Source organism: Anoplopoma fimbria, chromosome 4 (assembly GCF_027596085.1).
Source record: "Anoplopoma fimbria isolate UVic2021 breed Golden Eagle Sablefish chromosome 4, Afim_UVic_2022, whole genome shotgun sequence".
Classification (NCBI taxonomy): domain Eukaryota; kingdom Metazoa; phylum Chordata; class Actinopteri; order Perciformes; family Anoplopomatidae; genus Anoplopoma; species Anoplopoma fimbria.
The window spans coordinates 19,996,563-20,123,346 of NC_072452.1; the positions used below are offsets into that span (position 1 = coordinate 19,996,563).

Consider the following 126,784-nt stretch of genomic DNA (forward strand, 5'->3'; position numbering starts at 1 on the left):
TATTATTTTTCAATTAAACAAGGGATCATCTTAGTGCAAATTTTGAGAGACTGAACCATCCGTTTTAAAGTCGGTGTTTGTTTGTGAAACACACAGACAACAGTACACAGGGTGACCCATAAGTGTGCTTGTGTGTCATATATATAGAAACAACTTCAGAGAGAAGGTTGAGCTTTTTCTTTATTCCCTGTCTCCTGTCCTCTTTTTGGATATGCTTTCCATCCTCCAATTTTCATCTCATTTCCTTTTTCTTTTTTTTTTGGCTCTTTGAAGATTTAGCCCACCCAGTCCCCTTTACTGTTCAAGGGACAGAGGAAAAGCTGCTTTGAAACTATTCGTTTTTCTGTCAGATCGATGGCTGCAGCGGAGCAGCTCAGGTCTTTTTCACAATCCAATAACTCCAGATCCTCCTGAGGGATCCCTCTGAGCCCCCCACTATACTGGGAAATGAAATCCCTGCAGAGTTTCCTGGGTCTGCCCCGAGGTTTCCTCCCTGCCGGCCATGCCCGGGGAGGCACAGGAGCAGGCAGCCTGTCAAAGAGAGTCAGCCTGGCCTCTGAGTGGAGAAAACCCATTTCAGCCGTCTGCACTTGGATGATGATTTTATCACCACCAACAGCTCACACAGCAGTAAGACAGTACCCAGAGAAACACATCCCAAATAGCATTAGTGGGAATAGCCAGATAGTGCTAAGTGGCGACCACAATGTAGGCTACGGTGCATTCAAAATCTGTCTGTTTTCGAGGCATATTTAGGCTAACAAAACCCAGCCAAACACATCACTTCTTGTTAAGAACAAACTGGATTTGGCAAACCTAAGGATACAAGCCTGTATGTAAAGATGTGACACAGGCACCAACAAAAGCTGCGAACAAGAGATTTAGCGAAGCAACAATTCAAACTTGAACTTCTAAACTCTGTAGGTCATTTAATATCAATATATCTGTATCATACCCTTTCTCTATCTCTCTCTTTCCCTATCTATATATTTAAACATTTAAACATATCCATTTAAATATCACTGACACAATAAAAAGACAATGTTATCACCTGTTGAACGTTGTTGAAAGAGTAGCTGTATGCATCCAACAATAGCCTTGGCATTATAAAAGACATGCACCGCATGCTTAGATAAGGGTGTTATATAAAATAATTGAGTACTATTATAGTTGTGTGTTGGAACTTTAAAGCCTCGGTGTTTGTGTTCATCATGCTACCGCTAGCTGCTAACTGTATTTTAAACAACTATTTTTGACTAGCTGTTAGCTTGACGTTAGCTAGCTTACAACTGGCTGGCTTGCCTGTGAAAAGCTAACAAGGCCTAAGTTACAAGTCTTTAAAAATGTAATTAGCAGAGAGGTGGACAAGACATTGTAAATTCTATTTAAAAGTTGTTTAATTTGGACAATGCAAAGGTTTTTAAATGTAGTAATGACAAATACAGTTACACCTATGGCAACATGGTTGTTAGTGAATCCTACTTATGTGTCCCTGCAAGCTACTATTCATCTATGGGTCTGTTATGAAAAAGAGAGTTGATAACAATGATGCAATGGGTTCATGACACATACAGTGAGGCGCCATTTGATTCAAAGGTCATGAGGCCTGTGAGTCAACCAAACAGCCTTCAACTCCGGATTGAAATGTTGAAATAAACATAAAATGTGCTTAAGCAGAGGATCATTTCAAGAACAGGAGAGTATATCCAAATCTATACTCGAGAAAGAATTGTGTTTTTTGTGCAAACAGCTGGTGTTGCTTTGTCTCCATATGCCACTAAATGAATAAAGAAGAGATATAGCATACATATTGTATATAAGATGTAAAGATACCGAAGGAAGGAAACAGTAAAACAAAGAAAAGGAAGACATTGTGGAGGAGACAGCAGACCCAGAGCCACACACATAAGTCAGACTGTTATGATTTTCAGCACTCTGAAAACAATGTGGTAACAATTTCATTGTGTTGCCCTTGTCCCTCTTCTTATGCTAGTGGTTCAATGTTTTTCTACTGGCTCACAAGGGTGATTATATATCTGCATTTTCATCAATCATCAGGTAATTTAACCAGAAAATCAAAATGTCCTAGAAACATGTGTGTGCATAAGTAATTCTCTTTGTCTGACACATATGGATGCATTAAGAAGGATACCTCCGCTGGCCGAGGCGGCCCACTTCCTGTTCACTCCTGTTTAATATGACTTTCCGAATTTTATTTAACCTTATGGATTAATTTCTGACATTACAAAGATTCATTTTGTTTTTGCCGCTCACAAAAATGTACTAAAAGTTTTTCCACTGCTCCTCTTCTTTTAATTGTGTATGGGGAAAATGGCTTTTGGACCAGAGTGTATCACATGACTACTACGCCTTTCACCTAGCAGCACTGCGCCTGGGGACCTAACATGGACCAACATCTTTGGATTATACCTCTAATTATGATATTTTCACTGTGGGAGTCTGTCAGTATACTGTCAGTAATTTTGACCACATCAAGTGAATTTTGGTTATGTTGATCGATGCAGGTTACCTCACCGGAACGTCTTATCTAAAAATTTCAACAAAAAAATGATGTATCCATGTCATTTTTATGTTTGGGTGATTTCAAATGTAGCAAACAAGATTTGCAAATTGACTAAAAAGGAAACATTAAATAGTGACTAACATTTCCGTCCATGAGGTTAGGAGACAAAAAAATAAGTGGCCAATTGGAAAAGTCGCCCCCTTTAAAGCAATGAGAGTTTGGGCACACAACTATTCTAAAAACTACACTACCACTTAACAGCAGATTGAAAAAAAGTGATGTCCTTTTTCCTTGCGCAAAGCACTGCTTATGAGTGGATGAAACGGCTCTCTGACAGCTTTGTTTGGGCTTTTTGGGATAAGATGCATGTTGTTAACTTTATGAGGTTCAGGGTTTAAAATTTCGCTCCGTCCTTTCGATTCACAATCCCGTCCTGAGCATTTTCTCCCGGATTTTTGTGAATTAAGCGGAAAAACCAAAAAACATGCAGGGCGCTTTTCAAAATGAGACTTTAAGCATTAGCGAACTGAACAGAGTTGGCTGATGCTGAACTTCTCACACCACATAACTACTGCCACTCTTTTCCTCTACTTCTTTCTTTCCTCGCTCCTTCTGTTGCCATCCCTTGGGTGCCCTTGTCAAACCTCCATCTTATTTACTCTGCTTTTGGTTTCTCAAACTTCCTCTCTTCCTGGCGTTCTGCCTCTCATAGGCACATTCTCTTTTTATATCTCTCTTCCTTTCCATTCTCCCGCCATCTTTCCCTAACCCTCTCTCTATTTCTCTTGTCCCAGTCTCTGTGTTTTTATGAGCTGTGAGACAGTATGCTGCTAATTAGCATCATTCTGTGGTGCAGGACCGGGCTAGTGACCGGAGTAACAGCTTCACGGTTCACTGCTCACACACACACACACACACACACACACACACATTCATGCACACACACACAGAGACACGCACACTGAGGCAACAAGGCATGCATTAATATCAAACTGTCACACAGTGTTTCCTCTCTGTTGACCAAGTCTCTCTGCATAAGACAAAGACATATTCCAGCCCTGCCAATGCAGGATGTTATGTGTTCGCTTTGTGGAATGGATAAATATTTATGTTGAATTAGAACTACAATAGATGTGGCAGACTTTTTTAAGTATTCAGCCATGATGGTGACGTTTTCCTGACCTTAAACTTGCAATAACAGATGTTTTTGTGGCACCCTGAAGCAGCAGAAAGTTGTGAATGTAAACATTAGGTAGGTTTCCATCAAAATGTGATGCAAATTTAAACCAAATTTATTGAAATCTGTGAATGAAAATGCTAATTATATATTGTTTCCATCCACTACCATGATGCAAATCTTAGAAGTTTCATGATATACAGCTAGTGGAGCTATTTTTCCTGTCAGGTGCCATAAATCCATTGCAGAAGCGCTTCAAACAGTGGCAAAACGATGTCGAAAATGTGATGTAATAATAGCATTTCTGTTTATTTCATGTTTTAATTTGAAGGCCGTTATAGTGACCTCATTGCTACACACAGATCTGATTGTTTCATCTGTTGCTACTTTCAGTCTTTTCAGTGGTCGTCATATTAATTTGTAAAGCCTGTTTCCATTTTTTCCATTTTTTCTGTTTCTTATATTTCATGCGTATTCATCCAGCTTTTTTTATATGCGCAAACAGATAATGTGCATTAAAACAGCTGGACAGAAACACAATTATTGCTTTTTGTCATCATTCAAGTTGACTTTTCTATCAGTAGACTGGTCTTTTGTTCTCCTCTGTAACTCAAAATCAAGAAAACTAGCAAACCTGCTGAACATATAATCTTTATTCCCAGCAACCAGAGTCTTAATGTGAGGAGACTATTTGGATCTAATTAGATATTTTTAAAGAGAGACAGCCTTATAGCTTCCTCCATTTATGACTCTCCGATTCTCTACATTATAGTATTTGAGAGCAGCAATAGCAGTGATTCTATTGAAATGAATCAAACATGGTGTAAAATGTAACTGTAATAATCTTTTAGTTCTTAGGTCTTAGTCTTGGTCTTCCTCCTTATAATCATCTTAGTTCCTGCCTCTCGTCTCCTTCTTCCTTTCCTTTGCTCTTCTCCCCGTCCCTCCTCCTCCTCCTCCACCACGTCTCCTCGTCTCCCTCCATCCCAAACAATGGACAGATTAGAGAATAATTGGTGGAAAGTTTGGACTTCTCTTCACACTGGGCCTCATGCGTTTAAAAGGTCTGATATCTGATGGCACATTAATGGTTCTCATTACACAGCTGTGTGCGTACGCTGGCAACTATATACTTGTGTGTGTTCTCAAGGCTTTGTACTGGTATTAGTGTAGGTGTCTGTTCGCCTAATTTTGTGTTTTTGTATGTCAGTGATGAAGTATGTCCTCATATGCGTGTGTGGTTTAATGGATCCTTTAGCCAGACAGATCTTTGGCTTAGCTCTACTGCGGCCCCTGCAAAGCTATTATCTCCCCATACACTGTGTACACACTTCCCCCGTGTGTGTGTGTGTGAGAGAGAGAGAGAGAGAGAGACAGACAGAGACAGAGTGGGAAAAAGAGAAAGCCAACTTTTTAAAGGGGGCTATCATAAGAGACCCATGTCTCTTTAAACACACATTTTATCACACACATAATTACGCTTATGTGTAATGACAACGGACCACATTTGAAGTATTTTAGGGGGAAAACCTTGACCATTACATCCCCAACTTTATCCTGCATCTCGTCTTACACTTACTTTAGTCCTAAAGCTCTCATTCTAGTCCACAAGTCAATCTTTCAACTGTGGTAAATACATATTAAGGCCCAGCTAGTCTAACTGACGTCCAGTAGACCTGTAGTTGCCAGAGTTCTGTTCACTTCCAACTTATCAGCTGTATCACAAGACATGTAGCTTTAATTTAAGCCTTAAATCCCACCGAACAAACTTAAGTCCTGATCTAAACTCTGGCCCAACCAGCCTAATTCCAGTTAGTAGTACATGTAATCATTTTACTAAATGGAGCCTTATATCATGATGACGGCTTCAAAAAGTCCTCAGGTCTCTAATAAACCCCTTCCCCCTAAAAGTCCACAATCAGAGTTAAATAATAGCCTGAACAGCACTTTCTGAAGCATAGTATTACGAGTACACACAAACACAAACACACACATACACACTTGAATGGGCAGTTAAATAATGCCACATGTTGCTTCACCGCCTTTGTTTCATTGCAAGGATTTTTTTTTCTCTTTCTGCTTCCCTTGTTTGATTGATGGTCTAATTTACTAGAATATCACACTGACACACACACACACTCACACACATACCCCAAACCCAAAGGCCTGATGGTGTGTTAGGAGGCTGGTTTTGCACAGGCAGATCCAAATAGCTGTGGACAGGCTCAGTTAGTGATACTCTTATAGTATGTTTCACTCTCTCACAAATACTGACAGAAAACCTTCGAAAATCATCTTTTACAGTGTGACATGAGTCACAAAAATGGGTAAGATCCTTCTTTCTCTTTTTATCTTTCTTTCTTTCTCAGTTACTCAGAACTATCTTTAGATCTAGCTGTGGACAATGTTGAACTCTAAATGTGATTTTGACTGTCCCAAATGAAATGCCAATCACCCCAACTGTATTGGCCTAGTGGAAGACGTCTAAGCCATTAATATATGAAAAACTTGATAAATAAAAAATGAAAAATACTTGCATATGCCTCTTGTAATATGGGAGGACTGACCCTTTAACATCTCCCCCTCTTGTCCATCTCCTCAAACCCACAGCTTTAAAAACCTGGAAACAATTCAGAAACCCACGCAATACAGTTGTGTAAAGCTATTGGTTACTTGCTGCAGGTCTTGCACACATGTACAGTACACACTGTGTATTAATTGCTGTTCGGCCTTGTGTTTTGTTTAGGGTTCAGTAATAATAACTCATTAAACTCTAACCTCAGTGATTAAACTACTGATTGAGCACCACCACATCTGCACAGCTGACCTGTTGTGTGTGTGTGTGTGTGTGTGTGTGTGTGTGTGTGTGTGTGTGTGTGTGTGTGTGTGTGTGTGTGTGTGTGTGTGTGTTGTGTGTGTGTGTGTGTTTGTGTGTGTGTGTGTTTTGTCACAGCTCTAAGCTATTTACCGACAGATACAACAGCATTTATCTATACAGACAGTAAGACAGGAAACAGGTCTCTGTGTGCGTGTGTTTGTGTGTGGCTAGTAAAATATGAATAGTACTCACTATTTGTAAATTCAAGTCCTCTCTGGACATTTCTATTGTTCATTTCATGACACCATGTTGGCATAGTGGAACAAAATGCTGCCCAAGGACTGAAATAAAAGTTATTGCTTAGTCTCTTTGGCAGTTTTGTTAATGTTTTTTTAACCATTGCATCAATCTTATATCTTTAAATTGTAGTTCAGTGAGTGGTTTAGAGTGTGAGTGAGAGAAAATAGAGACCAACATAAAAGAGAGAAAGTGAGAAAGAGAGATATTTAAAAGGTGTGTCCTTCATGGCAGATGCCCAAGTAAAATATTTTTGTGGTTGCCCCAATCACTAAAAAAACCTGCTGAACACACACACACACACACACACACACAGATACACAGAGACACACAGACACACAGAGACACACACACACACACACACACACAGACACACACACACACACACACACACACACACACACAGAGACACACAGAGACACACGGAGACACAGAGACACACAGATACACACAGACACACAGAGACACACAGACACACAGAGACACACACACACACACACACACACACACACACACACACACACAGAGACACACAGAGACACACGGAGACACAGAGACACACAGATACACACACACACACAGAGACACACAGAGACACACGGAGACACAGAGACACAGAGACACACACACACACACACAGAGACACACAGACACACAGAGACACACACAAGGTCCCGATAACTGCATTTACAATCCATTGTCTGACAGGAAAACAGCGGAGCTGAGAAAACAGAAGTGTGTCCACAACCACGAGAAAGACGGACAATATGCTGAAGTTACACTCCGTGTGTGCATGTGTGTGTGTCATCTTGCCCTGACAGTGTACTCATCCTTTAAAGCCTTCACTTAATATGCTCAAATTAATCTCCAAAGACGTAATGCTATATATGCAAGATGTGAGGATAAATACAATCAAACATAACAGAAATGTGTTAATGTAAGCTGTACCAACTTCTGTTATAGCCAATGGTTTGTAAGAATTATTTAAAATATATTCGATATCGTTGTCCACTGCCCTCAATTAACCCAACATAGCTCAATTAGAAAGAGAGTCCGTTTCTATTAATCTGTGTCGTCTTCTGTTAATTTGAAGTGAAAGCTAATTATCTAGATGTACATTTGTAGACATGCAGTCCATGGGGAAGCTCGGCAAAGGCTGTAGGACACCGAAATGTGTGTGTGTGAGAGTGAGTGTGCGTGTATTCGGTGCAGAGGTTAACCTCTTCCTTTTCCTCCCTAACAAGGAAAGGTCAAAGGTCGTGATACAAATGGAGGGAGAGGAGGAAAGAGGGATGAAAGGATAAATTGTAAAAGGAGGCAGGGAAGGAGACTGACTGGAGACTGATTGGAGGCCAGATGTCTAATAAGGTCTATAAATAACCAGGTGACTGCTGACGGAGAACCACCGAGCTGCCTGCTTCCAAAACAAAGTCTGAACCAAAGATTTTCCAACCTTTGTCTCCTTTCTTTGTCTTCCTCTCCTCTGAGTTTGAAATGTTTGGTTTGGTTTTATTAGACAGGTCTCACACGTAGAGCTACAAGAACATGTTCTGCCTCTGGGTCATGTTAAAGGCAGCCAGAATCGATGTTTCAGCAAATATGATTTGGTAATTTCCCTCCTCATGAGTTTGTGAAATGTCCAAGTATGTTCTTTTTGGAACATAAGTATGGGTGAAAGTCCCCAAATTCAAGATTTATACAAAAGGGATCTGAACTAAGCATTTATTAAAATAAATGATTGTTGACAGTGCATAAAGAGTTATAGACCATGTGGATTTAACATTTTTTGAAACAAAATATGTCACAGCTCATATATGACAAAAACATTGGACAAGTATATCAATTCTCTAATATTTTGAAAATTGCATTTTTGTATGGGTTTTTTATTTATGTGTGCTTTTACCCTAAAAACTGGAAATATATGTGTGATAATGTGTAAACAGTCTGTGTTTACCAATGTACTTCACATATTCATTCTGCATTTCATCCTAAAACTTGTTGCCTCTGACAGCATTTCTTTCATATTGGGAAAGCTGAGACTTTGAACATATCTGGGAAAAAATATATATTTATTTTTTTCAAAAACATCTGGAAGTTGGAAGAAATGACCGACTTCCCTGTAAAAGTTAACGCAGCCCATGAGTGTGAAATCTGAATGAACATAACTGCCTTTGTATCCCTCTGTCCTTTTCTGTCTTTCAACCTTCTGTCTCTTTCTCCTCCTCCACTTTCTCCCTGTCTGTCCTCCCTCCATCCATCCGTCTGTCTGTCTACATTCTTCTTTATCAGATAGCCGGAGTCTTATCGGTGTGGAGGTGCTGAGTACTGAGCAGCTCCACAGCTCCACCGTAACAACAACACATTCCTGCCTGCTATGTGTCCGTGTGTGTCAGCGTATGTGTGTGTTTTAGTTTAAGATATGAAAGTTAACGGATGTGTTTTAGTTTGCATGAGAGTCTGTCGCAAGGAAAGACAAAGACAGGGTCTGTTTTTCTGATGTGCAGGTGTGTGTTTTTTGGAGATATGAACGTAATGCGAAAATAAAATGGTGTGTGTGTGTGTGTGGTGTGTGTGTGTGTGGTGTGTGTGGTGTGGACACATTCCTCCTCACCACCTCCAAATCGCTCTGCTCAGAGGGCCAATCAAAACAGACGTAAATCGCGGGCGGATATAAAAGCCATGCCAAAGCAAAGGACTGAGTGCTTTGGCAACACATGCATGTTTTGTTTTTGTGGATGTGTCACACAAAGATCTACCTCTTTCTTAATGAAGCCGCAAAACCTTAAATGAGGTACTTATATTATGAAAGCATTTAAAAGAATTTAATTTGATCAACCTTAAAAACCACTAGATTCTTATCATACGCTCTTAATAACTTATAATAACAACTATGGTTCAAATTCCATTGTGAAAAAAAAATGCTTACAGGTAAATTATGTTTCACAATCCACCTTTTATTTCCAATCTTTAGATCAGTATCAAAATATTATTACAATAAAGAGAAAAAAAAGTTTTTTCTGCAACGAAAACTTTAATGAAACTGGGCACTTCTGAAACACTTTGACACAAATTTGAGCTGACTGCCCTGTTAAACTGCCAGCATGGATGACTGGCTAATTTACAGCATGTTACATGATCCACCGAGGGAATACCATCACAGGTGTGTGTGTGTGTGTGTATGTATGTATGTATGTATGTATGTATGTATGTATGTGTGTGTGTGTGTGTGTGTATGTTTCGGGGTTCCATGGTAATGCTATTACCCTATCAGCATCTCGTTTCCACCCCCAGTTCTTTGCCTGTGATGCTATCTGCTCCATTTACCAAGATATGATTACAAACATGAAGCTTCTCATACTGGTGAGACGTCCATACCTGAACGCATGTGTGTGTTATTTTCTGTCAAGCACTTCTTCTTTTGATGTTTAAACCTAAGAGCCATGGGTCGAAAGTAACTAAGTACATTTACTCTCTACCTTACTTTAGTAGAATTTTGAGTTACTTATGCTTCACTTGAGGCCTAAAGCATCAGTTATTGTAATACAATAATATAGTACACATAGTTCTGAATGGGCCGTTCAGCAAAATACATACTTTTACTTTTGGTACTTTAAGTATATTCTTGGGCTAATACTTTGGTACTTTTTCTTAAGATTTTCAATGCATGACTTTAACTCCAAACTGTGGTATTGCTACTTTTACTTCAGTTAAATATCTGCATACTTTTTCTACTATTGCTAAAAACAATGTTGATACCATAACACTAAATGGGGTGATGCCACATGTAAAGCTTGTCAAATGTAATCACAGTACTGACAATACATTTATTTTACTAAGTGCTAAGTAACTCAGAATGAGTATAAAAGATGGAAAGGACTGGAAGGACAGGTGTAAGAAGAAAGAAAAATATTACATATTTATAGAAGAAACTTGGGTGAATTAAGAATGAAAGAGGGAAAAAAGCACATAATCCAAGAGCTGCCTTCTGGACCAAAAGAAATAAGTGGCTATCAAACGCTCAGCAGTAGCAGGATGCTGATGGACAGATCCAGAAAAGGAAATGAAGACGCCAGGCCCTCTTCCCCTTCATGGGATCAAGCACTGCCCTTCTCTCCTCCCTCAACAAAATACTCATTGCACTAAAGCAAAACACTGAACCCCCAGCTGCTCCAGAGGAGCTGCTCCATGGTCAACGCTGCAAGATTACACTTGAACTGGGCAGCTCCCACGCGTGTGTCTGTGATGTCTGACACTTGTGTTCCTCTGTGACCATCCCCCAGCAATTTCTTTAGAAGAGAACAGGGGAAATGCCAGGGTCAGTTGTTGCTGCACCAGACATTTATCAGGCAGATTTACACCACATTTTGGTAAATGTGCTTGTGGCAAATGCATCAATTGTGAGTGGTGAAGGTCAACCTGAGCCAAAGGTCTTGTCAGGAGGGGCTGGCAAATTCATCCAAACCTCCCAAAGGCAATTAAGAGGGAGGAAAGGGAAACATGTAAGACCAGGATTTGGGAAAGGAGATAGTCACTATAACTGTGTGTGACTAAATTCCAAATTCAGAGCATCTCAACAGGTGGGCTAGAAGCTAACAGTGCTAACAGCATGAACAGTGACCAACAGCGGCTGTGCTTACAGTGTTAACTTTTAATAACTTTAACCTAATCCCTGAAAAGGTAGACCTAACTTGAAAATGAACTTGAAAGCAGAACCATTCAAGTGTCAAGCCTCGTCATGGTAAAATCCCAGAACTATGGAGAATGATTACTGTAAAATAACGACCTGCAGCCCTTGTGTGGCCACAAAGTATCAATATCTAACTATGTAAAAACACTATTAACACACTTTTAAAAGGAAAATGTTCAAATGCAGTGCCGTAATTGTCAATACAGCCACCTGAGACAATTGATTTGTTACTAACCTTAACCATAAGGACTTGAGGCTAGCTATAACAAGAATTGAGGCTTGACTTGGACGTGTCCCAAAAGCCTTAAAAACAGCTCTGCTTCCATGTACCGGTTCCTCTGAGGATGGAGGTTGTGACATTGTTAAATATGATACCCCATTTTGTAGTAATCATCCGATCTCATAGGACATCGGAAAAGTCTGTGAGGGCAAAAGGATCTCCCACCATAGAGAAACTAATATCTGCAGGATTTAGGGTTTGATTGGAGCCACAATTGGTGCTGCTTTCATGGAAACCATGAATCAAATCACATTTTATCTGGGTTGTTGGACCTCCTAAAACTCATTTTCTGTTGGAAGGTATGAGACTGACTGAGCTCTAATGAAATAAATCTAGCTGTACTGCCATTTCCACATTTTTTTTTTACTTCAGGAAGCCTGGGACACTGAAGTCATAACATCAAAGTCACCAGCCTGCTGGTAACGGGGCAAACCAACTCACCAGGAGTCAGGCTCCCACGGCAGGACACACACACACACACACACAAACACACACACACGGACACACACACACACACACACACACACACACACACACACACACACACACACACACACACACACACACGGACACACACACAAACACACACACACACACACACACACACACACGGCTCCACGCTGCTGGCTTATCTCTGATCCGCCATCTCCCTTCCTGCGGTTTGGATCTGATGAAGCCCTGTACTTCAAAGTTTTTGTGTATGTGTGTGTGTGCACGTATTGTATGTGCATATGTGTGTGTGGACGTAATGGAAAGCACCTGCACCCGTTGAGGCGAGGAAAATATTTTGTGCGAAACAATATGGAGACGTGGATGGATGAATGGACGGACGGCGAGATTTAAGGAATGAAAAAATGTTTAATTTGTTTCATCTGTAAAACAATTTTCACAAAGCAGCTTTGTTGGCAAAGCTTTGTAAATAAATGACTTGACTCGATATAGGGGATGGATGCATGGATGAAAAAGAAACAGGAAGACCAGATGGGGCGGGCTTCCTGGGGATGAAACAAGGAGATGCATTGGATCTAATGCGAGAGGTAGAAAGGCTAAGGTAGGATTGGAAACGTGGATGGAGGGATGGGAAGAGTGAGGAGGAGGGGATAAAGGAAAGAGGGATAGCAGTGATCAGATAAGGCAAAATAAAGATGAAAAATACAGCAGGAAGGAATGACGAAGAGGGGATTTCAAGCGTCTGAGGGGGATTGTACACATATAAGCCTGAGAGATGGATGAAGGGATGGATGGGAGGATGAGGAGGATAGAGAAGGGTTGAGAAAGTAAATGAGAGACAACTTAGGCAGCAGGTGAGGCAGATTTGGGCTGAAGTAAGCTCTCATGACCGGAGATTTAAGGGAGATTTCAACAGAAGCCAATGCTGGAAGATTGACAGCATCTACAGGCTTTCTTTTTTTTATTGTGAGCCACAGTCATATGTTGATTCAGCTCAAAGGAGGAGGGCACGTGCATGCACGTTTCTTATAACAGTAGTAGGAGGGGCTAAATAAATGGTCACGTTATGACAAAAAAGCACAAAAATCAGGGGGAAATTACAAGTTCACTTTATGCTTTGGTAATCTGCCCGTTGATATTTGCGATTTTTAGAACTACTTGGTTTGAGAGGGATTGAAGCGCCATCAAAATAAGTTGGGTCCATCCTCAGGAGACCATGAACCTCCAGCTCAAATTTAACTGTAGCTGTCAGATCATGTGGAATAACGTTGATACCAAACAGATGCACTACTGGAGGGCTATTGGAGTATCCAAAGTGAAAATGTTCAACCTCTAAAGAACAGATTTTTGGATAAAAGAAATGCTGGTATTGCGCTTAATATATTTTCAATGATTCATTGAATGACTTATTTCATTCACAAATGAGCTGCACAGGAGGCTGCATTTAAATGTCTAGCAGTCAATATATATCAAACAGATAAGATGTAAAGTAGACATTAATGTTCAATATTGCAGAAACATCCACAGACACATTTTTTTCTTGCAACATTTTACCATCATTCTACTATTGGGGAAAGTTAACATTACTGGTTAAACACTTTTTACCCACATGCATAAACTAATAAGTCTTTGATGTTGATCTTTAAATATTTTTGTGATTCCCCACTCATTGTTTCGAGTTTTGAAATGAGAGGGTTAAACTTTATAACTACTGTTTTTACACCACAACCAAATCAATCCCTCCTCATTGATATAAAAGTAGAAAATGATTGAATAAGGTCTCTTTAACAATCTATCAAATTAACACCAGAGTGTGGAGACACACAGTTGCACACTTGGCTTTTACCCCTTTTAACAAGAGGTCACAGGAAGGAAGGTTTTTTTTTATTGGGTGGCGTTGAAGGTCTGACCTTTGAATCTCACTTCCCAGAAGATGATCAGTTTAATCCCACAATGATTCACACACAACTGGAAAACATTTATCTCAAATCTTTGCTGGCAACAAAGTATTGTGTGTTATTTGAGTTTACATTAACATTGATGAATGGATCAATGTCACAATAATTAAACAGAACACACTCCTTTTGTGTTCCAGGAATGAAAATGATTGTTTCGCAATGTGCAAGTTATTAAGTAACTAAAGCTGCGTAACAACAGAGCCTCTTCTTCTCGTGCCAAAACTAGATGACTGATACTCTTAAACATCAATAGAAGTCTGTTAGTCACAGACTCAATTAATGAAAGTGATGGAATGCTTGCACATCCAAACAGTGTTTTTCCTGAGGGTTGTTGGGATGTTTGTTTTAGAGAAAGAGAGTTAAAGACGGAAGAATGATTGCGAAAGGGGCAGAAAATAGAGATTTTATCCAAAAGTGCGTGGAAAATCTAAATAATGAGCTTTAATTTGACAGAGCATGACAAAACCCCTCTTGAAAGTGGCTTATTAGATTTCCCCGTACGTTGCTTTTAAAGGCCGGGAGTTTGGGACAAAATTATATGTTTCAGAGTTCTGCTAGCAAAAAATTCTGCCTCGAGTAGCAAAAGTAAAGACATTTGTCTCAACCGTGGAGTGGCCGGCTATTCATTTTGAGCAGAGACCCATGTAATTTACTGCTTTCCCAAGCACAATGTAAACTAAATTACGGGTTGTAATACAATGCATGGCTTACATTGATAACGAGGCCATTCGGCTACAAGGGGGAAAGAGTCAGAGGGTTGGCCCATGCCCATGTGTGAGCACACAAGTCATTATCAGATATACACACACACACCCTCAAACACAAATCACCGTCAAGTTTGAGATGACACTATAAACTTTGCTACGAAAGTCTATTAAGGACAGATCTGGTGATAGTCTTTGGATGGCTTTACTGAGAGAACTCACTCGACTAAACATTTGTTAGATTTATTTCGAGCTCGGGGCAGAGAAGGGAAAGAGAAGTTTACATTGCCTTTGCCCGGGCCCTCGATTTCCTTTCCCAGGATATTAATGAGGAAATGACACACACTTGTGAAGGAAGAAAAAGAAAGAAAAGAGAGGAGAAGAAGGAGAAAAAGAGGGAGTGAGGGATGTAGGTTTCGGGGGGGATGAGAACTGGTGATTAATCCTGCTTTGAGTCGACTCCGCCGGGAATTCCATCAAAAGGACGGAGAGAAAAGGGGGATTTTAATTGCCGTTCCCTCCACGTTTCCCAAAACGCTTACCTACCTCTACACACCACCACCACCACCACCAACCACCCTCCATTCCTTCTGCTTTCCTCCACCATCCTGGTAAAGGGGGTCGCCCTGGAATCCGGCAGGCCTCCCACCGCACACACACACACACACACACACACACATACACACACAGAATTACTTTCAGATGTGGGGTCGAAGCAAAGGTAGGTGTGTGCTTAAAATGCCACCTCACCCTCTGCGGCCTGTGTGCGCAGCTCCTCATTTTAGTATTTAAACCTGTGTTTATCTTGCTGTCACATGCGTCTGTGCAGCTGAAACCCTCACCTGTATTCAGTTACAGTCTAATGCGCCAGTCCTGGTTGAAACTAAACCATCAGTTCTACTCAATGTGTTGATAACCTAACACAAAGCACTGACCCTTTTGTGGCTGTTGGATGTGTCTGCATGGATAAAACTGCCAGTGGAGTGCGTTCCTGCCACATCTGGTGGATAGGTTTCTCTTCCTTCTGCTGCAGTGACTGTCAGAGTGGAGACTGGGGACTCATCAGAGGTCCTTGAAGGGAACCCTGTGGTTCGCCGATAAAAGAGAAGAATAGTTTCATCTCTGTATTATTTCACATACCAGCTAATAAGAGAGTGTACTGACTGTGCCATGCAGCTAAGTACTGTAGACTTATCCTGTCAAAAGTGACACTCCATTTAAATGTACAGACCTCCCACTCCCCTGGATACTATTTAACTTAGATTTATCATCAATGTATAATATTCCACACATTACAGTTATTGCAAAAGGGCACACTTTCAACCCTCTTTAATGGGGATTTATTTCATGAACTTCAGTTTGCTCATCAACAGGAGCATTACTCAGCCTTTGAAACCATTTTATAATGCTTTTCTTTAGCTCTGGGGGAGCTCTCTAATGTCTGAAAAATAACCTTGATGATGTCAGCAGGGTTGTCTTACCTTGGTATTGGAGACTACAAATTATATATTTATTATTTATTATTTAAAAGCCTAAGTTACGACCTGGGCATGGAGTTTAAAAAATGTGGGTGTTTACCAGGCATCGGAAGTCTAAAGTTCATCTCAGACAAAACATATACATAATAATTTATGCAAATAAATTGCACTTCAATTAAAAAAATCAAACTCATCCATCTCCTCGTGCCTATCTACATTGCCTCCAAAACTTTTGTATTCATAGTTTTTTTCTGCAGCTGGTTTTTCCTTTTTATTAATTTTGGATGCCAATAAAACAAGCCAACCAATAAAATAACGGCTTTTCCTCATGCAATCAATAGACTTTCTTGAACATCAATGTCATGATTCTGTTCATACCATCACATAACAATATGGATTGTGATCAATTGTTCCATTTGCTCCTGAGTCCTCTTCGACAAACAAAATAAAGATTTTAAAGACAACCAACACAAAAGAGAATATGAGGGGATTACAGCAGTTGAACTTTCTTATGATGACGAGGTAGCCCTCAAAAGAGGGGTAAACATACGTTGTTGTCAAGGTAACGTTCAGAGAAACGTAATGCTATGGACCGTAACATTACGTGTAGTCACACCCGGTGTGAAAAGGCTTTAACAATTGTAAATGTAAATGTATTATTGTAAATGTACGATATAGGGTTTAAGGAGTCTATCTTAAACTGGGTACTAAAGCTCAGGATATTTATCCCGATATTTGAATCCCCCGACTTTATGGAAGTTGGCAACCAAATCACTGGTGTGCCGCTTTGAGATAGATCATCGGCGTTAAATGTTGTCAGTGATTAACTAGATGACTGATACCATTAAACATCAATAGACTCAGTTCATGGAAGTGATGAAATGCATGGCAGTGATTGTGTTTTCCTGAGGGTTGTTGGGATGTTTGTTTTATACAAAGAGAGTGAATCATCTACTCTAGTTTAAATTCAGTCAGTGATTAATACTTCCCATAATTACTTTTAACAACAAACAGGCTTTTGCAAGTTTTTCTTGCATTCAAAAGTAGATCCATTACAATGTAAATACTGTTAAGCTTAAAGGTAATCAATCTTTTAGGGTTCTCAGTGCAAATACAGTAGGAAGTAAATAAAATTGCATTTCCGTGGCCTGCAGCAGCACCATTATACTGTTTTAATAATCTGTTGTGCATTGGAGTAACTGAAAAAAGAAATCCTAAAATGTCATGCTGTAGATCCTCAGACATTAACCTTTACACTCCAGGAATTAAACTGTAGGTCAAAAAGAGAGTGATTTCTAATGAGTGGGTGGTTTCTGGTTTAGTGTCCTTGTCAAGTGTCTTTGTTTCCGTGGAAACCTGGGGCTGACACTTAATATCCACACAGGGTAAACAGTTGTACTCTAAGGTTAAATTGGCATTACACCTTCACCCATTCAGTACATTTAATTTCAGTGGAGCAAACAGTTCTACTGAAGTCCCCTCATCCACTTATTCACCTCAACGTCCCCCTTTACTTTCCCTTTACATCAAACAGGATCAAAGTAAAGAAGTTAGGGACAGGGGTCTTTAAGTGGAGATAAGATGGGGGTGTTTGATTTCTACCGCAGCCAGAGGTCTGACTGTCATGTCATGGATAGATGACTTTAACAAACTTCCCTCAGATGAAACCACCAGGCAGTATACATTTACCTCCCCCATGTGGCATCATATGGCCTTGGTTAGAGATAAGGGCCATTTTAAATGTATTGTGGGGTTGTCTAGATAGATCTTTAAGGGCTGCTGTTGAGGTAAAATAACATGTAACTGCTGTTTGTTTGTGTGGTTAATTTTTGTTCATTGAAGTCACCAAATATTCTAGTGATAATTTGATACTTTTAGATGATATACATGTGCATGTGATCCAGAACAAGATAGAAAATGTGATTTAAGATTGAAAAAGCTTTTAAAAGCTGATCCAAATAAATAAAAGTAATGAAATTTAGTTGTACATCTTCCTCAGTAGATAAAACTCCAACACGTGATGCTCACACACACTGGCAGCATATGTTCCTTGTTAAAGACTTTAAAATATATATTTTTCCAGTCTAAAAATACCCTTTGCAAGGTAACAGCTTATTGTTTTGTCATCTGTGATTGGAAAGGCAGCCACAGGATAACATCTTGACTGTTGATGTTTGCAGGAACACAGTATAAGTGATGGCATTTCCATGTCCAAACATAACAGAGAAGCACGGGGAAAGTAATAGTGTTTATGTGTGTAAAATACTGCTCACAAGATAGAAATGTCTGATAATGTTTGGTGTTGTAACCATAGAGGGGGATCTTGTTTTTCCTGAATCACTATGTGGACAAATCTTTATCGTGCTTCACATCAGAACCTGTACAGCGTTGTGTCTCTTCCATCTACCAATTCTGAGAAATCCACTTGTAGTTGTTCAGTTGAAGATAGAGACACAATGCTGTAACTGTAACAGCTCACAGTCAAAATATCCCCATGAATGTTAAGATTTGGTGTTTTATTGGATCTGAAGCTTGGATCAAACTTTGATTAGTATACTAATACATGGATCCTACTTATGTAGACATTATATAAAGGACTGTTCATTTTTTCCAATATAATGTTACCTTCAATTCTAAAAAAAATGATTGTACCTTCAATGGTTAGCTCTAAATCCACCTGTTTTTTAAGTGCTTTGAAATGTTCTGGAAATGTAAAGATATCATATCGTGCATATGATATCTGTGATCTAAAATAAGATATCATACAAAGTGTTCTATGAGGATATGTTGCTTTGATTTATACTCATGCTTTCGTCTTTTCTGTGAGTGGAGATACATACACTTTTTTGTATTTGTTTGTACACATTAAACAAACACCATGCCATGTTAAATAGAGAGCTTTAGGGGTGCTTGTTTACTGCTGGTTTCAGTCCATATGCTAAGCTAAGCTAACGTGCTTTAGCCTTATATTTACCATACAGACTGAGCGTTATCAGTTTTTGCATATAACGCTTTGTAAGTAATCAACTTATCGTGTTCTCCGAAATGTCAAACTATTCCTGTGAGGCCATGCTGGTGTGTACATTATCTGTCTATATGTTGTCTCCCTCTGTTAAAATAATGTTGATGTATCATTGGTTTGTTGTCATGATGACTTGATAATCCAGGACAGAAAACATTTGGGTGGTAAAAATGAGTCTGACACGTAAAAAGCATTTTTTCTTTTAATGAAAATGTCATGGTGAGTTGTGAATATATTAAATCACTTTTTTTTTTTATACAGCCTTGCAACAGTGTGGGAAAGGATAGAGAAAAAACCTAAATCTAGACAAAAACTTATTATATCTGTGTCTCATGTGTGGCAAAAAACCACCGGGTTAGAACATATTATTTTGTTTTGTGTATAATGGAAAGCTCATGTAGAAACCCATGTGGGGAGAAAAATAAAAACACAATTCATATTCTTGCAAATAAACTCCAGAGCAATGCGTGTTATCACCGCGGCTGCATGGAAATGATAGTAGACATTTGTTTTTCTCCTCCATGAGAAACAGCGAGAGCAATGTTTACAGACTCCATGTCGTACACAGAATGTAAACAGGGAGAAGTGATGCGGCGGCACATTTAATTAAATACAGCCGCGGGAGATGAACATAAGACATCATGAGACCAAGTTGGATGTCTTAACATGTCTTTACAATCAGATCTCCAAAGTGACATCGACAGTGGGATAGAATCTGATGCTTTAACCTTTAGTTAACCATTCACATGTTTCATTCTAAAGGGCTGAGAAACATAAATCCCTTTAGTATTTATTGATCCTGGTTATGCTTTATTTTATGACTTTTACAGCTTTATGATGTGTCAGAACAACAAGAGGGAACATCTAGATGCACAACAGATGCACTTTGCTTACTAAGCTGCTGTTTCTAAGCCTTGTGTGATCTCAAAATCTACAGTCTCTTTGATCAGACGTCATTAAAAAAAAGACAAGTGTAACTCTAAATGCGTCAAGAGTTAGTTGAATAACTGCCTCGTCTGAATCAGGTATGCTTCTGGTTAGCGGCCGACAAGAGTGTCAGATCATAATCAACGCGACACCTGCTGGGATTACCCAGAAGCCCCTGCTCATATGGGCCGCATTACCGGTCTCTCTAATTGGCTGGCTCCCCTGTGAGAGCTAAACCCTTCTGCGCTGTGATTGGCTGGAGCCGGCTGGGTTCGTGAGTGTAAAGAAACTGCAAATCTGTGAAAAGTGCAGTGTGTTGTCTATGTCCTTATGTGCCTGCATGTGTTCTTGGAAATTTTGCATAAATATGATCGAGTTGCCTCAGAGTGCTGCTCAGAAATCAAAATGTGCTTTTTATTATTTTGGAAAAAACAAATTAAAGTTCGTCACGGAAAGTGGAAAGACAGCATTATGCAGGAAAACATTCTGGGCCACTTCCTTAAGGCTGCAGCCATAAGCTTGTGGGTTCACAAAATGCTAAATGTTGCTACATCATTTGTTTTCAGAATGATTTTACACCCTGAGAGGAGGTCTGTGAAGTGTTCTCTGTAATTTAGCCGCCCTGCCAGCCTCCTCCATCAATCCCATGATCCTCAGGGAGACATTCTCTTCAGCCCTCAAACAATGCCGAGCCCTCCTGGTACATATTTTACAACCAATGGTGTCATGTGCACGTTACAATGCCAGGTGGTGCAGGAAAGAAATATATATATGCATGTTTTTCATCCGTACACACGTGCACACGAAGACAAACACACAATAAAAGAGTTTTAGGATGCTCAGGAGAGCAGAGTTTTAAGACGCTCTTCCTGCTTTCACTCCTGGATACCCAACATTTAGGATTTCAATTACTATCATTCTGCCTTGTGTGGGGGTGCGTATGCATGATGATTGCATTTTTGTGTGTGCGCGCCTTTTTGCGGGTATAGAGCGCCATTAACGACCTCTGTTCTCTGGTAGCCAGCAGCCAATGTGGAATGGTTCCAGTTAGGAGCAGAAATGGCGTGAAAAGAAAGCTAAAGAAAGAAGGAAAAAAAAAAACACTTAATGCACTCCGGCTCCATGGACGTCTCCTGTGACAGCGGAGGCCGAAGCTCTTGTAAGCCTCATTTCCACTCGGCCTACTCACTGAATTTAATACAACACTTGTGGAACACAGTAACTCTATTTGTCTCACCTACTTGAACTTTGCTTAACTTACAGTATTTTGACACCAGAGGAAGCACAGCAGCTTATATGGCTCTTATTATTGATGCAGCACTCTTGTGTGAAGTGCAACACAGCATTTACATACTGTATATAATGGTAACAACATGGTGTTCAGTGGAGCAAAGCAGGAACAGGAATGTCAGACTCTGTACAGAAAGGTTTTGAGGCAGTAAAAGGAAGAAAAATGGGGACTGTGTTATTATCGTGTCAGCTAAGATCCAAAGCAACCTATGATCCAAAAAAAAGTTATTTGTTTGTGTAATTGACCATTGATCAGAGAAATAGATCAGCTATTCCAAATAAATCTTGTTTTCAGTTGCTGCTCGGACTATTAACACACATCCAGATTCCTCCAAACCGTGACCTTGAGTGGAGTTTACTGCAGATGGAGCACAGTCAGACTCCAACCACACTCAGTGTACTACTGCACACTGAGTTAATCACACTTTCTATTAACTTTTATTGGTTACACACATGTAATGACGTTTAATTGAGTAGAATGTACAAAGTTTAAGGCTATTGTTTTAAGATTTTGGATATTTTTCCTTTGTGGGCTGATACCAATGTCAGAACAATGTGGGGGGATAAAAACATGAATGGAAGTTCATATACAAACACACAAACACACACACACACACACACACACACACACACACACACACACACACACACACACACACACACACACACACACACACACAGTTTAACTTAATAGTAACTAAGAGAAACAGGGAATTAACTGATTTCATATTGCTTTATTTATGACTCCCTGAGAGCTTAATGAGCGATAATGATTACAAAAATGAATTATAGATTTAAGTTTCCATCTGATATGTGTTTATTTTCCTCTTCCAAAGAGATAGTTGAAAAAGACCAGAGGGTGTTTATACTGTACAGATTGTAAAACTCCCTGAGGCAAATTTGTAATAAGTGAAATTATAAATAATAATTATTAATACGATTTACTTGACTATTAAGATGTTGTGAAAACAATCCTTCCAATTACCCTTTTTCTGTTTTGAAATTGTTGCCATCCCCTATAAGGAAAGTTAATATTACTTTGTGAAAGCAGAGAACTACAAGTACTGCAGTATTGTCTGTACATATATGGGAAAGATGTGGTAAGCTTTAACTGCTACTTTTACTATAGCAAGACACATTTTGAGCCCCATCTGATAAATCCAGTAAAAGCAAAAGTTTAACCTTTAAACTCAAGAGCGCAACACTTTATCTTTGGATTGTTATTAACCTTCCTGTTGGTCAGTGAGAAATGAGCCAATCAGGGATCAAAAACACTGGTCTTTATACTCCAGGACATCAAGAGGAAGTAGAAAACAAAGTGAGAGAAAATTGAAGTGGAAGAGAGAAAGAACAGAAAGGGAGAAAAAGGAATGTAAAAGGAAAGATTAATGAGGAGTCGAGAACAAAACAGAAACAGGGAGAGGAAGTAAAATATGACTGAGTCTGTAATTGTGGAATTTGTCTCAATCATAACACTCATGCAGTAACGACACACATGTTTAGTCTCTGCAGTTAGGAGAAATCTCTGACTGTAAATCACCAGCTGGACAGAAGAAACACAAATCCTTAAGCCTAGGTCAGATATTATGTGAATATAATTGTCAAGAAATGAACAAAAGGGTCAGATTTAATAGAATCAAATCACTCATGGCCTGAGATTATAGGTTTAGTGGTATTCATTTAACGATATTACAACATCACATGTTCCCGCTCTAGCTTCATTTAGAGCGGGTCAATGCACATGGTGGCTGGATTATATCAGCACAAGAAAGGTCAAGAATGGGTGTGGAGTGAACCATGTTTCCCGAAAAAGTCAGACCATCTATCTGTGTCTCACCGGACATTCATCAGTGGACGTTCCCTAAAAAAAAACAGGCTTTGTTTGGACACTGAGGAGGAGTAACTGGACGCTGCTATACAGCCTTGAGGCATGAAACAATCTGATCATGGATAAGGATGTATTGACTTTAAATAGCAGAATCACAGAGTCTTTGCGAGCAATTCATTATCCATCCTGACAGTTGCTAACAGCGAAAGATCTGAAAACACTAAAGGAGGTTTCAACACTGAAGACTTTAGAGTAATTCAGCTGTCGAACTGCAACATTTTAATGTAAGAAACAACAAAAGCAATGTTTCCTTTTTTTCATTTCTGACAAGCTCACAACTCAGCTCACGAATGAAATCTTCGATTTCTATGTTTTTGTTATTGTTTGAATCGATTTTGTTGCTGCCTACAGTTACTGTGTCATAAGGCAATTCAATTTTGACTTTGAGAGGCTACTTCTTAACAAAGTTACAAGTCTCTGCAAGAGAATTTACCTATGACTTGTAAACAGGTGGAATTCATGAAGTCTATGAGCTGTCATTTTACTTTTACTTTGGAAAATGTACATGTGATTTGTAGATTTAGAGATGAAACAAAAACACCTGTTCAATCTTTGAAACAATTGGGAGCAGAAGTAGGTCAAGACAATATACTAATTATCAACTCCCCTAAAAAAAGAAAGCACATACACAGCAAATTTTCTTTTTTTAAAGGTAACACATGACGTCAGGCTAACAACAACTAACTTGCAATATTTTACAGTTTCAAATACAGAAACAAGGCAGGTTGAATTGAACTGGATTTAGATTTAATGTCACAGAGCTGGTTCCAGGAAGCAAAACTGAGGGAGCAGGCTGAATGAATTAAAAAAATACAAATACAAAAACTTAACTTGGAATTAACCAGAATAAAAAGGATCCAGAAAGAAGGAAAGCACACAGACAAACACAGGGAAAGGAGGGTGATAACGAGGGACAGGGGACAGGTGAAAGTAATCAGAGGGCGAGGCAGACAATCACACTGAAACACACAGGGGCAGAGCGTTGACTGAAATGAGTAAAAAGTGAGTATTTCAAAATAAGACAGTAAACTATGAATAAATGATGAGAAACAAAGGAAAAATCCAACATCAGACCTTCAGATTGTGACACAATATCGAATATGTTTTGTAAGACAAAATGACAAGACAAGTGACATGTTTACCACCAAATTAGAAATGTTCATTCCTGAAAATATCTGCAAACACTGTCAACAATTGTTCTCTCCCTATCCACTCCTACGGCTAAAGTGTAATTTTATGGTTATGTTTCTGCAACTCAAGACACTTTTTGTAAAAAAAAAGCTTCACTGAAAGCATCAGGAGTTGTGCACAGTGCTTCTGAGGAGAGGGAGAGCATTTCCAAATACTGAGCCCTTCGGTGACAGATGTCTGGTGGGAACAGATTCATCCATGCTGAAACTGATTGGAAAAGAGAGGAGTCATTTGCTCTAATCAGACCCGGTGTTGTTACAAAAGCCTCCTGGGTTCTGCTATGTCATTTACAATTCTTCACTTTTTCTCTCCTTCGATATGTCTCTCATCACTTCCCTTTTTCTTTTCTTTATTTTTCTTTTTGCTGTCTGATGGACAAAAGAAAACCTAAGCTAAGCTTTTGAAGAGGCACATCAGCATCTCTCTCCCATCTTCTGTTCAGACAGATTCTCTGTCTGTGATTTTGTCCCTGAATCCCTGAAAATCAACCATTGTTAAAACACAGTAGAAGATTGGCCTTTCTAGCTGGTGCTGTAAAGCTTTTGGGTATGAATGAAGCCATGAATGACCACATAATGGCCTCAGGAACGCAATCTTTAGCTTAAGTCTTTACTTTAATTCACTTCACCTGACGTTTATCTAAACCGTTTGGACACTTTCTCTTTCTGCCTCTTTGCGTCTGTGCCTTTCTCCGCCCTTCTCTCCCACTGTCTCTTGCCAAAAAAGCCCTTGCTTGAATCACTGTTTTGCAAAAAAAAAAAAAAAGCTATTTGTTTGTCTTTCTCTGCGCCATCTCTCTCTTTAGATGATTTATTTGACTGCATTGCGGCGCTCGGCTCCAGTTTCAGGCGGTTCGGCCAACGTAAACCTTGTCACAACTCTGAATTCCTGACGGGGCTACAGCTTCCAGGCAGAGCTACAGTGGATCAGCGCTGGATAAATACACCAGATAAGCCCCGCCAGAGCTGTGCATAGAACATGAGGTAGGCGAGGACCTCCGCACTGCAGAAGATAACCCATGGCAGGATGCTTCATCTGACAGAGGTGTGGGATGTGCAACCTTAAGTGTCATTGTGTATGCCATGCTTCAGCAAATACACAGTGGTGTCTTTCTGAAAATACTAACATCTTCAATTAGCCACCATAAGCTTCTTTTGAAAAGTTATATTAAAGCTTCCTTTAAAGCAAAACTACAGGCCAAAGAACATATAGTTAAAAAAATGTATTTCAATCGTCCCATACATGAAATCTGACCTCCACATTTAACCCAACCTAAGCACTTTATAAACAGAGGGCTGCTGTAAAAGCGCCGGGGTAACACCTTGAGGTTCAGTGTCTGCCTCAAGGACACTTTGACATGCGTACAGGAAAAGGATCAAACTAACCAAACTTGTGGCCCGACCCGCTAGAACCCCTTAGCCACAGCTTAGTGTAGCAGTGCCAAACTAGCCAGTCAGCCTGGGAAATCTGATCATTTTGAAAAGCTAAAGTTGTGGCTGCACAGGAGAACACATTTAACATGATTGATCGCATCATTTCAAAAATCATATTTAATCTGACACACTGGAGCCAGTCTCTTGTATGAACCACAGCGGCCGATGTTTCACATATAGGAGCAAAATCACTTGTTAGTCATTGCATAACCATCTCACAGAGTCTGCTCACTTTCTGCCGAACAAGCGACGCGATGAAGCGGTGAGAGAGAGAGGTGCCAGCTGGACTGAGAAGGCTGCTGACTAACAAGTAAATCCCTTCAATTTTCTAAACCATGCTAACCTGACAAATACTGAAGGAAAATATAAATATGGTGTCATGTTGACCTATTATTTATCCTGTGGGCCACACATGTTTAAGTGCATTTACTTTACAATGTTATGAGTAAGACAATATTTAGCTTGTAGCTTTCTTTGTATGAACTTCAACATCAGTGGCTCCGTCTTTTACTGCTCAGCCCCTTATTGTGCCAGCAAAGAATTTATTGCCAGTCCTGCTTTGGTTAGCCATTAAGCTTTATTAAATTAGTCAGACCCTGTCGTATGTTCATACTATTATTATTTTTGTGGTGTTTCAACTGTTTAGAGTGGCGCAAAGCAGCTTGGGTAACGGACACCCCAAGTCATTTTAGGATCCTGGGCTGCTCTGGTACAGTACTTCATAAGTTTCATATTGAGTGCACACAGCACAGGTGTTGTTGTCTATCAAATCATATATCAGGAGGATTCAGGGTAAGATAATGTTGCTGTGGAAGCTGTTGAAAATTGTTATATGTGTCATTAAGTTGTTATTTGTCATATTTGATTGGTTGTTAAGCATCAAGGCAGTCTTATCTAAAACAAGTGTGTCTAAATGCAGACACCAGCAGATGTGAGAGGAGTGAAGAGTGGAGTTATGGGAAACAATAAATTCAGATCATGTTGTTGCCTGTCAGACAAAAGGCTTAGTAGTAATTTTCCCAGAACTAATTGTGTTTTGCGTTAAATATCAATCATAAATGAGGCAACAATATTACTTAGTCAGGTTTAAGGATAGATTGTTGTTTGGGTTAAAGTAACCACACAAGTGCCATTATTGAAGTAAACAATTTACGTGAGAAAAACATCAATATTTCATATGTAGAACTGCGTATTCCTGGTTGAAAGATCGCTGTTTGTTGGACCCATCCAACTCCCCCTTGTTCAAGATTTTAAAAAAATGTGGAATATCTACAAATTAAGGCACATTATTTTTGGTAGGTTTTGCTAAGAATGCTGGATGAGACCAGCCTGCATTGTGAGACAATTTTCTCAAACACATGACAGTATGATGAATATAATAGTGTTCATCAATCTCAATCATATCAATCAATCATGCTCCAAATGTTAAACAAGATAACTAAATGCAGGCCTGACCAACATCCACAACAACACAACTCAACAAGTGTAAAAAATATGCCTGTGGTGGATCCATACCAACTTCTTTTATATTTTTTTTTTGTTAGAAACCCGTTGTCAGGCCTGGAATTTTCTTTTTTGTTTGTCTTCTGACCCAGATTTGCCTAACCCGAATGTGAACTATGTGTCTGGGCTGGTCTCAAGCTACCCAAACAACCCAGAGTCCCTTGGTCAGGGGGTCACGCAAACCTGTGAAGTCATTTCTACACTAATGAAACAAGGAGGGGAAACAGCACCGGAGTATGTGTGTGCATCCATGTGTGTGCGTGTGCATGCCTGCTGTGATTCGCACCTGATGTGGGGATGTGTACACATTTGTGTGTGTGTGTTCTTGTGGTTGCATATTTGTGAGTGTGTGTGTGTGTGTGTGCCCACTAACTGTGCTTGTACTGAGCCTGCTGTAAGGCCTCAAAGCATCCACTCTGTGTTTTGCTTCCAGTGTTTGATCAAGCTGAAAGGAGACCATTGTTTAGAGCTGGCTGGTTAAAATCTTTGTGACCGAGTGCTGCTTGGCAGAGAAATTGCATTTCTGAGACTTAGATACACAAATGATGGCTTAGATCAGGTCTTTCAACATTTCTCATTCCAGGACCTGAGCAAGACAAGTCACTGACCCCGTTAGCCAGGATAACAATAATAACACTGCTGCTGTTATTCAGGGACCTACACCAAGGGCGTTCCAGTGATGTCTGGGACATATTTTAGTACCTAGGTCAAATGTAAGACACCAGGAAAGCACAAATGGTTGCCTATTTATGGATTGGGACTTTTTGTAGTTCATGATTAGGAGAAATACAATTCAAACAATTCACTAACTGTAGTTAAAATGAGTACAAACAATGGCAACATGAGATAAAACATGTCTGTAAATCAGCAATGAAGGCTCTTTCTATTTAATTCACTTGTTCTTCCGCCTCATTGATAGAGTCACTCTTTCAAAACTATTTAAGATGAATATTTGTACATATTCGCAATAGCGATTTGAACTTGGGTTGACTCCTATTTTATTCTTACTGACATCTGAAAGATCAATATCAAAGAGTATAAAATCATACATAGAAATCAGAAGAAAAAAATCTTCTTTTTCATTTTGTCATCATAAAACATGTAACCCTGTCTCCTACAAAATTTGACATTCCTATACAACTAAACTGTATCTTCAATAACGTTTCGAAGGAAGCACATTTTCTCCCAGATTACGGTCGCATTTTGGAACATTTGGAAACTCGTGGTTAACGTGAATTCAAACAAAACCAAAATGCTTCAAAACATCTTTGCTATGTTTAGGCAACAAAACTACTATTTGGTAATGTGTAGAAAAAAAGAACTTGGTTCAAACAGGACATGAACAGCAGTCTTCTGGCTGAAATGGCCAAATAACGTTTTCTATATTCCCTATCTGAACAAACTAACACTGGCATTTTAACTAAAACACTGAGCACTGGTCCTTACAACGTTACCCTGAATCACATTTGTATAGCTTCATATATGTTTTAGGAGCTCACTGCCCAGCCATCTGTTGGCCCCTGAACATTCCCACTCCATCAGCGTTGAGCTATAAAGGCACTTCATTGCAGTTTTCAAGGAAATAATTTTTCCCAGATTTTACCAACCAGAGTCTCTGGATTGGAATAAAAAGACTATCTTTCCAATATATAATATACCACTGCAAATATAGTCTTGTAAAAAAGGACATTATTGACTGTTTGTTATCAAATTCTATTTATTTCATCACATTATCCGTGTGGTCGTAGCATCTTCCAAAGGGTTGTGATTAAACGTTCTTGATGTTCCTCCCAATGGTCCTCTGAAAGTTTAGTGCCATCCAGTGTGGTGGCACTAAACTGTCATGTGCTGAAAGGCCACATAATTTATGTAGAACTGCACAAATTCTCACGGGAGCTGTTCTGGAGACGCTCATTTCTTCTAAGGGACATCTCAAGGCACACTCGCCTTTTGGGATTTAGTGAAATAATATGACTGTCTGAAGCAATTCAAAGGCCAGAGTCAAGAGTGGGTTTAAAGGGATTTAAAATGTTATTGGCCCAGACTGATTTTCAATGTGAAAAAAGTTGTTTCTTATAAAATAAAACAGAGCCAAACCCTTAAAAACAGATTAGCTTGGATGTGTCTGCATGCACACACATAATGCACAATGTAGGATCTCCCTAGTCTGATAATGTAATTATCTGTCTGTCTCTGATGTTTGTAGCCAACATGGCCCACGCTGCACAAACCCACTTCCCCTCTGCCGCAATGGACAGAAGCACAGAGGAGATAAAGACAGACTGGAAATACCTTAGGGGTCTCTGATTCCTTCCCCTATTTCTATCTGTTAAATATGATGAAAAAACATACTTTTGCGATTGTCAACATCCAAAGATGTGGTGATTTTTTACATTAGGGCCTGCAGAGTAAATGAAAAGCATGTGGAGAGCTCAGGAGCAGAGGATGAAGAGGAAGAGAGGAGGGAAAGCAGCCAAAAATTCTGAATTGTCATCGGTTTGCCCCGTCTTCATGCCACCAGACACCAGAAAAGCTGACAAGGACGACCAACCCCAGCAAAGATGATTCAGTGCTTGGGCAGAGACATTGGTATGTTGACTTTCTTTTTAACCTTTATGTATTCCTTCCTGAACATGCAACCTGTTTCCAAGCTTTGTATGACACAAACACAGCCACCTTCTTCTAGTGACCATTCAGCTGGGGGTTACCTGCCTCGCTCATCTCAATATCATAGTGTCAAAAAGAAGTGAGCATTACTCATACTTTCCTGAACCAGATGTCAACGGCGTGTACGGGAATTAAAGCAGGCGCTGGTCCAGCCACAAACCACATGGGCAGGCTTTACTGTGCAAGAACAATGGTGTTAAGTTGATTCTCATAAAGTATATTAAAGGTGCTACTTGTAACATTTTTTTTTTCTCAAAATTAAGACCACATTTCCCATAAACCCTGTTGCTTCTTGTGGCATGTGAATGTGTTTTGAAAAAGAATAATGGTGGTGATGTAATTTGTGCACAGTTTCTATTTTACGCCTTGCAGCTATCTCTTTTGGGCGTGAGGAAACCCAGCTGTTTAACAACAAAATTCAACTTAAAGTAAGTCCATGCAAAACAGTGTAGAAAAGAAACAAAGATTTACTTCTAAATCCCTTTCTATTTATTTATTTCATTCATAAAGTGTATGCATTCTGAAAACCTTCTGTTTTGGTATGTTTTGCTGAGGTCATCATGGTAAAGTCTGTGTGTAATAATGTGTCTGTTGTATGTTGTTGGCACACGTTGGCTGATAATCTTTACTACAGTGGTATGAACCCAAGATTTTGCTGTGATTTATTTACAATACACAAATTTAAAGGATGCCGGTAATGATTTGTAAAAAGTCTGAATTAATGCGTTGTCAGGTCTGTCTGCCAGACGACAAGCCGTATATTTTTTAAATGCTTGTTTTCTGAATGGAGTTTGTGTCTATCAGGGCCATGCTATGATTATATAGTAGCTGCTCCCTCAACACTGGAGACCAGACTAAAGCTGCTTTTTGAAAGAAAAAAAAAGAAAGTCTTTGTGGTAAACAAAAACTCGTTACGTGAAAGAATGGGTACAGGCCGTTCAATTGCAACATATGACAACATAAGTCCCCTCTTGCCAATTTCGTTGGAAGAAAAAAATTAAATGGCACATTTTCAATAATATTCTGAACAAATTAAATTTTCGATTCTATTTTTATCTTTCTCAAAATGACCAGAAACAGAGGTCAACATTAGGTAGAACTAGAGTGATAGTCCACTGTTGGTGGTAATGTGTGTGTGTGTGTGTGTGTGTGTGTGTGTGTGTGTGTGTGTGTGTGTGTGTGTGTGTGTGTGTGTGTGTGTGTGTGTGTGTGTGTGTGTGTGTGTGTGTGTGTGTGTGTGTGTGTGCTTTTGTGACTTATGTGTACATAAATTCTCACGTTTCTCAGCATTACCTAAGATAATGTCCGTGCCCTGATTAAAGGACAGCTGATATCCATACCTCAGTGGTTGCCATGGTAGTTAATTGGCAGAAATTACCCAGAGTGTGGCGGTCATTTCCTCGTTAAGTGCTTAGGGAGGTCGCAGAGGCTTAAATTTCACCAATCACATGAAGTGTTCTCAATCAAGTCCTCAGATTACCGGGGGTGTTGCCGAAGCCTGGGAAGGATCAGAAATATCTTTTCATCTTTCTTTTCCCTCTTTTTCTCTTGTTTTTGTCTTATATTTCAAGCATCTCTCTTTCTGTATCTGCTGAGGCTCCTGTTGCTCTAAATAAGACAGAATTCTTTTCTCATTCTTTCTCAACATATCTGAGTGATTTATCTTCCTCTATCAGGTGAAACCATCTTCACATCTGTATATTCTTGAAAAAAACTCCTAATTTCTCTCTTTGTCATTCTGTGCTACTCGAATATCAACCTCCTCTTCATGTCCTTCATATATACTATGTAGTAGGTCTGCAGGATATGATGAAAATCTGCAATGTGCCATTGTTCAATTTTGCATTGACGACATGTCTTGCTATGAATAAATAACATATTAGACATATATGTCTATGTCAGCCTGGTTGTCTTTAAATTCAAAACCAGATCAGAATTAAATATTGAAAATATATCTAGGCCAGATGTTGTCTCTAGAGGAGCAACAGTAATGTTTACAACAGCCAAGTTGCTATATAAACTTATAAATATCTCACTGGATATGCTTTATTGTTCAGTATCGATCTCTCTGTCTTTCTCTGACTTTCTCACTGCATGTTTCCATTGTGCCCGTACAGTCCTCTCTATGGTTTGGTCTCCTTGATTTGTGGGAAAGATGGGATACAGGTAGATGTGAGAAAAGGAAGGTGTAAGGAAAGAAGACCAAAAACATTTAGAGTATGAACAAAGTCAAGGAGAAAGTTACCAGGGAGGTAGATTTGAAGGATGGGGGAGGAAAGAGAGGAGAGTTGAACTCGGGAAGGTGAACAGGCAGGATGGAGCTAGGCGCTACAGCGATAAAGGTCAACGCTGTTGTAACTGTTGGCACTTTGTCAAAAACTCAGAGCCGCAGATTATCTCTCCCAAAACGTAATATTTAAGACTTTCTGCGGTATCAAAAATATGTGAAAAATTATGTGGTTGTCATAACATTTGTACAGCAAAATGTTTTTCTAAGAATGATGGCTCCTCTGCCCGCCGCTCCCAGAGTAAGATTTAATGTGCGCTGATGTCTGGATGAATAATGATGTTTCCACTGTAGCTGAAATTATTTATTATTTTAAAACAGCAGATTCTTTCTTCTTCATCTTTTGAGGCTCCCTTTCAAACCTTTATCAACTCGCTGTATCTCTCTGAACGTATAGAAGGGAGGCTTTCACACGTGTGCAGACACACATATGCAGCTAAGACCTTTACAATGCGTGCACTCACATTCACACACGTGTAATATACATAAGCACACACGTCATTGTACACACATACGCATGGCCTCACTGTGCTGAAATGGAGTTGTGTCTAATTATCTGTGTGTTGAGTGATACAGACCACATAGGAAGAGAATGTTTCTGCTTTACATCCATTTTTAATGATCAAAAGTCAAACTGAAAGCCCACGCACACACACAACCTGCTAACACACACTCACATACACACTGTAATCCTTTCTGTACATGTTCTGTATAAAGCCTGCTCATTCATAAAAAGTACACACACACACAAACATTTTTCTCTCCTAAACTCTAATGTGCTTGAAAATTGTATTATGTTGGTTCTGTTCTGTTCTTTGTTTTGTTATTTAGGTGCTGTACAAAAGTTTTGTCAGTGTAATCTATATTTTCTGGCTTTCATCATTGTTATACATGTAGGTACTGATGTTCTGATCTGTCTGTGTCATACTGTGCTGTCTGCGATGATGCCATTTTGACAACTAAGTAAACTTTAAGGTCACGAACGTTCAATACATTTATTTTCTTGATTAAGAGGAACACAAAGATCGCTGGGATTTGTTTTATTTAAGCAAACAGCAAATGCTGGAGTGGTCAGATGTGGTTAAAACATGATGGTAATGGTTGGATCCTAAAGCCTCCAAAATGTCCCCAAACTCTACACTTGATCATCCTGTTGTCCACATATTATACTTTTCCATCATGCAACCGTAAATGTCATTTAGCTGCATTGATAGGACTCAGAGAGCAACAACTTAGAGGAATGTTAAACTACAGAAATGTTCTTTGAGTTGACTTCACTTCCAAAACAATCCTTTTTCATGTTGTGACCGTTGTACTGCAGTAACAATAAAGGTCAGCATTTTGTAGAATAAGCTTGTTTTTATTGCTTACAAGTGCAGCTTTACTCAGCTGGAACTGCTCCTTTTTCAGACGCTGGTGCAGGACGTAAGTTTATGTATTTGGACCAATAATGGACCAAAACTTTGTTCGATATTCATCTGTTTTGTATTGTGAAAGAAAACAAAAAAAAGTGATGTTGGCATCTAAATTGTTTTGCATGCTTTGAGTATTGTGATGTAACACGTAAGAAAACAAGAATAAAGAAAACAACAAAATAAAGTAGCATTTTATTACATTATCACAGCCAAAAAACTGAAACATGATAGCAGAAAGGCCCCGAGGAGCTGAGGAACAAATGCAGCACATGAAGTCAGTGCTGAGCAGGATGTTGTCATTTTAACAATTTTCTTTTTACTGAAAATCCTCATGATTTTGCAAGCGACTGATGTGTGTATGACGATATTTTGATCAAAGGTCATCATGACACCAAAGAGTCTTTCTCAAATAGGAGACCCAAAGTCCATCAAGTTCACTTTTATTGCCCTTAATCACCACTAAATCCTCAAAGGGCTTCATGACGTCCACATTATGAAACAATAAACGAGACCTCTAGAGAACCTAAAGTTCCATCCATGAATCCATAACTAAATCTATGTCTAAGCCATGTGGGCCTCAGTGATGCCAAATCTGTAGATGAGACAATGAAAATCCCCATCCAGACACAAGCACTGGAACTATTGGCAAGAATTGGGAACCCTTTTTTCCCCCTACTCTTCTCAGTGTGTGTTGTCTAGTTCAACTTCTTGCCTTTGCTTGTTTCCCGCCTGTGTGATCTACTGCCCTTGTGAGTTTCACCTGTTGCTCGTCAGCCCTGCTGTCACCTGTCCCTCATTATCTCCCTCTCTTGTGTATGCCGTCTCTTTGCTTCCATTTTCTTATGTTGGTTTGTCTTCATTGCTGTATGGACGTTTGTTTACCTGGATCTGCTTGTAGTTTCTGCCTGTTTTTTGAGTTTATTATATGATTTAACTGCAAAAGACTGCTGTTGTATCTGCATTTGGATCCATGTACTTCTCTTGCGCTGTCAGTTTTTGTAAAAATGGACAAACAAGATTTGCACAAACTAAATTCTGTGGTTTGTTTCTTTCCTTAGACACTCCTTTAAAGCCAAAGATACTTTGTTAAACTATACATGGGACCTTTTTGCGACCTTCATGTCAACCATCTCTAAAATAACTCAAGTTGCCACGAAACAAGGCCCGATCCAAGAGTTGTGAAACCACATGACTCTACTGAGATTCTCAACAGTATTTACCTCAATATTATTCTGAGCTCATAACCATCTTTTCATACAGTTTATCTAAGACGATAGGCTCAGAATCTAAATGTGCAGCAAAGTGCTGATGAGGGGTTGTCAGCCACCAACATCACTCGCACGCAGGCCATGCTCTGCCAGCTCCTGTCATGGCCATTAAGCATTATATTTTCAATAACTTTTGGTCCCTTCAGTAAAATGAGACCGCTCAGCACATTTCACCAGAAGTTTCCAGAAACAGTGAGAAGCATTACTGGAATCATTAATGCTGATATCTTGTTCTCCCATCTGATTGGCAGAGATACACAAAACAAAGCTAGACCATTAGAAAAAAAGGAAAAAAGACAAACTGAGAAAGACAGATACAGAGAGGAAAACAATACGAAACAGAGACCATTTAATCAAATATTGTAATAGGAGATGAGATAACCAGATAAAAAACAGGATTTCTGCTCCATTTATCAAATATCTGATATCTCCTTAAGGGTATTCCCTGACCACCCTGCCAAAGTGTTTACAGTATCACTCACTGATACTAGATAAGTTAGTTTACAACACTATCTCAGAAACTGTGTGGTATATTAAAGGAATGATCATATTCTTGACACAACAACCAACATATTTAGAGAAGCTACAGCTGCCTGGCGTCATTCTACATATCAGGTGGTGGAGAACATGTTGACATTGAAGCTTCCAGTAACTTTACTTATCGCCTGGAATCAGATCATGATTACTCAATATGTTTGCGGTAGGTCTGGTTGAGAGGTTAACAGAGGCCACATACAGTCTGGGATGGATAGGAACCTTTGCTACACCTCCACAAATGGTAAGTCAAGTTAAAAAGACCGTCAGATATCTAAAAGATACACCCATTTTGTCAGCCTAAAAACAAAGGCAGGACTCATCAATATGAAACTCTGATGTTCTTAAAATCCCATCTACCCAAGTCCCAAATCTTTCAGACTCAGCCCAGTCTCAGGGCAGTTCATTAGAGTCAGGAAACTGGAATCTATTGATTTGTGTTCATGGACAAGGAACTTTCTCTTTTTCGTGGCGCTCAGCGCAAAAAACAATACCAATGATTTTAATTAGGATCTTTTTTTATGGTGGACACTAATTAAACTCATCAACGAACCTATAGATGCAACGGTTGAAGCTGGTGATACAGCTGGTGGTGGTAGAGTGAGGAGGTGGATGGGACCAACAAACATACGACCTTCAACCACAAAACTGGGACCAAAGTGTTGTTAGAAAGCTAGTTAGCGTTCACATGCCCACAGGGATAAGTAAGGAGTGATGAAGTCACGTGATGGCGTCTTCACAAATTCTACAAGCAAAATAAAGAAGAACGGGCTGGACTAGTCAAATTAACTTACAGAAAATACACTAGTATTCCTGAACCTTAATGTTGTGAAATAAGACAAAGAAATAAGTGTACAAGCAACTGGAAATGGAGAGAAGCAGTGCATGTGTCTAAACTTCATTTAAGATAAGATAAGATGATCCTTTATTAGTCTTAAGAAAGGACTGTATTCAAAATGAGTGAATGCAGGGAGAAGAGGTCAGAGAACTGTGTTTGTGTGTGAGAAACATGTAAATGCACGACATGCAAATGATGTGCATATATTAAACAAAAGCCGAGTGAAACATTAAATGATTAAATGTATGAGCAGCTGCAGGTGCATAAAGAGAAACCTGCTCCTCCCCACATGCTGTATATATTTAATTACATCTATAATCAGGACAATCTATACATTTTGACCTCTTTTCCCTGTTTAATGTACGTCTTTCTTTATGTTTTCATTATGTGTGACTGATTGCTGCCATCAAAGAAAGAATAAGTTCCAGATAATGTGTTCTTAATTGACGTAGAGGGACAGGTTTTCATGTAACACACACGCTCATTTCCTTTATTTCCTCTTCTCTCCTTCTCTCATTATAAAAGTATGAATTTTTTTTTAGGCTGTCATATTTCTGCCTGTCAAAAACACAACCCAGATATAAAAAAATAACAGCCAGAATTATTCATCTAAATGCCAAGTTCAACAGGTACGTTTGAGCTGTTTTGAAATCCACTCTCTCACAGTTTATTTCCTCAATTACAGAACATGTTATTTCTCTCAATTTCTTATAGAACTGCTGCTTTACCTCATTTTCTCTCTTTTTGTTCTCTCTCTCTCTCTCTCTCTCTCTCTCTCTCTCTCTCTCTCTCTGGTTTCTTTGCTTTCCACTGATTGTTGCCATCAAAGAAAAAATAACACATGTAAGCACTCAAGAGTGCAAGAGGCAGGGTGGATACACGTTAAAAGATTTTGACCAGATTTACTCCCAATTACAGAAACACAAATAACATAAATCCAAGTGTATGTCATAGTTTTTCCTTGGAGGCTCTCCTAATCCAGAAATGTATCACCGAGGGTAACATTTGGTCTAATTAGTTAGGGAAATCTTGCAGGTCAAGTTCATGCTTTGTCAGAGTTGAGGTAATATAAACAAATGGCTCATGAAGTATCTCTCCATAACAATTAACATTATGAACTAGTTTAATTGCTCGGCTGGCCGTACCGCCACAGAAACAGTTACTCTGAAGTTTAACAAAGCAACTGGAGAGAAAAAGACGGTAATTAGCTAATAATTAATTGATTAAAGAACGCAAAATATTGTTTATCAATGCAGCCAAAATAGTGTGAAATGTGAAAAAATTTAAAACAAAAAATGAGCTGAGAGTAAACGTGCTATAGTTTTTTTGGATGACTAAGGTGACCACACAGTACAGTATATATACACGATGGGCTCAACAGAGTGACTGAATGAGAAACATAAAATACCAACAACAATAATGGCAACATATCAATGAGGTGACAGGAAAGAAAAGCTGTGGGGAATGTACAAGAGCAAAGAGAAAGAATGAAAGTTAATTAAAGGACGGAAGAGGAGAAGAAAAGTTTGAACAGACTTTCCTTGGGATGGCAGGTTGGTAACACGTCTTCCTAAAACCTCTGTAACTCTTTCTTGCAGCGTGAGTGTTGGCTGTGTGCTTCTCACCATTCTGATGGTGGTTTTGTGTCCTTTTTACTCCAGTATTCTGTTCTGTTTTTCATTTCACCTCACCAATTGTAACCATATTGTGTAGGTCAAATACATAAAATCCAAATAGAAATCAATTTAAATTCCAGATTGTAATGGAAAAAAATAGTAAACACACCAAGGAGGTGAATATTTTTGCAAGGCACTGCACATGTTAGCTCAAGTTCTTCCACGGTATGTGTTACATCCTATAGTCTCAAACAATGAGAAATGCTACACTCACTGTTTACTGTAGAAGTTATTACTTGGCAGGATGGGAAAGTCTTCGAAACAGCATCTAGATAAGCCAAAAGCAAAGAAAAAAAAAAAAATGTTGTATTACTTAAGGTTAGATTGTGAATTTCCCTCAGAAGTGTGATGTGCTTCCATGCTGAACAACATAGAGCTAAAGAATCTAACATTGAGAGGGACCAAATAGACGAACAGACCGTATGGCTCAGTCACACTGAATAAGAAGGTGAAAAAACTCCTACAGAGTCTTTGTAACACTAATCTAATAATCTTCAGTCACAGGTGTACACAAAGATACTTCATTCAGGATCAAAGAGCAGTGGTCATGGCAACAGCAACAAAGACACCAAGGTGAGTGTAGGGGTGTTACGAGCTTTCATGTATGAGTTATCAGTACCTGTGCAGATTTCTGTGCCTCCATCTGTCGCCTACATCTGTTTGGGTTATCAGTTTTGTTTGTGTGTGTGTGTGTGTGTTGTTGCATTGATGTGAGTGGAATAAAATGCATTTACCTGTTACTAATGTTTGTGTACATGTGTGGGGAAACAATGTACCTTTACAAAATGATTAACAATGGATTCATGCACATTAACAGCTGTTCTTTAGTGTACTTTGTTCCAACATTTTGTTCTTTCCTCCACTTACCTGATCAGTTATTCTTTCTATAATGTGTAATTGGCCATTTTACAACCCTCAAAAAAGAAAGCGAGCACCCTTGTTTAGTGTTTCGGTTTGTTTTCTCTGAGCGGTGATGTAATGGCATTGCAAACTGGGAGGGGGGCCCTGGCTCCAGAAGTATAGGTTAATGTTATGCTTTTAATTATTTCAATTTTGTTTCTCAGAAATCATGTTCTTACGTCACTTTGAAATGGTAAAAAGCTGTAGCGCAAAGGTACACATGAGCCAAAGCTGTCGTAGCTGTGAAGGAGAAACAAGTCAGAGGTTTAAATGAAAGCTGCAACAAATTCAGAATGGGTTGTTGAAGGAGTTGGGAGCAAAACACTGTGCCGTAGTGGATTCATTCATCCCAAAATGAAACAAGAAACTAAAAATTAAGAGATTGAAATGCTGAATGTTTTTTCAGGTTTCTGTTAAGTGTGAATTTATAAGCTGCGCAGCAACAGAACTTTAAGCTCAGTGATCGTTTTTCCTACCAATATTCTGAATGAGTCAATGAACTAGACATTTTCTAACATCTCTGGTGATTATCGTTTATCCAGAGAATGAAGAGGACTTTTACTTTTGGAGCCATTGATTCCTGAAAAAACTATTTTCACTTAGCAGCTCTATTTAACGGCGCTGCTGCTTCAGCTGTATTTTAATCTTCAGTTTTATTGCTCTTACAAATATTGTGTGATTCTTTTTCACATCCAAAGTCCTCTTTCTTTCTTTCCTCCTTTTTTTCTTTTTTTTTACTAAAGTTCAACAATGGTTCAAAGCTGCTGGTGTAGGTCCAACCTTTCCCCCGATCTGATTCCGACCGTGTCCATCATCTGGAGCATCAATCCGTAGCTGCATCCACAATATGTGTTTGTGCACATGCATGATATCATCTCTCAGGGGTCACTGTACTTTGGCATCAGAGAAAGGATGTTTTCACTACCGTTGCTTGGCAACCATCACCGTAGAGACGGCGCCTACGGTGTGCACAGACAGGAGTCCTATTGTGCGAGGTGTGGCGTTAAGAAAGCTGATCTCTGGGAATATAAGCGCGATATCAGACGAGAGATTTTCATCTGACCACAGAAGAGTCTCTGAATGAGTGTTTACTGGTGAGACAGAGGGGAGAAAGTCTTTGTTGACTGTGTTCAGGTATTGTGTGTGTGTGTGTGTGTGTGTGTGTGTTTGTTGTATGTGATTATGTACAGAGATTAGGAGCAAAGGTGGAAAAAGATCAGGACCATGCAGCGCCGTATCGTTCATGGTTTCCTGTTGTTTTCTGAGTCACCAGTACAAAGGATGCTTAGATAAGAAGTAAACATACAAACAAACAGAAACTACACTTCCCTCCACGATGCCGATATCAGTATGAACTGCCAGGAACTAATCTTACACTACATTACACCCATATGTGATTGTTGAACATCTCATTCCAAAACCATATGCTGCCGTGTTATATGCTGCACGACAGCTTCTTCAACCTCTTTTGGTTTCAGGCTTTCTACAAGATGTTGGATTTTTGTTTTCATTAAGACGCTGAACATCACCGAGGCCGGACGCTGATGTTGATTATAAGTGTTCCAATTCATTACAAATGCTGTTGAATGGGTCAAGGTCAGGCCTCAGGACGCACAAGATCTTCCACAACAATCTCAGAAAACTGTTTTTTATAGCAGCACTGTTTGCACGGGCAAACTGTTGCCACAAAGCCGGAAGCAAACTTGTCTAAAATGTCTTTGTATTCCGATTAATTACTTATAAATTAATTGGAAGTTAATTACAATGAACAACAGTCCCAGATCAAAAGAAAGCAGAAGTATGTAAAAAGAGATTTCAAAATATCTTTGAAAACTGTATTTTATTTAAAACTACTGAAGAAATATTGAACGCTAGACAAAAAGAACAGTTTATCACAAGAAGTATTATTAATATTATCCATCATGATTACATTTTCACAAAAAAATAACAGAGACATTTCATCATTTTTGGAATGGGAGTCCCAATAAAACACTCTCAGAGTTGATTACTAAAGGTTTTAATAAAAAGGAGGAAGTAAGTTGTTGGACTTAATAAAAAGCTTTCCGTGAGGGTGAGAAAGTGAGGATACAGCCAATACATCAAGTGTTGCACCTTTTATATGTAATAAAGCAATGAAAAGGTGTGTGTGTGTGTGTGTGTGTGTGTGTGTGTGTGTGTGTGTGTGTGTGTGTGTGTGTGTGTGTGTGTGTGTGTGTGTGTGTGTGTGTGTGTGTGTGTGTGTGTGTGTGTGTGTGTGTGTGTGTGTTTGTGTTCCATCAACCCAATTTCTCTCAGAGGGATCACATTAAAGAAACAACTGCAACTCAAGTAGAATAACTTCATTTTGAATCACCTCGTTCCAGTCTTATTCAGATTTTCTTTACACCTTCCTACCTTTATATAACTATTTATAAATTGAGTGGTAAGTCCATTCATCCATCTGTCCATACATAAATCCCCCCCGAAATTTGTTGTAGCATCATTCAAGAGTCCAGGTAAGCCGGTGACTCAGACAACAGCAGCACTTTTGACTGTCAAGCAGTCCTTCTGTCATCAGAATGGAGAGAAAAAAGTTTTATTAAAACAGGCTTTATGGACCAGAGGTAAAACCCATGTTGAGGCATTAATGGGGGGCAGCTCAGTGGTTCTAAATTGGCCAATATAAACAATGTAAAAACGTTACAGAAACCTGAATCTAATATAAGAGAAGAATGCTGAAATACATGCACACCGGACGGCCCTGTAAATCAACTGATTAGGCCTGAGCAGGAACGGTAAACAGAATAAAAAATAATGGCGCTCTGCATGGGCCCATGTGTGACTTCACCCACGTTCTTATGCTTTCATGTGTGAACTATGCGAGTCTGCGTGTGCAGAGAGTAATAAGTCATACTTGTAGTAATTCTGTGGAATTCCTTCGGACCCGTAGCAGCGCTCGCAGACTGTAAATGCAGCCTGTTAAGCCGGGCTGATAACTTGGGCCCAGGACTCTGATTTACAGGTGGACAAACACGGGGTGACTCAGGGTCTCAGTGTGGGTGTGTGACGAGATAAAGAGAAATTTACTGCTCGACAAACAGTCTGTTACTTCTCGTCAGAGGAAGGAGGCGGGAGAGGTTATTACAGTCCTGATAACACTTTGTTGAATGAACTCGAAGAAATGTGAAAAATGTGTCGGACGGTTTTATTTAAAAAACAAGAAGGCATCATTAATGCTCAGCATGCGATCAATGATATACAGATGAATTTCTGGTTACAGCCTGAATGTGATGACTCCAATAAGTATGGCTTAAATATTTTATACATGTGGTGCTCATAGTTTCACATTTGTAAGTTTTAAAAGCGGTGCTATTATTACAGTTTCAGAGTAATAGCAAAACAACACTATATTCAATAACCAAAGTTTTGCAAACAATAAACATGTTTTTCTATTGAACCATTTTTAATTAAAAAAATATGCCAATATAAATGTTTATTGTTTAAACCACAATGATTTTTGCCTAATTACAAATTCTAAAATTAGTTCCAGAAATGTCTTTTCATTGAATAATGCTAAGAATCAAGTGCAGCCACAATCTGACTAAAATGTAATACCAACGTTCAAAACTTTCATTAGTTTCAAATCACTTTGGCACAGATTCTTCATATCCGTTGGAACTTAAACATGATTATGGTTTGAAAACAAATTCTTAAGATTCAACATTTCTTTTTTTATGAAACAAGTTTGAAGCCACCAGAATTAGTCAGCTGATGATCAGTCGTCCGTTTAATACTGCTTTGTGATGATGATTGATAAACCTTTGAGGTATTATGACGGCTGATAATGTAAATTATGTTTATTGTTTTATTATATACGCTGTAAGCTTGTGTGAGTATAGGATTTAAATATGTTTGATTTATAATTTATGCATTTTAATGCTGTTTTATCTTCAGGTCTGTGTATTCTGTGTTTGACCTGGCTGCAAGTTATTTATTTGATTTTAACTTTCTTCTCAGTTTTTAATTTAATTTTACTTTCCAAAGGTGATCAGGTAGAAGGCTCAGGGCACAAGTTTGGTTTGGTGAAAATAATAAGGAGGTGCTTTTGGCTCATGTGCCCACTGTAACCTTTGGACTCAGCACAGACCGATGACGTACTCCCTCCACATAAAACACGCTTTTAATTAATAAAAGGAAGGAAGCTGGTCATTTTGGGTCATAAAATCCTTTGAGTGTGACAAAGAGTGTCTGGAATTTCTGGACCACAAATTGCACTGCAGACGTCTCAGTGTGCAGAAAGTCAGAGGCAGAGAAAGAGACAAAAGTGGCAAACACATAAAAAAAAGGAGAAAATGACAGAGGGAGGTATGAAAAAAAGGGAGGGAGTGAGAAAAATAAACAGATTTATGAAATGGAAAGCAGATGGTAAAGGAGACAGATATAAAATGACAGAAAATGTAACATCCTGAGAAGCAAAGTTTTAACCTAAAATTAAATGCAAAATATTTGACGACTCATGTATAATCCTCACCGACAGGAAATCTATTTTTATGCCATTTAAAGACAATAAACAATCAGGGATATTTGGATTTACAGTATATCATAGACAGGAAGCTATACAAACCAAGGTTGTAGCAAAGTTCAACACCTTTAAAGGTGCAGAGGGAGTGAGAAAAAGTGAGATATATTTGGAGTGAGTGTGAAAGGTGGTGGGGGGCTCAGAACATGAGCTCATGACTGCAGCATTAGTGTAACATTAGTGTTAAGTGCCTGTAAAATCCAGCTTTTCTCTGCATTACCTCAGAGTGTGGGGGCGCAAGAAGTGAAGTTAATAATATCGCTCTTATGAAAACTTTCATTTTTAATGTTTTTAATGAAACATTTCAGAACCAGAGTGGAGGAAAATACATTAAACAACACCTCAGAAAAAGCCACCAGCTCCCACACACTCATATATCCGGACAGATGGACTATTTACAGCAGCACTGAAGATACTAAATACTATGAGCTGTAGTGGCCCACACAGGCACAACTGGCATGTAAATACTTAACTGTACATGCAGTCAGAGCTTCTCCTCCCTCCCTACATTTTGTGTTTTGCTGCCCACAGAGGATCATAAATGTGACAAAATCACTTCTGTGAGTTGGTTTAAGAGACGTTTAATGCTAAATGCTCGCCAGGAAGTTTTCCTCACAGTGCTGGTTTCTTTTTCTCATCACTTACAGTATGATGAACAGGATTTACTGATATTTGTTCCCAACAGTGTTGAGATGGAGAACTCCAAAGTATGTCAACTTGTTGCAATGACATCGTACTATATGACTGTTTCTCCCCTGGATTCGAACCCGAGCAGCTGGAGACCTTTCTGTGTAGAGTACTATATGTTTCCCCCATCGGCATGTGTGCTTCAAAAGAAGATTAGTTGAACTGAAAATAAATATTGATAAAATGTCTGTTGTATCTATGTTTACAAACTCACGCAAAGCATTGTCCAAACCCTCATCATTTTATCTAAATATGTGTTTCAAAATGTCGAAAAATGAAATATACCAAATTTCCATTTTATGTAATGGTGCAGATATATAAAATCTGTACATTATGGTTTATTACTGAGAGGATTATACTGTTAACAGGTACAATTAGTGAGAAACTAAGTTTATTTCAGTCTAAACAAATTAAACCTTTATACCAGGTGCAATTGGTTAGAAACTATGTTGAATTTAGTGCAATGTGTGAGGAATAAATAAACAAATTATATTTAGAATACATGAAAAATCATAAAATAACATAAAACAAATGAAATATTGCAAACAGAAAAAAACACAACTGAAACATCTCAGTGTTTCAGATAACAATCTGCTCTTCTCCCCCAGCTGATATCATCACTGGGCAAACTGAGGGCTGGTGCTGACCCTGAATCAGTCCACTCTCAGGTTTGGTTAGTCACACAAGGTTCGGAAATGTCCTGTTGCATTCTGGTCCGTACCATTCTGTGCTTTTACAGCTGGCTCCATTACATTACACTTTTTTATTTTCCTAGTCTGGGGGCTAAATATCTCCCGTTAGCTTAACAGGCCCCTATGGTCGCTCAGGCAAATGTGTGTATCTGTGTGTGTATGTGTGCGTGTGGTAATGTGTGTGTGTTCATGTGCGGCGGGGGGTCAGACTACCTGGTATCCAGATGTGGACCGAGAAGTCCTGCTTGAAACACAGCTATTGTTTCCTATACACTGTACAGATTGTGTGACAGCTGAGGGAGAAGTGGTATTCTTGTGTCGTAGTATAACACAGGTGATAATAGCAGCAGTAGCAGCAGGGCCACTTCCAGGATCCCACAGGTAGCAGAGCTATTAGTAACAGTAGTAGTTGTAGTAGCAGTAGGAGCACTACGTCAGTGCAAGAGTAATGGTGATAGTGGTGGCTGTGGTGTAATGTATATCGACCACCAAAAAACGAATTTCACATTTCAAGTTTCTGCAAAATCCATTAAAAAAAACCATACATTTTGGTTTATTTTTTACCATAACTTTATTAATATTATTGTTATTTTTTATTATTTTAATTCAAAATGTACTACTTCAATTAATGTTGTACTTTGAGATTTGGTTGGGTTTTTTTTAAACACAGGTAATCCAGGTGAAGTAACACTTGTGTCGCTGGGGACATTATAGCACTTTTCTCCCGTTCAAAATAATACATTTGAGCACAAGAAGTTGCTTGTTTGAGAAGTGATCATTGAAGAATTTCGACAGAATTTTGATTTCCAACATTTCTAACAAAGTTAGATAAAACTTAAAGCACAATTCATATATTATTTTGACTATATAATCACCAAAATAAAAGAATGAGTGGGCTGCAGTGCTTTATTCCGTGTTCAAGTACTTCAGGATATACTATCTATATAATGACTGTATCCAGATTATTATTATTATCATCATGAATCAGAGTAACGCAAGCTCCAACTGGTACGGCTGTCGGTTAAATTTTTATGGATATTTAGCGTGAAGGATGTTATAAAAACCTCAGACGGTGAGCTGCCAAGGTGAAAAAGAATCCCTCTTCAATCATTTTTGAGGTATGGACGATGATAATAACAAAACACTCTGAGTCATTCATGTTCTAAACATGGGGTCAAGACTCATCGTTCATGGCATCTGGTGGGATTGATGACTCATGAATTTTTATGTATCTCACGCTCTCTTTACACCCTTTTTTTCCCCCAAATTTTCTTTTGGTTTGCCGTCTAACCAGCATAGAAATGATAATGCAAAAAGTCCCCAAACGACAAAAATATATTTTGAGAAACTGAACTGGAAGTGAATCCAAAAGCTGCCAAAAGTCCCCTGCTCCATCTCTCTCGCTCTCTCTAGCTCTCTCTAGCTCTCTCTCTCTCGTCCTCTCTCCCTCTGCAGCCGTTTTCCATTATCAGTGCCCAAACCAGCTTGTTAAAAAGAGTGAAACTCAAACCACAGTTTTGAAAATTACAGAATTCCTTCATAAATGCCCAGCCCTCCCCGCGGCTACGCTGGGTTCAGGCTTGAGGTGAGACCGCCGTACTACAACTACAACATACACACACACACACACACACACACACACACACGCACACACACACATTATACGTATGCAAAAACAGTCGGAGGTATGAACGCACAACAAAATGCTGCATGATACACATGAATCTACATACTCTTTAATCACATGCACACAATACATAGACCCACACAATATATGATGATAATACACAAATACATGCTCACACAGAAATACACACACAAGTGCACATTAATAGCCTTGTGGCTACATCCCCCTCTTGCCTTCCCTCCTTTCAAACTTAAACCAGAGCCATTTCCTACAACAGCTGAGGCTGCCGCATAGCAACTGGTCAGACCGCCCTAGCAACAACAACATTATCACTCATTTGAACTCTTTATGACAGCAAAGTAATAATGACACATTTCTTATTTAACACATTTATGCTTTTGGGTTTTATATTTGTATCTTTATGTTGCTGTTGAGTTTGTACATTGAAATAGTTACTTGTAATTCTGCTTTAAAGCGACGTTCAAGAGTAAAATTAAACCGCTTTTTTGTTAAATATTGTTTTCAAACCTTATAGTGTTTTTGCCAACAGCACACCTGGGTACTGGGTATATTGCTTTCCCAAATCTTTGAATTGGCAGGTAAATCGGGCGGAGGTATGGTGATGCTGAATAAATTACACTTCTCTGCAGCTGCTGTTTAATTTCCCTTGTGTGTGTGTGCATGTGTGCCCTCCCATCACCAAACCCTCTCCAACCTGGCTAATAAATATTAATCATTCTCAGCTGCTCCAGCATGTAAAAGTGTTAAACTGCTAAAATCTAACAGCAACCATTATTGTAGATAAGATTTGTTTCCTTCCAAGTTAAATTTAACCAGCTGATCCAGAAATCAAAGCATCTGATGCTGGACTAAGAGGTAAGAATGGAATAACACCAAACCACAAGTGTTTCACACATGCACACCATTCAGTTTCGCTCACCATGAGTAATTCTGTGTTTTGCTTCGAGGGAAATTGGTGCACTTTTGCCATGATTGTTTCAAAACTGCTGGCTAATTATGACCTTTTGAAAACAAAGCGTACAGATTGAATGTGACATTTTGCTGCGCCTGCAGAATATAAACGCCCTCTTGCACTGGCTGAAGCCCAGTTAAACCTAATAATGAAAACAACCGTGTCCTAACTGCTGCTTTAACTGAGCTATAAAGGCTACATTCACAAATCCCACTGACCGCCAGGACAAAAAAATACTACTTAATACTTATAGATTCTGACTGTGTTCTGCACTTTTATTTAGGCTTGTTTAAGATGTTATCATCGTGTCACTACGGTGAAGTGATTACAGGACAAACTGTTAATTAGCAGGGAAATGGACCTTGAGTCACAATAGTTTTGTCTACTTTTTACTGCTGCACATATTATAGTACAACATGCTCTCATATAGGCCTTCTACATACTTCATACCTGTCTCACATTGACACCGGAAAGTGCACAATTTTAGATTTCAGTTAGAATACAAAATGCATAATTACCAAGTTGTATTTATAAATCTTTGCCTGTGCAACATCGAATCCCTCTTTGCTTGACCTTGCCTATGTGAAGACCCATCTAATGAACACTGAAAAATAATCATAGTTGAAACAAGGTGTTAAGAATTAGAAAGTGTTCAATCCTGAAATAACTTTACAGCTTCAATATAAACCCACCACCTATTCAGAATCTATCTCATGTTGAGTTATGATCACTTTCTGACCACTTCTCTCACTTAGTCACCGCTTGAAGGAAACGAATGGACTTCTGGTTTCTAGCTTCTTTGGGGCAGACAAGAGCCGAACGTACAGCAGAGGTTAATGATGTAATAGAGAGAACCGAGTGTCCCTCACAAAAGCAGTATTCATCAAACTATTATATGTTTGGCAACAGGTGCAAGAGGTGAAAACCATTACAGTCTGCAGTCATTTATCAACGTGTGGTCTCGATGGATAAAACAAAGACATGACTTCAGAGCAGACACGAATGGACACATGCTTTCTCTCTCTCTCTCTTTCTGTCTCTCGCTCACACACACACACACACACACACACACTTACACGCACACAAAGTCTTTACCAGAAATAGTTCCAGCCTACTGCCTGTCACAGTGCATGGATTTCAATGGAGCATACTCGACCATATTCCCACCATCTGTCATGATGATTTGAGAAGAAAAGCAGGTTCTTAAAACTTTAGCAGTACTTAAAACATAAAATACTGCATGTGTGTATTTTTGTTCCTTTGATATAGTCCTCTGCTTCCATCTTCTGGATAAAGCACAGAACTAAACTGCATTAAAGATCCCTGAAAATAATCCACTGAATTCTCAATTTGATTAAAAACATTTTTTTTATTATTTTCATCCACATGCTGTATTCACTAATTTATCTTATATAAAATGAAATGTTGACAATATTAATTAGGATTTTAGATTTACATATGCTGCATGCATCAGATCTACATAATGCCCAAGTGGGAGTTTTAATAATACAACAAACATAGTAATAATAAACTTCTAGCTCTTTATCACTTCACTTTCAGGGATACTTGTTGACATAATACCTCAAAGTATTAGAGAAGAATCTTCTGAGATACAACTTTCTTGAGAAAATGTACAAAAGTTTAAAAAAAAAGAAAAAATATATATCAGTTGGTGTTTGCTCATCTTATTTGCTCCCCAAAAAATCTTTATAACATTACTGTATGTGTCAACAAACAATGTATTAAAAGATTAACAATGTATAAAAAAGGAAATATATATATATATTATATATTAAGGTTTCACAGAATAGAATCATAAACATTTTTACACTAAGCACATAATCACACTCTTCTGGCCACATATGAAGTGGTAAAGTTTCATTTAATAACCTCAAAGTATACAGTGTTAATGTTGGGTTTTATAAAACTGACTTGACTTTTGTTTGAATTCAATTTTTCTTTTTCTTTTCATCCACAGTTATATGTTTTATAACTTTCAATGCGTTCAGCCGGGATGGGACGGTTTTGTCTTTGTTTCCTTTCTCTGGTTTTTGAATTGGTCTCACATTCATTTCCAGGTAGCATTAAAAAGTTCTCTCAGTGAGCCCTTTTCCCAGCTGCTCAGACACTCTCTGAGACTCCGGAGGGTTTGGTCTGGCGTCTCCTGATGCCGAAATAAAACACAGTGGTCAGAGCCATGGAACTGGAGCACAGCCATAGACAATACTCTGCTGTGTTTCACAGTTAAATAATTTCTGCAAAGATGTCTGTATTAAATTACTCTTTAACTGACCCTAAGTGCTGCTGGATGGCTTAAAATGCCCTTCAGTCTATTTAAGAGGTATTTTTGACGTTGACATATTGGTTGATTAAGGCTCGCAGTCTGTCTGTGAGTTTCACTACAGGCAGAATCCTTTCACTGGGGAAATAAAATCAACGTATAAATACAAGTAACTGTTGATTTCTTGATTTCTTCTTGTACAGAAGACGGAGTCAGTGTGCCACTTCTCGCTTAAATCTCGCTTCCAATGGGGATTTCCAGTAAGATCTGGTGTAGTGGTGCAACTACCAATCAGATTTATTTACTCATTAATCGAAGTTTTGATCAATGCGGCCCCTTTAAATCATGGGTTCAAGATTAAAAACATAACAAGGTATTTCTCAATTAAAACAGCAATAAGGAATCATGCTAAATGTGTACTATAATGCCAAATTATATAAAGAATCATACTAAATATTTATATAAACTATAGTAGTAATCATACTGAATATGTACTATATATCATCATAAGGGATCATACTGCAATAATGCTGCATGTCATGAGTGCTGCAGTGATGTAAAAACTAAACTAGTGATGTATAAAGTATTGATGATCACAACAACAATGACATTCCATAACTTAAGTTGCAGAACATAGACCACACCTCATTTCCCAAGACGATTTCCTGTCCCTGCCAATATGTGTGTGAGTAACCCTTACTGTACACCAGAACCCTCGTCAGTAATGCTGCAGGTCAGGTGTGAGATTAAAAACATCCCAAGGTATATTTCAAATAAGACAGCAATAAGAAAACGTGCTCAATGTGTAATATACTGCCATATGATATAGGGAATCTGCACCCTGAGTCTCAACTACCTGGGTTCTGCAAGCTTTTCCCAATGTTAATCATCCCTATGGGGAGGCCTTTGTTTTTGAAAACTGCAAATGCTGTGTTCATCAGTAATGCTGCAGGTCAGGTGTGAGATTAAAAACATCACAAGGTATATTTCAAATAAAACAGCAATAAGAAAACATGCTCAATGTGTAATATACTGCCATATGATATAGGGAATCATATCATTTATATTAATTAAACAAGTAATACTGAAAATGTTATATATATCATCATTATGTGTAATCATGCTGCAGTGATGCTGCGTGTCAGGAGTGCTGCAGGGTGAGGAGGACAGATGTAACTGGAGGAGGAGCAGTGATGTTCAAAAGCTAAAATAGTGATGGAAACAACTGATGATGTTTCATAACTTAAGTTGGAGGGAACTTTTTTGCCTTTTTAAAGAAATAAACCCAATATTAATCATCCTAATGGTGTGGTCTTTGTTTGTGAGAAACACTGCAACACAATTACATTGCATATCTTTTTGCTGCTGTAATCTTAACTTCACGTAGGGACAAATACATATACATAAAGAATTGCTTTAAGCATCTCAACTCAATGCCTTTCCACAATCAAACAGGCCTTTGAGGAAGGGGGGACGGATAAAATGTCTTCACTTTTCAAAAATGTGTGTCAAATACAAGATCACACACACACAAACACAAACACAGACAAATACAAACACACACACACACACACACACACACACACACACACACACACACATACACAGTCGTGTTTTCATTACTTTTTGGGGCATAACATTGATTTACATTAATTTCCTGGAGACTCACTCGAACCCCTATTAACCGTTATCCTAACCTTAACTTTATCCTAACCTTTACCCTTACCTTGAAACAAGTCTTCATCCACAAAATAAAGGTTGAATCCCCACAATGTGACTGTGTTACAATACAATAAACACAATTTTGATTGTTTTGTTTTGTTTAGCAAAATATTAGATTTATGTCCCTACAAGAAACACTCACACACTCACACACCGTTAGGCTCCTCCTATCACCAGAAGATGGCACCACTGCTCTACAGTGTGGAATAGTGTAGAAAAATCAAGGTCAACATTATTACTAAATTAAAACAAAAGTTGTATAATATCACATGATGTTTTTATAAGATTGTTCTCTTAAACGGTATATCAGTCAAAAACAAAGATAAAGAAACAAATTAAGATTTCAGATTATGAGATGACATCCGGCTAGCTGCACTGAGAAGGAGACAGAAGTTTAAAAAGTGTTAAAAAAAAATACAATCGAACAAGTGAAAGTCCTGTATTGCATATTTTACAGTTAATAGTACAAAAGTATTGGCATATTGCCGCTGGTAAAGATGGTTCTTGTTTTTTTTGCTATATAGGCCTGCTGCCTGGTATCTTGTGGATTTCAATGAGACCTTACACATTATAATAAATAACAATTTATTTATTGATTTAATTTTGTTTTTATTAATCTGAATCTACAGAGTAACTACTAATGGTCAATCAAATGTATACAGTGGAGTAAAACATACAATATTTTCTTCTAATAGTAGTGGAGAGGAGGTAAAAAGTAGCATAATATTAAAATACCTTAAACAATGAAACAGCTGCTTCTTTGCACGTGATTTATTTGTTGAAAGGGAAAACGAGAGCCACATTTGACCTCCTGTGCAAATCATTTCATCAGGCAGTATATTTATCCATTACATTTACAACCATCCATCTACAGGGACCATTTTTACTGTCACAAACACATTGTGAGCTTCATCTTGCAAAAGCATGTCGCTGTAATAACTTCTTAATGCCACGGGGGGGCAGTGGTGGTCCATAATGGTACTTAGAGCGATATCTCCCGGACTACAGAGCACTAGACTTTATAGATATAGAATAGAAAAAAACAAACTCCACTACCATTACTACTACTACTACTACTACTACTACTACTACTACTACTACTACTATTCAATAATTAATAATAATAATAATAATAATAATAATAATAATAATAATAATCAACACCATTAATAACAGTAATAATAATGATAATAATAATAATAATAATAATAACAATAACAATAACAATAACAATAACAATAATAATAATAATAATAATAATATTAACACCATTAATAACAATAATAATAATAATAACATTAATAACAGTAATAATAATGATAATAATAACAATAATACTAATAATGACACCATTAATAACAATAATAATAATAATAATAACATTAATAACAATAACAATAATAATAATAATAACATTAATAACAGTAGTAATAATAATAATAACAATAATAATAATAATAATAATAACACCATTAATAACAATAATAATAATAACATTAATAACAATAATAATAATAATATTAATAACAGTAATAATAATGATAATAATAATAACAATTACAACTACAATTACAATAATAATAATAATAATAATAATAACAATAATAATAATATAATAATAATAATAATAATAATGATAATAATAATAATAATAATAATAATAAAGGAATGTATTTTTTGTCATTACCATATAATATATTATTCATTTGAGAAGAAGCCCCCTCCTCTAACCCCCTAAACCGCTCCAAATTTGTCCAGCACGGTCCTGCTCGCTGATTGGTCCGCTGTCTGATTGGCCTGCCCTCTGATTGGCTGAAAGTTCTGCTCTCGGACAGTCAGTCGACTCGGTTTGTTTTCTCGCCTGCGGCTGAAGTTTGGACGAGCGAGCCGCTGCTGGAGGCAGTGTGGACCTAGTACTCACTCATAGTATTCATAGTATTCATAGTATTCATAGTACTCATAGTATTCATAGTATTCATAGTGTTCATAGTATTCATAGTGTTCATAGTATTCATAGTGTTCATAGTGTTCAGCTTCTCATTCTGCAGAGACGTGTGTGTGAATCGTTGCGTCAACAGGAGGAACGTGTAGATCACACTTTGTCTTTTCTTTTCTTTCTCTTTCTCTCTTTTCACACTTTCTGTGAGTGGTGACTGTCATTCAGAAATACTACAGTCTCACGTGTTTGCCTTCAGACTATATATTTCAGATTGTTTTCCTGCCTTTCTTTCCGTCACAGCCTGCTTGGGAAGCTTTTGTGAGAGTGGACTTCATTCAGTGCGCGTTGGCGTTGCGGTGACAGACAGACGCGTCTTTTTGTGTTTTTTTGCGTCGGTGGAGTATTCATGGTTTAAAATATCACAATCATAAAAAAAAATCATTGCAGAGGAGGAGAAGGAGAGTTTTCTGGAGAAAAGGCATGGTGGACGTGCAGGTCACCAGAGGGTAACAGCGTGGATGTATCATCACTTCATACAGTAAGTCTGAATATTAATTTTGTAGTGAGTTTGAAATCAACTTTTACCATCTCCTTATTCCCTTTTCATTTGTCTTTCTTCTCCTGTAAAGCTACAGAGGTTTGCTTGCTTAAAATGTGAAATATAGTACAATAAATGCATCTTATATTGCTTTATAGTCTTCATGGTTAACGGTATTTCAGTTATTTATTTAAAGTAAAGTTATCCATATCTGTGAGGATCAGTTATAACATTTTACAGCTATGGCAAACTTCACTTAAGCATTTTTGAAGTAGTTAGAACTATACACAGTACGTTCATATTGTACTATATGGGTTCTTCCTGAGGGAAGGTGGATACTGTATGAATGCAAGGGATCAGGGTTTATGATCCAGGTTTTTTAATTAATTAGGATGTAAATTATTGATTAGAAACAAGTGCTTTATATATATATATATGTGTATATGTATTAAACCTCCAGTTTGGGATCATCATAATGCAAATTATCACAGGTTGCAGGCTCTCCTCCTCCTTAAAGAACCTTTAACTTACTTATTTACAGCCACTTTCAGCTGCTTTGCATGATGGTTATTGTGAATTTAGGGAATAAAGATTGTTCTACCAGTGAGATAACTAAACTACTAACTTGTGACTAAACCTGACTTTGGATGTTTGAGATCTATTGCCACAAATCAAATCAATTATCCAGCACTTTTACAGTAAGTGTGTAGCAGTTTCGGGTGAACTGAGACGCTGAGGTTGACAGATGCTGATCAAAGATACAGCATGTGAAGTATTGAAATAAGATCTCATAAGGTTCAGGGAAGAATTCATGTGGCGGAAAGATTAAAACCGCTGTAAGGAGAGACATATGGACAGGTGGACAGAGTAAATCTGCAGGGAAAATAGTTTAACTTCCAAAAAAAATCTCCTTTGCCACAGCATTAGGACGGTGGTGTAGTGGTGTCCAACCAGTGATGAACACTTTTATTTTATTCTGGAACTAAATGTGTAATAATAAATATAAACACGTCTCTCAGTATTGTTTAGAGAAATGACAGACTTTTACTTTTACTTTCCTTTATTAAGCAATATCTTGATTATGTTCAAGTTATTCCCACTTCAGTCTCTGCTGAAATTCAAGGCAGGTTTTTTTTTCATAGATGGTCAACAGCTGTCAGCCGCTTGATAGTGAATTATGTTTTAATTATTTTGTTCTAGCAGCTATTTTGACAGCAATTAATCAAAAATTTAAAAAAAACATCAGATGGCAAAATGATGAATGTGGCTGTTAGATTTTTGGAATAAATCAGACGATGGACGATGCAACAGTTTTGATAAATTGATGGTTTGTATACAGTGGTGAATAATTACTCAGTATCTCCAGATGTATCAGCTCTTATCCTTCAATAAGAAACTTCATATTTTTTTCTCTCATTTCCTTTCAGATAAAAAAAAAAAAGGCTGAGAATACATCTTTCTGAAAAGTAAACCTAAATGGAGCTTCTCTGGGTCTTTCTGCTGATGGAGGTGGTCCTGATGTCCACTGCTGCCAGAGGTGAGTAACAGAAGCACTGATGATGTTTAGAGACTCGGAGAGTTTCAGTCATGAGTGCCAGCAGTGAGATGAATCACTGCAGCGGACATCACCATGTGGCAGTACTTCTGTAGTAGCTCACCAGGCCTGGTGTAAATTCAATATTGTGAAATGTACTATTTGTGCATTTTTGAGGTCATACTGCTGTTTCAAACTCAGGAGGATTTGTTTGCAACATGCTGATGCTATTGCTTTGACTGTGGTATCAGTAACAACCGTCCCATTAAAGCCAAATGCATGATGGGAGGACAGAAGCAGGGGTTTACCATCTCATCTGTCTTTTTCATGCTTTCTGCTCTGTCGAAGTGCTTTAATAATCTGCTTTGTAAACGTCTCTGTTTTCCTCTATTGGCTCATTCTGCACTGATACATTTGCTCAGATTTTGGAATATCTGCAGACATTTGCCCTCGTGTGAACTTAGTGAATCATTTTGCTCTTCAGATAGTCTGTAAACATTTGACTTTGACCGGTTATCCAGTCACTGTCAGGTATTCTTACACTCATCTGGGAGTTTCAGACATGTACTGTGGTTTTCTACCTTATTTTGCATAGATGCTATCTTGTTGGCTGCAGAGTATCATTTAATATGTCAGCTAAAAATCTAAAACGTAACTACCCCAGTGGGAGGTTTGTTGTCAGGGTCAGATACAGAGAAGCACCCTCAGTACTTCAGTAGGTCCGCCACCATGTTTCTTTTAATTAAATGAAACATAATAAACACAAACAACAGCAGCCACAGGAGCTGTTCATAGATGAAAACAATCCCCAGCATGCAGGCATTGTAGGCAGACGGTCGTGGAGTTGGCGCCCGATCCCGACATCACACACCGATGATGAGTTTTCAGCGGGAACAAAGCTGCATTCAGCGAGGCGAGGCCGAGCCAGCGTGCAGACACGGGGCCGAAAGTAAACACAGGCCCATAGACCGCAAAGAGATGAGATTAGATTAGCCTATTAGGGATGTTTGCTGTGCAGTGCCGCAGCGTTTCCTCCCCCCTCACCGCCTGCAGTCTGTCAATGAAACCAGGGCAGGCAGAGGGGGGGGGGGGTAAGGGTGGGAGGAAGGGAAGAGGAGAGAGGGGGAAAGAAGTAGGGTGAAGGAGGGAAAAGGGGAAGACTGGAGGATAAGAGAAGGAAGGGAAGTAGCAGGAAAGAAACTAGGGAGGAAAGAGGGAGGAAGAAAAGGGGAAAAAATGGAGAAGGGAAGGAAACAGATTAGAAGGGTATGAGAGAGAGGGCAGGAGATCATGAAGAGGACAGAGGGGACAAGATGCCATAATAAACCTATTAGAAAGCACAGTTCTCCTTATCTTGTGATGGGTGGACGTTAGTGGCCTGAAAGATCTTATCTCTTAGTTAAATTACAGTATTAAGACTGGAGAACCTTAACTACAAGTTTCTGTTGTACGCTTGCAAAAAAAAAAAAATATATATATATATATTATTATTTTTTTTAACGTTATTATTGTGTGTTTAACACTGACTGAAGAGTGAAGATGCAGCTGAAAGACGTTCATACACCACTGGGGTGTTAGTGATGAGAGGGATCCGGGGTTTTGGTGGTCTCGTGGTTTGAGGTTCATCCCATGTAATTGTGAATTTGGGGTTTTGAACATGAACTAATAAGCAATGCAGCATGCCATCTGTTCTCTGTTCTCAAAAAGAATGAAAGCAAATGGCAGATTTCTAACAGATTTTTTAAAAACGTAAAACAAGCTCATAATTACAATCTGCAGGCTTAAAGTTCTAAATACTATAAGAAATAGAAACGATTGTTGAAATGCTTCTCTGCACTCTAAGAAATGACAAAGAGAAACATTAGTGACTTGGTGAATACTGAGATGTCCCAGATATATATGAATACTGAAGGTGGGTTACTCAGGGCAACTGTATTAACAATGAACAATGAAATGCAAAGGTGTCCTTGGTGTCGGTGAGGGCCGAACATCAGACGGCACTGAAGGCTGTTTTCTGCTGTGAGTGCCGACACACAGAGATGAAGTGAAAAATGAGGAGATGGAGGGCTGGAAACAGGACAGAAACAGTTGAAGAGATGCAGGTGAAGAGAGGAAAAGAAAGGAAAAGGGCAGTAAAAGAGAAAACACAGGATGTAGACAGAGATAAGACTCAAGATAGAGGACAGAAAGAGATAAAGACGCAACATTTCTTCCCTTTATTACAGCAGATGGAGAGTCACATTATAAACTGCACTCAGGCTTACACAACCACGCTGTTACATCCAGTGTCTGGGCCTCTGTGTTCGTATGTTTGTGTGTGTGTGTGTGTGTGTGTGTGTGTGTGTGTGTGTGTGTGTGTGTGTGTGTGTGTGTGTGTGTGTGTGTGTGTGTGTGTGTGTGTGTGTGTGTGTGTGTGTGTAGCTGAGCATGAGACTGAGCAGCTGAGAGATTAGCATTCTCCTCTCTTAGCTGAACAACATATTCAGCTGAGACGGGGGTCAAAGACTAGCAGTAGAACAATGCATTCTGGGCTACCTGCAACCCCAAACAGTAATGCCACATTTTCACTGCAGGGCTTGACAAAAGTTTTTGAGTAGCACCTGGTCTCTTACTTTTTTTGGTATCACCTCCGTTAAGACCACTGATTGGTCAGACCTTGCAAGGTGCACGCTGTTCTGCATAAACAAATAGCAAAGCTGCCTTCAATATCAGTTCACATTATTTATTTTTTTATTATTCACTTCTAAATTTTCACTTTTAAAAAAATGGCAACAAGCAAAACCAGGGCACGGTCAAGTGAGGAGTAGCCGACGTTCATGTGTTTGGTTTCCAATGATTGTTTTTAAGGTTGATGCCACTGCAGTGTTATGCAGCGACATACCCAAATAAAGACAAGTAGAGCTGTACAATGGGATGGAAAGCACAGATGGAAATGAGGCACTGGTTCAAGTAGGAGCCTTGTAAGTTAAAGGTCCATCCTATAATACTTTGACACTGTTAGAAGAAACGTTTGACTTGTATTCTATTTTTGACTTGCTACAAGGACAAGAACTACAGCTTCATTTTAGGCCATTCATCTTTTAACAATCTTTATTGAAGAGCAGATAAAAGTCACTTGACCTTATCTTCACTTTGCCTCAGCACAACCCCCCCCACACACACACATACACACACACACACATATTAATTGTACATGTGATGTGAAATGCCACGTGTATGTCAGATGGTTATCAGCATGTCAGATGGTATTTTACGTAAGCCAGCTGTTAAAGACTTCACGGTCAAACAACTGGAGCAGGGTGAAGAGGATGATGATAGTGTGATTATTGAAGTTACTCCAGCAGAGATTTTGATTTTAGTTTCTAGGCTTTTGTATTAAAATTACCCTTAGCATGTGTCATCATGTCACAGTCCTGTCTGCGTCTTCTACCCCAATATACATTTTTTGCAGAAAAGAAAAAAGGGCATCGAGGAATGACATGACGAGTGTGGGTTTGTGTACATCGTTTCCTGACGCAAAGCTCTGTCTAAACAGTTTAATGTTTTCCGGCTGATTGTGCCGTATAGACCACCCATTATCCAGAGGGGAGGCTGAGGGGAAAAAGAGACACAGATGAGAGGGTTCACTGGTTGTTATACCAAAGTGTAAAGAGCCACAAACACATTAGAAATGCATCTTCGTCGTATGGAAGCTGCCAGAACAGAGATGCACGTGCAGCATCAAAGAAGGACAAGACAGTGCTGAGTGTAAACAACCGCGCTCACAGATGCTGAGGCCCATAAATATGACCTAACACATGTAACACACACACACACACACACACACACAGCCCACAACCTGCCCTCCTGTCCCACACACTCATTACTGAGGAATGTAATTAGCATGCTAACACTAACAATGATGGGTAGGAGAGAATTATGGTTAGGTTAAAAGGGGCTGGAGGAGGAGGAGGCACAAAGGCAGCAGAGAGGAAAGCACCGGATAACCAGCAGGGCTTTAAACTGTTGTAGAAAAGATGGCGATGAATAGATATGGAGACAGAATAGAGGTGTCAGTGGTGTCTGTTGCAGTGGTTGTAGTTTTCCCTGAGTAGGTGAAGCCTTCCATAGAGATATACAGTATAACACAATGGTGATGTTTTTCTCCCACTTATGTTCCGCTTACTTTTTAAGATGCATGTTTAAAGACATTTTGGAGTGTTTTTCCTGATCTTTCCTTGGAATCCGATGAAGAAATCAAATAAGAAATAAAAAAATACAATACATATTCTGTCACATGAACATGGCAGAAGTGGCTTAAAGGCCACAGTCAGGCGTTAAAAGAAAGTATTGTTCGCCCCCGGCTCAAAAGGAGAATCATCTGATTTCTTCGGTCACAAACTTTTGTCTTGGTATAGTAGTGCTTAAGGTATAATACATGTGATTTTGTATTTTTATTTTGTCTGACAGGGTATGATTCAGGGCTGCAACTAATATTTATCTTCATTATTGATTATTCTGCCGATTATTTCCTTGTTGTGCCATAAATTTCATTTAAAATTCGTCTTCAAATGTCTTGATCTTCAGTAAGCAATCATAGAAAACATTGAAAAACAGCATTTTCTCCTGTTGGGACGCGGGAACCAGACAGATCCAGATTGTTTTACTGTTGATCGACTAATTAATCGAGTAATCATTTCAGCCCTACTATCATTTCCTACCTGAATGGCTGGGACCAGTAGTGTTCAACTGGCAGGGCTTGTTGAATGGAGAAATAACTCAAGTAACAGATATTTTGAACATTGAGATTTGATGATAACTTAACGCTCCCTGAGTATTTCAGTATGGAAAGCACTGGTCTTGGTCTCAAAGGCCACCATCTAAGAAGTAGTTATAGGTGACCAATGAATAAAAAGGGTTAATCTTTAAAGAATCATGTCATTTTCGGTTTAAACTAGACCCACATTGAAGCACTGATTAACCATGTTATTACACTGTGTGATCTAAAACCCACTGTGGTCTCTTCACGTGGAGGACGGAGGATTAGAGCATCTTGATTCCTCGTAGAGTAAACGACTGCATACCACAGACAGATGCTTCAAACATACAACTTTACCTCATTGTAAACAGACACACTCTATAGACTCACGTCAGTAAACTCCCCCCCTCCTCCACCGCCACTCCTGTTTTTTAAGCGTGCAAAGCGTCCCAAGTCACAGCTAACTATCGTAAATACCATTTGACATGCTGATAACCATTATACGGCCTGATGGTGGGGAGCATCTGCCTGGCAGCCGCAGTGGAAGAGCCGGAACCAGAGGGGTAACCTTTTTTAATCAGGATTCACGTATGAGGGTTTTAGAAAAAGTGCATTATCCCAAAATAGTAAACAATGTTCTTCAGTTAGGGAAGAACATTTTTCAGGTCTGTGACTTTGTTTTAGATTTGGCAACGATGAAACTTAAAGCAAAAGAAAAAAAGAAAATTAAGAAGATTCTAATTTCTTATTTAATCACTTAATCACTGTTATCGTTTTATCCTTTTTCAATGAGAGAAACTCAGGAATATTAACACATGTCAGTTAGTTAATTATATGGTGATTAAGAGACAAAGGGACACTTCAAAGAGCACAAGTGACTCCTTCAGTTCCTCTTGTTAAATCCTAATGTCGGGGGCCAGATGTTGTCTCGTTGGCTGTTTGGACAATTAGAGCTGTGGCTGACAGAGAAAAAGTCCACATGAGATATTTCAGCTCATCTATTTTTTCTCTTATTGCCTATCATACATTTAGTTTGATTTCAGAAGTTTGGAAGAGATATTTGTCTTTTATGGACAAATATCTCTTCCAACACACACACACACACACACACACACACACACACACACACACACACACACACACACACACACACACACACACACACACACACACACACACACACAAACCCCTGTTCTCCTTCCTCAGAGTTTTACTAGGCCCGTTAATGTTAGAGGCTATTAGCCCACATTTAGATAAAGTCAATGTTTGCTTTGACTTTGCTAATGGTGGGGTGATAATGGGGCTGTCTGGTCGCTCTCTGTGGGGGTCGACATTGTGTCGCGGTGGTGTGACGATGTGATGTGTGCTTGTGGAGGTGGAGCAGCAGAGAGGGAGAAGCAGCGGGAGAAGATAAGGAATAAAGATGAATGTCAGCAACAGTAATTCATTTGTCACAGTCGGAAAGTGAGGAACATCCGATGATATATAGTTAGAACTGTGATGGTATAATTATGTAGATGTATCAGTACTTAGTTTGAAAAAAAGTGGTATCAGTGCATCCCTAGTTATATTTGCAGATATTAGTTGTTGCTGGTAGTTAAGGAGGATTATTTTTTTGCAACTCTTTCTTTTAAATGTGACATTGTACAAGTTTCTCTCTTTTCATTCTATTAGTCTCTCTCTCTCTCTTTTCTGTAGCGCCTCTGTCTCTGCAGGACTGTGTGGGTCGTGGCGCCACAGTGATGTATTGTGGTCTCAGTGGGGTTGGGGTATGTTTGGTCAATGCCACAGCACTGCGGGTCAAAGGTCATCCAGTGGACGAGGGAGGGGTCAGGGAGCGTGCATGTGTGTGTGTGTGTGTCTGTGTGTGTGCTTGTGTGTGTGAGGGTCAGAGAAAGCACATGCCTGCACCAGAGGAGACTGTAATAACACACCAGGAACCCCACAGGACAACACACACTCTGCTTTCACTCCTTTACTGGAGTCCTCCCCGTGTCTCACTCTGTCTCTGTTCAGCAACCTCATGACATGTGTGTCAGAGACAGAATTCTCAAACATCAATTCAATCATTCAATTCTATTTTCATTACCACCCAAATGTAGTGAAGCGTAATCTGAAATGAAAGTCTTGGTTTTGAGGGTAAAACATTTGTGCACGCAACACAAGTTTTTCTAATAGAGTTTGATCTAAATCGAGTTGATTATGTATGAAAAATCAATGTGTTCCAAAATTGTATGGAAGTCTTGACATCAGCATTAGTGGACAACCATGATATAAGTGGAGTTTTGTGTATCGCTGCCTCACAAATGCAGCCTGTTACACAACAGTAATATAACTTCACAGGCGTAACATCTCACTCATTTAGAAAATAAAATGCAGAAAAAGCTTCAGAATTGAAAGCACAACACGTGTTTTTACATATGTTTACCATGTTTATGACATTTGGTGGCACATTAAGCACCATCTGTGTTTTTATGGTTCACCACATGCATTTAATTGGATGTGGGACTTTTCAATCCTTAACATTAATCCTAGGATCCTTTAACATAAAATAAATGACGCAAGTGATTTGTGACCACATATTGACTTTCAGGATTTATAAAAAGTCACCATTTCAATTAAAGGACCAGTTCACTGAAACTACAAAAAAAGTTATATATATAGATTCTCCTTTACCCCTAGTGCTATCTAACAATGCAGGAAAAAACATACATGCATACATGTTCCAGGTGACTTTGGATAATTAACAAACTTTGCTGTCGAAGGTTATTATCAGGAACTATTTTCTTTTAAGGGAACAAAATCGTTAAAAGCTGTCCACAGGGAGGTCTGAGTGTCTCCCTGAGTGTCACTCAGCTAATTGTCCTCTGCTGCTCTACATCGTCTCTGTCTGCTCTCTCTGTCACTCTCTATCTCGCTCTCTGACAATTTAATTCCTCTGCCACTTTCTTTGTCTCTGCTGGTTTCTCTCTCTCTCTCCTGTCTACCTTTCAATCAGACCTTTTCCAACCCCTTCAACCCCCAACTACCACACACACACACACACACACACACACACACACACACACACACACACACACACACACACACACACACACACACACACACTCACACAGAGTCTCCAGCTGTTATTCCTGATGCCGTTACAAATGAGATGTTGAAAGGTGATGGCTGGGACAGGAGACACAGACCCTTGTTTTCTTTGGGTTTGGGTCTGTCACATTGGCTCTTGTGGGGGGTGCTATACACACATATACACTCAGGTATGTGTGTGTGTGTCCGTGTGTGTGTGTGTGTTATTGACTGTGATAGACAGGACCCTAAACCTAAACCAAAAATACCACCACTATGAACTCAGTCCCCTATGTGATTGACATGTTATGGACCATCGGCCACGCTCTCCCTCCTTGGTTGTTTATCGACATACAGATGACCTTTGACCCCAGGAAGTGGAGGCTGATCAGGGTCAGGATGTTAAGGCCGACAGCTTTAGGAAATACTTTTTGTAAGCTGTTGCTGTAGATTCCAGCTTTGACGGATTGAGCTCGTTCTGTTGAGCTGTCAGTGAAAACGTACACAGTCTTTGGTACACAAGTTTTTCTCTAAGCAGGCTATAGGATTCTGGAGGAACATAAAAGGTCAATAGCATTCCTGTTTCTTGTTTTTTTTACCGCTGGCTACAAAAGCATGGAAAGCTGTAGTATTTTTGGATCACAAATGGCTCAGTTCTGGGATGGTGTTCCTTGTTGTGGCGTATGTCGTGGGAAGACCAAAAAACCCAAAATATGGAACAAAGTTAAAAACCAGCACACATGAGAGGACCCAAACACACTCGTCTTTCTCCGCAGTGCCAGCTGTCGATGTGGAATCCATACTGCAGGGGGAATGTGAGAGGAGTGTGAGAGATGTGGGGGTGGGCTCAGGGAGACGGGAACTCTGGAGGGGACATGTATACGCTGGTGACTGTGACTGCGGCTAAACAAATACTTTTTTTGTCTCTAAATTTGAAGGTCCCAGGTTTGCAATCATTTTGAAATGTTTGTTTTCTTTGAGATACATTGCTTTACTTGAGTGTATGAAAATCTGTGGAAATCTCTCAAGGTCGAGATATGCTAGAAAAATAACTTGTTTCTACAAAGTGTCCGACCAATAGATTTTCTAAACCTCCACTCTCAAAGGTGGAGTAAAAATCGTCCGTTATGAGAGGAGAGAAAAAAAAAGTAAATGAGGAAAACGGTGCACATCTACAGACAGCTTCATTGTTGCAATCATTTGTACACACAAAAAGTGACCCTCCCATTATTTCTCATAGCTCAGCAACTATTGCGTGAAGTGAGTGTTAATGTCAAATTCCAATGTCTGAAAGGTTTTGGAGGAGAGAGTCTTTGAATAAAACATACTGCTGCTTTTAGTTTGTCTGTATAATTTGGGGATTGAAGTGCTGTGAATCTTGATTTAAAATGTGTGGCTTGGCCTTAAACTTGATGAATCTCTCTGTAAAAGGAGATTTTGGGGGGAATAAAAAGTTGTCGCTTTTGATTTAGATCTAGTTTCTGCGCTTCCCTGTTAATTTTTGGATTAAGAAATAAGCTTGTTGTTTTTTTGCATGTCTGTAGGTACTGGAAGAGGAATCCCCCCCTCTGTTGCTTTCCCTGAGGTTTCTTACGTTTTACCCTCTTAAAGGATTTATTTTGGGAGTTATTACTCCCGAATCAATAGTCTTAGGGCAGAAAGCGTTGTACGTCTACAGACTGTTAAACCCTTTGTGGCAACTTTGTGAGATTTGGCCCTGTAAATAAAACTGAATTAACTCGACTTTAAAAATCATTTAATGTAACAAAAAAATGTCTACATTAAGCTCGAACTCCTGCTCGCAGACAAAAGCCAAAAGTTCACAACCTCGAGTCTTAGACAGTGTGTTCTGACACAATGTGGTACAACTATTTCAGGATTTCACTAGCAGCCAAAGTAGACAGAGCATCCTGTGGTGATTATTGTTAATAATTTAAAAAAAGCAGCAGAGAACAGCACGAGTGGCATTTCTTGCATTTTTCACAAAGAAACAGGCCAAACATTGATTAGATTTGTATGAAAATGAAAAATAAAGTATGTCCAGATATTGGTTACAGCCACAGTGAAATAACCCCTGGACATTAATCCCCTGGCTGTAACCACACAGTGCTGACGTTGAGCTGAAAGGCCTGCAGACCGGTTAACTGTGTTAATTATTTCCCACTACATGGTCCTTCATCACATTGGTCAGCTCAGCATACTTATTATCCGGAGGTAATCCCTCTGTTGTGCTGGCACCATTATCACACAGGGACACAACAGGCCTATTCTTCCACACGTAATTAACAACGGTACTTATGGGTCCGCTTTCTGGGATTTAACTGTTGTGTTGTCGCAGCTTTGGGGAAGGCAGTGAGATGTGGTGGAAAATGGAGAACGTTGGGGGGGAAAGAAAGCTCTCAGATCAGAGGAAGTGTAGGAGTGTCGCTGTTACAGCATTACGTTTCAGTTGAGAGTAAAGTGTTGTCTACTGTATGAAGCTCTCCGTGGTTGAAATAAGTTCAAATCTGAGGTGCTTGTAGTTTGTGTATTTTTACTTTAGCATTACTGTAAAACCCATGGATCTTTAGAATGTCAACTTTTCATGCGCTGACAATATCAGGCCTTTTTTCAGCTTTGTGACCATGTGACATTTTCAGATAATTTAGAGGCTTCTTATATGGTTTATTTATCTTAAGGAGCCGCCGTAATGGAAGACATAATCCTTGCGTTTGTCAAACAAAAATGACATCACCAGATATATGGTTTTCACTGCACAGCTGCTTCATTCATACTCAATACCTCTGCACTACTACACGTTGAAAGACTAATTATGAGACTTTTTTACTTCACTGAATCTTCACTGGCCTCATGATTCGTTTTCATTACGAGTCAACAATTTGAAAGCACGATTATTGTTGCATTTCATTGTTGTTGCATCAACCTGACATTGCACATCCTTGGGTCCTCATCAATACACCCACCAAGAATGAAGTAGATCGAAAGAAAGATTCTCAAGATATGTGGAGCTAGCTTTAGCCTCATAATCGATATGTATATACTAGAGTATAGAAGTAGTAAAGAGTGTAATGTAGTGCTTCCCGTGTTTTTTCCAGTTTCTGACTAACACTCGCATTTCTACAGAATGATGAGTGGAAAACAAGAAGAAGAGATGAACTAAACATGAGAGAGGCAGACAGAGAGATTAGTCCACACTGACGGCTACGAGTGACATGCTGACTGACTGATTTCATCTCTTATTCTGGGATTGTGTGTCTGTGTGTGTGTGTGTGTGTGTGTGTGTGTGTGTGTGTGTGTGTGTGTGTGTGTGTGTGTGTGTGTGTGTGTGTGTGTGTGTGTGTGTGTGTTCACTATCAATCAGCACTTCTCAGGCTCTGTTGCTGCCTCGCCCTCTTCACACATTTAGGTTGTAAAGGAATGATTCAACCAGCAGTACTTCTTCACATAAACTAGTGAGTAAAAGCAGGATAATAGACAAACTTTTTTAACTGGGCCTTGTTTCCCAACAGCATGATGTCATGATGAGTCTTACTGTAAATCCCCCCACTGAAATGACTAGGTGGATTTAAACTGACCGAAACTGACAATCCAACAAGCATGCCCACTTTGTGAGTTAGAAAGTTAATTTGGAGTTATACCTCTAATCTTACAATGGCTTATGGAGAATGGTAAAAGTAGAGAAGATACTAAATATAAGAGTTTTCCCCATTTGTACATTTTTGTTACAATATTTCAGTTACTTTGTAAATCTTTTTTAAAGAAAATAATTTTCTCAAAGAACTGTGTGAATCCTCTTGAATCCACTCTTCATCTTCTCACAACAGTTTTCTACAATTCTTCCTGCTTTCATACAGGATTCAAATGTAAAAGTGCAAATACCTCCAACATTAAGTTAATCTCTGTGATCCAAATCAATTGCACTGCTTGTCTTTTGAACTGTATAACTCTCAGACATGTTTATCAACATGCTCGGTATGTAAATGTATAACAGATTCATGTTTTTTTGCATCACAGAGGGCGAAACTGAGCTTTACTGTTAACGTAACTCTTAATTTACAGAGGCTCACACTCACTTGTCATCAGTTGATACTATCTCTTTTACTGGTGTGCACATGATGTAAGTGTGCAGACTCAATCCCATGTTAGCTGGCAAAATGTCAGTGTTGAACAGAGATTGATATGAAGCACTTTTTTATGGTTCAATGTTGAGGACACGTTTGTTTAAGACAGATGCATTTTCATCTAGTTATTCCTGTTCTTCATTTCGCACTTTAATTTCCTTTTACGCAAGACTTTTGGAGACATTAAGATGTCAATCCATATGGAGCCATTAGAAAAAAGAGATGTAGGTTAAGATCATGCAATCACACACACACACACACACACACACACACACACACACACACACACACACACACACACACACACACACACACACACACACACACACACACACACACAGTAGCCTAAGATGAGACAGTGACCCGAGCTGAACAAATGGACTTAGTCACGGCTGAGGATTGGTGTGGAATGTTTTTGTATATGTGTGCATGTGTGTGCATGTGTGTGTGTGTGTGTGTGTGTGTGTGTGTGTGTGTGTGTGTGTGTGTGTGTGTGTGTGTGTGTGTGTGTGTGTTATGTGCATGCTTGGAATGTCTGACTCTCCACCAAGTGAAGCAGAAAAAACACAGGTGGAGGAGGAGGAGGAGGAGGAGGAGGAAGAAGGAGGAGGAAGAAGGAGCAATACTTACTTATCACATGCAGCTTGAGTGTGTGTCAAGGTTAAGTTTCTTCATTCGAAATGTAATCCTCAATTCCTCTTGCTTTTGTTTTGTCTAATTATTTATTCAAAAGTGCCATATAAATAAAGTTTAACTTACTTTAATAACAGAATGTAAAGGCATAAATTAACTTGTTTAAAGGGATTTGATAAAATCAACTCTGTTATTATGTCATAAACAAAGGAAACCAAAAGTCAAAACTTTCAGAAATATAATCTAATTTGAGGTAGAAGTAATGTTTATTCATACGATGACCCAATAAGTATGGATTTGATGTGATGCAGGTCATAAGAAGATCCAGATGTCTGCGTAAAAGCATAGGCAGAAGTGGGTGTAAAGTGAAAGTCTCTCTCGGTAACATGAAGCTGTCTATCAACATTCACGTGGCTACATTTAAACTTTGAATAAACAAGCGATATCACTCTGAGCCAAAAAATCGGCTCGCTCTGAACAGACATTGCGCCAGTTACCTTAAATAAAGAGTATATTTGTAATGTAAAGCACTAGTTATTCCTCGGAGGGATTAATGAAACTTGTTAGATTTGAGTAAACAAAAAACACAAAAGTGTGTGTTGTTTTGTCCTTCCAGGGTCACCTATTTATATTCAGCCTTTTATATCTTATCTGCAATTATTTAACTAAATACTCCTATTAAGCTGTTTATGAAGCCGGTCTCTCTCTCTCCATCGTACTATATCTCCATCTTTATATGGGCTATGTCAATAGGAAAGGCTCCCTTACAGCAAATATCCACCTCTTTATCACTAAAGTGGACCACAGCAGGTGGTGGTACCGTGTGTGTGTGCGTGCATGTGCGTGCATGTGTTATCAGTGTTGTTAATGAGTAACAGTGTCTGCCTCCAAAAGGCTGATAAAAGTCAGGTCGAGGACACCGGTTCGTTCACACACACAAGCACACAAACAATCACACACACTCAGGAGTGTTAACTGTTTCTTATCTTGCGCCAACTATGTCTTGCCTTATCTGTAAGGCACGAGGCACACTGCAGACACACACACGCAGAATACTTTACTATACAAACCACTGGCCATTTCTTTGAGATAAATACAGCTAAATAAAGTTGTTTACCACTAAAGGTGGTTTAATTGGACTTTGGTTCAGAGGGTCGTGGCTGTCAGTAGAATCCACTGACGGCAACCTGACATTGACAGATTAAGTAAATTGACCACGACCTCGGATTCCTCACATACGACACCTGCGGCTGCTGGACTGTTGTGGAGAGACTTCTCAGTCTGACTATGCAGTCACTGGTTTTCTGTTTTCACATCTGCATGTCTGAATTTTTCAATCTTTGTAAAAAATGTTGCTCTTTTTATCCTCTTTTTAATTCTTAAAACAAAGTACAGAAGTAATTTGCTGCTTGAAATCGTGATTTTAGCGTAATATATGCGCCTGCTGGATTGATTGAAAAAAAAATACTTCTTCTGCTTGTTGCTGAGAAGTATGGTATGATAAAGGTTAGTGATTCAGGATGTTAAGCTGAGTTTACTGTCATCCTCCTCTGTGACTGGCTGTAGAGTGTCGGCTCTCTGCCTGTCTCTGCCCTTATTTTGCTCTAAAATGTAACTCAGTCCCCTGCCTCCATACACTGACCAGCCACACACACACACACACACACACATAAATACACACACTGAACTGGAATAGTACTTGTGGCCTTTGACCTACTTTCAGCCCGAAGCTGGTCTGCTTTCCCTGTTTATTGAGTGTTTTTTCTGCTTACCCTTTTTCTTTTCTTTTCACTTTTTCTCCCTCCTTCTTTTTGTCACTTTTGGTTTACGAGCTATAAGATGATGGTCTTAATTTCCCTGGATGCTCAAAGCTGTATTTTGCCAATAATAATTTATTATCTGTCCAATGTGACACTAAAATCTTGCCAAAAACCATTCCCTCTTGTGTCATAAAAAAGTAAGCAGGCAGTCAGAGAGTTATAAGTTACAAAAGTTAGATATAACAAGTGTATAGAGTAAATAACTTGAACTTTAATGTAAAAAACAAACCTCATCACATGGATGTTTTGGAGACACTCTGTCATCACAGGAGAAAGGTGAGACGTTTTAATACACTCAGTGTAATCAAAGTCAGAAAGAACAGTAAAAAAACATAATTTCGTGTCTTCATTCTCGACCAACTTCCAGATCAGTTTTCAACAAGTCATGACTGAGAGTTGTTAATGGAGCGTTTAGGATGTCTCTAGCTCTGTCAATCTTCTTTTTCTTTTTGTGTCTCACATGATGTAATGCAACACAAGGTTATCGAAAGCAAAGTAGATTCTGTTACGTTTTCTTTACCCCAAGTAGTCATTAAAACGTCAGTTTCTTGTCCGTTCTGCAGTTTACCTGTAAATCCTCAAATGTTAGCAGGTAGTTGTTTGTGAGGATTAATTCTTCTCTCTTTACACCTTCCTGACTCCCTCCCTTCTGTGTGTTCTTCCCTTATTGTACTTTCTCCACTTTCCTTAATCTGCATTTAAATAATGAGCCCAACTTGCTATTACACACACACACACACACACACACACACACACACACACACACACACACACACACACACACACACACACACACACACACACACACACTCACTCTCACAAGTGCAAACTGTGCATGATGTGGTTTCTGTAAAGCCCTTTATAAGCTTTAAAAGAATGTTCTAGGTTCAAACCGCCCTCAGGTTCTTGGTGGTTTGCAGAACTTTATGTACTCGGTCTCGGTTTCCTCAAGAGCCTCACTCGCTTTTTCCCAGGCCCGAGTATCCTCCATCTTCTTTTCATGAGATGAAACCACAGCAGTGTTTATTTTTGGGAACTCGGACTGCAGGTTTCACAGGTTGATTTTTTTTATTTTTTATGAATTAGACTTTGGAAACTTAAAACACTTGCACTTGATGTTTCTGTATGAATGAGCCTTGGTCTATGCTAAACACACACAAAGAGAAGGGATTATTAACATGGAGGTGTATAAAAGAGATTACTGTTCAACTTTTTTAAACAGCTTTTTCATGATCTCAAGGAGGAGTGGAGCATGGAAAGGAAACTTATTTCCTAAAGTGTCTTAAAACGACTGAATTTGCACTGCAGCAAACTGAAAAATGTCATTTTAGTGTGGTTAATATTTTCCCATGACAGAAACTGAGTCATAAATAAGACCATTGTAATGGTAATACCAAATGAAAACCATTCTTCTTTATTGACACACAATTAAATCTTTATTTCATTCTGGCTTATTAAAGTTAACGGTTTTAAATCAAATGCATGGGGACGTTAGCCACAAGCTAGCTGTAGGCTGTACATAGCTGCTGCAATAAATTGTCCAAAGAATAGCAACATGTCTCTGTAGATGTTTTAATAGTTTCCCACAGTTGCAAACATAAGACAAGATTTCAAAGTTGAAAAATTATTCAGATTGGTTCCATGACTTCCTTTTCCCTCAGTTAGTTGAATTAATCGTCGTCATAAATCTTTTCTCCTGCATTAATTTGGGTTGGGTGTGCCATTAAAATGATTTATTGCTTGCTTTAGTTTTTTTTTTAGGGAATAAACTGAGCAAATTTATTGCTCTTGCCAAATATAAACCCGACAGGAAAAGGTCCGTGGTAGATGTTGCACCTTACGCCGCTGGTTTCTGAACATTAACACTAGTATTTGTTTTTTGAGGGAACAGCGTAACTATATGGTACATTTATATCCAATTTTGTGTCTGAGGGTCTTATTTCTAAATTAGGTTTAAGGAAATCTTTGAGCTTAAACATTCTCAAAGGATTAGAGTTAGTCCCGATTGTTGAAAGTTTTTACCTGCAGTGAAAAGCAGAAAGGTGCAGCAGCCAGAGAAAATAGGTAAAAGCATATAACCTAACATTAGTAAAGATGTAGTGAAAGGAGCAGAGAGAGAAGGAGGTGGGAAGAGTAAAAAGAGAGAGAAAGTAAGAGCAAGAGAATAAATCCCATTTTTATTATCATGCAATTAAATATCTGATTAGGACATTAAGATTTAAAAAAGGACAAACAGAAGGTTTCACACGTGTGTGTGTGTGTGTGTGTGTGTGTGTGTGTGTGTGTGTGTGTGTGTGTGTGTGTGTGTGTGTGTGTGTGTGTGTGTGTGTGTGTGTGTGTGTGTGTGTGTGTGCGTGCGTGCGTGCATGTGTGTGCTCACAGAAAACCAGCGGTGGGAGTCTCTCAGAGGATCCGGTTGCCGTACCAACCACTCAGCAGATTCCTCAACGTTTTTGTGGCCGCTGTCTGATTTTCGTTAGCGTGCGTGTGTGAGACAAGTGTAAGCCTCAGGTTTTATGTGTAAAAGTGTGTATGTGTGTGTGTGTGTGTGTGTGTGTGTGTCATGTAGCCCTTCAATGATGTGTCGGTTTATCCTCCCCAGCCTCAGGCCTAGTGTTAACTGTCAAAGCGGAGTAAAGCAGCAGTTGACCTATTGTTAGGGTGGAAGTGACTGGGTCAGAATGAGAAAGTGTATCTGTATCTGTGTGTGTAGCTGAAGAAGACAACTTAATGTGTACCCATCAGTCTGCCTGTTGCCTCAGGCCAAAGAAAGGATCTGAATGTGTCAGAGTGTGTAAGTGAACCACAGGGCGAGAGGAGAGAGACAATCAGGGTTAAATCTGTCAGTCGCAGCAGATGCCTGATGAAAAAATTAGCTCGCTCAGCTAATTTGGCGTCACACAACAAGCAATCCCACTGGTCATAATCAATTCAGAGAGTACTGACGTGATAACAGGATTCAGGCTGGTAAAGACAATTTAAAGGATAACAGCAGGGGATTACAGGGCTTCACTGAAACGTAAATAGCTGATTTACGGGTATTCCGGTAATTTGAGTTTTGCACACACGAATTCTCATTGAAGCACATTGCGGAAGGATACACCTTGTGGCTGTTTTATTTACTGTAAGCTTATTTAAAAGCACAAGAGAGACAGAATGTAACTTTTCCTTAACTGATTCGATAATAATGAAGACCTCTTGAGGATACAGTTGTCTCTCGGTGCGCCAGTCTTTCATATCTCAGCGTGCATACACATACACATACACACACACATACACAAAGACACACCTCTACCTTGCGCAGTACTGTACATCAACGTTGCGTCCCGCTGTTCAGTGCCCTCCTTCAAAAGCATTCCTCGGCTCTCCCCTCTCGCTCCAGACTCGCCTCCCTGCCAACAACAACGTTGTGTTGGACTCTGCAGACCCATCTGACTCTAAGACCAGTGGAACGTTAAGGGCATTCAAAAAGCGAACTCTTGATCCAAAACCAAAACATAAAGGGCAGTCCCGGCCGTCGCACGCTGCCAAAATATGCAACCCAAAAAAATTGCCTAAATTAGCAAGTATTTTTTCAGCGCTTCAGACAAAATGACAAAATATTTCGATGCTTTGCTTCCATGGCAAACGGAGAGTTTAAGCGCCAATAGTTCTCCTTCTCATGTAAAAGACTTAACAAATCCTACTTTGTCAGCCAGTTATGTCGTTGATTATTTTTCATCCAAGAAAATTCGACTCATGGAAATGTCTGTGAAAATCATTAGCGAGTCTGATTTAAACAAACAGCACTGTGCTCAGACATTAGCTGGCAAAGAATGTCAAGGAAGTATGTAGGAGAGCCAAAGAAAACATACTCAAACTGAGTTAATGCTCAACTCCACTGTGTTACATTATCTGCTAATGTTAGCGTGTAAAAATGTAAAGGTTTACTTGTTGTACTTGTTGGCGAAAACAAGAAAAACAGTCTGTTTTCTCTTGAGTGCGAAGACTAAAACCAGAACCAATGACTGTAGAATATTCTAGATAAGACAAAGCCAGAAAGAAACTGCATGAGGTGAATTCGAGTGGAAAATCGTTTTACTTCTTGGAGTCAAAATCTTAACAAACATACATGGTACTAATTTGTATTTAATTAAAGTACACTTCCCAGGTCATTATCTCAGATGTTCATGAATCTGTTTAGAGATTATAGGCAAAAGATGTTTCATATAGCTCCAGAACTTGGCTGAGAATGGTCAAGTTTCTTCAGTATCAAAGTTATCAAATCATAATTTTCCTGTACAGCCATGAATACAATGCAAACAGGATGGCTTACTTTTAGTTGTGCCAATTTGAAAAACGGCACTCGAGTTGTAGCCCACAGCTAACTAACATTACATATCCTCTTTGCATCCTCCAAAGTCACCAAATATTATAGTTCCAAAACCGAGAGCAGGGTTATATAACTAAGTTAGATAATAATGATACGAGTTACAAAATCCATGATAGAAACTTTTTTTTCATGATACATTATCAATATTTGGGGGGCAGCGTCTTCAGGCTCAGCTTCATATTAAACAGACAGATATGGTTAGATAGTAGTATCAATCCAGTGATAAACTCTCAGGAATAAGCATATTTCACCAAAAGTCAAACTTCCCCTTTAACGGATCTTTAAGCAGTGCATTTGCAGTTGTTTTTGGGGAGTAGCCCGTACAAGAACAGAATGTATGAACTGATTTCTGCTCTGCTTTATTTGGCCTTCATCTACCATCCTTGTAGAGGATGTGCAGCTCTGAGTTGGAAGGCTCTGCCTCTGTGGGAGTAGCGTGTCTCTGACCTGGGCTTTGTTTTCCCATCGTTTGGCTGCAAAATACCAGACGTGCACGCCTAACCTACCTACACAGTCCCTGGATGTAAGGGGAAAGAGAGGGAGAGTGTGCATGGCGTCTGTTTTTTGTGTGTCTGGAGGCCGACAAACAATCTTTAAGGTGCTTTAGATTGTCTTGAGGAGCCAGTTGCAGGCAAGGGAGCATCGTAAAGCCCTAAATGGACTAAACAGACCAAAGTTTTAAGGCCTGCATTTTTTCTTTTCTCCCCCAGACACACACGCAGACACACAAACATAAAGAAACAGGCTTCCTAAACAGTTTATGAACAGACAAAGAGGCTAAAGAACAAAGATATAAAGACTGTTATTAACTTTAATTGACTAAATGTGTCGCAAAAAAATTCAGCAGCGCATATGTGCTAAAAATGACCCACACATGTAAAGACACACACGCACACACACGCTGACCTTGTGTCTCGTGAAAGAGAAGGAAAGATTTTTTACTCTCTTCAGTTTCACCCCTGGAGACAGATTTAAAAAGACTTGACTTCGGTCATCGACCGTTGAGGAGGAGGAGGAGGACGATGATGATGAGGAGGGGTAAGGAGGGAGCGAGGAGAGGAGGCGGCTGGTCTGTGTTCCCTTCACGGGGGAAAAGGGAGCAGAGGAATAAAAAGGGGGAGGTAAATGCAGGAGAGGTTAACTGTCGAAAGTTGAGAGGTTCAGTTGGAGGTCCTGCTCCTGCGACCCTCTGGGGAAGAAACTGTGGAAGCGATGTGTGAGCGCGCAGATCCGAAAAAGGCAGGAGGCCATTAAATCACACAAGAGAGGAAGAAGGAGAAACTGCACTGAGTGGAGAGGATGGTGTGAATGAGTGTGATGAAAGAGAAGAGCAGGGAGTAAGAGAGCAAAATAGAGAGAGCGGTAAAGAGTGATGACAGGGGAGTAGTGGAGGTAGTAATGGGAAGCGAGGGGTTAAGGGTAAGAAAGAGAAAGAAAGAGAGAGGTAGCAGGGGAGTAGTGAGAGTTCAGGGGAATGAGATTACAATCTGTTGGAAGAAGAAAAGAGAAGACAAAATAAATATAGGAAAAGAAAGAAATATGAACATTGAAGGGACACAGTATTTAGAGAAAGGAAAAGATTGTGAAAGTGGGACAAAGGGGCCAGAGAACGAAAGAAACAGGACTTAGAGAGAAGGATGTAAAAAATAAACAGAATATAGGAAGCTAGAGAGAGAGTAAGAAAAAGAGGTGGAGTATAAAAAAGGAGAAGGAGTGAGCTGTCGGGCCCCTGATGAGAAAGCCATGCAGCCCGACTAACACATTCCCCGTCCAGGAGTGAGGAGGATGGAGGATGGAGGGGAGGAGGAGGAGGAGGAGGAGAGGCTCCTGTGAATGCCTCTGTGTAACTAATGTCTATTTCACACATTTCACCTCCACCCATCCATCATTGTGTCCACCTCCTGCTCTCCTGTTAAAACAGCAGCCAGTCATGACAGAAAGCGTTTCTCCTTTTTTTAATAATCAGCCTCATGTAGATACGACTCCACTTCACCTTATTCGTCTCCCACATCTACAGCTGCACATTTGAGGAATAAATCAAGGTCCTTGTTTTGTTTCGCTGACAGTTGACAGCCGGCCGATGATGTGAAGTCTTTTTTCCTGGAAGTTTGAGACCCCTTTAGGAAGGAAGCCTCACGTTTCTGTGAAGCCACGGTGGTTATTGTTACTCATTTAACGGAGTTCCTCTTAAAGAATTGCAAAAAAATAAAGGATAATGTGATTGCAACTCATTACCATTTTGTCCAATTTTTAACTCAACACCTGTCTGAATAGACTGTATCAAATGTGGACGTAGTCTACGTGACGTCAACCATTGGTTTCTGAAAATGTGGTGGCTTTGATCGCCGCTATCCTTGCATTGAAATTCTAGAAACGTCCAAATATGTTACTTTAAACGGGCTTATTCAGCTATTTTGCTTAAGTTGATGCTTACGGTGTGCGATCAGCAGATTGTGGAGCTTTATACATCCTAAAAATGAAAATAATAAGTATAAAAACACTGACTGTTTGCTTTACACGGGACACAAACCCCGGTCAACTCAGTAAAAGTGTGGAATTTGACCCATTCATCCACCTCTCAAAACAGATTTAGTCAGCAACAAACAAAAAACTGATAAAAAAAACAAAACTAAATAGTACAAATCTACAACTGTTTATAAACCCCTTTTTTCACAAGGGCAAACTAAAAGGCAGCAGGCTGTAGCTCCCCGTGATAAGAAAGACAAAAGGGCAAAAGGGGGCATAAACTAAACTCACCTCAGTTGTTTATACATCTTTATCAGACCTTACGTATTCTTCTAGATAAGCCTTTATCAGGAACATTGTTCAAAACAAACCAGCCTTTGTCCTTCCTTCTTCTTTCCAACACGACCCGACATGACCTGAAGCGGGTTGTTTTCTGATGGTTTTCCATACAATTGGCTTTTGTAGTCAGCTAGGACACTTTGTTTGCTTCATGGTGTCCTATCATGTGTTTTTACTGCTATATTTGGAGGGTATTGTTTTAAGCCAGGAGGAGTGATGAGAAGCGATGTACACTATGCACTGACCCTTGCTAACTCCTACACCTCCTCCTGCTTCCATCTCTCTCTCTTCCTGTTTGTCTTTCTTTGTACTGCTCCTCTATTCGGCCATATTTCATCTCCTTTCTCTCCTCAGACTTACTCCCTTAAAATTCCTTTCTCCCTCATTCCCTCCCTTCTTCTCTTCTTACCTTTCCTTCCTTCCTCTCTTTCTCTCCCTCACCCCCACTTCTCCCAGCAATTTCCTCCCACCTTTTCCCAGTCAATCAGCCGGCTCCCTCACCTCCCTCTGTTTTTCTAGTGTGCAGTTTCACAGTAGAGCGGCTACTGAGCGGTCAAGGTCACGCCTGATTTTATGTCTCGACACGACATCTCGGTTGATATTAGCTTGGCTTTGTGTTTGCTCCCTGAGGACTCTATTGTTGTCTGTGATAAAATGTCAATGTTTAAGCCGAGCCATTATACACTTCTTAAAGGTCAGAGGATAATTCCTGTGTGTTAGATGCCATATTTGGAGCTTTCTGTGGTTCTGAGACTAGCGGTGAAAATGAGAGTGTGGAGATTCAAATGTGGAGATGAAGAATAGGCATCCGAACCTTGATCCTAAAGCTGGTAACACGCCTAATTCTTTCAAAATGCCTCCATCCCTCAAAACACCTATGGGCTGGTGAGATGCAATCACCCATGCAAACCAATGCTACTAAAACATTTTGCACAGTGCATTAAGGCTTTCAATGCAGTTTCAGTGAGAACTATGAAAATGAAACATATCAACCATTTTGCAAAATATCGATTTTATTGATTAAAAAAAACCTTTTCAAAGCTAGAAAAGTGTTGAATACTAATCATTCTCTGGTTGCAGCTCCTCCAAATTTAGGATTTTCTGCTTTTCTCTGTCATAAATTATTTTGAATGCAAGATTTGGGAATTTTGGACTGTTGAACAGTAAAAACGAGATATTTAAAGAGGTCAATTTGGGTTCTGGGAACTTTGACAAGCATTGACATTTCACAGGTTTTGTCCTTTATACAGACTGGTATCAGTGGATCATAGATCTAAGTAGGAAGATATTGTAGCTCTGCCAATGTGGATCAGTATTCATAATAAGGGAAAGATTTGACCCTGCAATCAAACAGTGTGGACACTAATTATACTACAGTAACTGGTTGGTGATCCCCAGTTCTAAAAACTAGATCTTTCTGCTGCTAGAAAGAAGCAAATGTGAAACGTGACATTAGAAGGTTTGCCTTCACTAAGTAACCTGGTTGTTTACACTTTCTGTAATCTGATTTCTTAAGCCTTGTGTTGTCTGATGAAGGAGATCTTTATGTATTTCATAATCTCAATTCCTCTCCCTTTTTTCTCCCCTGCTTAAGGTCCACCCAGGGTGTCGGAGCGGGTGGCCCACAGACAGAGCATCCGCCTGGGTCGCACCATGAAGCTGCCGTGCCCCGTGGAGGGCGACCCCCCGCCGCTCATCATGTGGACCAAAGACGGACGCAACATCCACAGTGGCTGGACGCGCTTCAGGGTGCTGCAGAACGGGCTGCGCATCAAAGAGGTGGAGACCGAGGACGCGGGGACCTACATCTGTAAGGCCATCAACGGGTTTGGCAGCGTGAACATCAACTACACGCTCATCGTTATAGGTAAGGAGTGATGGGAGAATACATTTGGATTAAATTGAGAATCTGAGAACATTTATTTTTCCCAGAGTTATTGTTAGTGCTGTATGACATTTTTCAAACAAACCTGACATAAATCAACTAAGAACACTAAGTAAATCTTACTAAATCACTGACTAAATCTACATCTGTCACACGTAGTTCTTCATTTGGAGGAGCGCTAGAGTCTTTTGTTGAAGCAGTGTGGGGTTGTGTTTATGTGTGTGTTTGTTTGATGACAGAAGCACAAGACTTTGCTCTTTTATTTCTCTCAACATCCTCTTGCTTTCTTCCCATTCATTTAGTTTCCATTTGGTCTACTGTCCTCACATCTTCTCTCCTTCATCGCACATGATACTTCAGTCTTGATTTTTCTTTACTTTTTACGTGCTCTCTTGCTTCCTTTGACTCTGCTGAGTGAGTTTCTAGGATATGATTAGCCCGGTTAGGTTGGTGGGGCCATTATACTGAAGTCAAGTCTGTGTGGTTCTCAAGACAATGAAGCACAGCTTTTGTCTGATCTTTCATGCTGTGTGTGTGTGTGTGTGTGTGTGTGTGTGTGTGTGTGTGTGTGTGTGTGTGTGTGTGTGTGTGTGTGTGTGTGTGTGTGTGTGTGTGTGTGTGTGTGTGTGTGAGACCACATTGTTGCGTTTGTGCGTACCTGTATGATTATGAACGAGGCATTTGTTACAGAAGATGCTTTTGTTTGTGTGCAGGACATTGTGTCAGTGAAGTATGAAATGTCAAGTCTGTGTGTCTCAATTTTTATGACTCTATAAAGAAATCATTGTTATCTTTTTTTTTTCCACATTATCATTTTCCAACTTCGCATCCAGAAAGCTGAGTCAGTTGTCAGTATCTCTAGGTGTGTATACAATGCTCAAGTCGAAGTCAATGGGTCTTTGATTGGGTTTTTGTGTAGATGCCTGAAACAAGGTCTGTGTTTAACACAAGCATTTAGTTCTAAGACATAAAACACGTCAGTAAATATCCCTCTTGTTTTGAAGCTTTTGCGTGTCTTAAAAAAAGTTGATAACAAGTGGCTAAATGAGACGACCAAACGTTATCACGGCAAACACTTGTTCGCCTTTAGCTTAGTGGTGGTGACGTGAAGTCATGTGACTGTGATGTAGTTCCTTTATAGCCTAACGTTAGCATTTTACTTCTGGCGTTTGCATAAATGCTTCAAAAATCATAAAAGTGGGGTTCATTGGTCTGTGGCTTTGGTCTGTGACCCTATGGACTCTGACGACCTTCCTGCTCCAATACAGGTGTGTTTCTATCTATACTGGGACTCAAATAGCTGCTTCTCTCAACTCCTATTCATGTAAACAAAATACTTGGACTGGGACATTTACACACAACAGTCAGTGTGTGTAAATGTGCTGCAGTGTCTCCAAGCCCCTACATGTGTGTGTGCATCATTCCATGTGTTTGTCTACATGCCACACGGTCCACTATGTGTGTGTGTGTGTGTGTGTGTGTGTGTGTGTGTGTGTGTGTGTGTGTGTGTGTGTGTGTGTGTGTGTGTGTGTGTGTGTGTGTGTGTGTGTGTGTGTGTGTGTGTCAGGTTCCAGCGTTCCAGAGAGTCCGACTAAAGCATCCCTCTGTCTGGACGCCGTCGGCACTTCAAAGACGGCCTTGAGTGAAATGCTCCGATACAGATATCACCGGCCGATATTTAGTGTATTTGGTTAATACAACTTTTAACTCATAGTTAATGATTTGTGACATTAGAGTCCAGACCAATTAACAAACCTACAGTTATTAAATGGAGTCTACAGTGGTTTTCTCCTTATAATATCTACAGTATAAAATGATTGTTGCTTAAACAACATTAATGAATCACCCCTGAAAGAAACATTTTCTGTTTTTGTCAAGTTTTGCATTTCGATTGTATTTGCATGAACACATTTTCTATCCTAGTTAGTGCTCTATATTGGCGGTGAATGATGCGCTTTTATTCTCCAGTAATCATTATCGGTATGTGATCCAGAGCTGTATCGGTCTTGACCCGGACTTCAAAGGCGAACTGGCATACAGAGGCCAGCAGGGCGGGGGGGCAGCAGCTGCCGTTGAGGTCATCCAGGCAGACAGCTGCTGCCGCTCTCTCTCTCTCTCTCCCTCTCCCTCCCTCGTTCGCTCACGCTCATTCACCGTCCCTTTCATTCACTTTCATGTATGCGCGCACACAGATGCCTCAGGAACAATGGGTCGGGTGAACACACATGAGCAAAGCAGGATTTTATCATTTGAGTTCTCATTGGACACTGAGAATCAGTACCTTACCATGCAAAACATATAATATTTTCATTCAGATTTATTCTTTGACTTATGACAACCTGCAGTAATGTCACCCAAACACACATAGATAATGTAAATTTAAAACAGTTTATTAAATGTAGTCGTAGTAAAGGTGTTTAGTTGAGTAAACAATGTAGTAGCTGCTCCGGACAGTTCAATCATATGACACCTTATCTTCCTAAACATATCATATGTCATTTTAATTGTTGAAAGTTAACTTTTTTATGAGACCTTTTATAAGATATCATCCTTATGCCGTGGGCAGCACGAAATTACATCACGGTTGATCACAGAATGATGGAAAAAGGCTAATTATTGGCTGTACAGTATGTTTTGCTGCACCCAGTTTTCTGTTTAGTTTTAAGCAACATTTTCTGTTTGTGTGTCGTCCAAATAACTAAGACTGAAATCTTAAGGATTGCCACTTTGAAGTCTACAGCTCCATGACTACCGGACAAACTCGATCTACTGAGGAAGATTGTCCGATACGATCGACTACGTTGACCACATCAGATACTAAATAAACACTGATGTGACTTTGAGCTGTGAACTGCTGTTTCCAAGTCCAGGAATGAACTTAGGAACCAGTTTTGATAAAAACACTGAAAGTGTTAAATGGTTTACTTAAAACTGTAGAAAATAGCTTTTATTTTGGAAGGGACAGCAACAAGTACCGGTCAAAATTGGCATCAGAAAAATCATAAATTGAATTATTTGAGAGCCATTTTATGCGGACAAGATAACGTTGGCCACAGAAAAGTTCACGTGCTGGACAAGAATAAGAATCTATACATCACTACATTTTCCTGCAAATTGCACAAATGATACCGGGAGATACTTTGTGCTCCACCAGGTTAACCTTCAAAGACCCCCACCCCTCCCTGTAATTCAATCCAGGAATCGTGGCACGGCATCTCCTCAGAGAGGCAGTTAGCGTGGATGGCGGTGTTTTCATAGCTGGAACAATCTGCATAGGCAATGATGTTCAAAGCTGTGTTGTTCATCTGCTGCTTTTGTTTTCTCTTCGCTGTTTCTCCCTCTGCTGCTTTGCTTTGCCTCCTCCTCCCATCTCTCTCCTCCACCTCCTCCTCCTCCCTGCCTTCATCTCCTCTCCTCTCCTGTGTGGTCCTTTGGTAATTATTCTATGGCCGCTACGCTTCACAGTAATGAGCCCACACCTGCGTCTTATTGTCCTTCCCTCTTCAATTTCTAACCCAAAGCATTTTTAACACCCTTTTCCTATTAACACTCAATCTCATTCCTCCTTCCTGGTTCGGCCGGCTCATTTTTCTCTGGCCACGCTTTAATTTGTATCAATATTTTCACAGTTTCCCCCTTTTTTCCCGGCCGTAATAGCATTTGATTGCCATAAAACATCCACTGTACCGCTGCCCAGCGAAGTGATGGGGAGGCGTTTTTATTTTTTTGTGAAGGCAGGCTTTTGTTGGCGGGGGAAATTAAAAGATTTGCTCTTTTATTGTATGTAGGTTGGCAAATGTTTGCATGAGTAAATAGTGTTTGTGTGCTTGTGCGTGTGTGTGTGTGTGTGTGCGTGTGCGTGTGTGTGTGTGTGCTTGTTTATCTGAGGGCTATGTATGCGTAGTTGAATGCAGATTTATGGGACCACCAGTAAAGTGAAACTGGGAGAGCTATTTTTTGTTCTGACAAACCTCAATGTCCTTCAAAAAACTGAACGCCAGCAGAGCTCTCATTACTTCCTCCCACTCTCTCTCTCTTTCTTCGTCTTCTTTGTGTGTTTGTCTTTCGTAGTTTCTTGTATGAAATCCCGAAATTGTTTCCCCTCATCCAAAAAGAGTGAATGATAGAAAATGTATAGTTCAAACCAGATGTGGTGACAATGGGAGCGTGTCTGGAGTTTGGAAGTCGTGCGTAAAAAAAGACGGAAGGAAGCGGTTTGGCGTTGTGTGTGTGTGTGTGTGTGTGTGTGTGAGTTTATGTGTTTTTAGCGCACGTGAAACGCACGTAAAAATGCGGTTTTGAGTTTTAATGAAAAAGTTCATCAACAACTGTTTTTGGGTAGGTCCATTCATATGTGACTGGTGTGATGATTTGTGCTGATTTAAGAGCTCGGTCGTAGCAGCTGACATCTGGCTGTAATTGCAGAACAAAGAAGGAAAAGAGAAGCAGAGAAAGATATTAAACATAGACACACTAAATGTTTGAATAAATGAGCTCGTGCGTGATTTATGTTCGTCAAGCAGCGGATACATAATGAGTGTTGAAATGAGAAAAATGGAAGCACGAGATGAAGCTTGACAAATGGAAAATATACACAAAACAGGACTTGGAGGAGGATTGTTCTTGGAAAAATGATTCTGTTCTGCATTTTCTTGAATTAAACTCTGCGGATTTATGCCAGGCATAGTCCACGAAAACTGCTAAACTCAACTAAAATCAATTATCACTTAATACAGCCTGACATCCTGACATCACACGGCTCAGTCCTGTGTGTCATAACAATTCAATTAGATGTTACATGCCGACTAAATGATTTGAAATTGTTGCTCCACTCTGCTTTTGCATCCAGTTCAAGCAGAAAATCACACTCCTTCATTCGGGTTTATTCTCTCTCCGTTTAACTGCACTGCATGTGTGAGACTTGCAGCTGTCTTTGGGCCAAAAAACGCATCAGATCAGGTTGCAGACCAACATCATCTCTTTATCCCTCAGTTCCTCCGTCCCGATACCTCCTTTGTTTTTGTGTTCTCAAGTTACGCAGTTTTTAATTTAGATATCTGGTGCCTCGTCTGGAGAGGATGTAGAGGTGGCCAAGGTTTTCAGGCTAATTGGTATGAGTCATACACACACACACACACACACACACACACACACACACACACACACACACACACACACACACACACACACACACACAGAGAGAAATGTATGAGTGTGTGTAATTGCACAGTGCCTAAAAAATCTCAAATAACCCATTCTCTCCCTTCACCCACCTTCTTACAAATACAGGGCAGCTGTGCCTGTCTTGCTGTATTTTTCTGAATGTGGGTGTGCATGCGTGCGTGCGTGTGTGTGTGTGTGTGATGCGGATTTAGTGTTTTTACTGCAAAATTCTTCCGCTCATGTTACACACACAGCGCTTTCTCGCTAATGGCAGAAAAATGCATGGAGTGAACCTGGAGCTGCAGCTCGCTGGTTTTCAGGAACCGCTCAGTTGGTGTTCAGTTGAGGGTTTGAGGCCTCACGGGGGGGGGATTTTTTGGGGGGTCTCAATCATGATTTACAGAACATGAAAAATAAGTAATTAAGTGGTTTGGCCTCCATCTTCTTAAACTATAGTGTTGCCTTTACTGGCCTTGAATCCAATCCTGAGTAAAAAGTTTCTCTCCTGTATTTCCCCCTTTGCTATTTTCTTCTTCTGCCTCTATAAAATATACTTAATAGACATCCTCCTCACCTTTGTTTTATTCTAAGATACAAGTATTCTTAAATTTATGTGTTGTTATTTATGATACTGACAGACCACACTCCAACTGTTTTTTATCTGACTGCTGAAGGTTTTCTAATACAGTGAATTCAATGTTTGTAGCTTATTTATTTTGTTATGAGTCATGTATTTCACATATTTATTCATTTTTCTTGTTGTAGACATTTTTTTTTAAAGAAAAGAACAGGCCAATGGTGCTGCAAGAATTGTTCATAAGGCATTCATCTTGCATCTTTGCACCAGTAGCACTCAGGGACGCCTCAAAAATACAACTTTTAAAGGCATAACTTCTGGAACCAGTGATGAAAGTTTGACAAAAGTGGTTTGTTAATGGTTCGAGAAAGTTCTAACAGAATTGAGAATGAGTGCAAATGTTTCCATTTTTTTCTGTTTTCGCTATCACACTCATTTCATGCTGCTCTGCATCAGATCTGTTCAGTTCATGTTGGTCCTCCAGTTGTAGAAACATGCCGCCCGTACAGGGAGGTAGACAAAGCTGTTTCTCCGGAAATCAGGGTGGCACTGTGGAGATCTGAGATGTAAACATGCTGGTGTGTGTGTGTGTGTGTGTGTGTGTGTGTGTGTGTGTGTGTGTGTGTGTGTGTGTGTGTGTGTGTGTGTGTGTGTGTGTGTGTGTGTGTGTGTGTGTGTGTGTGTGTCCATATGAAAGAGCATGGGGGGGATTGTGGAGTTACAAACAGGAGGGGAGAAAGAATGGAATCAAGTTTCAAAAGCGTTTTTCCGTCTTGTTGTTGCGTCCAGTTGAGACAAACACACATACACAGAGATATATGTGCTGCATTTTTTCTGCAAATGCAACAAGACAGGACAGGAAAACATTGGTTATTTTTCCATTCACACACACACACACACATCTCAGACAGATGTGAAAGGAATCGCACTCTTCTTAGGAGGCCATGGCCCCCATTTCACGGCTGTCTGTCCCACATCCTCTCGTTCTGCCTCGTTTCACATCAAGCAAAGAGAAGGAAAGACGATGGACAGGACGGAGACACGGAGAATGAAAAGAATAAAGCTTCTGTTTTTTCCTGACTTCAGGCTGAAGACGTCAACGAAAAAAAAAAAAAGAATGACGATGGAAGTTTTGTCCTAACAGGTTGAGATGTCACGATTAAATCCAAAACACTGTCGGGATCAAGAAGTGTTGATCTGCTGTATGTAGAAACTCAAACCTCAAAAGAAGTGCAAAGACAGGAAACAATATATAATCACAGATTGATTGATTTTAAACACAGCATAACATTTGAAGCATTTAGCATGAAAAACATCAACAAAATAAGTACATCAATTAAAACTTTGATTTTACCATAAGTACAAACAGTGGTGCCCCATTCATTCCTATGAATGTTGCTCAGTGACACATGAAGCATTAAAAAGTTCAACCTCCAAGTGTCAAATTCTGATAAAATTACCCAGATCTTCTAGCCATCCTCAACATCCATGAGGCCTATAGAGTAAGAGCGTTTCCTTTAACCGCCTCCTATCGGACCAGCCTCGAACTCGGGCACATTCCCTTAAACGGAGGAAGGAAGATAACTCCGGATTTGGCTATGAGTGCATTTTAAGACTTTTAGGACCTATTGATAAAAATAAAAAAAAAGGACTATTCAAATGTTCGTACTGGGAACTTTATTTACATTTATTAAAGAAAGTATCTGCTCATTTAAAGACATTTCTTTCCCAGTATAAATCTATGGGGAAAAGTATTTTGGACCCCATTGGTATCACCTGACGGACCTGGAAATTGTAATTCCATTGATTGGCCATTATGTAAAATTTGCTTCGAAGCGTCGCTCTTCCTGGTTGCTTGCCCATTGTCTCCGTCCTGCACCAGGTCACCTACTCTCTCAGATTTGTCTCTCTTTGTCCTCCCTCTTACCTCCTTTTACTCCCATTCTTCTACTCTCTCTCTCTCTCTCTCTCTTACAACCGCCCCGTGGTCGTATTTCTCCCGCTCCACTGGACGATAGAAGATGTCTTTTCTCTAAAGCGTCTTTCAGCTCCTCATTCTTCCCCCTTCTGTTTGCCTTCATGCTCCATTTACATTTGTGTACCGTGCATGAGTGTGTGTGTGTGTGTGTGTGTGTGTGTGTGTGTGTGTGTGTGTGTGTGTGTGTGTGTGTGTGTGTGAGTGTGAGTCAGTATGGCTTGCATCTAGTGATTCTATGCCAAGTCAAGCTCCCATAGACCCCTAATGGGTCTTAAATACCCTCTGCTAGCTTTAACTTCAACTCTCAGTACGAGATGCCATCTGTCAGTCAGCGGGCCTTTTCCTCCAGTCATTCTTAAGGAGAAATCCACCCTAGAACAGAGTAACGCACACGTTTTCTATGATTTTGGAGGGTGTAAATGCTCATGTATCTCCCTGAAGCTTGAAATATCTTGAATTGAGCTACCTGAATGACATAACTTCTCTCAAGCCTTCCAGCTCCTCTCACTCGAGGGTCTCGGATGCTCGGAAGTTGCTGTGAACAAACTTCCACTTGGCAACACCTGTGTTCTTTATTTTTAACTCATACTTATCGTATTGTCCTGTTGTCCGTCTTCATTGTTCAATGTAAATTCTGTCTTAGGGTGGAATTTGCCTTCTGCCAGCTGTTCTTAAAGTCTAAAGCAAACGTGTTTTCACTCTGGGTTTCCACAGCAACTCTCCCATAGCTAATATGAGGTGTAACTTTACTTCCCTGTGTGTGTTTTGGCTCCGCGGGCATCCTCTGAGCACAAAATATAAGTATAATAAGTAACAAATGTAGCAGAACTTACCATGGTTCATTTGGTGCACTATTACTCATATCATGAAGTACAGTCTGTCCCCAAACCAGAGTAAAACTATGTGGAAACCGAGTTCTTGAGGATGTGGGCTGCCTTAAAGTATCTCAGTTCCTCAGTTTGTTTAATGTAATTAAGACAAAACTCCTCCGTTTAAGTCCAACAGTAACAAAAGATGGGAGGAAGGGGGGGGGAGAAAGGGAGGCCGAAGCAGAAGGGAGTGAAGAGAAAATGGTGTAGAGAAATATTGGTGATAATGAGGGAAATTGTGCAGGCAAGAGATGGTGAGTGAAGGAGAAGTGTTTAAAATAGTTTATTATTACATTGTGGAAACGCTGGAAACTCACGGCCAAGTCATGTCTCATGGTAGCACAGGAAGGTTGGAAGACATTACTTGACGCTAATTTCTGCCCAACTGGTTTTTAAACGGTTAACTTAAGTCAAATTGGTCAGCATGTTTGGTTCAGTTAGTAAAGTTGATGCGTAATTTCTAAGACTCAGAAATCACGAAAGCACGTAAGAGATGATTTCATAGATATATTATGGCCATAGACTGTACGTCTTTTAAATCAGACTTCCACTTGGAGGAACATATTATGGTATGGAGCGATCCCTGTCTGTCAAACTAACTAGATCATCACTGAACATGTCCTGAAAGAGGATTTCTCAATCAATTTTATCAATGAAGCAAGAGAAGAAGCGAGTGATTGAGTAAACACGAGGCGGCGATCAAGCAGCGAGGGTTCAGATACGTGAAGGGCATCAACCAATCCTCTCAAGGAGACACTCACTGCTCTTAGAGGGCGGCTTAAGGGAGATGTGTCGTTCACCCCCTCACGCAACAACAAACACCCTCCACCCGCCCAAAACCCCACCCCACCTACAACTGAAAGGAATCCTTCGCATCCTTCGCTGCATAACTCCCGGTCCCTCACACGCAATGACAACGACTCTGCATTCTCACAGCAGAGGGGTTAACCTCTCGAAAAACCTCACACCACACACACACACGCAATGCAATAATGATTGGGAGGAGGAAGAGGTGGAGTAGGGAGGAAAGAGGAGAGGAGAAGAGGGATTAAGAAAAGAGGAGGGAGAGGCAGGGATCACAGCAGATGGAGGAACACCAATCACTGAGAGGAATAGGTAAATAAACAGATATATCAAGACTTTAAGGCCAATATAATTTATTCGAGAGATGAATGCATTTCTAATTTACCATATATTGATCATTGATTGATTTTTTAAACGTAAACAAACAAAGGCAAGCAGAAGTTCTGATAAATATCTCTTTATTGTGGGTATTACTGTAGATAATTGTGACCAAGAATAATACTAAGCAGGATATTTTACCGTTGAAAAACAGCTAGATAGATAGACAGACAGATAAATGAATGGATGAGGAGAAAAAGAGTAAGAAAGACTCCGAAAATAAAGGAGGGAAGGAGGGAACGGAGTGTGAATGGGTGTCGTTATTCATGTCTGATCAGAGCAGTTAGCAGGGGAGCTGTGTACTTCTGAATAGACAGCTTAGTGGCCATTATGTGGTCTGGAGGATTTGTCCTGTTCACCATTGTTACCCTCAGGAGGTAGCGACCCACACACACACACACACACACACACACACACACACACAGACACACTACCGCAGACACACGTACACACGAACACACCCTCTCTTCCTATTTCTTACTTTGATTTTCTTTCATTTCACACTTTATTGCTGTATGTCTCCATCGCATACAAAGACAGATGCACCCAGATGCTTAAACACAGAAAGATACGCACACAAACACAGACACACACGCTGGGCCAACCCCCCCCCCCCCCCCACACACACACACACACACACACACACACACACACACCCTGTAACTCGGTCTATTGACAGACCTGCTTGTTTCTCTGAAGGAGTCTTTTCTCATTAGGGCTGGGATTTTGTCGCTGGCCCTGCAGGCTCCATTGTTCAACTCCAGAGCGGGTTATTAGGCCCCCCCCCGCTGAATAGACCTGAGAGGAGTGGAGAGCCTGCGAAGGGCAGAACAGGGTCTGGCAATTAGCAAAGACATGTTTGAGGAGAGGAGGGAGAGGAAAAAGAATGGAGGAATCAAGGAGAAAGAGAGCGGACCTGCGCTACAAAAAGGCTTCTTTTGAAGTTTTAGAAACTTTTGTCCTCTTTTTTTGGTGCTTCGCCGTTGCGCCGTCATCAAAGCCAAAGACTGGTTCTTCAACACGCAACATCCCTCCTCCTCTTCCCTCTCTCTACCCATTTTCTTTTCTCTCCTCTCTCGTTCGTTACTCTTCTCCCCGAGAATGCATTTGTGCCGGCGCTGAAAAGCCCTGTATCTTCTGCAGCCGCTTTGATGTCTTAATGACCACGTGAAGAGCGAATTACGCTCAGAGATTCCCCTCCTTCACTCTCCTTTTGTCGCTCTTCAGATTCCAGCAGACACATCTGGCTTTTTCCAATCCCAGCTCACTGACAACAAACAAGCAGGCAGGATGCAGCGGGGCAAAAAAAAACACGCTCGCATTCAGAGGGGCTGAAAAAAAGCAGCAGGCATGGAAAAACTTGTTCCACTTATCAAAAGGTTTATCAAAGTTTGCGCTATGTATCCCAGAGCCAGTGATTTATCTGGATTTGATAAAGCCTTTTTGCCTTTATTCAGTTATTTCTTGTCATGTGATTATAGAAGGCGGGTAGACTAAACTGTTGTTTTTTTTCAAAACCATATCTCAGCTCCAGGAAGTTTGATAAAGATGCCTTTATCAGTGGTATTTTTTAAACATTTAACATAGCTGAGGTGAAAAAGGCAGACAAAAAACATACTGATTACAGAAAATGACTGCTGACTGAAATGTCAAATGAAATTATGTGTAATTTGAAACAGACAATGTCACTGTAAAACAAGTAAATGAGCTCTAACAGACTGGTTTTGTTCAGAGCCATCAGGTGTGTGTGTCTGCAAGTGCCTACTTGTATAATGTCGCTGCATTCCGCTGCGTTATATTTCACATAAAAGCATGCAATATGTTTTCGCTGTGTTCTCTGGATAAGGTGTGTGTGTGTGTGTGTGTGTGTGTGTGTGTGTGTGTGTGTGTGTGTGTGTGTGTGTGTGTGTGTGTGTGTGTGTGTGTGTGTGTGTGTGTGTTTTCCCCCCATGGTTCTTAGACAAACACAGCGATGGTTCTGCGGCGCCTCTGCTATCAGCCTGGAGTTTGATCAGTGTGACAGCATGCTGAAAACTGATACACTCAAGCACACACACACACACACACACACACACACCCACACACACACACACACACACACACACACACACACACACACACACACACACACACACATTCTCTGTCTGTGGCCATGAACACAATCTCTTCTCTACATTCCTCTGTTCTGACTCTATACTGCATTTGTACACATGCATATATATATACGTATAGTATGTATACTAAATGTTAAAGTTTAAGGATCTGTTTTGTTTTGTTCTACTTTTATGTCAAAATTTCTGAATATTCATTTAATTCTGTTCCATTCCTTTTTGGCTCATTCTGTATTGATCAAATTCAATTTAACGGCTTTTAAATTATTTTAAACTCCAGCGGTTTCAAGCTATTACAAGACTATCCAAATTCCATTCAAAGCTAACATCCTTAGACAATTTCTCTGTGTGCAAGCATTTTTTCGATGGTCGTTCTTGGCGCTTCATGCCAACAATGGTCCGATTTGATCCGCCGTGACGAGCCGAGGGTGTCATTTTCGGTACTCAGCAGTAACTTTATTTGGCCCCGAAGACCAAAACCCTCCCAACAAGTGAAAACAGAAGTAAGGAGAAAGGAAGGGAGAGGGGAGGATGTGTAGATGCTGTCAGACATGTTGTTAAACGATGAGAACAAGCCGCAGAGTTAAGCTGCTGTCAGCTCACGCAGACCCTTTTCCTCCTGTTTCACTACTCCTGGTTTCCTGCATTTATCCATCTAAGACTCTGAATTTGTGGTAACTTAAATGCCACTGTGTCACAATAGAAATATAGCATTGTTTTTATTGTAAAAAGTGTGCTCTCTTACGTGTGCAATCCGGATTTGAAAGAAGCTGAAAGGGCGTGGAATTCCCTCGACCTGTAGATGACCTCGGGTTGAAGAGATTTTTATATGACGGCAGCGATGTTTGTTGAGTATTTACACGAGGACACTTCTAAAAAACATCGACATACTGCAGACAATTTCCTGATGCACCATGTTACTTAGTTTTAACAACTTTCAGAGTCTAAACTTGGATCAGGCATGTATGACTACAAGACTAAACACATGTAATCATCTGCCCTGCTGAGAGGTTCTCTAGACAAACACTGACTATTGGAGGTGACTAAGTGGCAAGAGAGCATCCCACTGGGTGCAGATGAAAAAGTTGCATTATTATTAATCCACAAACAGCTCTGAGCAACACAAATGAGAGATGAACAAAGCAGGCATCAAGGTGATTCATGTTGAAACGTCGCCCGGCGGCGCATCATGATGAGCAGGTTAGTTTTACATTGTTGTAAATAGTTGTTCTTCAAAGACAGCCTGTCAGCATGTAGCCTCACACAGCGGAGAGTGCCAACATCTTTGAAGTTAGAGCAGAAAACCGCACATTCTCAACACGTACTCTAAAACCAGACACGTGAGCATGTAAACACTCGTTGGTACATTAGTGAGCACGCATGCAGATCCATGCAGAAACAATCATACATGTGCAAAGCCAACGAGCTCATGCACACATCGGTGGACACACTTGAGAGGTCCAGTAGTTTGTCTTTGAAGTGTGACTTGTTTTAAGGCCTCCCCGACATTCCAGCAGGGATCACAGTTTAAATGCCACTGATCATTTAAAATGTGTAGATTATTTTCCTGGGAATAACTTCATCAGGGGGCTTCAAGAGAAGCTGTCATGTCTACTGAAATATATAATGTAAAGTCAGTGAATCTGATTTCTGTCATGCTTAAAAGTCATCATATTAGCAGCATTTTTTTTCTCCGCGGCTTAAAATGTATTCACTTTATTACCAGTCAGTACATGTAAAAGTATAGAACGCAGTACTTTTTTTTAAGAGCAAAAATAAATGAAACTTGGATATTGGCTTGTATTTTTTTATTTGTTGCCATATTTAGAACTGCAAATACCTGAAATACCTATAAAAGCAGAATCTGTCCGAACGTATATAAAGTAGTAAACGTCAAATGCTTTGTATCAAGTTTTATTTATTTGTTGTTTTATAGTTAATAGATAGTCGTGGTTTAACGGTTGAGTCATCAGATGAGAAAGGAATCTGGCTGTAGATGAAATTAAATAACAGATAGGTGGAAGAGAAAAGTGAAGTAGGTGAGATTTGAGAAGGAGAGCTTGTCAAGTTTGTAGGAAACAAAAATTAGAAAGGTTGTTTTTCGGTTTTCTCCACTTCCCTCAGCGGTTGTGATCGCACCTCCGGCCCGGGTAGTGAAAATGAATTCAGGGATGTAAGATGTGAAAGAGGTCAAATGGGGAGAAAAACTACTAAAGTACTAATGAGTAGATATTTAACTGGAGTATAATATGACTGGAGTATAATATGTATACTGATACAGGGAAGAGCAGGGTGGGCGATGAGAGAATGATTTAGAGTTCAAAGTCCCGAGCCGCGGCCGGCGGTGTGCGTTTCAAAGGCGGCGCGTGGCGATGGATGTGAGAGATTCGTTAATTCAGCAAAGTAAAGGGTCGCCTTGATGTTTACTAGAGTTACACAGGCAGCAGCTGGACGAGTGCACGTAATCACATATACATGAATTCACACACACACAGGCACCAAAACAGTACACACACAGTCATGTGAACTTAGATGCTAAAGATGTCTTCTATTTCAGGCAGATACACAAGCAGATGCAGGCAGATGCACTGATACAGACTCAATAATACACATAGCATTCATGTGTTCACATGCTCATTCACAAACACACACTTAAAGGGAAAATTAACCACCTTTTGTGTGAATGTCCAATCAGTGCTGATGGTAAATGTAGTCAATTGATGCAATAAATGACTGCGTACCTGATAGACCCAGCAAGCTGCAGTCATTTGACCTGACAGTGACGTAGTTGGATGCAAGGAAGAACTACAAGCTACTTCTGCTTGTATTCTAGTCGCCCTTGTGCTGAAGAAGACGCTTAAAAACAGAACTTCCTCGTTTTCTGTGCTTGCACACAATGCATCCTAGTACGTGTAGGCAATGCCAGCACAGCCCCACAAGCAGGAGAAGTCGTCTTTTTCACTCTAAATAGCACACACTGAGGAGCTTATTGCTCCTCCACATCAAAGGTCGCAGATTTTTCATTCAATAACATAGAAACATGTACATAAGAAAGAATAAAAGTAAATCTAAACCCATAAACATTAACAAGAAAACATACTTTCTGCACATATACATGCACTTGCATTAAGGAACAAAGACTCATATATATACAACTGTTGCTTTTTATTTTTGAATATACACAATAATTGTCTTGTTTTAAAAGCAACAGGCCAGTTTCGCAATATTATACGGGGCCTCGAGCACTTTAGTTAAAAAGCTTTTTAACCGTCCATGCTTTACAGTTTCTGCCTCCTGTTGTGCAGTAGACACACATGGGAGAGGCTACACTTTGCTTATTGGGACATCATCTATTTTTGGGGTATGACGATCTTTTTTATAAGCAAGGATGGTTTGAGGTTGGAGCAAATTGCTAAATATATCTGACCTGGTGGCTGTTAAACAGATCGTGCACCTTCTGCATCCCCTTCAGGACATAACACACACGGCTGGTTGAGAATTCTTTGTTTTATACTCTAAAGGAGCGGTTCCCAAATGTTTGGGTTTTAGTAGGGAGGTAGCTCTGTGCTCTATGTTTCTAAGAATGCCTTGCAAAATCTCAGAGACAGAAGATATTGATTTGCATCAAGCATTTGTGTGTTGTTCCTTTTTAATGTGTTATCATGAAACTGACATAAGTTGACATAAATACTCGTGTTTGTTTAGGGTCTAAACAAAGGTTTTTCAGGAAGAAAATCTGGAGAGTTACTTAAGGCTGTAACCGCAGGATAAAATCAGATAAAAAATGCAACATATGTTGGTTTTAAGGTATTTTATTATTGTTTTAGGGAACATTGTATGATGCACAAATGGAGGAGGTGTGCGTAGGAGAGTTGAGGTCTTGCAGAAGAAGGTTTGTGAATGAGTTGGTGACTTCAATCTGCGTAACCTACTTAAACTGTATGTTGTCACACACACTGTTTCCTCTCCTGTGATCTCAGAGCCCTCCTGTGAGCGGTGGACATGAAGTAATTCAGTAATTCCACTGAATCATTTCTGTCCTGGACTGGATCTCCTCCGTCATGTTAGCCTGCTGAGGCGGAGGGTCAAGGTTTTTTAGGGCTGCAGCTGTGTGTTTGCCAGATTCCTGCGTGGCGTATGTGTCGTCTCCATTGAAGGCAAATCCAAGTCTGTGTTCCACACTTGACCCTGCTGCTCCATCGCTGAAGTGTGAACAGTGATGTAAAACAGCTACGTGAACAAGCACACACGATGCACATACATGGATTAATTCACTGTCACAGAAACACACACACACACACACATGGAAAGAGAAAAGAAAGACAAAAAGAATGAAAGAGGAGGAACGCAAGAAGTCAACTTTTATTCCGTTGCTTAGAAAAACTGAATGAAATTGTCCAGATGCTTTTGTTGTACAAACACACACACGTTATTTTAACACGCACACACACACAGAAAACTTGATCCCTAACTGTATGTTTTCAGAACTCATAAACCTCATCACCGTGTGACGTTTATGAGCGAGTGTGTGGAACCACTTGTGCCTCGTGTCTGTATGTTATTTCACCGCTCTGTTGATATTCTCCGCTCTGACACAGTCCATGTTCAGCGTTGGAAGCGGCCGAGGTGCTTCGTGTATGTTCTCACTGTTGGTTTTCTCCACATTTTTCATGTCATAACCAAACCCAGGCCTTGTTGTAAACCCAAACCCGACCGCCAAGGGTAAATGGCCCGTGCCTGGCCACAGCGTCTGAAAATATACCAGAGCTATATCTAGGATTAACTCTGCCGGAAAAATGGATCTGGGCTTATTAACGCCCCATAAAAAACGTGGCATGTTAATCACATATTGTGTATTTGGACAATTTCAGATGGAGATTGATTGGGGCAGGATTTGTGTTTTGTCAGCTGGAAGCGACACAGATGTTTCCAGCAGCTTAAGTAGAGTTTGATTGCTCCGAATCTGTAATCTATCTAAACGAATAAAGGTTAGTCTCTTCTGCCATCACTAGCTAAAAAACAAGCTAAACTTACTATCCAGGTTGGAAGTCAGGAAGTGGCGTTTGTAGTTTTAAAACAGTGGAAAAAGTACTTGGAAATAAAACACAAAAAATTCAGTGAGAGTGATTAAGATTTACAAAATATGAGATACCATTAAATAGAATTAGATCAAAGTTATTGCACAATTGAATTAGTACAGTAACTGGAAAACTTACAGAAGTATAGACTTACTAATTATGGACTATATATATTTGCAAGAACAAAAGTATCACTAGTGCAAGGGCTTTCTCACATCTGGGTGGCTGAGATATGATCCACACAAACTTTGTGCCAGTGCGGATCATGCACACCACAAGTAAACCAATTTGTTTGATAGATATAGCAGATGTTGAGTTGACATTTCCTAAAAAACTGCTTATTGCATTGTTCATCCTGCTTCAGTGTGAATAATACTTACAAGGAAATGCTAAATATAGTTTGATTTAACAAAGAAAAGGACAGTCAGAAGTGTAAAGTGGCACAATATGCTACAGCTGTAACGAAGATCTATAAAAAGTTGCAGTGGCGAGGGGTCTGGAACTATTTTCAGCCTGTAGGGGTGGTAGATTTTCCTTCTTGGAACAGACTTTTATTGCCAGCGGTTGTAGCCAGAACCCTGCTCCGTGGCTTAAATGAGTTACCTGGAAGCATTAGCTTATTGAGGATTTAGTCAAGAGGAACTTTGGGGGCTTTGCTGTTCTCACTTAGACTACTTACTGCCTGACCTTCATCTGAAGCCAGCTGCACTCTCCAGAAAGAAAATTTAACAGTTACATTGTTGAAGAGTGAAACACAAGAACACCAGATGTTTTGAGCTGTGATCATGTTAATATTTACTACTTTTGATATAAAACTGCTGGTTTTATCCACAAGGACACTGTGTGCATGTTGTTTGTGGCTTCCTGATCGAACGCATGAGGAGTCGCCTGCTGTTCATCTTCAGCTGAACAAAAGGGTAAGCACACAAGAGTACCATCGTTTTGTCCGGATTCAGATCAACTTTATTATCTCACCCAGTGGGTTGCATTTGGTCCAGAGCTCCAGACATGAGTCCACAATAAAACCAATAAAATCAAAAGCATACTATACAAAATAACCCCTCAACATACTCGTAAAAAACATATTTGATCAAGTCTTTGCGGTCAGCTATTTGTCCCGCCCCTCCTGCACTTTCATTGGACCGCTGGGTAAAAAGTGACAGTGACTCAGCGTTTTTCAACTCTCTGCGACCAGAAAAAACACCAAAAGTACATCGTCACACTGCTGACGTTTGTAGCAGAGCATACACTGGCCTCAGGAAAAAGAACTTTGGTGTAGACTGACAAAAAGATTAGCATATATGCTTAAGTTAACTTGTATCCACTGTTTTTTATTAAAAATAAAGACAGGAATTGGAGGATTACTTGGAACACAGTAGTGAAACAACCTATACTGGCTTCATTAAACATTTTTAAGTAAAACTTAATTGTAACTTGTAGGTTTTTCCTTCGAAGGGCAAATATTTGACGATGGTAAGGACATTTTTTTATAGATAAGAGTTAAAGGAGCACCTTGTTGGCCCAATGGTTACAGCCCATGTCATATAATAAGTCCTTGGAACATTTTTTTGATCCCCCATTCCACGTTGTCCTCTGTCAAGAGAGGTTACTTATCACCATATTGTCCCAATCTGGTCTTGGACTTACAGATATTTTTTGTCCATTTCATGTTATTATTTTTGTCACACACACTAGAAAGGTGAAAATATGCGTCATTAGACCTTGAAGCACACATGGAAAACCAAGCTTCAAAGGAAGCCGCTGCAAGAGTTGGGGAGAATTTTGTGGTGAGCACAGAATCAGTGGTTTGATGGGTCAATGAAGCAATTGGCCCAATCTGTTTCACTCTCTGTCTTTTCTCCTGCTTTAAGATGGGAGCTGTTCCCAATAGATCTGAGCCTTCCTGTATGCTTAGACTCAAAACTTCTTGAATGAGTGACTGATAGCTGCACAGAGAGACTCAGACATGCTGCTAACTGGTTGTGAGACACAGCCAAGGCCAAAGTGAAGGTAATAGGCCTGACACTAACCAAACACACACACACACACACACACACACACACACACACACACACACACACACACACACACACACACACACACACACTGAAGGTTAACCCAAGAGTGGAAGGCAGCACCTCTGCATCCTCAAAGTATGACACTCCCTTATGTTTTCCTTTAAATGTGTGTATATGTGAGTGGAAATAGCTTTTTTCATACGGTCACCCTCCTCCCTCATGCAGCCACTCATACCTCACACACACGCACACACACACACAAACACAGGTGGCTGTAATTAGTGTGTTGGGCCCATTCATGGCACAAGATCAAACTGCGGTCCGCTCAGCTTCAGGAAATATAGAGCTCTGCTTAGAGTTAGACACACACACACACACACACACACACACACACACACACACACACACACACACACACCGAGCTACATATTCATGCACCTTCACTGTTTGATTCTCTTGTTCTCTCTCTCTCTAACATGATATACTGGCATACAAAAGGTTTGCCCTGAAAATGTTTTTGTTTAGTCTGCAACTGAGACTGAGCTCTGTTTGATTTCACTGTAGAAGTCAGTGTTTACTTCTGCAGCGAGAGAATACAGAAGGTGGAGAGCGAGAGGGATTATGGGTCAGATAAGGCTGAAATGTTCAACATCTCCAATCTGACTTTTAGAATATACACCATTGTTTTTTTGCTGCAGCGGTAAGCAGAACTTGCACAGCCGATCCAGCTGGGCACAAGGTTATAAAAGCAGTAATAATCCTGCTGGAGGAAAAGCTTGTAGCTCTGAGTAGTCAGCTCTTCATACTGTCGACCAGGCATGTTTCCCTGTGAGCCGCCCTGTTTCACCTCAGACAAGACTGGAAGTATTTAAAGACAAAAGACTGGACCATTTTATTTTGAAATAATTCATGGTTTTACCATCTGATTGACCCACAATTATCATTGTTTTCTTTGACAATTAAGGTCTCGGTCAGATTTTTTACCTCGGTGAAGACCTCAATGGACAAACCATGCCTCACAAAATACTTGGGAGCTTGTGATCTACCTCTATTTCTATTTCATGCTGCTTTAGTCCTCAACCTGTACCAAACCAGGGTTGGAGATGACACAAAGTGCATCATTGGAGCTAGAGGAGCTACCACATACTCCATCCATCCACTGCCCTGTCATTTTCAGCAGTTGTTGAAGTCACGTCTTCATAAAAGTAGGAAAAAAAGAAATGTCCATCCAGTATAATATATGCTGTCTGTTTGGGATTGAACAATTAGTTTTGATTGATTTCAGTAGTTGTGGTTGATCAGCTGTAGATATTAGCCTTTTTCACAGACGTTATGTTTCTGGGGTATTTGTCTTGTTAACTGTTGTCAATAAAATGTGGTGGAACGTCTGTCCATGGCTCGAGGAGGAACTACTTTGAATCCAAGGACTTCCATTCACGCTGGTCAGCAATTCAAACATTTTTTTATTTTTTTGTAGCCCCTAAACTGCAGGGGATTGTACCATGACTTCATGCTTTAGTGCTTCTTGTGCAATCCTGCCTCGGCTGTCAGGCCTTGGAACAAACTCACATTCTGTCAGACCAGCAGAAAGCTTAACAGTCTCTCTCATTGAAACTGTATTCAGTTGTGAGTAAAACATTACATATGTTATTCCACTTCAAGTTTAAGGACTGATATGAATCAATGAGGGAATATTTTTGGATCCAAAACTTAAACTGGCAACAATATCAAGTTCAAAGACTTCACAGCAAGTGTGCTAGGGATCAAAATTGTGAGCCACAGTTACATGTCCCTCATGACAAAAGCTGTGAAAAGGCATATTTTATTGATTTATTAAATATTGCATTTAGCATCTTTAAGTGACAACACCTGAATGTGCAGTTCAATACATTATACAAAGCTGAGGATTCAGCCATACGAACCTCCAACACCTCTTTCTCTCTTTCTTTAGCTCTTTACCCATGTAGTTACACACACACACACACACACACACACACACACACACACACACACACACACACACACACACACACGCACACACGCACACACACACACATCCTGAGCCTCCTTAAACCAACCTCCACTCTGAAACTCTTGCCAACAAACAAAATCAACCACATACGAAGAGAACTATATGAAATAGTTTCTGTGTAAATGTGCGTGCCTATGTTAGTACATCTATGTGCGTGTGTGTTCGTGATTGGCTCACACAACTAGGTTTGTACCAAATAGGTCAGAAAGCTGGAAGCAACTAGGGCCGAACGTTGACGTGTGTTCATCATACCTCAGAGGGCCCGGGCCGAGAATTGCAAGACGTGTAATCGCATTTGTAAATAGCGTCGTAAAGTTGATCTCGTAAAAAAGTTTTGTTGTTGTCTTGGCCTGATCCGAGGGGGCCGATGGAGCGGGCCAATAGTTAGAGCAGAAAACCCTCTCAAGTGTTGGTGTGTGTGTGTCAACATGTGTATGAGGATGATGACGACTAATGGCAATGACATCAAATGTTCCAGAAACATTTCAGAGCAAAAGATATTCGTTTAAATTTGTAATGTGTGTACGTGTGTGTGATTTATTAAACGTTGAAATGTCATCGCCTCAAACACACGTCACCCTTGTGATGACTTCCCACTAAATACTCCGGGGCATACAAACACACACACACACACACAAGCTGTTAATCTGTCATGTAAGCCCGTGTTGTCGCTCGTAGAGAGTAGCTGTTAACTATAGTGTACGATTGTCTGTTCTGCGGTTACAGTTAATAAATCTTTCTCCGCACTGTCGCCCTTTTTCTCTCCATCTCTCTCTCCGTCTTTTCATCTCTCTCCTGGTGCCTCTTGACCTCCTCTAAAAGTCAGTCAGTTCCCGTCTCGTTATCTCTCTTTCTCCGTCGCAGCCCCTTTCAATGTCTCTGTCTCATGCTGTTAATGGAGGACTGTGTAGCAGCCCAAGTTATAATGATTTCCATAAGGAAGGCTATACGACCTCTCCGCAGGCAAGAGTGTAAATCACAGTGACATGAGTGTGTGTGTGTGTGTGTGTGTGTGTGTGTGTGTGTGTGTGTGTGTGTGTGTGTGTGTGTGTGTGTGTGTGTGTGTGTGTGTGTGTGTGTGTGTGTGTGTGCAATGGGTCTGTAGTACATGTGTGCAGACGTGGACGCTTGTGTGCACTAACACACATCTTAATGTCTTCTCTTGAGAATATGACAACTTTAAGCGTAGACACTATCACTTTTTCCTCCGGATCGTGTGTCAGAAGAATGGATTGATAAATATTTTTTGGCATCTTTAATTTGTGAGATGGCTTTAGAAAAGAGAGAGGGATTCTTATGAACAAGAAAAAAATGCCAAACAATTTCCCTGTGAGCGGCGACAGAGTTAAAATCACAATAATATTAAAGTTTTCAACGAATGAATATTTTCATTATCAATAAATGCTCAGGTCCAAGACAAAGACATGAAATATTGTTAAAAGGAAATATTATTATTAATGTAATTAATGTATCTTTTTCTTTAAATAATTGATGAATCACTTAGTCTGTGAAATATCAAAATGTGTTGAAATATGCTGATCCATCAATGATACAGTGATATAAAACACAGAGAACTTCCAAACTTTGGACATTTTTGCTTGATAAATGATCAAAATTGTTGTTGATTCATTCCGTTAGTCAGCTTATCAATTAATCATCTCATAATTAAAGCCATTAATAACATTATCCTTAAGCACAATAGATCTTAAACCCGAAAATAGTAGTTTGAGAAAACAATCCTGACTCACAGTTTTTTGTTCCTGAGCTTTCGGCTGCAACATAGTCTTTATCAGGTAGGAACTTGCTCAGTTGTCATGGAGATTGATCTGTTGACATTTGAGCTCAGCACATTAGTTGTTTTGGTTTCACCTGAGCAACACATAAAGGACTTTTCATCTTAAGATCAAACGCTATGATAAAGGAGCAACATCCATCTCTTGAAGAAGATTGTTTGATAAGATTGAAAGCTCAGAGAAAACATTTATTTGACCTTGAGTGTGTTTTGTTTATTGCAAATATTATCCTTAGTGTTAATGAATGTTCTGTGTTATGACCCTGAACCTTTTGTGGCTGATTCACTAAAATATCATCACCAAAACCTTTTATTTATTAATTTATTCTTTAAATTCATGTCTTCACTGTTCTGTCTGTCCGTGGTGGTTTGGCTCGTTCCTAAGTACATTAAACACTTACTGTCCGCGCAGGATAACATGAGCTGCTAATTGCATATGAAACACGACCCGCGCTGCAGACAGAAACTTTCCACAGAACAACTAAAGTTTTTACATTTTGGATCTGGAGCCACAACGTGTAAATCTAACCATTTATTACAACGGCACTGTGTGTAATGTTGTAACTTGCGGCGACCGAATTCAAAAGAACGTTCCTAAAAATGACTGTGGCCGGAGAGAAAAGTATGTTTGGAACGTGAGGTCTAAATTCAAAATGTCAGATAAACACACATACACACATACTTTTTAACCAAAAACAAAATCCCTACTCTGAGCAAAATGTCAAATCTCTTGTTTTATTCCTATAACAGCAATAAAGGGCTTACAACATAAGATACACGTGGTTTCATGGTTTCCAGAGTACCATTGAACTGATGGAGTTATAATGACAGTGTGTGTTTTAGAAGCGGGTCAGAGCACCGACAGACCAACAAACTGCTGAAGGACGAATGGTGTTTACCCTGCTGGTTGTTACAGTAGAGCAGGAAGATGGATCATTGCTAAACTGGATTGAAGGATGGGGTTCTCAAATTCCTCCGTCTGACGTCCAAAAACAACATTTATCATTTTATCTGCTCTTCTAAAATAGTAATCCAATAATCTCTGTGGTACCACAGACAAAGGTCACTTGTTAAACAGATTAAGAGTTCCTCAGACATCTTACATTTCCTTCTCTTGTGTCTCATTGTTTAAAGTTAAAGTTAATTTCGTTTGTGTTTTCAGTCATAGCGACTATCACTGCCCAAAATAAACAGAAAATATTAAGTGCATCACCTGCTGTTGACTAAACTAAACAATCTTCCTCAGGAAAGATTTATGCAGCCACTGAAACCTTTCATGTATAAGTAAATAAACATTGTTTTAGGGAAAGCATTTCCTTTTTTTACTATGTATTTATTATTATTTAGAAACCCTTCTTGCATGATGGTCCTTATTTACATAGAAAAAAATGCAAAATTGTTGTTGTTTTTTGTAAATTAAAACAGAAATGTACAGTGTTACAGATTGGTGTAATTCCTGCTCTTAAAGTGAAAGTAATATGGATGAGACGTCGTTAAAGTGTTCAGAATTTTTTTTTAACATCTATTTCTTTCTAATTCTTACCGCTTATACTGATGAAGATTACGTAAGACAATCAAAAGCTTAGAATATGATCGAAAGCTTCAGCTACTTGATGGACCTTGTGATGGGACTGTTTTTTTTAAACTGCTGGTTTCAGGGTCAAGAATGAACCTCAATGAAAGAATAAAGTTTACTCTACAATAACTTGTTTGAAACATGTCTCATTTAGGGAGTTTATCAGGTTATTTAGAGACAAATTGAAATCCATGTGAAGACTGAAGAGTATTGTATGGTATTTCTGATCAGTAACACACCATGCAGTTGGGTTAAACTTCAACTTTTGGTCAAAACTGCAAACCGCTGCAATATTTAAAAGCAAGCTGTTGCTGCTGGATCAAAAATAAACCCTCCTAGGATCCAGGTTTAACTGAACAATGCCTCTTCTTCCACAGTTATGTAAAAAGTGTTCACTTGCGGTTGCTCCTGTCTAAATTATGAAGTGAAACATCAAGTCTGGATGGAGTGTGAGGTAAGCTGTGCCCGTGTGAGGCCTGAAACTGTGACCGTGGTCAGTTTTTAGGGGACTAGCGGCGGTTTACTCGAGTTTTGTCAGATACACAAACTCAGCATCGGGCTGGTTTTGGCCCTGATGCTGCAACAAGCAGCCTTAACACATGAACACACTGAGGCTCTGTCCACATATCCAGTGTCTCTATATTAAAACCTGGAAGGACATGACCCTTTAGGAAAACACTGGCCCCCTGGACACACACACACACACACACACACACACACACACACACACACACTGGACTGTCGGGACTCATATTTCTGAGCTCGCTCATGTCCAATTGCTGCCTTTTCTCGGCAGACCTAAATGTAAATACAAGGAGGGGTTATTCAAACACACTCAGTCACACAGGGGAACCCCGCCAGTGAAAGTGTGAAATGTAGCACACTGTTGAACCATCCCCCCAGTAGATGAAAAAGAGAGAGAGGAATGAAAAGAAACAAAGAAGGAAAGAGGCAGAAAATGAAATGGAAATGGAAAGCACGGTTGTGAGGAGAGAGTGAGTGAAGGTTGGAATGAGAGAAATGAAGAGAAAACAAAACTCATGAGTGAGAAAAGAAGTGAAGTATGTGAGATATGTTTTAAACCCTGTGCTTGCAAAATTGAGAAAAAGAAAGTCTTTATACTTTAATAACACCATGTCCCAGAACTTGGCGGTAGGTAGAGCAGGTCGTCCATTAATCGGCTCCTCCAGTCAGCATGTCAAAGTGTCCCAAGATACCGAAATCCCAAACTGTCCCCGATGGACGTTCCATCTTTGTGTGTGTGAATGAGCATTAGTTTACATCCTGATGAACGGTGGCACCTTTAATGGCAGCCTCTTCCATCAGTGTATGAATGTGTGTGAATGAGGGAATGATGTCGTGTAAAGCGCTTTGAGTTGTCCGAAGTCTAGAAAGGCGCTATTTAAATGCAGGCCTATTTACCATTTACCATAACTGCAAATTGTGGACTTTGGGGGGTGGACATTTGGTGTTTTCACATAAATATAGATATCCTCTGACATCTTGTGCAATACAACTTGAAAGAGATACAAGACAAGAAGAACATTAATCAGAAACATCTGGTCCAAAAGCTCATGGTAAGAGTTTTTTTGGCCCTGATCCCGATCCAAGTCTTTTAATATTGGTTACCTGCAGACCGATGAGTCCGATGCAAAATGATTAGATATGTATTATTGGCTTTATATGAATGAACGATAAAGTGGGAGGATGTGACTCCTGAAACTGATGCGATGTGATAAGCTACAGAGGAGACTTTAAGTCGTCGTGAAACAGTGTGTGAGTGGTGCTTCTTCCCGCACAAACAATCTCTGGTATAAAGCCTAAACATGAGAAGCAGCTACCTGAATGTTTCGTCCACTGCTCTTTGCTGACGGTAGTTGGCGTCAGAGTTTAGGGAATCTGTGTAGCCTCAGTGTCTAAACTCAGAGACACTCATCGGTGCGGCCAAATACGTTTTTCACATTCCCACACTTAATTTTTCACTCGCATTGGAACCAAATGCTGACCTTTAGAGTCCGGCTGTGGTAAAGACAAAGCAGCACTGCAACACTAGCAGGCTGAGGTGGACAAAACACAGCACAGTGAAGAACTATTTAGACTTTAGTTTAGCCAATATCCATAAAATATGCCAGGATCAGCCCTGACACTGATTCTTGGGATCGACTCAGGACTTTGTTTGAGTATATAGCTGCCATTATCTTATCAGTTAATGACACTGTGAAAACGCTTGCTTATATACTTGCCGTCATGTATTCATGTCTTTGTGTTCATGTGTGTTTGTGTGTGTGTGTGTGTGTGTGTGTGTGTGTGTGTGTGTGTGTGTGTGTGTGTGTGTGTGTGTGTGTGTGTGTGTGTGTGTGTGTGTGTGTGTGTGTGTGTGTATTAGTTGTTGTAATCACCAGCCAAAGTATCTGGCCGAACATTTCAAGGTGGAACGTGATCAGAAGAAAACATTTTGTTTATTAAAAACAGCTGAAGCAGAGAATGAATATGTTTTCTGCTCTGTGTGTGTTCAGCTTGAACATAACAGTGAAAAATGAAGTCCACCCCCCATATTTGCACTCGTATAACAGAACCAAAAAAAAAGGTGTAAACCTGACTCTGCTGGCAGAAACTGTTTCTGAAGCCAGGATGTCTAACATGCTGACAGACTTGTGATTTGCAGGTTTTGAAAGATACTGTTACAGTTTTACTCTCTAGAAGACCAGACGGCTCTTAAAGAACAGACTGTGGATAGGTAGATATTTATGATTATCAGGATTATCAAGACCTTTATCTTTAAGTCATGTGTGAAGTGATAATGGAGGAGTCAGCTGTGTTAAAAGTCAGAAAAGTTAGTGGATTTTCAGTTTTTTGGTTTCTGATGTGTCTCTGCATTAATAAATCACAATATACAGCTGCCGTACATGTATATGTGTTTTTACTTTTAGAAATAACTTTGATGCACCGCTGCACTGTACGGACAGTGGAAGCGGTCCAGCCCCCCCTCCGTGAGCGGGTCTGTAGGAGGTCTGCCAAGGAAGGTTTACAGGCTCGCACCAGGCCTGGGGGAGGGTCCGCTAGCTGTTAAGAGTGCTAAACCATGTTCCCCTCTTTAGATCAGACCCCCATGCCGCTAGGCTTCAAACGCGCTGCCCTTTTTCTCAGAACACGCCGTGCATGCGGCAGGAGGGAGGGATGGAGGAGCGAGGTGCTACGGGAATACTGCCACCTCAAGTTACCACTTAGTTAAATAACGCACGCACCCGCACATGCACTGACACACCCATGCAGGAATTCATATCACACTCACGCTCATGGGGCTCTGCAACACGCGGCCTGCCTGTGTGCTATTAATACCAGCCCCGAGGAAGCAGGTCATGCCTCCTATTTGCATTTCAAATGCGTCTTTCGCTCCATCATCCAAATAGTGATGCTTTAAGACATTTGGCGCTGCATTAAACTTGGAACTTTCAGGTGGTCTTCTAAAATGTGCTCGCAGATCCGTATTTGTACGAGCACGCAAGATGAACATATTCGTTTACAATTACGCACTCTCACGTGTTTACTGCAGGTGGTCCGAGGCTGTTTGATTCTCGTTTTTCTTTCTTTCCGTAACCACCATCAGGTTTTCGGTTGAAGTTTCACGTTCAAGCCAAGTTACCTAATCCCTCTCCTCCCCCCCCTCACGTATTTTGACATACCTCATATTCCTCTGTATCGACCCTCCTTCCTACCTCCCTGTTAAAGGGCCCCTCGGATACATTGGTTCCATCTTGAAGCTCTCTGTAGCGTGAAGGTTCAGACAGATGTTTGTATCTTTTTGATAATCAATTTGGGAAGACATGCTGAGAGAGGGAAACAGATACTCCAGTATGAGAGTGAGTGCAATGTGATATCGTGGAATATGATAAAAGCACATACAGTATGAAGGTATGAAAGAGAGAATTTCATCTTTTTCTGAAAGGTAGTTTGGGGAAAACATTTTAAAAGTCCACATTTAAGAAGTTTAGGGCACAAATATATGATCGTGCTTTCTCAATGGCATGGAGTCAGGAATTAGTCATTTTAGAGTAAAGGGTAGTCATGTAGGGGGACATGTAGCATTCATTTCACAGCTTCCATCACCAGTGAGCTGCTGTAGCAACAAGTCTCTAGCAGAGTGACACTAGAGGACAGACATGTCATGTTATATGTCATTTGGTTTTATGGTTTGACAAGAAATTTGAAATGAACGTTGGGGAGTTGCAGGCTGAGTGCTGCTGGCTGGGAAGTAAGTTTTTTTTAAAGCCAGAAGAGACTTTTTTCCTGTCTGTTGTAACACCTCAGTCTCAGCTTTCCACCAGATTTGACCTGCAAACCAGATGACGGTCTGTGTACTGAAGTGTTGTTATTATTAAATATCTTTGACTTTAAGTGAAGAGGACAGTGAGCGTGTATTTTTTGGCCTGATGTTTGAAGGAACCGATCCACCAGTGTTATCAACACGCTTTTCAGACCATTATGTTTTGCTACTTTTTACCTAAAAAAAAACCAGTGTATTCTTAATATTTTCAAATGTTAAAGTGGTAACAGGGATGCTGCTGAATTCTACCTCCCTAAATGGTAACAACCTGCATCTAATTTAAGAGAGCAGACCAATCTTTCACTGAAATCTTGAATTTATGTGTGTACGAACAAACCATCACACATCATGACCCCATGCTGAAACAGCTGCATCTTATGAAAAAGCTGTCGGACGTTGATAGAAGACAGACAAAATCCTCCTCCAAAATAATTCATCCTAACTCCCATACAGTCCATGTCTTTGTAGCACATAGGCCCAGCTCAGCCTGGTGCACAAGATTGATCTTTATTTTACTGGAGCAACAAGTGGGTGTAGAAATCATGACTTCACCAAGACAATTCAGCGCTGACTTGAACGTACAAATTCATATTTATATTTGTGTTATAGTTGGAGTTTGCTGCATCAAGTCTCTTTGTCTAATATATAACTCATGATCAACTATTCACAAGTTGTCAGTCCACTAACGATGCCTTCCCTCTCTCCCTCTCCAGATGACTCCAGTTCAAGAGGTGGAGCAGCGATGGCCAATGGTGACTCTGAACACGCCCCAGAGCTGGCTGGGAAACTGGGTAAGCCCTCCCAACTTCTCTCATCTCATCACTGCAGGCATATAAACATTTGAAAATGAGAAGGAGGCCTAGAAGGGACACTTAAGATAGCGGGGAGTGTGTAACATTTTAAAAAGTACAGTAGCAGATTGTGCAATAAACACCTAGCACGCTGTTGGAGGAGGAAAGGTGGAGCCCACACACAGACACACATCAGGGTGTTTGTTTGCTCTGATAATTGGCTCTGACAGCGTGGAGAGCAGTCTATTTGCGTGAGGTGTGATTTGGTGGGACACATTCCTTCCCTCCTTCCTCCCCCAAGTCTCACTGGTCACCCTGCCATGTAACACACAACCAAACGCACACACTCACTGCTCCACCATAGGCAGCGTTCAAACCAACTTTAGCTCCCTTATTTATTTGAATGAGGCCTCTCCGGCGATGCAGCGTTGTAACACAACGTCATCTTAAAATGCTGCATGGCCAATCAGATAGATAACATAACGTGAACAGTGTATTTTTACTGTTTACCGTGTGATTGATGTCTCAGTGATATTGTTCTAGAGTTTTAAAATCCTGCGTTTCATACAGTTTTGCAGCGTTCAGGTGTTTGATAAGCCTTTAAACACATTAAGCTGTTAATCTAACTGGACATCCCAGATAGTATTTGATCAATACATTTACTGATAAATCTCACAAACTTTGTACAAACTTTGGGAGAGAAATTGACTAAACATATATTCCAAAATGACAGAGTGAGATAAGTCAATACCAGATATCAAATCTGTGAGTTATTTGTGGAGCTTCAACCTGGAGCAAGTAAGCCTAGCTTAGCAAAAGAAAAGGTGTGTCTAAAAAATAGCCGTAATTTCTTGTAAAACTACAAACTGTCTGTTTTTAACACTTTACAAGTCAAACAATATATATTCTAATTATTAAGCTTTAAAGGTGTTGTCAGGTGTATTTTTTAAAAGTTGGAGGGAACCAGGCTAGCTGTTCTGCCCCACTTCCAGTCTTTATGCTAAGCTAGGCTAACTCCCTCTAACTACCATACTGCAGATGTTGAAAGTGGTATCAATATTCTCATCTAACTCTCAGAAAAAAAATGTGTAAAGATAAATGTAATCCTAATACTAATGTTAACACTCAACCCAATCTTAACTAATCCTGTCAAAATTAACATCAATTACTTCATTTAGCAAAAACCCTGAGGCTCTCTCTCTCTCTCCCTCACACACTCTCCCTCTCTCTCTCTCCCTCACACACGCTCTCTGATCAAAGGCGGTCGGTCGGAGGGTCAGCAGTATTTTTACACTGTGAAGTGTGGCGTTGAAGTGGCCCCTGAGACCCAGAACAAGCCTGCCCTTTCGCCCGTTCTGGCTCTCACCTTCTCGCCTCTTCCCCTCTCTCTATCGCCGCTCTCTCAGTTCGCCCGCTCCCTGTGTTTTGCTTTCATTCCACCTCTTCGTGTGCCCTCTCTCTCTCTCTCCTTTACTTTTTTATTGTTTTAACTCCATATGTCCTTCTCTTTGTTCTCAATTTCTTCGCCGTCACTCCAGTTTTATTCGTCTCTTTTCAGTCAGTCCGTGCGAGCTAACCTTAATTTGAACTTCTCTCCTTCTCTTTCCATCTGTTTTCTCCTTAACTTCTGTTTGATTTGGTTCAGCTTTGACGGTACGAATCAGTTCATTTCAGTTGCACTTTGCTTTATTTTGTTCCTTCTCCGGTCTCATCTTTAGCCAATAGAGTTCAGCTGCACTTTGTTTTGGCTCTTCGCTCCTCTTCTCAATTATTTTCAGCCATTTAGTTGAATTTGTGTAATCATCAAAGAAACATCCAGCTTTCTGTTACATATAATGACTGAGTCTGGTCACAGTTCAGCAGTAGTAGTTTGGGGGGCATGTTTGTTCTGTCATCGTCTCATGCTTCCTGCCGGTCTGAAGAGAACTGTATTCCACTGAGAAATGTAGCCGTGGTGAAATCTCCATGTCACATAACTCTCCCCTTTGTTTGTTTACCCAGAGTTAGAATAATAACTGTGTCTAAAGAAAAGAGGCGCAACTGCAGTAGTTTCAGGGAGATTTATCGCCCCAGTTGATGGCTATCTGCTGTGACCAGAACATGAGGGCTGTAAAATCAAGCGCTCCTGTGAATGATTTCCTCTCCTCCCCCCCTACTGGATAGTTTTTTTTTTCCCTCTTTGATCTGCGTTCACTGCTCACTGATTGTTGTGTTTTTAAAGAGAGATGTATGTGTATGAATAGATTAGGGCCCTCTAAGTCAATTAGTCGACTAATCGGTCATCTGTAGTCATTTTTTATGCTTTTTTTTTCATGTTGAAAGACTTATTTCCAAGATTTAGAGTGGTGCTTTTGTGTGATTGTTTGTTGAAAACTCTGTGGATTAAATCAACTAATCAATAAGTCGACAAATCATATGAGTGTTTATCGAACAACAGTTTCTTTGGCCGAGGACAGCCCGAGATTAGATGGGATTTGGTTTGGAGGATGTATCTTTGAATGGCGGGATGGGGTTAAGTCATGCAACTACATGGAGGTTTGTGGATGTTTGAATAGGTGTATGTGGTTAACTGTCCATTTAATGTTTTGTGAGGAAGGATTTGCATGAATGAAAGGGATGTTTGGTGAGATGCTAAGTCTCTGTCTGGGCTTTTTTATGACTTGTGCACAGATGTGTATTCATGACCGGATATTTACAGTGACTTTACAAAAGCTGTCTAGTTGGGTTTTACGGCGGGATCTTATGGATGCGTGATTTGAAGCCACATTTGTGGAAGTACAACCCTGAGGCGAGAGGTGCTGGATCCATGTAAAATAAGGAATCTGGTGTGTGTGTGTATGTGTGTTTGTGTGTGTAGGTTCCTGGTCATGTGAGTAAGTCTTTTGTGTCAGGGAGAAAAGGAAGTGATTTAAACATTTTCCTTAAGCAAACAATTAGGTTTATTACAGCAAATTAGGGTGTATATACCAAGAGGCACGCTGCCATATGTTGTTACAGCACAACATGGAATTCTTGGCTCTGCCTGTCACGATGACCTCAGCCTGTCTGACGCCCCTTACATGCAAACAAGATCTGTGTGATTATAGAGAGTTTCTAACAGCTCCTGGAGAATGCACAGTGCTCCATCCTGACATCTTGAGTAAATGTATAAATCATAACCAAACAGTAACTAGCGTATACTTCTTTCATTCTTCTTTAAAAGAGATACTAAAACAATGCCTTATCTACTACTGCTTGCCCAAATAGGTAGAAGAATGGAGGTCGACAGAGGGTAAGCTGTAGGGCTTAAGGAATAAAATACAAAGAAAGATATATATCATAGTAACATGCCTCAGCATGCTAATAATGGTTTTTTTTTCATCTAATAGCAAAAATCTCTACTTCTTCTTAAGGTCTTAAGAGCCGATAAAAACAGTATCTCATGTGGCTTCAAACGTCTCTGAACCCAGCCTTTGTGCAGTGACCTCTTCAGATAACGTGACTATGATCGCTCTTAACGTCTCATAAAAGTCTCATAAAAAACTCTTTGATGAGTTCCACGATCTTTTCCACTCTTCCCCCTGGTTTGAAGAACAGAACACACCTTGTAAATATAAAACTGCTTTGTGAACCGTTTATCTACACTTATACCTTCTTTGGTTCTCTCCTTTCCTTTTGTTCCCATCTGTAGCTGACTGAGAGCGTGAGAGAGAGAGTTTTGTGTGATAATTATTTTTTTACATTTTATGTTTTATTCAGAGTACACTAACATGCATATTCCACAGGCAGCCAATGTCAGCACATCTTCTTTCCAATAGATCTCTTTATCTAACAACAGTTTCATTTCTCCCTCTCTCTACTCGCAGTGCGTCCGCGTTTCACCCAGCCGTCAAAGATGAGGAAGCGCGTCATCGCTCGCCCGGTGGGCAGCTCGGTGCGTCTGAAGTGTACAGCGAGCGGTAACCCTCGCCCCGACATCGTCTGGCTGAAGGACAGCCGGCCGCTGGAGGACGAGGACGCCGGAGCAGAGGGAGCGGGAGGAGAAGGAGAAGGGAAGAAGAAGAAGTGGACTCTGAGTCTGAAGAACCTGATGCCCAAGCACAGCGGGAAGTACACCTGCCATGTATCCAACAGAGCAGGAGAGATCAACGCCACCTACAAAGTGGAAGTCATACGTGAGTTACCATGCAACTATATGTTTTTTGGTCTTTGATAAAGATCGGTTGTAGCTTAATGGTTGGAAGAATCAGGCAAGTTGAAGCTTCCTGTCCCAACAGAGCATCACATATTAATGCCATCTCCAAAATCTGTCCAGATTTTTTATGTTGTCTCTCTCATCTAGCTCATGTTGAACTTCTTCTATTGATACAAAGAGGCCGAGGCTTTAGGGAAGTTTTCAAGCTACTCGTAGGCAAGCCTCAAACTATATATAATTGTCATAATCCTTTAATTTGTTTAATTAGTATACAATCAGAAATTGGTGAAAAGTTGTGCATCACAACCTTGACATTGGGGCAACATTGATACATTTCTTGTTTGTGCAACCAACAGTCCAAAACATATAAAACGCAGAAAAGCCGGAATTCTTCAAATTAAAACAGCTGGAAAGAACTAATATTTTGCCTGATGGTGCCACAATTGTTGACTATTTATTATCCATTGACTAATCCACTCATCAATTAAAAGTTTCAGCTCGACATTTAAGGGATTTAACATCCAAAACACGTTCCTGTACAAAAGTTAAAATTTATGTAAAAATATGGCTGCATGTGCTGATTTCATGTCGTGACACGTGAGAAAGCACATTTTTGGAGCTGTGGTAGGGGATATATGATACACCAGCAAGAATGTGTCACACAGAAAACAATAACACGCATTATGTTGTACACAGCGTGTGTTTTATTGTTTGACTGACTGGCTAAATAGTAGGGTTTGCAATGGGTTTCCATTCTGACTCACAATACAGTGATTATGTAGTATGTCTAAGATGATATTATAAATTACACCATAATTAACTTTTCAACTATACAAAATGATTTGCTGACAAAGGGTGATCCGTATTTGCATTAAATTTGAAAAGGACCTGAGTACAGATGTAAATCTTGTTTTAAGAGAGAAGAGTCATTCATTTGCAGATTTCACTTTAAACATTTAATATAGTAATATGTTCACCTACAGTCATCAGATTGCTGTTAGAGAGTTTATGGATCCATAAAGAGAAAAACTAAATTAAATTCTCCATTTTTTTTTGGTTTTTAATGCTATATCTAAGTCTTTTCGGTGTTGTGGTTGGTTTTAAAGCAGAGCCACAGTGTCCACATGCACCAGTGTGCTGATCTAATGAGTTGCACCGAGTATAGAAGTTCTAAATAGTTCTCACTTCAGTGGCATTTATTGATCACCGCCAGGCTTGTCAGCAAACACCAGTCAAGCGAGTGAGGAATGTTCAGCAGGTTTTCCAGTTTTTGGAGATCGAGCCAGCTGCAGTTTCTGCCTAAAAAAGGCTCTAAGTCTTTCTGTTGAGAGCTGAATGTGTGTTACGATGATTTGTGAGTGTTTTCTGATGTATTAGGTTGTGTTGGAAGGCTGCAAATGCTGTTTTGACGCTGGATGATTTAACGTTAAGCTGTTTGGTCCTGTTGAATTTGTGTGTGTGTGTGTGTGTGTGTGTGTGTGTGTGTGTGTGTGTGTGTGTGTGTGTGTGTGTGTGTGTGTGTGTGTGTGTGTGTGTGTGTGTGTGTGTGTGTGTGTGTGCACTGAACTGTACGTTACTGAATGTGATAGCTCTGTTGAGAGCCTCAGACCAGCTCCTCTCTTTTACTCCCCACATCTGTTGTACATTAAATTTCAGCTGTAGTCTTTCCTGAGAGACACTCACACATGCACACGCGCACACACACACACACACACACACACACACACACACACACACACACACACACACACACGCACACAGACAGAAAGAAAGTAAATCCAACTGCTGCTCGCGTATGTCAAGTGTGACATTTTCTCTATCAGTAGAGATTCACTCGGCTGTCAGTCATTCACAGCTGTTAGGAAGAAAACTTGAAAGAAAAAAGTAAAAACTAGTAAATCTCCCACAAAACATATAATCCATAAGTAGAGATACTAGAGTGTAGTACGCCAGGGAAATCCTGTAATTCCTAAATATGATAATTTGTCTAGCTGACGTGGGTTTGCACCTGCTTGACGAGCACTCGAAGCGTCCCTCTAGGATTCAAATAATTGAGATAGATGAAAGGCGTTTTACCCTTCACCATTTGGCATCCCTCCTGAGCATAACTTGGTTTTTTAAAATTTACTATTTAGTTGTTGGCTGAGTTCTGGCCTTGTTGTTTGCATGTTTGGTTTCTTTGCATTTCATTTCAGGCAGCCAGTTTACCAGATGTTTTTAGAACAGGATGTGAGTGCAACATTTTAAAAAGTAATTCAACTTTCATAAAACACCCTGAGCTCTTAGGAGTGCAGGACAGTCTGTAAAACTACACATGCATTGGAAACGAAGAAAAGGAAGCTGGCACTGCAAAAAGTGTTCGTAGAGTCTTAAGCATATTTCTCAAGTCAAAACATACATCTGCTCTTTTTTCTCGGGTTACATTCTCGTGAGATCGTATTTACAGATACTGAAAAGGAGACTATTGAATGTCTGTGGCAGGTGTGTTTATTCTGCTGTATAAACTGAGAAAGAAAAGGCAGGAGCTGAAGATAAGGCGTGTATCATGAGCAGAGAGGGAGGATGTGGTGCTGAATACAGCCAATACTGTTCAAATAATGCTTACAAACCATATTATATTCTCACAGGGTTGGGGAGTTTCATTCAGTTCAAATAAATTGAATAAAAAGAGTACAACCTATTTCCCCGGTGTTTTAATTCTGATTCCAACTGAATTTGACACGTTTACAAAATACAACAATTTCTTCTGTTCACACTTTGTCAACTGAAAAATTATTTGATATTAAATTAGCTTTTGTTGTACGTGTGTGTCTCTTTCTTCAGAGCGTACCAACTCTAAACCCATCCTGACTGGCACGCACCCTGTCAACACCACGGTGGACTACGGAGGAACCACGTCTTTCCAGTGTAAAGTCCGCAGTGACGTCAAGCCGGTTATTCAGTGGCTCAAAAGAGTCGAACCTGGTGACGAGAACAAGTTTAACTCCACCATAGAGGTACAGACACATGCACTGCTACATTTTAACACTATTATCTGAGGCAAAGTGACGGAAATGATCAATAAACTTGTGCTTTGTATGATTTTATTTAAAGGTAGGAGACCATCGCTTCGTGGTCCTGCCTACAGGGGAGGTGTGGTCTCGTCCTGACGGGTCCTACCTCAACAAGCTGCTGATCACCAGAGCCAAGGAGGAGGACGCCGGCATGTACATCTGCCTGGGAGCCAATACGATGGGCTACAGCTTCAGGAGCGCCTACCTGACTGTGCTACCAGGTAAGAGGAAGGAAGAGAGAAGAGCTAACATGATCACAAAGGGAGATATAGTAATTATATGTTATTCTCTGGTTTGATATACTGGAGAGGAAGAAACTTGACCAGCAGGTTTGATTAGAAAAACACTACCAATACTAGCTTTTATGAGATACATTTCATAAAGTCATCATAGTTAAGCTTGTTTAACATATTATCATACAACGGTTCATATGTTATCTTAAGAAGAAGTTATTCCTCATTTTCCCTACGATGGTACAGCAATACGTGTCATTTTCATCTCTTTACATGCATACAGACTTTAAAAAATAAACTTCCATCTTTACAGGAAACAACTTAGTTATGTTTATGCAACAAAACGTCTTGTTAGGTTTTGGAAAAGATCCTGGTTTGGGTTAAAATAACTATGGCGTGGCATTACTTAAGTAACGTTACAAATATATCAACTTTGACTGTTCGTTGACCCTTTACGTTTTAACAAGGGGCACAAACAGTGCCCCCCTGGCTTAAAGACGCACTGAGAAGGAACATTTGTTTTTAAATGCAGCAAGTTCACTGCAAATCATGTGACAAAAATGAACCAATCAGCTTCTCAGAACTCGCTTCACCCTTTCCATCAAAACATCTGGTGGACAGGTCAGCCAAACTTAGGACTTTTGCCGCAGACAAACCGAGCAGTAAAGCTGCTGTAAGGTATTTATTCCAGTCAATGAGGCTTACTGCTAAAAAACTGCAACTTCATAATCATCGTTATCACAGTGCGCAACAGCAGGCACGTCAGGAATTCAACCTCCCAAGCACCTTTGAAAACAGGATGAAAGCAGCACAGCTGGCGTTTTTCTCGTTTTTAGACATGTGAACTAAGCTAACCTTAGCATGCTGCCTCAAACACCAAACAAACCAAACTTTCTCAGCTTCTTCATCATAGCGAGAAAGAAAGTGTATCGCTCTGTCTATCATTTGACCATCTGGTAACATGCTAGCTTACAACAAACCGCTAAATGAATCTTATTTCAACATCTAGTCAGATAACTCTGTTATTTTCATCTCCTCTCTTTGCAGATCTGAAGCCCCAAAACAACGCTGTCCCCACGGCAACATCCCCCAGCCTCCCCTGGCCCGTCATCATCGGAATACCTGCAGGAGTCGCCTTCATCTTAGGCACCGCCCTCCTCTGGTTCTGCCAATCCAAACGCACCTGCTCCTCCTCTTCTTCATCCTCCTCCGCTCTTCCCGCCGGCCAGCGTCTACCTGCGGCCAATCGTGACCGAGCCTGCCCGACGCTGCCTCCTCAGCCGGCCAACGGGGATAAAGACTGTCTTTCATACGAGGACTACGTCGCCCATCAGCAGCTGCTCCTGGCTCAGGGAGGCACTTCGTTGGCCCCCAAGGTCTACCCGAAGATCTACACGGATATTCACACGCACACACATTCGCACGTGGACGGGAAAGTGCACCAGCACCAGCACATTCACTACCAGTGTTAGCACCCTTTGGTGTTTTCACATTTACACGAACATGTCCCTGTGCATGCAGACTCATTCACAGAGGTCCGTACTAGCTGCTGACAAACGGAGCAAAGGACAAGGAAAAGCCACATGAAAGAGACCGTGAGGATTCAGATACAGAAACATGGGGTCACGCAACTCTTCCTCATTCTGCTGCAGCCACGTTATTGTGTAAACACAGACTTATTCAAGACACAAACAATGAAGAATGTAAAGAAAGAAGACAAAGGTTCTTATTTTTAAGGAAAATCTGGAAGCCGATCCAGTAAAATCTATGAGAGAAAACCCCAAAATATGTTTTATTCACCTTTTTTTTTTTTATTTACAAAATCTTTTCTGTATTTTTAAATCTCTCTTTTTTTTTTTTTTTGCTCAAATGCATCTTTTAGTACTTTTGGACACAACAACAACCTCCTCAGTAACAGTAGAAATAGCTCGCCTACGCTACAAGGCTCCAACTATAGTTACTCATGTATATAGTGGAATACGATTATTAAAGAACAATATAGCCTGTATGTAATGTAATAGCTTAATGTCAGAGTATATCTCAGGCGTCAAGCCAACCGAGCCATAAAAAAACACAAATCAAGGCAAACTCCCTCAGTATCCTCTCCCTCTGTAAGGATGAGGGCTGCTGGGTTTTTTTTGCTTCTGCCGGGCCGCCAGCCGTTCTGATAAATGTCCAGCTGCTATCTAGAATCTGTGTGATGTCAAACTGGGTTTCAGAGTTCAGACTGCATGAATCTCTCTCAGTAAACAGGGAGGTCCTCCAGATTAAGCACAGTTTGTGCCCCCTTTACTTCCTGTAAAAAGGTGGCATTTCCCGTTTCACGTTGTCGCCTTTTCAACTCTGTTTGATGCTCGCTGACTTAAGAAGAGAGCGATGGAGGATTTCAGTTCTCCTCCACGTCATACGTTCTAAAGCGAACAGCGCAAAGGGATCATCTACAATGCCTCGGTGAAAAGTGGTGCCTTCTAAGAATTGTTTCCAGATTTCATGGATCACTGTGGGATCATTGGATATGTCGCAGATTCTTTGTAATCTCATATGAGATTTAGAGGACATAAAAGAGAGGGAATTCATCTTAAACTCTTTGACTTTAAGTCCTCAACTCTTCTTCCTTAGGCTCTGTTCTCCACACATGGCTTGTTACTAAGCAGAGGGACTCATCTGTTGTCTCTAGCTTTTATCTAAAAAAGGGTAAAGTTTTGGATAAAGGGCTCTCTGTCACCCTGATCAGGAAAATGGAAGGTGCTGCATTAAAACATTTTAGATGCTGAAAAGATAAAATGAGGAGATCAGCTTTAAACGGAAACACAAACATTTAGAGCCATTTTTATTACACAGAAAGCTATGTTGATTACTACAGCAGTACCTGCTGACTAGCTACAAGTACATCAACTGCTCTCAGTGCTGTATAATGACAATACATTATAATTGTTACTTGATAAATACAATGATATACCTGGGTTATTTAAATCTGTATGTTTTGATTCACTCATCTACATATTATATTGACAACCTCAAGAGTTCTTTTAAATAATGAGTTGGATTTAAAGCATTTCTCTCTGTGTGATTACAGTTTGGTCTCATGTTAATGCCATTTCAAAGCCCACACATGTATTTTGGCTGATTAGACCTCCTCTCAGGACTGCGGTCATGTACAAAGTGTGTTCGATTAATATTTCCATTACTCTCGTCTTGATTTGTTTCACCTTTTAGAGTGGGGTAACATAAACCTTTATACTTCGTATTAAAGCATTGAGCTTGGTAACCTGCCCAGCATTGCTCCTCCTGGCTCCGTACTGAGCAGAGGTCTAATCAGCCAGATTAAGTGAAAACACCTGTGTGGGTGTTCAGAGCCTTTGATTTGTAAACAGGGAGGTCACCTGCAGCTGTTACGAGCTAAGCAATTAGTAGACTATATAAATGATCCTAGAGTAAGCTGTCATCAAAGCGAACGTAAGCTCGAGTAGGAGAGAGTGGATATAAAATTAAGGTCAGCTCTGCTGGGTGATTATAAAACCCACAACAAAGATCGTGATGAAACAAAGTTTTTAACCTATAAAATGTGTTTCCACTCGCACTAGAATCCAAAATCTAAAGGTTACTTTTAAAAAAAATACAACAACTAAAGCATCAAATCATCTGCAAACTGATGAAATAGAGTATTGTTTTTTTAACAGAATCCAGAGTTTGCAGGGTTTTGGAGACTGATTCCCAGCTTCTCTTCTTACTTGGATGGTCCATGCAATAATCTGTTAGTTGTTCTTTCATTGTTTCACTGCGTTTTTACTTTCACTTCTCAAATCTAATTGGAAACCTGCCCCAACAAACCTTTTCAGCTCAAAGCCAAGTCACAGCTGACTTTCTCTCAGGTGTCCATCTTGTATGTTCCTTTTGTGTTTGCATGAATCTGACCACTATAAAGAAACATTGAAAAACAAAATGCTAAGATCAGCTGTTTAACATTACTCTCTGAGAGGCGCACTCACGCCATGTGACGTAATGTAATGGTTGAAACAGTGCGGTGACTCCCTCCAGAGATGTATAAAACATAAAAGAAGGTATTTGTGAAATATGAAAGAAAAGCTGTGGGCGTGTCATGTAGTTGATTGCACAAGTAAGAGTTTCTCTCTGCAGACCTTCTACAGGACGAAATACAACGGTGAGAACTTTACAAGGGTGTGTTTAAACAAGCATGTGACAGGAAGTGATATATTGAAATCACCTGGTAACTTAAGCTGCACATGTGGTCCTTCTTAAGCATGGGTTGTTGCACATACATGTTTTAAACTCAAATAGGAATAATGTACAAAAATATACATATGGATACAACATATATGCCCAACTTCTATTCAAGCCTCAAACTTTATGCTATTGCATATTTGTAATCCTTTGTATTTTGTTTCAAACATCAAATTATTTTTATTATTAAGATTTTTAATAAGGTGTAGCCTATAAAACTTGCATTCTTAAGATGAGATGAAGCACACATATCTGCACAAAGACATATTCAACTAAATAAATGATCAACATGTGCATTTCAAACCCCAAACAAAACATCCTCTGACCTTGTTCTTTTTCGCAGTGTCCTCTCTTCTTTCCTGTATAACAATTCAAATACATATACAAATACAAATTAGCTAAAGTACGTCAGAACACAAAGAATAACATATATCAAAAACTATTTCCTCGCCAAAAGAAATATGAATGTAGGATTGGAAATATGGCATTAGTAGCTTTTCCTCTGACATGTTTTTCTTGTCCTCCCATCTTTTCTGTTTTGAAACATCTGTTGTCAAAGTCGCCCTGAACAGCTGGAGTGTGTCCTTTTCATTCTAAGTTTTGCTTCTAAAGTTGGAGGGGTGGGAAAGTTTCCAAACAGTTACACTTTCCTTAATCAGTGCTGTGTTTTTCTGTGAAAAATCTCGTCCGTTCAGTGACCTTTTTTCACTTGTTTCACATGTGAAACCCAGTTTCGTTGTATTGTTTCAAAGCTAAATGACTGCCAGTAGAAAGACTGTATTACCACTAAGCATGTACATGGAATGACATTAGTGTTGGAAATATAGTGTTAGATCATTTTGTGAGACTGTTCTGGTCCAAACAGTAGCTCTTGCAACACATCCCTCTACACATCGTAAATGCTAAATTGTCTCAAGATTCAAAAAGAAAGCGTGTTTCTAATTTATTTTATTTTATTTACATGTTTTGTTTTCATATAATTGGGCATTATACTGCATGAGTGGATTTTGTGTTATATTTGTAATGAGCTATGTAGCAAACACCATGTTCATGTCATTGTAAGATACTGTATTTATACGTGCCGACGGAATATACGAAATTTTATCGATAATCTTTGTATCGACAATCTTGTACAGTCTATTGTCATTTAGGTTAAATTTCGTTTTTCCCATTGTAATCATTTTATTGGTGCCATTAAAAAAGTTAAATCTAGGTGATATTGTCTTTGTTTTCAAAGGTTTAATCTAATCAAAGCAAGATGCTGCATTTTAACAGTATTTGTAAGACAACATATTTATTTTCTGAGTATCTGTCAATCAATTTTCTGCCTTTTTTTCTGACACATCACAGAAACAGATTCCAGTCCAGCACAATACATCTCAGAACCATGGGACTGTCTTTAAGTGAATGCCCTCTAAATAGTTGCAGCCCTTCGATTGTGAGAACTGCAGCCGGCGTTTCATCTGTCAACATGTCCGTCTGGAGAGATGACGGATGGACATGCGGTGCGTGCAGATGGAGGGTGTGAAGGCCCAGCATCTCTCCCTCTCCACCTCTGACTCATTTAGGGAAATAAGATGGTGAAAGAAAACACTGTTGAAAGGATGGGGCACTGCAAAAGGGTGGACGTGGCAACAGGGCAAGACCGGGGAAAAGAATAAGATGATAATAAACAGCTTTAAATGAATACGCTGCAGATTCTTCCAGTTTCTAGCAACATGTTACATGTTACCTTTCCAGTCCTTAGACTTGATGTAGTTGTAGGTGGTGCTTCAGGTTTGGTCTGTTTAGAATTTGCAGCTGTCAGCGCAGGCATTCATCATCCAAGACATCCTTACTTTTGACTTGGCTCTTTGACCTCCAACAAACATGTTTAAGCAGTTTTAATTGGGTTTTCGGCCACTTGGGGGCAGCAGAACAAGCTGCAAACACAAAATGAGTAATTCATTAATTATGTTAAAAAGTTGATTTGGCTAATGTGTTAGCCAACAGCTGCCTAATTACACCTCCAGCAGGTGGAGCAACTGCGGAGTAGAGTTTGTGCTCACATATTCCATTGTGCTCGGTTTCTATCAACTTATCTGACTCTCTAGCTGCTACATGTTCCAGCTGCTCGCTAACTGTCTGAATAATCCTTTTGATTCGACTTCCTATCTTGTTACTAACTGTTCTCCAACTGTCTTCATCATTCTGAAACTATACAAATTGTCTGATGTTACGATTTTGAAGTTACATAACATAGGTAAGAGGAACTTCGCATAAATAGCATTACAAATTTTGAAACCTATTTTTGTTAACTACTCAGAAATGGCGTTCACAGAATTAATATTAAGCCAGAAAATCTGCTTTTAATGACATAGTAATCTTTGCTGATCTAACTGCAAAGCAGGGATTTGATGATCAACAAAGATAAGGAAACGTGGTCTCCAATACCGTGAATTGTATGTTCGGCCAACAGAGGAGCATTTACTAAATTACAGTAGTAGTAGTAGTAGTAGTTTTGTGCAAACATTTGGGGCTGGAGCATCTGGAAAAAGGGTTAAATGAAAAAAATAAAGTTGCAGGAAATATAACCAAAACTATGCACAGAAAGATCCTAAATCGCTGGATTCAGTTAATGATGGGTAGCTGCAGGCATTTATTTATATGGCAATGCCATTATTTCTTCTGTCTTCATTTGAACAACACTTTTCAGAACTATGAAACTACGCATTAGCAAAAAAACAAGAGCCAGTTAGATTAAAAGCCTGTTAAAAAGTGTTATTCAGGAGCAAAATTTAACTTCAACAAAATCTTTTAGATTTCTTTGCCTTGTTTGCCCACATTTCATTTAAATTGAATCAGACATCACATTCAATAGACATGACCCTTTCCCTCCTCATGTATTGGATGTTTGACCAACATAGGATCATTAATATTGAAACACTGTTTCAAACGTTCCCAGTTATAAAGTTGAGGATTTAAATAAGGGGTTTATGAGCATGGGGAATGTAAAACAAGTTTGAGAAAAGAAACACTGAAGAAATACAGAGGAGCAAAATCCCTCACAGGAATTTGTGGTTTTGATTTTGTTGCAAAGTCAACAGTTACTCGTGACTACGTGATCTAACCCAGGGATTTACAAATCCTGGATCTGATGGATTTACCCACATCTGGCAAACTTCACTGATGACAAACAAATTGCAGAGGTAGTGTACGTAAAATAGTTTACTTCTCCTGCTTTTTTTCTGTTCCCCCTGTGAACTTGATTGACATGAAGAGTCGGAGGAGGAGTACAGTCAGAGGAGGAAAAGATGAGGAGAGGCAGGGAGGAGGAGGATGACACAGAGCTGAGCTGCTGACAGATGTGTTGAGAAAATGGAGAGGAGATCAGTGAGGAGTGTGGAAGTGTCGAATGAGACGGGAAAGAAATGTGCATGAACAGGAAAGAGAGGATAAACGTCACAGAGGCACGATACCTTCTTCATTTGTCATTTGGATCCTCGGATAAAATTATTGTTTCATTTATGTTAAAATTAAGAAATTCTGTAACTGAATAAATAACAGTCTTTTAGATAATCAAACAGGGCAGTAACTTTCAATTTCTTAGTGAAAAACGAATCATTTAGTGTTGTAATTCCAGTGCAGCACACTGTATCTCTATCCAACCTTTGTTTAACCAGGTCAGAGTCTCACTGAGATTATATGTTTTCCCTATAGAGGTCAGGGCCAGAAAGCATACAGTCAAAATGTCAATAAACACATGAAATATCCGCCCATGTGTCCTGTTACAGAAACAAGCAGCGATTATCCTCTTAAAACATACACGGGGTCTCAAGTGACCATCCAAATAAATTAGAAACAATAGCAATATACACTGTGAACCGAACCCCAATGTAACCCGAGTGTAATCACAGATGGCGTGTTATTTGATTATAAATATAATATGTATTGTGAAGTGTGTTCTACACTTCACATTCCAGGCTGTTTAAAGAGAACCTTTAAAACTTTTCAGAACTGCTATTTTTTTATTACAATCCTAATATAAACTCATTTTGTGGTGAAGTGTTTCAATTTGTCCACTGAGCTTTTCTAAAGGACGGTTGAATGAGTTTAATGGAATCCGTTTAATGAAACTTTGGCTTGTTGTATCAAAAGCCCTGAGTTTACAATTATTATTTATAACGTAAAGGTAATAGAGGTTTGTTGGTAATTTGAAGAAACGCTGAAGGAAAAGAACCAACAAAACTCTGTTTACAGTAAACAGTATATTTGAGGTTATGTTAAGTATAAAAATAGCAATGAATGAAAACATACATGCCGTCTTTTCAGGATTTTAGTATGTAGCTGACGTTGTAAATGGATGTGAATCTATCACAGAAATCCTCAAATCCATGGCTCACATGTGAAAAGTCATTATCACTTTATTCTAAATGATTTAAATGCATTCTGGGGGCTCTTTTGGTTGAAATACAGAGATTAATTTATTTCTACATGAAATTGTTTGTAGTTTAACCTTCGTTTTTTTGCAATCTGATAAACCTTTTTCACACTGGTAGAGTTCCAGTGGGATGTTGATGGTTTAGTACAAATTCTAAATTCAGTCAATGGAGATATCATGTCCGAAAAAAAATTCTTGTTCTTTTGCAGAGATCTGCTTCAACTCAAAGGGGGTCCTTAAAAAAGGTTCCTTAAATATTTTCATACAGGAAACCCAGCAAACAAAAAAAAAGGATAAAAGTTTTCGTCAGTGCCGTACATTTTCACTGAAACTTTTTTGTGAATGAAACTTTTAACCTGTTAGAGTGTGTGGTTTTGCAGCCTTTTGGGCTTCAGTGTGAATACCATTGTGTGGCTGGCTGAGCAGGAGGCTGTGAGGACATTCCTGAGCTGTTGAGATGAGGGATGGATCCTTTGTTGGGTTAAAGTCACTGTTTTGTTTTTCTTTTCTTTTGACATGAACCTTCTGTCGACATTTTCTAGTGTCATATAGCAATGTGAATTTTTTTTTTTGAACAATTGTTTGGTAGTGGTGATTTTTTTAACGATGAAATATTTCAGAGAGAATACTGTTTAAATAGTTTGACTTCAATTATAAGAAATAATGTGATGTGTATGTAGTTGCCATGGATACCAAAAAGACAAAAAGCTAGAAAATGTAGGTTTTGCAAATCCAGTTTCCTCTGGGAGTGAGTCAGAGAGCAAACTTTCGGAGTAATTGAGGCATCACGATAATGGGTGAATGTCTACTCTTCTCTAATGAGATGACTGCATTTTGACTAAATCCTGTCCATTGCCAGAGCAAATGTTTAGTCATCTCAAGGTCTTGCAGGACCTTTTGCTCACTCTCGGAGGGCCCTGGTGTGCGGTTGGCTGGTTAAAAGGGTGTGAACCCATGGAGGAGATTCCTGGGCGCTTGAGTCAACAGCAGCTGTGGTTGGTGATGAAGAGAAGCTGTCCAAAGAGCTTTTTCTACCGGCAACTGCCTTTTCACTGTGAAAGGACGGCTCAGGTGAATGGAGTCAGTGACCATGAAGGAGGGCTCACACACACACACAGACACGCACCTGGGGGGAAAAAAACATGCACACATCTACTCATAGAAACCTGAAAGATACCTATATACACAAACGCACGAAACCGAGAGACTGACAAAGTGCATATGCATCGTGTGCATATGGAAGTGAGATGCACACACACGAATACACAGATGCATGCATCACAAACACACACACACACACACACACACAGATGTGAACAACACAGACACACAGACACCTGGCTGGCATTGAAGCTCTGTTCTGTTTGCATACCTCTCCCTCTCTCCACTCATCCTCCACACAGCCACAAAGCCGCCATTAAAACTAGGAAAACAAAAACACAAAAAAGGAGGCTAAAAGGGGGCAACAGGCGGCTTCCATCCCTCTTCCACCCATCCCTCCCTTCCACCCGTCCTCCCTTTCTCCGTCTCTCTGTACCAAATGTTTACCTTCCCCCGGGTGAAAAGAGAGGGATGTGGACAGACAGGGGTGAGAAAAGAAAGAAATCTGGCAGAGGGGAAGGGAGCCAAGGCCTTTAAAGTCTGCCACAGAGCCGTGACAAAAGCCTCCTAATCTCGGTGTTGTCTTTCGGCCCCTTTTTCTCCCCGCACATCCTGCCAAGTGTGTGCCTCTCTTTCTCTGTGTGTGTGTGTGTGTGTGTGTGTGTGTGTGTGTGTGTGTGTGTGTGTGTGTGTGTGTGAGTGTGTGTGTGTGTGTGTAAGACAGAAAAAGAGAGGAAGAAAGTCAGAGTCAGTGTGTGTTATGCAAGCAACTGTGTGTGTGCGTGTCTATTTGTTTGAGAAAGTAGTAAAAAGGCAAGACAAGTTGGTGTGTGAAAAAAGAGATTGTGTGTGTGTGTGTGT

At 39.9% G+C, this 126,784-nt stretch overlaps 1 protein-coding gene across 1 annotated transcript; it reads left to right on the forward strand.

The window, feature by feature from the left end:
• Positions 1-55,694: 55,694 nt before the first annotated feature.
• fgfrl1a (fibroblast growth factor receptor like 1a) lies at positions 55,695-121,589 on the forward strand. The gene is made up of 7 exons (XM_054597445.1): positions 55,695-55,766; positions 78,919-79,191; positions 108,623-108,700; positions 112,546-112,854; positions 115,698-115,870; positions 115,968-116,148; positions 117,208-121,589. Exons 1-7 carry the CDS (start codon positions 55,706-55,708, stop codon positions 117,630-117,632), a joined length of 1,500 nt encoding a protein of 499 aa, XP_054453420.1. The 5' UTR covers positions 55,695-55,705; the 3' UTR covers positions 117,633-121,589.
• Positions 121,590-126,784: the final 5,195 nt, after the last annotated feature.

Coding starts and splice junctions, on each gene's coding strand:
- fgfrl1a (XM_054597445.1), top strand. CDS start 55,706: ATGGAGCTTCTCTGGGTCTTTCTGCTGATGGAGGTGGTCCTGATGTCC. Junction 55,767..78,918: donor GATGTCCACTGCTGCCAGAG/GTGAGTAACAGA, acceptor CCCCTGCTTAAG/GTCCACCCAGGGTGTCGGAG. Junction 79,192..108,622: donor CTACACGCTCATCGTTATAG/GTAAGGAGTGAT, acceptor CTCCCTCTCCAG/ATGACTCCAGTTCAAGAGGT.